The sequence below is a fragment of the Bufo bufo genome, chromosome 2 (assembly GCF_905171765.1).
Source record: "Bufo bufo chromosome 2, aBufBuf1.1, whole genome shotgun sequence".
Taxonomy (NCBI): Eukaryota; Metazoa; Chordata; class Amphibia; order Anura; family Bufonidae; genus Bufo; species Bufo bufo.
The window spans coordinates 521,099,455-521,243,633 of NC_053390.1; positions in this window are offsets into that span (position 1 = coordinate 521,099,455).

Genomic DNA, 144,179 nt, shown 5'->3' on the forward strand with positions numbered 1-144,179 from the left:
GCACTCTTGTCACCATCACTTTGCACTTTACCAGCACCATTGTTTTCAATGGTCAATATTCTTTCCCCATGGAGGTAAAAGTGCAGCTCCCTTAGATCTTCACTTAAAGGGATAGGTACAGGTTCTACAGGAGTTTTGTCACTATCTGCAGAAGTCTACCTTACCCCACAGCAACAAAACGATATCACCGCCCAATAACACATTAGGTATATGTGAAACTGCATCACGAAGTTCACAAGTCCCAGATTGCACTGGAGTCTCACACTCAGGGAGAGCCACCGGACAGTTCATGCTATCTCCATGAAAGTCTCGCACATAGTTCTCAGCCACCCGGCTGGCAAGTACCAGGATCACCTGGCTCTCTGCGTCCAACAACGCCTGGACTGGACTGCCCTTCTCCACAAGGTCACACATTTGTGTAGCAGTCTCTAGTAATGGTGCTTTTACACCTACTGGCTCGGCAGATAGCAACTGCTGCCGGCTCATACCACAGCACAGAGCTTCTGAAGCATTAGGGCACTGGTCAGCAACATGCCCAACCTCCAGAGCCCCGCTGCCTGTCACTTTAACTGCTGTATAAGAAACAACTGGAACGCTCTTACCCACAGGTAACGGGTTTGGCACTCCCAATGCTGTACGCACGTCTCCACAGCAGTCATTTTCCTTCTCCGGGATGTTGGGAACCTCCAGCCCTTGGTTCCTGGTCACCTGAACATTCTTCTCAGTGCAGTCGTTGCCATCGAAAACACCACAACTCCAGTCTCCTTCTGGATGGTCACTCCAGCCGCCCATTTTAGGACTCTGTACCCATTGCCAGGGAATACCGGAACTCCTGAGAGTCGCACAGCTCTCCATCTCACTCTCTTTCCGTCGGTTACCCTTGACAACGGCATAAATATTTTCCTCCAGCACTCCACTCTCAGGCAAGTTCAGAACAGCCTCTCCAAGTGCAGCACTCAGCTTCCTCAACAAGGAATTTGTTTCCTGCACCAGCTGCTTCCTTACTTTCTCTGTGGCCTCGGTTTTCCGCCACACCGGGCCACTTCCCCCAGAGGACATAATCTCCGCACGGACAATGCTTGGTGGTGCCCTTCGCAATCTGTTGTCATGCCCTGGTGCCCACTTGCCCGCATCCGACACCAGGGCATCATCCTCACAGGTACGTCTTCAGGACACCAGGTTTCAGGTCCAAACAGTTTATTGTGATGCACGAGCACAAGCAAAATGCTAAAAATAATAAACACTCGCCCGTCCAGGCTCTAACTAAACATAATATTCCTGACTCACCTAAGTCCCTGTTCACACCCTGTGAACACATGCGGCTTTCTCAACCAATGTCCAACAGCCTCCTGGCTGTACAGAGCACAGTACGCCCACTGTCTCCAGTTCAGTGTCTCTTGGGGAATAGTGGTCTCTCAGCCCTCCTGGCTTGGACCACACAGGGCCTCCAGGCCTCTGTCCACAGGCAACACACTCCTCCCTTGCTGACACCCTGGGAGGTGCTTTATGCCAGCCTGATTACTTCCAGCTGGTCTCACCTGTGGTGGAATAGGGCTGTGGACCGCACTATCCACCCCTTCCTTGCCTCAACCCTGTGTGAGACCTGTCACTGTCTCACATATTATACAGTATGTCAGACAGACAGGTAACAGGCTCCTCAAAGTGAATGGGCAGTGGCCAAAATGTTTCTGCCGCAGACAGAGTAGCAGCCGGAGAAAGGGGGGGGGGTGGCAGCAGGGGTTGCAGCGAGAGGCCTGAGCTCCCAGTGTCATCTAGCGGTCGTGTCTTGACCAGCAACACAGCAGTGCTTGAATTGTTGACTCGGTCTTCGACTTCGTTGTAAGTGACATCAGACACCCCCATCCAAGAGTTGGTGGGTTCCTCTGACATGACGCTTAGTTGGTATGGCCCAGGAGCAGGTCCTGTGCCCCCACCTGTCCTCAACCTGCCTCTGTCATTTTCTGTCCCCTTAGCGCGAGTAGTATTATATGCCTTAGGCTCGGCTCCATTGTTCAGTGAGGATGAGCTACTAGAGGACAGTCAGCAGCTACTGCCCAGCCAAGATCTGGAGGAGACATCCGCCGCTTCCTCCGGCAGGCAGGCAAGTAGTGAGAGTCGCATGGGAGCCGGTGTTGCAAGAGGTCACGTTTCTGGCCCTGAGGAGGACATCAGTGACATGCAGACAGTAGCGGATGATGATGATGTAGCCGATCGCACTTGGGAGCCTGGTAAAGAAGGGGCTTCCTCATTCATCATCATCAGGAGAAGAGGGTGGAAGCTTTCACGTGAGGCAGCGGTTGAACCAGCAAGGTGGTAGCGTGGCTTGGAGTCAGCAGGGTGGCAGCAGTGGGAGGTTGGGAGCTAAATGTGCCCAGGGTAGACCACCCTCTTCGCGGGAGCCTTCCTGCTCGGAAAGTAGCGGTGCAGGGGTTCGTTTAGGCAGTCAGTGTGGAGTGTTGGGGGAAAATGAAATACTCTGTGGTGTGGACATTTTTTGTTAAGCCGCCCGAGGAGGTGAACATGGCCATTTGCCGAATTTGTGGTCAGAAGGTGAAGTGTGGCCAGTGTGCCATTGTTGGTACCACAGCCCTGCGTCAACACATGCAGCATCACCATAAAGTGGCCTGGGAGAACCGTGGCTCCGATGTGGTGGTCCAGCCTGCTGCAGCAACCGCTGCATCACCCAGTGGCGCTGGTTGGCCGTTGGTGCTGCGACAATGTCCCCTTCTGCCTCCTCATCCTCCACTGTGTCCTTAGCCTCCACTGCATGGACAATTCACAGTGCTTCTCCAGCATACGACATGTGCAGGGCACGGCGGTGTCATGCTGTTCTGCACCTAGTTTGCCTGGGTGAACTGAGTCACACAGGAGAGGAACTGTTCCTTGTCCTTCATCAAAAAATCTAATCCTGGCTTTCTCCTCAACAACTCAAAATTGGAACCATGGTGACCAACAACGGGAAGAACATGGTATCAACGCTGCTTCAATTTGGTTTTCAAGCGGTTCCTGAAGTATTTACCCCATCTGCAAGACATCCTGAAAATGGCTAGGAAACTTTGCATGCACTTCAGCCACTCGTACACTGCAAAGCACACCCTCCTTTAACTGCAGCGGCAGAAAGGCGTCCCCCAACATGGGCTGACGTTTCCACACATTAGAATTCCACCTTCCATAAATTGAACAGATTATATGATTTCTTGATGATACAGGCAGACAGAGGTACTCTCCTGTGTAACTTCGATGTTAGCCAGGGGAAGCTCATGCGTGACACCTGCTGTTTGCTTGGGCCCTTTGAGGAGGTCACGTTATTTGTCAGTCGACAGAACTAAGGGATGGACAACATCGTTCCACTGATTTATGTCCTGGAACAGAAGCTGCTTAATCTGACTGGCCAGGGGACAGGAGAAGTGGCAACTACATCTCACGACCACATAAGCCCTGTGGGGGCTAAACTAGAGGAGGAGGAGGACATTCAAGCACAAGCAATGCATAGTAAAATAGCTGTTTTTTCTACACAGGTGACAGGAGAGGAGGGGCAGGAGGAGCAGCCGTAGGAGCTACAGGGCGATGAGGAAGACGAGGCAGATGACCCAAACACACCATGGCAGTATGCATTAGAGATGGAGGCAGGGATTCCCTCCAAGTCACTTGTGCAAATGGCCCGATGCATGCTCAGTTGCTTGCATAGCGACAGCCGAATTGTCACCTTTCAGCAGAGAGATGACTGCTGGCTCTCCACCATGTTAGACCCTCGTTACCGGTCCAAATGGGGTCCTTTTTTAGCTCCTGCTGATAGGGAGAACAAACTGAACTACTATCGAGACATCCTATGTAGTCAGTTGGCTGCTGCCTATGCGCACCATCGCCCATCCTCACGCAAGTCTGACCAGGGTGGCCCTCTGCGCTCACGTTCCACTGCCATGGCTGCTGGGGGTGGGGTGGGGATCAAGAGCAGTACCAGCTCCATTAGCAGCAACTTAAGTCTAGAGTCGCTGATGAGCAGTTTTCTTCATCCTCCTACTGAAGAAACTATTTACCAGCACCAGCAGCTAGACATAGAGCAGAACCTGAACCAGCAGGTTGTGGCATACTTGGAGTGCACCCTGCCACCCCACATTGAAGATCCCCTGGACTACTGGGCAAGTGGGCAGCTCAGAGCTCTCTCCCTCTTTCCATTGTATGCATGGTCACATGCTGAAGGTTACTGGGAGATTGCTGTGAGTCAGACCTTGCACTCCTGTAATTCGCCCACTGGCTCCTGGTATTGCCCATACGGCCCAGGTAGGTTTAGCGTTAGGTCCCGAGCTATTTGAGTAACCTTGGCGCGGTGCTCGGGCTCAGACATGTCCTCCAAGTAGGATATGTTGGCTAATCTCTCAATTTTACACCAGTATGAGGGTTAATAAGACCGCATAGTGCACCTGCTTTGTTTTTGTTATATTATTTTCAGAGCGGGTGTTTAGTGCAGCGGGGACCATAGTTACCCCAAGGAGAACTCGCATTAGTTCATCATTCATAATGCCACACCTAAACTTTGTCAAAAGCGACCTGTTTGTTCTGGCTACCCGCTTTAGCTTCTATTCTGATGCTGTCACCCACCTTGATGCCACACACCAGCAGCTAGACATAGAGCAGAACCTGAACCAGCAGGTTGTGGCATACTTGGAGTGCACCCTGCCACCCCACATTGAAGATCCCCTGGACTACTGGGCAAGTGGGCAGCTCAGAGCTCTCTCCCTCTTTCCATTGTATGCATGGTCACATGCTGAAGGTTACTGGGAGATTGCTGTGAGTCAGACCTTGCACTCCTGTAATTCGCCCACTGGCTCCTGGTATTGCCCATACGGCCCAGGTAGGTTTAGCGTTAGGTCCCGAGCTATTTGAGAAACCTTGGCGCGGTGCTCGGGCTCAGACATGTCCTCCAAGTAGGATATGTTGGCTAATCTCTCAATTTTACACCAGTATGAGGGTTAATAAGACCGCATAGTGCACCTGCTTTGTTTTTGTTATATTATTTTCAGAGCGGGTGTTTAGTGCAGCGGGGACCATAGTTACCCCAAGGAGAACTCGCATTAGTTCATCATTCATAATGCCACACCTAAACTTTGTCAAAAGCGACCTGTTTGTTCTGGCTACCCGCTTTAGCTTCTATTCTGATGCTGTCACCCACCTTGATGCCACACACCTGCTGCCAGGGGCTCCTACTGCCACCCACCATCTTCAGCTAGTACTAGTATTGCCCCCCACGTCACCACTATGTCACTGGGCCCCTCTGTGGTCTCCTCATGCTGCTGCCACCTCACCACTATGCCACTTGGCCAGTCTGTGGTCTCCTCATGCTGCTGCCACCTCCCCACTCTGTCACTGGGCTACTCTGTGGTATCCTCATGCTGCTGCCACCTCACCTCTATGTATCTGGCCACTCTGTGGTCTCCTCATGCTGCTGCCACTTCCCCACTCTGTCACTGGGCCACTCTGTAGTCTCCTCATGCTGCTTCCAGCTCACCACTATGTCACAGAGCCACTCTTTGGTCTCCTCTTGCTGCTGCCTCCTCCCCATTCTGTCACTGGGCCACTCTGTGGTCTCCTCATGCTGCTGCCACCTCACCTCTATGTATCTGGCCACTCTGTGGTCTCCTCTTGCTGCTGCCACTTCCCCACTCTGTCAATAGGCCACTCTGTGGTCTCCTCATTCTGCTTCCAGCTCACCACTCATTCACTGGGCCACTCTGTTGTCTCCTCTTTCTGTAGAAATCTATGTGGAATCAGCTGACGACAGTATAAAAGGAGTATGCTCTTTTACGCTATAGTAGGATCTTGGGCCTCTGGATGGTTCTTTATACCTGGGGATAACATTGACCTGTAAGGCTGAGCTTCTGTCAAGAATTATTAAAGGGATTTACTGGGATTTTGATACTGATAACCTATCCTCAGAATAGGTCATCGATATCTGATTGGTGGGGTCCAACACATGGAACTAGAGATTAAAGAAGTTTTGAAAAATTTGATTCGGCCAATTCACAGAAGTTCACCAAGAAATTTGATTTGTTCTAAATGAATTTGTCATTAATTGCTATGAGTCAGTTACACCCAAGCCACTTTGCCTAATCATATTCTTCCCACTTGGTGGCCAAATTTAAATATGAAGGCTTGAAAGTTAACCCTTTCCCAACAGTAATCTTACATCAGCGGATGGGCATTAAATAATTGAGTCTGCTGGCAAGTGCAGTGGGCGCCATGGCTGCCGGGTGTCTGCTGTTTTAAGGAACAGACACCCAGCACTAATGTCCATGACCATCAGTAGTACCGTTGGTGAACTTGTAAACCTTCAGATACCGTGGTCATCTGTGTCTGAAGCAGCCCCTGTCCTCCTGTGTGATGATACCAGAGATGAATCCAAGAGAAGATACAAGCGGCACTTCTGCTTTCAGCGGTGCGGTGCGCGCATGTTTTGACAAAGGCTCACAGTAGCCGAAACGCGTCACTTATCATTTGTATGTGACCATTAAATCTATTTGAAATTATTACTGAAGCGAGTGCTGGTCCTTACTATACCGATACCAGAGATGATTGACAGCATTTAGGCAGGAAAACCTTCCTTAACCCCTTAAGGACTCAGCCCTATTTCACCTTAAGGACATTTTTTGCAAATCTGACCAGTGTCCATTTAAGTGCTGGTAACTTTAAAACGCTTTTACTTACCCAGGCCGTTCTGAAATTGTTTTTTCGTCACATATTGTACTCCATGACATTGCAAAAATTGGGTCAAAAAAGATAATTTTTTTGCATAAAAAATACCAAATTTACGAAAAAGTTAGAAAAATTAGCAAATTTCCAAGTTTCAATTTCTGCAAGGCAGCCAATCAACAAGCGTCATACTACTTGCCCCAAGAGGCCATCACAGCCTTGCCTACTATTGGCATGGCTGTGATTGGCCAGTGCAGCATGTGACCCAGCCTCTATATAAGCTTGGGTCACGTCGGCCGCACGTCACTCTGATGATTCAAGCATAGGGAGAGGTTGCAGCTGCGACGTTAGGGCGAGATTAGGCAGATTAACTCCTCCAAAAGACTTCATTATGTGATCGATCTGCAGCTGTGGATCATTGAAGTGCTAATATTGACTTGCTCACTTTTTTGAGGCTGCCCAGAGCGTTTTTAGATCACTTTTTTTATGGGGTGATCGGCGGCCATTTTGTGACTTGTGGTGCGCCAGCACAAGCTATCACCAAGTGTATTTAACCATCAATAGTTCGGTTTTTTTGTGCTATATCCTACATCAGCTGCAGGCTGAGCCTGTGTCACCGAAGTGCATTTAACCATCAACAGTCTGGTTATTTTTTGGCCATATACTACATCAGCTGCAGGCTGAGCCTGTGTCACCGAAGTGCATTTAACCATCAACAGTCTGGTTATTTTTTGGCCATATACTACATCTGGTGCAGGCTATGCCTGTGTCACCCAAGTGCATTTAACCATCAACAGTGTGGTTATTTTTTGGCCATATACTACATCAGGGGCAAGTTGAGCCTGTCACCCAGCCCATAAAAAATAGACCTGACATTTCTATTCAACCAAATCTGTACTGTTTTAGCTGGTCAAGTTATTTGTAGTGACCGTAAAAGCACACTTTTTGTTCTGGGTTGAAAAACTATTCCCAAATTTGCCATTCTCAAAATAACTAGTTTCTGGTATATGAGGCCTACTTGAAATCTATCCCAAAAAGGATATCTTACATTGAAGGTGCTGATAGTGTCATTCAGAAAAACCTAAGACACACGCTACTGTGCAGATAGAAGTCTGATTCTGTGATTAAACCTATACCTGTCACACAGCGCAAAAAAAAAACAGGCCTGACATCTCTATTCAACCAAATCTGTACTGTTTTAGCTGGTCAAGTTATTTGTAGTGACCGTAAAAGCAGACTTTTTGTTCTGGGTTGAAAAACTATTCCCAAATTTGCCATTCTCAAAATAACTAGTTTCTGGTATATGAGGCCTACTTGAAATCTATCCCAAAAAGGATATCTTACATTGAAGGTGCTGATAGTGTCATTCAGAAAAACCTAAGACACACGCTACCGTGCAGATAGAAGTCTAATTCTGTGATTAAACCTATACCTGTCACATAGCGCAAAAAAAAAACAGGCCTGACATTTCTATTCAACCAAATCTGTAGTGTTTTAGCTGGTCAAGTTATTTGTAGTGACCGTAAAAGCAGACTTTTTGTTCTGGGTTGAAAAACTATTCCCAAATTTGCCATTCTCAAAATAACTAGTTTCTGGTATATGAGGCCTACTTGAAATCTATCCCAAAAAGGATATCTTACATTGAAGGTGCTGATAGTGTCATTCAGAAAAACCTAAGACACACGCTACCGTGCAGATAGAAGTCTAATTCTGTGATTAAACCTATACCTGTCACATAGCGCAAAAAAAAAAACAGGCCTGACATTTCTATTCAACCAAATCTGTAGTGTTTTAGCTGGTCAAGTTATTTGTAGTGACCGTAAAAGCAGACTTTTTGTTCTGGGTTGAAAAACTATTCCCAAATTTGCCATTCTCAAAATAACTAGTTTCTGGTATATGAGGCCTACTTGAAATCTATCCCAAAAAGGATATCTTACATTGAAGGTGCTGATAGTGTCATTCAGAAAAACCTAAGACACACGCTACCGTGCAGATAGAAGTCTAATTCTGTGATTAAACCTATACCTGTCACATAGCGCAAAAAAAAAACAGGCCTGACATTTCTATTCAACCAAATCTGTAGTGTTTTAGCTGGTCAAGTTATTTGTAGTGACCGTAAAAGCAGACATTTTTGTTCTGGGTTGAAAAACTATTCCCAAATTTGCCATTCTCAAAATAACTAGTTTCTGGTATATGAGGCCTACTTGAAATCTATCCCAAAAAGGATATCTTACATTGAAGGTGCTGATAGTGTCATTCAGAAAAACCTAAGACACACGCTACCGTGCAGATAGAAGTCTGATTCTGTGATTAAACCTATACCTGTCACATAGCGTAAAAAAAAACAGGCCTGACATTTCTATTCAACCAAATCTGTACTGTTTTAGCTGGTCAAGTTATTTGTAGTGACCGTAAAAGCAGACTTTTTGTTCTGGGTTGAAAAACTATTCCCAAATTTGCCATTCTCAAAATAACTAGTTTCTGGTATATGAGGCCTACTTGAAATCTATCCCAAAAAGGATATCTTACATTGAAGGTGCTGATAGTGTCATTCAGAAAAACCTAAGACACACGCTACCGTGCAGATAGAAGTCTGATTCTGTGATTAAACCTATACCTGTCACATAGCGCAAAAAAAAAAAACAGGCCTGACATTTCTATTCAACCAAATCTGTAGTGTTTTAGCTGGTCAAGTTATTTGTAGTGACCGTAAAAGCAGACTTTTTGTTCTGGGTTGAAAAAAAATCCCCAAATTTGCCATTCTCAAAATAACTAGTTTCTGGTATATGAGGCCTACTTGAAATCTATCCCAAAAAGGATATCTTACATTGAAGGTGCTGATAGTGTCATTCAGAAAAACCTAAGACACACGCTACCGTGCAGATAGAAGTCTACTTCTGTGATTAAACCTATACCTGTCAGATAGCGCAAAAAAAAAAAACAGGCCTGACATTTCTATTCAACCAAATCTGTAGTGTTTTAGCTGGTCAAGTTATTTGTAGTGACCGTAAAAGCAGACTGTTTTCCTAAACTTTTGACCAAATTCTGCTTTGAATTCTTCGCTTCACTTAACACTACCCGGGACCCACCGCCGATCAGCTGTTTGAGAAGGCAGCAGTGGTCATGTGAGCACCATGGCCTTCTCCGTGCTTACCAAGCACAGCACTGTACTTGGTATAGCGCTCAGCCCCATTGAAGTGAATGGGGCTGAGAGCGATAACAAGCACAACCGCTATGCAATGTATGGCGCTGCGCTTCGTAAGCTTCAAGAAGGTTGCAGCATTCACAAGAGCACCAGTGCCTCCTCAAATGGCTGATTGGAGTGGGTCTGGGGGTCGGACCCCCACCAATCAGATACTGATGACCTATTACATGATCTACCCTGTTAGCTGAACGCCGTAAAAAAAAGGGCCAAAATAGCCATTTTTATGGTCACATTACCAATGTAATGTAAAGATCAAATAGTACTATGTACCCCAAAATGGTACCAATGAAAATGGTAACTCATCCTGCAAAAAACAAGCCCCCATGTAAGACGATCAGCAGTAAAGTAAATAAAATATGGCTCTTATAAAATGACAAAACAAAAACAGGATTTTTTCAAATGCTTTTATTGCATTATATTAAAAAAAAAGACATACTGTATGGGGTATTGCCACATCTGTAAGAGCCTGCCCTATCAAAATATCACATAATCTACCCCATCAGGGGAACGCCATAAAAAATGAAAACATCATTTTCATAGCAAAGTGTTTTTAGATTCTATGAAACGCCTAGTACCGTATTTTTCACCCTATAAGACGCACCGGCCCATAAGACGCACCTAGGTTTTTGAGGAGAAAATGTTTTTACCAAAAGGTGTGCTTTTTGTGGGTTTGAACTAATGGCGGTCTGTGCATGACACTATAATGGGGATCTGTGGATGATGCACTGTTATGGGGTGGGGGATTTGTGGATGGCACTGTTATGTGGGGGATCTGTGGATGGCACTGTTATGGGGGGAGCTGTGGATGGCATTATGAAGGGGGGTCTGTGGATGGCATTATGATGGTGGGGGGGATCTGTGGATGGCATTATGATGGTGGGGGGGGGGATCTGTGGATGGCATTATGATGGTGGGGGGTATCTGTGGATGGCATTATGATGGTGGTGGGGATCTGTGGATGGCATTATGATGGGGGGGATCTGTGGATGACACTGCTATATGTGTCATCCACAGATCCCCCCATAACAGTCCCATCCACAGATCCCCCCATCATAATGCCATCCACAGACCCCCCCATCATTATCCCATCCACAGATTCCTAGGGAGGGGCTGTAGTAGGCGGGGAGAGCGACGGGGCAGTGCAGGCACTGTACTCTGGCCCCGCCGCTCAGTATCATTATCCCATCCACAGATTCCTAGGGAGGGGCTGTAGTAGGCGGGGAGAGCGACGGGGCAGTGCAGGCACTGTACTCTGGCCCCGCCGCTCAGTATGTACTGTATTATATGTAGTGTTAATCATCATATCTAAACTGAATAATGATCCGCTCCCCCTGCTCCCGATGTGTACCGTACTTACCAGTACACACGTTACGCTCCTGTAGTAAGCACTAGCAGCTAGCAGGCAGGCCGGGCGGCCGTAACTCACGGAGGTCACAAGCCTGCTCCACGTACTTTATGAATGAAGCAGGCGGAGCAGGCATGTGACATCAGTGATTTACGGCCGCCCGGCCTGCCTGCTAGCTGCTAGTGCTTACTACAGGAGCGTGACGTGTGTATCGGTAAGTACGGTACACATGTGGAGCAGGGGGAGCGCATCATTACTCAGTTTAGATATGATGATTAACACTACGTATAATACAGTACATACTGAGCGGTGGGGCCAGAGTACAGTGCCTGCCCTGCCCCGCCGCTCTCCCCGCCTACTACAGTCCCTCCTCCCTCCTCACTAATACATCGCAGTCTGCGATGTTGCAGCATTGCAGACTGCGATGTAAATTGCCAGCATTCGCCCCATAAGACGCAGGGGCACTTTTCCCCCAACTTTTGAGGGGGGGGATGCGTCTTATGGGGCGAAAAATACGGTAGGTCAAAGTACTCACTACAGCCATTGAAAAATTCATTGGGGGTGTAGTTTCCAAAATGGGGTCACTTCTTGAGGGTTTCTACTGTAGGCTTAACTCAGGGTCTTTTCAAATGCTGTGTTATAAAAGTAGAGCACCGCACACCATAGTTGCCAGTGCCAGCAAGGACTTGTCAGTCGTAGGAAATTAAATAGAAAATTGCGGCACACGGCTTTTAATTTGCAGTTCAAGGCATTTTATTCATGTCACATCACACAGAATTCATGATCCAGTCATTTCTCAGAAGTGCAATTGATTATAGGTATTAGATTACGTGAAACGACAGGCCTTCTTCAGCGGTCTATTATCTATGGCAAAATAACATAGATGCTATGAGGCACTGGATATAGTCACACAAAGAAATGAAATAAATAAAAGGGAAACAAGTGCATAATCAAATAGGTTGATGGAGTAAACATATAAACAAGTACGGAACAGGCAGGAGTACATGTGGCATCCTGCACTCACAAATCAAATAATTAAAGAATATATATAGAGAGAAGGAAACGTGGTAACTTGACATGGTATGGGTAAGTCTGGTGGGAGGCAAAATCATGCATAGACATTACTTGTATATAAAATATAGGATGATTGTAGAGTATAGGATGTATAAAAGGGCTATCCCAGTGAAGGAATGAGGTCCAGTTGGAAAAGTGTGGCTAAGTCTATAATGTGGATTGAGTGGGTGGTTAAAAAGGAATCCAGGGGTCTAATGCTGGTGGCTGTTTGTAATGTAAATAGTAGGTATGAATAGCAGGGGATCCTGGGGTCTCATGCTAGCAGACGTTTAGTGTGGCTTCAATGTAGCTCCGGCGCTGGATCACAGGATCTGTGTCCGAAGGCGCGCCTTATTTAAAATGTATGGGCACCCTGGAGTGGCGATCACGTGGTCCGGACGTCATGTGACGCAGGCGCCGCAAGCGTGCTTTCCACCTGTTGGTCTCACGGCTCCGGATACAGCGATCGGCATCTCCAGGCTCCCTCAAGCAAGAATGGATGCTATGTACCTAACAGCAGACTCTAGTGGGTGACTCTATATAGGAGTGAAGTGTTTTAAAATTATATATATACTGGCGGAAACAGAGGCCATAAGAGTAGTACGGTTATATCATTAAAGTATTGGGTATATACTGTATATAAGAGAAAGAAGTGGTAGGGCACACCAATATCAGGTACCACACGGATAATGGATGATGTAATATATTATTTTATTATATTATTAGTGATATACTTTTAACAACCATTCATAAAAATATCAGAAAAATATCATAAAAAATTTCATAAAATTTCATATAAAATATAAAAAAAGCTAGTACATATAAGAATTATTCAACTATATTATATAACTACAATAATACATATAACAACAGTAATGTATAACTCCTATACTTTGTGCTGATAATTCAACTATATGTATGCCAAAGTGCGTTTGAAGAGGTGATTGATATCCTTCCAAGTGGGTTAATAACCCTATCAATGCTGCTATATAAGAGAAAAGTTTATCTGTTTAGATAGAGTCTTTTGAATAGTCCCAGATTTGCAACTGTTGCGACTCAACAGTCGCGGTCTGTATTAAAATGTTACACTGTTGCTGGGTTTAGTAATGAAGTGCCGAAGCTATTTGTACTCACAATTTCTGATGTAGTGATGTCGGCTATTACTGCGTCACAGGTGGCGTCCCACGTGTGATAAGCAGTGATTACACAAATACCAGCGTGTACAGATGATGCGGCTTTCAGGATCTTCGGTGTATTGCCGTGCTGTATTGGAGATGAATCAATTATTCAGCAAAGGTGGACGATGTCACAAGGCTGGCTCTCCAAACAGGCAAATGTCCGGCTTATCTCCGCTTATTCACAAAGAAAAATCACCGATCCTTTACTTCTCATTCTTTTCCTTTGAACTCTTTAAATCCTCCGATGCTGTACTCTATTCCATGGGACAGTTACCAAACGCGTTTCGGAGTTGGCTACGACTCCTTCATCAGTGGCCACTGATGAAGGAGTCGTAGCCAACTCCGAAACGAGTTATACATTACTGTTGTTATATGTATTATTGTAGTTATATAATATAGTTGAATAATTCTTATATGTACTAGCTTTTTTATATATTTTATATGAAATTTTATGAAATTTTTTATGATATTTTTCTGATATTTTTATGAATGGTTGTTAAAAGTATATCACTAATAATATAATAAAATAATATATTACATCATCCATTATCCGTGTGGTACCTGATATTGGTGTGCCCTACCACTTCTTTCTCTGATTTACCTTTTTTAGAGGATTGGGTGAATCCTCTTGATAGGAGCACCCTGTTCCATTCTTGAATATACAGGTGAGCCCTCTCTACCTATTCACTCTTGATATACTGTATATACAAGACCCAAATCTGGGCAATTGTCAATTGTACATATAGTGTACCATATTAGAATGTATGACTCGTTAGGTACATATAGGATAATCAAACCCGGTACTAGGATTACCCTGGAAGGATTGGGAGGAAAGGGAAAAAGGGAAAAAAAAGGGGGACAAAAGGGAGGGAAAAGGGGAAAAGGAAGGGGGTTAAAAAAGGGGGTGAAGGGGGGGAGTTGGGAAGGTAAGGTATTTCTCATCCTCACTAGATGTGATAAGCGTATCAGCGGGCCTGGAAGAGAGATGAAGAACGAGTTAGTATCCAAATATCATAAATACATTTTATGCATTTATAAAGAAGTCACATTCACGATTAAGTCCATTCGGTGACAAAGTCTCAAGTTTATAGATCCAGTGAGCTTCCCTTTGCTTCAGAAGTAAAGTCCGATTACCGCCACATCTGGGTGGATCAGTATGTTCCAATATTTGGAATCGCAATTGCGAAATCTGGTGTTTCTTTTCAATAAAGTGGTGTGGAATGGGTAACATCACGTGTCAGAGTCTAATTGTGGATTTATGCTTACTTATGCGGTCACGGACATGTTGTGTGGTCTCACCCACATATGCGAGACCACATGGACATTTCAGCAGGTACACCACAAAACTGGAATCGCACGTAAAGAATCCTTTGATGGGGTATAGTCGTTCGATTCGCGGGTGAGTGACATATTCACCCCTAATCACACTTGAGCATTGTGCGCAATGGAGGCATGGAAATGTTCCCTGTCTTTGGCTTTTAAGGAACATTTGTTTTGGCAATCTGGTGAAACTCCCTATATCTGCTTTGACGAGTTTATCCCAAATGTTCTGGGGCCTCTTGTAGCATGTAAGTGTCACGGCTGTATGTGAGCAACAAGAGCATACACAGTTAATAGAGCTACTGACCGGACCCAAACTAGGGAGGATAAAGGGTGACCCCTGTCAGACCCTCAAAGCTCTCCCTATGCTGCTAAAGCACATGCCCGGATCCAAATGGTGGAACGGGGCATGCCCACGTACCTAAGACTGATGACCACTGTAACCCCTACAATAGTGGAAGGGGCACGGCCACCGGTGCCCTGCTCAGTATATGGAGGGAACCGTGGCCGCCTCAGATCCAGTCAGAAAATAAACAGGTACACAACAATGTCTGCACACTTAGCTGAAGGCGCTGCAGCCGCAGAGAAGATGGATCCAAAGACAGCTGGCAATATCCGGAGTGCTTGCTGCAGCAGAACACAGGTCCAGTGAAATGATAGCTAACAAGTGAAGATACTCAAACAAGAGCTACAACTCAAATGAGAACTATAATCCACAACCTAGAAAGGAGGAGGGGTGATTTAAAGGCAGGGAAATCAAATGCAGGAGGAACAGCTGGGAGGACTCCTCCAAGCTCTAGTAGTGACATCATCACAGGGGTGGAGAAACAGAGCTGTGAGAACGTCTCAAAACTCTGGTAGTGACAGTACCCCCCCCTCTACGGGTGGACTCCGGACACCCAGGACCCACCTTCTCAGGATGAGCCCTATGAAATGCCCTGATGAGACGAGTGGCTTTAATGTCAGACACCGGAACCCACATCCTCTCCTCAGGACCATAACCCTTCCAATGAACGAGGTACTGAAGAGAACCGCGGACAATGCGAGAGTCCACAATTCTGGAAACCTCAAACTCCAGATTGCCATCAACCAAAATCGGAGGAGGAGGCAAAGAGGAGGGTACCGTGGGCTGGACATATGGTTTTAAGAGAGATCTGTGAAATACATTATGTATCTTCCAAACCCGTGGAAGATCAAGACGACAAAATTGAATCTGGAGAAGAACAGAGACCATCTGGCCTGTCTCGGATTCATACGCCTGGCCGACTCCAAGTATGCCAGATTCTTATGGTCGGTAAAAACGGTGATAGGGTGCCTGGCCCCCTCCAACCAATGGCGCCATTCCTCGAAAGCCAACTTGATGGCCAACAACTCCCTATCTCCCACATCATAGTTTCTCTCGGCCGGGGAGAGTTTTTTAGAGAAAAAGGCACAGGGTCGCCATTTGGCAGGAGAAGGGCCCTGGGACAAAACCGCACCCACACCCACCTCGGAAGCATCCACCTCAACAATAAAAGGTAAGGAAACATCGGGATGCACCAAGACGGGAGCAGACGCAAAACTCTCTTTAATCTTAGAAAAAGCTGCAAGCGCCTCCTCCGACCAAGAGGAAAAATCCGCCCCCTTTTTTGTCATGTCAGTAAGGGGTTTGACAACAGAGGAATAATTCAAAATGAACTTTCTGTAATAGTTCGCAAAACCCAGAAAGCGCATCAATGCCTTCTGATTCTCAGGAAGCTCCCACTCAAGTACAGCACGGACCTTCTCCGGATCCATGCGAAAACCAGAAGCAGAGAGGAGAAAACCCAGAAATTGAATCTCCGATACCATAAAAAGACATTTCTCCAGCTTGGCGTACAATTTATTTTCCCGCAGAATCTGCAGAACCAAAGATGATCCTGATGGGTCTGAACATCAGGGGAAAAAATCTAAATATCATAAAGATACACCAATACAAATTTCCCCATTAAATGGTAGAAAATACTAATAACAAAATGCTGAAAGACGGCCGGAGCATTAATCAGGCCGAAAGGCATAACGAGATTCTCGAAATGCCCGTTAGGAGTATTAAAGGCCGTTTTCCATTCATCCCCCTCTCTGACCCTGACCAGGTTGTACGCGCCTCTCAAATCCAATTTGGAAAAAACCTTGGCCCCAACAATTTGGTTGAAGAGGTCCGGGATCAGAGGAAGGGGATAGGGATCGCGAATCGTGATACGGTTAAGCTCCCTAAAATCTAGGCAAGGTCTCAGAGAGCCATCATTTTTTTTAACAAAAAAAAACCCCGCGGCAACAGGTGATTTTGAGGGACGAATATGCCCCTTATCGAGACTCTCGGAGATATAGGTTCGCATTGCGATTCTTTCCGGTTGTGAGAGATTGTAGAGGCGTGCTAGAGGAGAAGGCAATCCGTTAAGGACAAAACAAGATATATCCTCCACATGAGTGTCACCTACAGCTAGCCGGATATTGTGAACAATGCCCTTCAGGGATCTCTGTGAGAGTGGAGCAGAGTCAATAGCAAAAACAGGTATATCCTTTTCTAATGTGCAAACCTGAAAACCATGCATGGCTACAAATTGAGTGTCAATAAGAAAACGGGAACTGCAGGTCAGAGGAAAAGCATCAATTCCTACATCAACTTTGCCCAAAGTAGCAGATGAAGCAGAATTTGATGATTTACCTTTTGAGGTATTTCTCTTATTATTGCTCTTAGTACAGTTCAAGAATGTCCTAGACGGACAAACATTTGCCAAATGAGCTATGCCCCCACAACAAAAACACACCATACTCTGAGGACTAAATCCTCTTTTATCAGGGGCAAGTCGACCTAGCTGCATGGGCTCCTCCTCAGAGGGGAGCGAGACAGGATGAGGCCCCTGCACACTGAATGAGTCCGCACCACTGCCCCTAGACTGACAATGGCTGGACAGAGAGGTCTAGTTTCTTTCTCTTAGACGCCTGTCAATGCGTACCGCCAATGACATGGCAGACTCTAAGGACGTTGGTCTCTCATGGAAAGCAAACGCATCTTTCAATCTCTCTGAGAGACCATGACAGAACTGACTCCGGAGTGCAGCATCATTCCAACCTGAATCAGCTGCCCATCTCCGAAATTCAGAACAATAAAGCTCCGCAGACAGTTTGTTCTGGCATAAAACACGTAAGTTAGATTCGGCCAGAGCAACACGATCCGGGTCATCATATATCTGCCCCAGGGCCACAAAAAATCTTTCCACGGATCGAAGGGAGGGATCCCCTGATGGCAGCGAAAAAGCCCAAGTCTGAGCATTACCCCTGAGCAGGGAGATGACAATCCTCACCCTCTGCTCCTCCTTACCAGAGGAGTGGGGACACAAGCAAAAATGGAGTTTGCATGCCTCTCTGAAGCGAACAAAATTCTCACTGCCCCCGGAGAACGTTTCCGGAAGTGAGACCTTTGGCTCGCAACAGACTCCATGAGCCGGAGCAGAGCCCAATGCTTGAAGCTGAGACATAGATTGACGGAGATCCGCTACTTCCAAAGAAAGACCCTGCATGCGGTCAACCAGGCCAGAAAGCGGATCCATGTCAAAAGGACGGTTTTGGTGGATTATAATGTCACGGCTGTATGTGAGCAACAAGAGCATACACAGTTAATAGAGCTACTGACCGGACCCAAACTAGGGAGGATAAAGGGTGACCCCTGTCAGACCCTCAAAGCTCTCCCTATGCTGCTAAAGCACATGCCCGGATCCAAATGGTGGAACGGGGCATGCCCACGTACCTAAGACTGATGACCACTGTAACCCCTACAATAGTGGAAGGGGCACGGCCACCGGTGCCCTGCTCAGTATATGGAGGGAACCGTGGCCGCCTCAGATCCAGTCAGAAAATAAACAGGTACACAACAATGTCTGCACACTTAGCTGAAGGCGCTGCAGCCGCAGAGAAGACGGATCCAAAGACAGCTGGCAATATCCGGAGTGCTTGCTGCAGCAGAACACAGGTCCAGTGAAATGATAGCTAACAAGTGAAGATACCCAAACAAGAGCTACAACTCAAATGAGAACTATAATCCACAACCTAGAAAGGAGGAGGGGTGATTTAAAGGCAGGGAAATCAAACGCAGGAGGAACAGCTGGGAGGACTCCTCCAAGCTCTAGTAGTGACATCATCACAGGGGTGGAGAAACATAGCTGTGAGAACGTCTCAAAACTCTGGTAGTGACAGTAAGTGGTGGCTGACAGAACTCTTCTATGTTGGGGTATGCTTTTGTGAGTATTGGCAAATTTTTTGTCAGTGCCTGATGGATCTTGGGTGTGAGGGGATGATAAGTGGTGACACATGCCACTCGTTTGGAATCAGTCGTCAGTGGTGGACTTGCTTCCCTCAGGTTATTTCTTGTTGAGTCAAGGAGAGATTGTGGGTACTCCTGGTCTGGAATTTTTGTGTCATCTCATCTAGTCTCGCTACATTTGTGTCGTTATCAGATATAATGCGGTCCACCCGCATGTACTGTGATTTGGGAAGGGAATTTTTGGTGGCTCTGGGGTGACAGCTATTGTATTGGAGAAGACTGTTGCAGTCAGTAGGTTTGCTATAGAGGTCCAGTGTAATGTTACCTATATGGTCTAGTTTGACCACTGTGTCCAGAAAACTGATTTAATTTTGGATTATATGCATGGTGAAGCCTAGTTCAGGATATACCTGGTTGAGGTCCTGGACAAACTCGTCTATGGTAGATATTGGTCCCCTTCATATGCAAAAGATGTCATCTATAAAGCGAAGCCAAATGACAGAAAACTGCTGGAATAAGGGATGTGTATATACATGATCCTCTTCAAATGCCATCATGTAGGCATTTGCATATGGAGGGGCAACCTTCGACCCCATTGCTAAGACCCTTCTTTGGCCATAGAATGTGTCCCCAAACATGAAGAAATTCTTAGTCAGTATGATTTTTAACAATTCTCTGCTAAATTCTTGTTGTTGGTCGTGTAATCCAGACTGTGTGTGTAACAGTCTGGTTGTTGCTTGTATCCCTTTGTCGTGTTCGATGGATGTATATAAGCTGTTGACATCCAATGTCATTAGTGTATAGTTTGGTATGCTATCAAGTTTCTGTAGTTTAGAAAGGAAATCAGATGTGTCAAGAAGAAAGGATCTAGATGTCTTAACAAGCGCAGTGAGAATTTTTTCCATGTAGACAGCAAGTAGAGAGAATAGAATCAGTGGAAGCCACTATAGGGCGTCCTGGAGGGTTATTGAGATCTTTGTGAATCTTAGCTAGTGTATAGAAGACTGGAATGATGGGGTCCTGTTTTGTGAGGAATGCAGCTGTTTTGGAGTCAATTATGCCAAGATTGGTGTATGTCTGAAGAGTGTTGGATATCAATCCCTGGATATGTCTAGTCGGGTCATGGCTCAGGATTTCATATGTCATATTGTCACTCAGATGTCGCTTAATCTCCTTGAGATATTCTATTTTATCCATTACCACCAGGGCACCACCTTTTTTCGGCTGGTTTGATGATGATATCCCTGTGTGTCTGTAGGAAATGTAGGGCCATTCTTTCTTCTGCTGCTAAATTATTGGTATGTTTGAACTGGCCTAAGGCATTCTCACTTAGGATTTCTTGTACCATGTTCTGTGTAAAGGAGATAAAGGTTTCCACTGGATGTTTGTTCCGGGGAGGCATGAATGAGCTTTTATTCCTAAGGCCTAGTGTCGTTATAGATAGAGTGTTTGAAGGTTCCGTAATGGATTTAGGTTTTGGGTCTGTTTCACTAAAGTGAACCTTCAACCTTAGGGTATGGTAAAATCTTTGGAGTTCTTGCCCCAATGTGAATGTGTTAAGTTTTGGTGTGGGGCAAAATGATAATCCCTTTTGTAATAAATTAGTCTACTCTTATTGCCTCTGTTTCCGCCAGTATACATATATAATTTTAATATACTTCACTCCTATATAGAGTCACTCACTAGACTCTGCTTTTAGGTACATAGCATCCATTCCCGCTTGAGGGAGCCTGGAGATGCCGATCGCTGGAACCGGAGCCGTGAGACGCACAGGTGGAACGCACGCTTGCGGCGCCTGTGTCACATAATGTCCGGACCGTGTGGTCGCCACTCTGGGGAGCCCATACATTTTAAATAAGGCGAGCATTCAGACACAGATCCTGTGATCCAGTGCCGGAGCCACATTGAAGCAGCACTAAGGTAATTACAGAACAAACGGCTGCTAGCATAAGACCCCGGGACCCCCTGCTATTCATACCTACTATTTACGTTACAAACGGCCACCAGCATTAGACCCCTGGATTCCTTTTTAACCGCCTCCGGACCGCCTAACGCAGGATTGCGTTCCGGAGGCGTTCGATTCATTCCTCCTGGACGCGCCGGCGCGTCATCTCGCGAGACGCGAGATAACGCTCACAGCCGGCCCGCGCATGCGCATCGCGGGCCGGCAAAAGTTAAAGGACAAGTTCGTCATCAGCCTGCCAGCCAATGATCGTCGCTGGTAGGCTGATGATTTTCAAAAAAATGAATCACAAGCCAGTTAACACATTATATTTATAAATATAATGTGTTAAGTGGCTTCTGTGCTCCTCTGCTGGTCCTTTTCGTCGGTTGGTCCCAGCAGAGGAGCACACATCACTGTGAGTACACACAAACAGTACACTTAGCCCCAGATCACCCCCCATCACCCCAATTAACCCCTTGATCACCCCTTGATCACCCCTGTCAATCACCTACAGGGAGTGCAGAATTATTAGGCAAGTTGTATTTTTGAGGATTAATTTTATTATTGAACAACAACCATGTTCTCAATGAACCCAAAAAACTCATTAATATCAAAGCTGAATATTTTTGGAAGTAGTTTTTAGTTTGTTTTTAGTTTTAGCTATTTTAGGGGGATATCTGTGTGTGCAGGTGACTATTACTGTGCATAATTATTAGGCAACTTAACAAAAAACAAATATATACCCATTTCAATTATTTATTTTTACCAGTGAAAGCAATATAACATCTCAACATTCACAAATATACATTTCTGACATTCAAAAACAAAACAAATCAGTGACCAATATAGCCACCTTTCTTTGCAAGGACACTCAAAAGCCTGCCATCCATGGATTCTGTCAGTGTTTTGATCTGTTCACCATCAACATTGCGTGCAGCAGCAACCACAGCCTCCCAGACACTGTTCAGAGAGGTGTACTGTTTTCCCTCCTTGTAAATCTCACATTTGATGATGGACCACAGGTTCTCAATGGGGTTCAGATCAGGTGAACAAGGAGGCCATGTCATTAGATTTTCTTCTTTTATACCCTTTCTTGCCAGCCACGCTGTGGAGTACTTGGACGCGTGTGATGGAGCATTGTCCTGCATGAAAATCATGTTTTTCTTGAAGGATGCAGACTTCTTCCTGTACCACTGCTTGAAGAAGGTGTCTTCCAGAAACTGGCAGTAGGACTGGGAGTTGAGCTTGACTCCATCCTCAACCCGAAAAGGCCCCACAAGCTCATCTTTGATGATACCAGCCCAAACCAGTACTCCACCTCCACCTTGCTGGCGTCTGAATCGGACTGGAGCTCTCTGCCCTTTACCAATCCAGCCACGGGCCCATCCATCTGGCCCATCAAGACTCACTCTCATTTCATCAGTCCATAAAACCTTAGAAAAATCAGTCTTGAGATATTTCTTGGCCCAGTCTTGACGTTTCAGCTTGTGTGTCTTGTTCAGTGGTGGTCGTCTTTCAGCCTTTTTTACCTTAGCCATGTCTCTGAGTATTGCACACCTTGTGCTTTTGGGCACTCCAGTGATGTTGCAGCTCTGAAATATGGCCAAACTGGTGGCAAGTGGCATCTTGGCAGCTGCACGCTTAACTTTTCTCAGTTCATGGGCAGTTATATTGCGCCTTGGTTTTCCCACACGCTTCTTGCGACCCTGTTGACTATTTTGAATGAAAGGCTTGATTGTTCGATGATCACGCTTCAGAAGCTTTGCAATTTTAAGAGTGCTGCATCCCTCTGCAAGATATCTCACTATTTTTGACTTTTCTGAGCCTGTCAAGTCCTTCTTTTGACCCATTTTGCCAAAGGAAAGGAAGTTGCCTAATAATTATGCACACCTAATATAGGGTGTTGATGTCATTAGACCACACCCCTTATCATTACAGAGATGCACATCACCTAATATGCTTAATTGGTAGTAGGCTTTCGAGCCTATACAGCTTGGATGTCACGACTGTGACTGATCCAGACAGGTCTGGGAGGAGAAGGTCGCAGCGACTTGCTACTCGCGATAGCTTGTGAGTTTGCTCCATGGTTCAGGGTATGTCATCCTGGTTTTGCCTTGTGAACCTTTTTGTCCTGACTGGGAGTTTGTAGGCATCCTTCTCAGGTGAGTCCTGTCTGCCACTCCCAGCTACTATATTAGTTTCAGTTTCACTTGCAGTCATTGCCAGATATAGTCCTTACTTCCAGTTCTATTCTAACCTTTGAAGGAGATCGTTTGATGGTGTTGCTGTGGAGCTCTTGTCCGGCGTGGACTGTCGTGATTGGGATCGCCTTCTCTGCTCGTGACTGGATAAGTCTATCTCTTCTATAGTTTGTTTGTTGCTGTCTTCCCCTGCTGTTCTCCTAGACATGAGTGATGGTGACTAGTGCTCCCATCGGCCTTTCCCCACTCTAGGCTAGTTAGGGTGACTGAGGATTTAGGCATCCTGCTCGCCGCACGGGTTCACACCCCGTCTAGGGTATCAGGGCAGACAGGTGCCAGCTTAGGGTTAGTCAGGGGTGGCCATACTATTCCCATCCGTAGATAGGTTTCCCCCTTCCCCTCCGTCTGGTGCGACACGACTGCTGCTGGGATAGCGGTCGTGACAGTATATCTGGCCTTTTAAAAAAAAAAAGTGACATTTCATTTTTTTTCTTTTTTTTTTGCTTGCTGTTTTGCTTTGTATTTTTCTGTTCCACTATGGATCCGGTTGCGGTTTTGGTGAAACAATTACAGGGATTATCCCTTGAAGTGGCAGGATTAAAAGCAACAGTGCTGCAGCAGCAGCAGCCATCCTTGGGTTCCACCGTTGCTACGGGAAACCAAGGTACTCCTGAGCCAAAAGTGGCTTTACCTGATAGGTTCTCAGGAGGGAGAGACCAATTTGTAACCTTCAGAGAAGCTTGCAAATTGTTCTTCAGGTTACGCCCTAGATCCTCCGGTGGTGAGGAACAACAGGTGGGCATTGTAATTTCTCTCCTGCAAGGAGATCCGCAGGCTTGGGCTTTCTCCCTACCATCAGACTCTCCGGCCTTACGATCAGTGGAGGAGTTTTTTGAAGCCCTGGGTCTCGTATATGATGACCCGGACAGGGTCTCACTGGCTGAGTCTAAGCTACGTAGACTTCGGCAAGAGAACCGGTCTGCTGAACTATATTGTTCCGAATTCAGTAGGTGGGCTACTGATACGTTATGGAACGACTCGGCCCTTAGGAGTCAGTTCCAGCCAGGGGTTGTCTGAAAAATTAAAGGACGCGCTGGCGGTATACGAGGTCCCTGGGTCTCTGGAGGCTGCTATGTCTCTGTCCATAAGAATCGACAAACGACTCAGGGAGAGACTATTAAATTTTTCGGAGGCCTCTATAGGGCAGGGATCGGTTTGTTATGATCCAGTCGAACCAATGCAAATAGGGGGCGCCACTAGACGGGTGAATCCTCCTAAGTTCCGCCGTAGGTCAGAGGTTTGTTTTCGTTGTGGGGGGAGGGGTCATTTTGTAAAGGTTTGTCCCTCAGAACCCAAGAGACCACAAACAAAGGAGCCGCCGGAAAACTAGAGTCCCCAGATTGTGCGGAGAATAACAGTCTGGGCGTATTCGTTTGCTCCATACGCATGTCTCAGTTTTTGTTGTCCGCTACCGTTGAGGCGGGCAATAAGACTGAGATCTGTTCCGTCTTTTTGGACAGTGGGGCGGGGGTCAACTTGGTGGATTCACGGTTTGCTCAGGCTCTGGGTTTTACTCCGGAACCGATACGCAGAACTATTCCTGTTTTTGCCATCGACTCCTCCCCTCTTACTCAGAAAGAGTTAACTCAGATCATCCATAATATCCATCTGCAGGTAGGGGACCTCCATAAAGAGCATATCTCTTGTTATGTCCTGGACGGTCTTCCGGCTCCTATGGTATTGGGGCTTCCCTGGCTGGTGACTCACAATCCAGTGGTGGATTGGCAGGCCGGGGAGATTGTGGAGTGGAGTGAACATTGTAGGGACAACTGCTTGAGTAGTAGGTGCTCTACACTCTCTGTAACATCTTTACCTGCCTTTCTGTCAGATTTTATGGATGTGTTCTCTGAGAAGGGTTGTCAGGGGTTACCACCTCATCGTCCATATGATTGCCCGATTAATCTATTACCTGGGGCAAAACTACCTAAAACCCGGTTATACAATCTTTCCGGCCCGGAGAGGAAGGCTATGAAAGATTATATTTCGGAGAGTTTGGCTAAGGGACACATCAGACCCTCTTCTTCACCTGTGGCTGCAGGGTTCTTTTTCGTTAAAAAGAAAGATGGGGGCCTACGTCCTTGCCTGGATTTCCGGGAATTAAACCGGATAACTATCCGAGATCCCTATCCTCTTCCTCTCATTCCCGACCTCTTTAATCAGGTTGCTGGTGCTAAATGGTTCTCCAAGATGGATCTCAGAGGAGCCTATAACCTGGTTCGCATCAAAGAGGGGGATGAGTGGAAGATGGCTTTTAATACTCCGGAAGGGCATTATGAAAATCTGGTCATGCCATTTGGTCTTACTAATGCGCCTGCGGTATTCCAACATTTTGTCAACGATATTTTTAGTCACCTTATCGGGAGATTTGTTGTGATATATCTTGATAACATCCTGGTCTATTCCCCGGATCTGGATACACATAAGATCCATGTGAGACAAGTACTGCAGATATTAAGGGCCAACAAATTGTTTGCTAAGTTAGAAAAATGTGTGTTCGCCGGAAAAGAACTGCCATTTCTGGGGTATGTGTTGTCAGATTCAGGTTTCCGCATGGATCCAGAGAAAGTCCGGGCGATTATAGACTGGGATCTGCCTGAGAACCTGAAGGCATTGCAACGCTTCCTGGGGTTTGCCAATTTTTATAGAAAATTTATAAAGAACTATTCCTTGGTGGTCAAACCACTGACGGACATGACCCGAAAGGGATCCGATTTTTCCAAATGGTCACATGCAGCCAAAACTGCCTTTGCATCTCTGAAGGAGAGATTCACCTCGGCCCCTATTCTCGTACAGCCAGATGTCTCGCTTCCTTTTATTGTAGAGGTTGACGCATCAGAGGTGGGGGTGGGAGCGGTACTATCTCAGGGCCCGTCCCCTGGTGAATGGCGTCCGTGTGCTTTCTTTTCGAAGAAATTGTCTACTGCAGAAAGGAACTTTGATATTGGCAACAGGGAACTTTTGGCTATTAAGTTGGCTTTTGAGGAGTGGCGTCATTTTTTGGAGGGGGCGGTTCATCCCGTCACGGTGATTACTGATCACAAAAACGTATTATATCTGGAGTCTGCTAAACGTCTCACCCCTAGACAGGCTCGGTGGTCGTTATTTTTTACTAGGTTTAATTTTGTAATAACCTATCGCCCGGGGGCAAAAAATACTAAGGCGGATGCATTGTCTCAAAGTTTTCCTGGAGGGGGTGATGTTGAGGTACCAGAGCCCATTTTGCAAAAGGGGGTGGTGGTCTCTGCATTACACTCAGGTTTAGAGGGGAGGGTGTTGGAAGCTCAGGGGGACGCCCCAGTCTTCTGCCCCTCGGGTAAACTGTTTGTGCCAGAAAATTTACGCCTGGAGATACTAAAAGAACACCATAACTCCACACTGGCAGGACACCCAGGTAGTAGGGCAACCTCTGAATTAGTGTCTCGTCGGTTCTGGTGGCCTAAGTGGAGGTGTTGAATTTTGTGTCTGCATGTGCTACCTGTGCTCGTTCTAAGGTAGATCATACTCGTCCGGCAGGGCGTCTTTTACCTCTAGCCATCCCCAACAGGCCTTGGACGCACCTATCTATGGATTTCATTACGGATCTACCAGTATCAGCGGGGAAAACTGTTATTCTTGTAGTTGTGGACAAATTCAGTAAAATGGTGCACTTTATTGCTCTTGCCGCATTGCCTAATGCTAACACACTGGCTCAGGTTTTTATTGACCACATCGTGAAGCTTCACGGGGTCCCTTCCGATATTGTTTCGGATCGTGGTACCCAATTCGTTTCTAAATTTTGGAAAGCTTTTTGTTCTCGTTTAGGGGTTCATCTGTCGTTTTCTTCATCTTTCCATCCACAGTCCAACGGTTAGACTGAACGTACCAATCAAAACCTAGAGACATATTTGAGATGCTTTGTTTCCGAAAATCAGGAGGAATGGTCATCTTATTTACCGTTAGCCGAGTTTGCCATTAATAATCGTAGTCAAGAATCCACCGATAAGTCACCATTTCTTGGTGCGTATGGTTTCCATCCTCAGTTTTGTACGTTTAGTGAGGGGGGGCCGTCTGGGATTCCCGAGGAGGAACGATTTGCGTCTTCACTTTCTTCAGTGTGGCAGAGTGTGCAAGAAAGTTTGAAGAGAATGGGTGGTAGATACAAACGTGTGGCTGATAGGAGGCGCTCTGAAGGTCCGGACCTTGGGGTGAATGACTTGGTGTGGTTATCTACCAGAAATATCAAGTTGAAGGTTCCCTCATGGAAATTAGGTCCGAGATTTATTGGTCCTTATAGGGTAATTAAGATCATTAACCCGGTGGCTTTTCGTCTGGAGCTACCTCAGACTCTAAGGATCCATAATGTCTTCCACAGATCTCTGCTTAAGAGATATGTAGAACCTCCTGAACCATTGCCACTACCGCCTCCACCGGTGGTTGTTGATGGCAGTCTTGAGTTTCAGGTAGAAAAGATTGTTGACTCACGATATGTTTGCTGCTCTCTTCAGTACCTGGTGCACTGGAGAGGTTATGGTTCCGAAGAGAGAATGTGGGTTCCAGCTTCAGAGATAAAAGCGGACAGACTCATTCAGGCTTTTCATAGCTCCCATCCGGAGAGGCCTGGTCTTGAGGGTCCAGGGGCCCCTCGTAGAAAGGGGGGTACTGTCACGACTGTGACTGATCCAGACAGGTCTGGGAGGAGAAGGTCGTAGCGACTTGCTACTCGCGATAGCTTGTGAGTTTGCTCCATGGTTCAGGGTATGTCATCCGGGTTTTGCCTTGTGAACCTTTTTGTCCTGACTGGGAGTTTGTAGGCATCCTTCTCAGGTGAGTCCTGTCTGCCACTCCCAGCTACTATATTAGTTTCAGTTTCACTTGCAGTCATTGCCAGATATAGTCCTTACTTCCAGTTCTATTCTGACCTTTGAAGGAGATCGTTTGATGGTGTTGCTGTGGAGCTCTTGTCAGTCGTGATTGGGATCGCCTTCTCTGCTCGTGACTGGATAAGTCTATCTCTGCTATAGTTTGTTTGTTGCTGCTGTTCTCCTAGACATGAGTGATGGTGACTAGTGCTCCCATCGGCCTTTCCCCACTCTAGGCTAGTTAGGGTGACTGAGGATTTAGGCATCCTGCTCGCCGCACGGGTTCACACCCCGTCTAGGGTATCAGGGCAGACAGGTGCCAGCTTAGGGTTAGTCAGGGGTGGCCATACTATTCCCATCCGTAGATAAGGGTCCCCCTTCCCCTCCATCTGGTGCGACACGACTGCTGCTGGGATACCGGTCGTGACATTGGAGTAAGACAACATGCATAAAGAGGATGATGTGGTCAAAATACTCATTTGCCTAATAATTCTGCACTCCCTGTAGTGAAAGGGAAAAAAGTGATCAGTGTAAACTGTCACTTTTTTTTTCCACTAGTATTGACAGTTAGGTTTAGGATAGTTTAGGCCCCTTTGTTAGGTAGTTAGCGACGGTTAGCTCCCAGCCCACCGCACCGCAGTCACTGATTCGCTGATTAGCGTATCGCTAATCAGCATTGGTACTTTTATAGTATCTGTATAGTATCAAAGTCAGATCTATAATAGTATTAGTGTCACCTTAGTTCGCCCTCCACCCAAAACGCAGTGTTTGCCCGATCAGGCCTGATCGGTCGCCCACACGTGCGTTCACCCACGCCCGCCCCGGCGCAGTGACAAAAAGTAATATTTTTTTTTTATCACTGCACAATCACTTTACAAGCGCTGCGGCAATAAAAAAAAAATCTGTTTTGATATTTTTTATCAATCGCAGCGGCTTCCGGTACTTCGCTAGCCTCCCATTTGTAAGACAGGCTTGCTTTTTTTCTTGGGTAGTCTCAGGGAATACCCCCTAAATTTAGTTGACCAAATGGCAAATAAGGGGTATTCTTCTGAAGAGGCCTACAGGATTCTGACCCAGTCGGATGAGGAATGGGAACCCTCATCTGACGAATCCAGCGGGTCAGAATACGAACCTGTAGAAAGCAGTGGCAGTCTGACCCAAAGTTCGGACGAGGAGGTTGGGGTCCCTGATACCACCAGGCGTACCCGGCCCCGTGCTTCTAGACCACAGGTTGCGCAGGATCCGCTTCAAGGGCAGCAGAGTGGGGCTGGCGCTGTCAGATTACGTGGTGAGGCATACACCAGCAGCGCAGCCCACCCTGGACCTAGTACCAGCACTGCCGTACAACATGGTAAAGTAACGAGCACCAGAAGGGCAGTTGAAGCTGGTACGGTGGCACGTGCATTAGTTCCCCCGTCGCAGCCACCGCACAGACAGGCCCGTAGAGCCCCTAGAGTCCCTGAGGTGCTGGCAAACCCTGATTGGCAGCCCCCAACTTCAGCCGCACCTGTAGTTCCCCCTTTCACCGCCCAGTCTGGAGTTCGGGTTGAGACAGCTCAGATCGGATCGGCACTGGGGTTTTTTGAGCTGTTCTTGACTGCGGAGCTCTTGGACTTAGTCGTGGCAGAAACAAATCGGTATGCCACTCAATTTATAGCCGCCAACCCGGGAAGCTTTTATGCCCAGTCTTTCCGGTGGAAACCCGTCCAAGTTTCCGAATTGAAAACTTTTCTGGGCCTTCTCCTCAACATGGGCCTGACAAAAAAACATGAATTGCGGTCATATTGGTCCACGAACCCAATTCATCACATGCCCATGTTCTCTGCTGCCATGTCCAGGACACGATTTGAGACCATCCTGCGTTTCCTGCATTTTAGCGACAACAGCACCTCTCGTCCCAGAGGCCACCCAGCTTTTGACCGGCTCCACAAAATTCAGCCCCTCATAGACCACCTTAACACCAAATTTGCAGATTTGTATACCCCTGAGCAAAACATCTGCATAGACGAGTCCCTTATACATTTTACCGGGCGCCTTGGCTTCAAACAATACATCCCAAGCAAGCGCGCCCGGTATGGAGTCAAATTGTATAAGCTCTGTGAAAGGGCCACAGGCTATACGCACAAATTTAGTGTCTATGAGGGTAAAGATCAGACCCTGGAGCCGGTCGGTTGCCCTGACTACCTGGGGAGCAGTGGGAAGACAGTCTGGGACTTGGTGTCACCCTTATTTGGCAAGGGGTACCATCTTTATGTGGACAATTTTTACACAAGTGTGCCCCTCTTCAGGCATTTGTTCCTAGAACAGATTGGCTGCTGTGGCACCGCGCGACCTAGTCGCTAGGGCTTCCCCCAACGGCTCGTTACCACCCGTCTTGCAAGGGGGGAGAGGGCTGCCTTGTGTAATGAAGAACTGCTCGCGGTGAAATGGAGAGACAAGCGTGACGTTTACATGCTCTCCTCCATTCACGCAGACACGACAATACAAATAGAACGGGCAACCAGTGTCATTGAAAAGCCCCTCTCAGTCCACGACTATAATTTGCTCATGGGAGGGGTGGACTTCAATGACCAGATGTTGGCTCCTTATTTAGTTTCCCGACGCACCAGACGCTGGTAAAAGAAGGTGTCTGTATATTTGATTCAATTGGCTGCATATAATAGTTTTGTTCTCTACAGTAAGGCCTCATGCACACGACCGTTGTGTGCATCCGTGGCCGTTGTGCCGTTTTCTGTTTTTTTTCGCGGACCCATTGACTTTCAATGGGTCCGTGGAAAAATCGGAAAATGCACCGTTTTGCAGCCGCATCAGTGATCCGTGTTTCCTGTCCGTCAAAAAAATAAGACCTGTCCTATTTTTTTGACGGACAACGGTTCACAGTCCCATTGAAGTCAATGGGTCCGTAAAAGAACACGATGGCACACAAGATTGGCATCCACGTCCGTGATCCGTGACCGTAGGTTACTTTCATACAGACGGATCCGAAGATCCGCCTGCATAAAAGCTTTTTCAAAGATGAGTTTTCACTTCGTGAAAACTCATATCCGACAGTATATTCTAACACAGAGGCGTTCCCATAGTGATGGGGACGCTTCTAGTTAGAATATACTACAAACTGTGTACATGACTGCCCCCTGCTGCCTGGCTGCACCGACCTATTGCCTGGCCACCAATGATATTACAATAGAGGGAGGGGGGGGCGCACGCTGGCCACCAATGATATTACAATAAAGGGAGAGGGGCCGACGGAGGCCGCACACTGGCCACCAATGATATTACAATAGAGGGAGGGGGGCCGCACTGGCCACCAATGATATTACAATAGAGGGGGGGCCGGGGGGGGGCGCACACTGGCCACCAATGATATTACAATAGAGGGGGGGACGGGGGGGGGGGCGCACACTGGCCACCAATGATATTCAAACTGGGGAGGGAGGGGGGTCTGCCCCCTGGGGCTATGATACGCACAATTAACCCCTTCAGGTGCGGCACCTGAAGGGTTAATTGTGCTGATCACAGCCCCCTGTAAAAGATCAGGTGCTGCCAGGCAGCAGGGGGCAGTCATGTACACAGTTAGTAGTATATTCTAACTAGAAGCGTCCCCATCACTATGGGAACGCCTCTGTGTTAGAATATACTGTCGGATCTGAGTTTCACGATGTAACTCAAATCCGATGGTATATTCTAACATAGAGGCGTTCCCATGGTGATAGGGACGCTTCAAGTTAAAATATACCATCGGATTGGAGAAAACTCCGATCCGATGGTATATTAACTCCTGACTTTACATTGAAAGTCAATAGGGGACGGATCCGTTTGAAATTGCACCATATTGTGTCAACGTCAAACGGATCCGTCCCCATTGACTTGCATTGTAATTCAGGACGGATCCATTTGGCTCCGCACGGCCAGGCGGACACCAAAACGACATTTTTTTCATGTCCGTGGATCCTCCAAAAATCAAGGAAGGCCCACGGACGAAATAACGGTCACGGATCATGGACCAACGGAACCCCGTTTTGCGGACCGTGAAAAAATACGGTCGTGTGCATGAGGCCTAAGGTTGGGAGAACAGGATCCTTCCTCAAATTTCAGGAAGAGATCATCGAGAACCTCCTGTATCCAGGAGGTTCCGTGGCCCCATCCACCAGTGTAGTGAGCCGTCTACACGAGCGACATTTCCCCAGTGTCGTTTCTGGTACCTCAACCCAAGCGCCACCCCGAAAAAGATGTTGTGTCTGTAGCAGGAGTGGAATAAGGCGTGACACCCGCTATTTCTGTTATGACTGCCCTGACCACCCTGCCCTATGCTTAGGGGAGTGTTTCCGGAAGTACCACACACAGGTACACTTAGCATAGGGATTGCGTTACACAGGACAGGCACACAGGGCTATTAGGACCCTTTAACTCACAGCTGCTGCAAACCTCTCCTTTCACCTGGGACAAAGTGCATAATGTACTTCGCCACATCTCTGGGCGATTTGCGCTTTGCACATTGTCCCATGGGGAACGAGAGGTTTGTCCTATAAAGGTAAAAAAATAAAAATAAATCACCGGTAAGCAAAAAAGTTAATGTTCTGTTCAAAAAGTTAAATAAAGTTTATAAAAGTTAATGTTCAAATGTTATATATAAAGTTAATGTTAATAAATTTATTGCGTTGCGGCCTGGTTTTTCTTTTTTTTTTTTTACCTTCTAGGTGGACAAACCGATGAACGAGCTGCAGCACTGATGTGCATTCTGATAGAAGCATTGCGCTGCTGTCAGATTACACAAAAATCGGTGTATGCGGCGCTGCAAGACGAGATTTCTCCTCTGCAGTAAAAAAGATACGTTTGCCGAGGCATATGAGCTGAGGGGCGGTGTTCATATGCTTTGGCAAACGCTTTGTATATAAAAAAAATAATAAAATAAATACCGGCAATGATTTATTCATCCACATCGATTGATGTGAATGGAGAAATCGGGTTTGCCAGGGCATACGAGCTAAGTGGGTTTGGATGTTGGGCGGAGCTCCTATGTCCTGGCAGACGCCTTACCCCTCATTTTTGGCAGAGATTTTTTCATCCACATTGATCGATGCGAATGAAGAAATCTGTGCCGTTCATTTTTTCTTTCAGCCCAGAGGCTGGACGGAAAAAAAATCTCATTACCCGTATGCTCAATATAAGGAGAATAGCAGAAACTCCTAATGCTGGCCATACATGTAATGATTGCGGAGACCCTCAAACACCCCACAAATCACCCCATTTTGGAAAGAAGACACCCCAAGGTATTCGCTGAGGGGCATATTGAGTCCATGAAAGATTGAAATTTTTGTCCCAAGTTAGCGGAAAGGGAGACTTTGTGAGAAAAAACTAAAAAATATCAATTTCCGCTAACTTGTGCCAAAAAAAAAAAATCTTCTATGAACTCGCCATGCCCCTCATGGAATACCTTGGGGTGTTTTCTTTCCAAAATGGGGTCACATGTGGGGTATTTATATTGCCCTGGCATTTTAGGGCCCTAAAGCGTGAGAAGAAGTCTGGAATCCAAATGTCTAAAAATGCCCTCCTAAAAGGAATTTGGGCCCCTTTGCCCACCTAGGCTGCAAAAAAGTGTCACACATGTGGTATCTCTGTACTCAGGAGAAGTAGGACAATGTGTTTTGGGGTGTCTTTTTACATATACCCATGCTGGGTAAGAGAAATACCTCTCTAAAATGACAACTTTGTATAAAAAAATTTAAAAAGTAGTCTTTTAGAGAGATATTTCTCTCACCCAGCATGGGTATATGTAAAAAGACACCCCAAAACACATTGCCCTACTTCTCCTGAGTACGGCAATACCACATGTGTGACACTTTTTTGCAGCCTACGTGGGCAAAGGGGCCCAAATTCTAAAGAGCACCTTTAGGATTTCACAGGGCATTTTTAACACATTTGGATTTCAAACTACTTCTCACGCATTAGGGTCCCTAAAATGCCAGGGCAGTATAACTACACCACAAGTAACCCCATTTTGGAAAGAAGACACCCCAAGGTATTTCGTAATGGGCATAGTGAGTTCATGGAAGTTTTTATTTTTTGTCACAAGTTAGTGGAATATGAGACTTTGTAAGAAAAAAAAAAAATCATCATTTTCCACTAACTTGTGACAAAAAATAAAAAGGTTCTATGATCTCACTATGCCCATCAGCGAATACCTTAGGGTGTCTACTTTCCGAAATGGGGTCATTTGTGGGGTTTTTCTACTGTCTGGGCATTGTAGAACCTCAGGAAACATGACAGGTGATCAGAAAGTCAGAGCTGCTTCAAAATGCGGAAATTCACATTTTTGTACCATAGTTTGTAAACGCTATAACTTTTACCCAAACCAATAAATATACACTTATTGCATTTTTTTCTAATCAAAGACATGTAGAACAATAAATTTAGAGAGAAATTTATATAGAAATGTAGTTTAAAAAATATATAATTACAACTGAAAGTGAAAAATTTCATTTTTTTGCAAAAATTTCGGTAAATTTCGAATAATAACAAAAAAAGTTAAAATGTCGGCAGCAATGAAATACCACCAAATGAAAGCTCTATTAGTGAGAAGAAAAGGAGGAAAAATTCATTTGGGTGGTAAGTTATATGACCGCGCAATAAACCGTGAAAGTAGTGTAGTGCAGAATTGTAAAAAGTGGTCTGGTCATTAAGGGTGTTTAAGCTAGGGGAGCTGAGGTGGTTAAACACCCACTCAATCCACATTATAGACTTAGTCACACTTTTCCAACTGGACCTCATTCCTTCACTGGGATGGCCCCTTTATACATCCTATACTCTACATCCTATATTTTATATACAAGTAATGTCTATGTATGATTTTGCCTCCCACCAGACTTACCCATACCATGTCAAGTTACCACGTTTCCTTCTCTTTATATATATTCTGTAATGTATTTGATTTGTGAGTGCAGGATGCCACATGTACTGCCTGTTCCGTACTTGTTTATTTGTTTACTCAATCGACCTACTTGATTATGCACTTGTTTCCCTTTTATTTATTTCATTTCTTTGCGTGAATATATCCAGTGCCTCATAGCATCTATGTTATTTTGCCATAGATAATAGACTTCTGAAGAAGGCCTTGACAGGCCGAAACGTCTGGTCACGTAATAGAATACCTATAATCAATTGCGCTTCTGAGAAATTACTGGATCATGAATTCTGTGTGATGTGATATGAATTAAATGCCTTGAACTGCAAATAAAAAGCCGCGTGCAGCAATTTTCTATTTAAAAGGTCTCTTCTAATGTGACATGGTACACGGAAACAATTCCAACAAAATCTGCCCTCAAAAGCATATGATGATCTTTCCCTTCTGAGTCCCGCAGTTTACAACCTTCTGAGTACAGCAGGTGTAGCTTCCAAAATGGGGTCACTTTTTTGGGGTTTCCATTCTATGGGTACCTCAGGATCTCTTTGAATGTGACATGGTGCCTGAAAACCATTGCAGCAAAATCTGCCCTCCAAAAAACATATGGCGCTTCTTCCCTTCGGAGATCTGCTATGTGCCCCCATAGTAGCTTACGACCACACATGGGGTGTCTCTGTAAACTGCAGAATCAGAGTAATAAATATTGATGTTTGTTTAACTGTTAAATATGCTGTTTTACAGAAAAAAAATTGATTAAATGGAAAATTCACCTCCATTACAATAAAGTTTGTAAAATCAGTTTTGAATGATTTGAGGAATATCGTTTCTAAAATGGAGTCATTTACGGGTGGTTTTTACTATATAAGCCCCACAAATTGACTTCATAACCAAATTTGTCCTTGAAAAGTGGGTTTTAGAAATTAAAAATTTGCTTCTAAAATTCCAAGCCTTCTAACATCCAAAAAAATAAAATGACATTTACAAAATGATTCCAACATAAAGTAGACATATGGTGAATGTTAATTAATAACTATTTTATGAAGTATCATTATCCGTCCTGAAGAGGACCTGTCACCAAAAATGCAGTGCAATCTGACAGCATCATGTTATAGAGCAGGAGGAGTGGAGCAGATTTATATATATATATATATATATATATATATATATAAAAAAAGAAAGTCCAACGGGAGCACCAACCTGGCAAGTGGGTGCAATGTCCAAAAGGGGGGCAACGGCAATCCCCAATAGTATAATCGAATAGAAAGCAGGACTGCACTCCAATATGTGATGAAAAAATCAAAGCAGTTTATTCACCCATGTTATGGCAAAGTTTGCGACGTTTCAGCTCTTGCGAGCCTTTCTCAAGCATAGAGACAGTGAAAGTGAGCACATTTAAAGCATTACAAAAAGTGTTACTCCCATCAGGGTGTGGTTACAATCATCTTAAATTACAGACATGTGTTACACTTATAAAGTGCATGTTTAACATAGTGACTAGTGTTATACGTTCTATCATACCAGGATACTATCCCTCTTATATAGAACAAGACATATATAGAACTTGTGCTCCAATTAGAATCATAAAACAGTGCAGACCTACTGAATGGGGATCCCAGGAGTGAAACTCGGAAAGCCATGGAGCCCACATATACCATCATGTTCCCTATGCGTCTCGATCTCCTCAATGCGCATGCCCAGAGCAACAACATCATGTGAATCACAATGAGAGAATACTCCAATGTGGCCCCAACGTACGCAAATATCTACATGCGGCACATGGAGGAGGACTTCATCTATGTATCCCACCACTTCCAATATGTCATTGGGTGGTGGCGGTACATAGATGACGTCTTCCTCCTGTGGTCAGGCACAGAACCCCAATTGGTTGAGTTCCATAAATATCTGAATAGCATTGACCCTGACCTCCAATACACTGTGTCTTACTCCAAGACAGAATTATCCTTTCTTGACACCAATGTCAGATTGGTTGATGGTCTGATCAATACAGGCCTATACATCAAGCCAACTGACAGGAATACTATTCTACGATACGAAAGTAGTCATCCTCGTAGTTTAATTAAACACCTACCGCACTCACAATTTTTACGTGCTAAACGTATTATATCAAAACAGACTGAGTTAGTATCCACATTGGATAAGATGACAGGTAAATTTAGGGAACGGGGTTACCCCCACCGATTGCTAGATGATCAAAAAAATGAGATTTTACTCAATAGCCCCAAAAAAACTTCATCTGCTTCACAGAGAATCCAGAGGATACCTTTCATGTCCACATACTCTGAGTGTAGTGTGGAGATGGGACGTATCCTCAAGGAGAATTGGAGCATCCTTGGCAGGTCTATCAAAGACGTACCCGAACTGAAGTCTCCTCCCCTCTTATCATATCGGAAAAGTAAAAACATCAAGGACCATTTGGTCAGAGCGGATGTAGGCCCTAAGAAAATCAGCGTACAGCGAACATTGTCGCAGTCGGGACATGGGTGTTACCCGTGTCTCAATTGCGTCAATTGTCGCTATATATGTAAAGCTAGATCCTTTATACATCCCTCTACACATAAAGAATATCCCATCAAGTTCCATTTAAATTGTTCATCATCTCATGTAATCTATGTGTTAGCATGCCCGTGTAACCTAATATATATTGGTGAAACGTCCACAGAATTAAAATTAAGATTGAACAATCACAGGAATTCAATAAGAAAAAAACGTGCTGATCTTCCGGTCTCCAGGCATTTTGGATCCCTTGGGCACTCTGAGCGGGATCTAAGATGCTGGATTCTGGACCATGTTGAACTCCCCAGGAGAGGCGGAGACCGTCTAGCTATTCTCAAAAAAAGAGAATTGCGTTGGATTTATGATTTAGATAGCTTGCACCCTAGAGGATTAAATGTGGAGTTCAGATAGGTGCCTGGTGATCTGTTGCTCGCCCCCTTTTTCCATGCATTTATGTGTTATATTTTCCACCGTACCTGTAATAGTGTCTGAGAATTGTGAAAGTACTATATGCAATTACAAACACAACAGAGTATAAAGTTGGAAACTAATATATATTTTTTTCTTGCCTCTTAGAATTTTTAACTCTCACGATGCTGGATGCGGATCCCTGGACTTTAACTTGTTGGAAGCGGTGCAGCCCAGTACCAACTACGGTGTCCTATTGTATATGCGCTACTCCAGACACATTATCAAGCTATAGTGCGCTGCTGTTTTCTGTAATGTTGAGGGATAATCCCTCTATGACCGCTTTTTCCAGCAAGTGGGTTAGGTAGGTCGGCGGGGTTCATGGAGATGTCCCCTTCCGACGTACACGGCCCCATAGTCCGGTGTCCCTCCCGAGAGGTGGGGATCCCGGTCCTGATGCTGGTATCTGTAGGAGATCCCTGCTGCGGTCTGTTGCACATTCTCTATGTGTTCCGTTCTATAGTCACGGCTTTGAGTACATACTCTGTATAGTTATCATTTACGTGATGAATATAGAAGGGACATTTAGGGCACTTTTCCCTGAACTAAAATGGCGCTGGTAGATGTTACCCTATAGAGCGCATGCGCACTATTCTCTCATTGTGATTCACATGATGTTGTTGCTCTGGGCATGCGCATTGAGGAGATCGAGACGCATAGGGAACATGATGGTATATGTGGGCTCCATGGCTTTCCGAGTTTCACTCCTGGGATCCCCATTCAGTAGGTCTGCACTGTTTTATGATTCTAATTGGAGCACAAGTTCTATATATGTCTTGTTCTATATAAGAGGGATAGTATCCTGGTATGATAGAACGTATAACACTAGTCACTATGTTAAACATGCACTTTATAAGTGTAACACATGTCTGTAATTTAAGATGATTGTAACCACACCCTGATGGGAGTAACACTTTTTGTAATGCTTTAAATGTGCTCACTTTCACTGTCTCTATGCTTGAGAAAGGCTCGCAAGAGCTGAAACGTCGCAAACTTTGCCATAACATGGGTGAATAAACTGCTTTGATTTTTTCATCACATATTGGAGTGCAGTCCTGCTTTCTATTCGATTATATATATATATATGTATACTTGTAGGAAAAGATTCAGTAAAACCTGTAATTTATACATTTATATCTCAGCTTTTTCTCCTTTCTGTGAAGAGCTATTGGTACATGGAGGAGGGGTTATCAGTAGTGATGAGCGAGCATGCTCGGCCAAATACCTGTTCGGCTCGAACATTGCTATGAAATGCAGATCCGAGTGCTCGGCCAAATAATTCGGGTGCTCGAATACAATGGAAGTCAATGGAAACAACCAGGCACAAGAGGGTGTCTGGTTAATAAATAAAGGGTAGAAATTGATGGAAACCCCATCAAAATGGTTTTGTCACCACCAGTTCTCTTGAGAAGGTCTGGCAGACGTCCTTCTCTACCTCTTGCATGATGTTCTTTGTTTTGGTTTCACTTTGTCATCTCCTTTCCTTCTCCCAGGTGTCACCTATTTAGACTAATTGTCTCCCTTTTATATTCTCTCCCATACTGTCTCACTTTGCGGTTTATACTACTTCCTGGATGAAGTGTTCGCTGCTGGAGGCTGCTGCTGTTTACTCAGATAAGTGTTTTCATGTATTGTGTTTCCTTCCTGGCTTGATTCTAGGTGACCCTGACTCCTTCCGTATTAAGTGCAGGGAGCCGGTGGTCGTGTCCCCTCACTATTATAGGGTTTTCAGGTGTCACACAGTCTAGGTACGTGGGCATGCAATCGTCTACCATTAAGACCCTTGCATGGGCATAGCAGTCAGGGAGAGCTCTTAGGGTTTTATATGGCTCACCTATATGCTCCTTAGTTTGGGATCAAGCCAGTCGGTCGTTTATTCATTAGTTCCAGCTATCTGCAACATCATCCGTGACATTATAAACCGGCATAACCGTCTTAAGCATAGATCCGGTTTCAGCCTTGATTGACCGCATGCAAGGTCTTTTGCTGGAGGTAGCAGATCTCGGTAAAACTGTGTCTCAGTTTCAGGTGACCAGTTCTGCTGGTGTTCATGGAGTTTGTTCCGAGCCTAAGATCTCGCTTCCGGATACGTTCTCCGGGGGTAGTGAGAATTTTGTTTGCTTTAGAGAGGCTTGCAAACTCCATTTTCGCCTACTTCCCCATTCCTCTGGTGATGAGGAGCAGAGGGTGGGGATCATCATCTCACTGCTCAGGGATAAAGCTCAGTCTTGGGCCTTTTCGCTGCCGGTGGGGGCACGGCCCCTTCGATCGGTGGATGAATTTTTTGTAGCCCTGGGGCAGATATATGATGACCCGGATCATATTGCTCTGCCTGAATCTAAACTGCGTCTTTTATGCCAGGGTAAACAGTCTGCAGAGATATATTGTTCTGAATTTCGGAGATGGGCAGCTGATACTGGTTGGAATGATGCTGCACTCCGAAGTCAATTTTGCCATGGTCTTTCGGAAAGATTGAAAGATGCATTTGCTTTTCATGAGAGACCAGCCTCGTTAGAATCTGCCATGTCTCTAGCTGTTCGTATTGACAGGCGTCTTAGAGAGAGAGAGGAGACTACTCTTTCCTGTCATATTCAGCCCAAGGACAGTGGGGCTGTCTCATTCAATGCGCAGGGGTCTCAGTCTGTCTCAATACCCTCTGAGGAGGAGGGCGTGCAGCTGGGTTTGCTTGCCTCTGATAGTAGAGGATTCAGCTCTCAGAGGAGGGTTTGTTTCTGTTGTGGGGGTATAAATCATTTGGCTAATGTTTGCCCCTCTAGGAGATTAATGGAGTTTTCTGAGGGTAACAAAAAAAAACAAAAAGAAAAAAACCCTCTAAAAACTTTCCATTTGCTACTATTGGCAAGGTTGATGCGGAAATTGAAGGTTTGCCGTTTGCTTGTAGTTCCCGTTTTCTCCTACCTGCCAGGGTGGCGCTAGACAGCAAGAACATTGTTTGTGAAATTTTTGTAGATAGTGGAGCAGCTGTCAATTTCATTGATAATCAATTTGCAATAACGCATGGTTTCCAGGTATGCACTTTGGAAAAGGATATACCTGTTTTTGCTATCGATTCCGCTCCACTATCTCAAAAATCGTTAAAGGGCATAGTTCACAATATCCGTTTGACTGTGGGTGATGCTCATGTTGAGGATATGTCATGTTTCGTCCTAAGCGGATTACCTACTACTCTAGTGTTGGGGCTACCCTGGCTCACTAAACATAACCCCACCATTGATTGGCAAGCAAGGCAAATAAATGGTTGGAGTGAGTTTTGCAGAGAGAATTGCCTCACGGCATCTCTTTCAGAGGTTTCTACCAAGACTGTACCATCTATTCTCTCTGAATTTTCGGATGTGTTTTCCGAGAGTGGTGTCCAGGAGTTGCCCCCTCACCGGGAGTACGACTGCCCTATTAATCTCATCCCAGGCGCCAAGCTGCCAAAATCAAGTTTATACAATCTCTCCCAACCTAAAAGAGTCACTATGCGTACTTATATCTCTGAGAGCCTAAGAAAGGGACACATCCGACCCTCGAAGTCACCTGTTGCCGCTGTTTTTTTCTTTTGTTAAGAAAAAAGATGGTTCTTTAAGACCTTGTCTGGATTTCAGGGAGCTGAACCGTATCACAATTCGTTACCCATATCCGCTTCCTCTGATCCCGGACCTGTTTAACCAGATTGTTGGGGCTAAAAAAATTTCTAAGTTGGATTTAAGAGGGGCATACAACCTAGTCAGGGTCAGGGAAGGGGACGAATGGAAGACGGCCTTCAATACCCCTGAGGGTCATTTCGAGAATTTGGGTATGCCCTTTGGTTTGATGAATGCTCCGGCCGTCTTCCAACATTTTGTGAACAGCATTTTTTATCATTTAATGGGGAAATTTGTTCTGGTGTATCTAGATGACATTTAGATTTTTTTCTCCTGATTTCAAGACTCATCGGGACCACCTACGTCAGGTCTTACTGATTCTGTGGGAGAATAAATTGTACGCTAAACTGGAAAAATGTGTGTTTGCGGTTCCGAAGATTCAATTTCTTGGTTTTCTTCTCTCCGCTTCTGGATTTCGCATGGACCCTGAGAAGGTCCGCGCTGTGCTTGATTGGGAGCTTCCTGAGAATCAGAAGGCACTGATGCGGTTTTTGGGTTTTGCCAATTATTACAGAAAGTTCATTTTGAATTATTCCTCTGTTGTTAAGCCACTCACTGATATGACTAAAAAGGGTGTGGATTTTTCCTCGTGGTCGGTAGATGCGCTTAAAGCCTTTTCTAGTATCAAGGAGAGTTTTGCTTCCACTAACATTTTGGTACAACCTGATGTCTCTCTACCTTTTATTGTTGAGGTAGACGCTTCTGAGGTGGGTGTGGGTGCGGTCTTATCTCAGGGTCCCTCTCCTGCCAAATGGCGACCGTGTGCCTGTTTCTCAAGGAAACTCTCCTCTGCAGAGAGAAATTACGATGTGGGAGATAGGGAGTTGTTGGCCATCAAATTAGCTTTTGAGGAATGGCGCCATTGGTTAGAGGGAGCCAGACACCCTATTACCGTGTTTACCAACCATAAGAATCTGGCCTACTTGGAAACGGCCAAGCGTCTGAACCTGAGACAGGCCAGATGGTCTTTGTTCTTTTCTAGGTTTAATTTTGTTGTCACGTTCCGCCCTAGGGTAAAAAATGTGAAGGCGGATGCCCTGTCACGTTGTTTTCCGGGAGGGGGGAACTTTGAAGACCCGGGTCCCATTTTGGCTGAAGGGGTGGTCGTCTCTGCTCTTTATCCTGGTTTGGAGGCAGAGGTTCAGGCAGCCCAGGCAGACTCCTGATCTTTGTCCTCCTGGGAAGTTGTTTGTGCCTCTCGCTTTACGACACAAGGTTTTTAAGAAGCACCACGATACTGTCCTTGCTGGGCACCCGGGGAGTAGAGCCACAGTGGATCTCATTGCTCGGATATTATGGTGGCCGGCTCTTCGTAAGACGGTTGAGGGTTTTGTGGCAGCCTGCGAGACCTGCGCTCATGCCAAGGTCCCTCATTCACGGCCATCGGGTTCTCTCCTCCCGTTACCCATTCCTTCTCATCATTGGATGCATCTGTAACGGATCTCCTGGCACCCCGACCGGGTACCTCCAGTGCCTCCCGAGGACTCCAAGCACTCCGCTCGACACCTATACCACCACAGGAACCAGGAACAGCTCTTACAAGAGCTAGGAGTAATAGCTAGGGGAGTATACACGTATAGCAATCTTCACACACATGAGACGAGGCTCTATGTTGAGTGTAAAACAGGAACACTTTATTGAGGGCTACCCGCCCGTATTTATGCAGGTCCCCATCTGGTGTACACGCCCCTAGGGGACCAGAAGAAAGACTGTGACACAGGACAGATACGTAGCACTCAGGATACACAGATACAACACATCCCCACAATGCATCATGGTTTCCTCCTCTCTGCCCTGGAGACACCCGAGGAGCAATTCAATTATCTCTCAGGACAAAGGGAAATCACCAATACACATGTGGGAACAACAGGACAGGAATCACCACCCAAACACACAATGTCACACCCTCACAGCAAACACAGACATTTAACATATTCCCAGATAGCTCAAGTCTGAGTGCATATCATTAGGTGAATAGCACTCAGAATACACAAATACAATAAAATTAGCTATCTGGGTACCATCACATAACATACAATACAATTACACAGACAGATTGGTTCTGTCACACACCTCAAAACCCCACATGTCCCCATATGGCTTGGATCTGAGCGCTCAGATGCCACAAACACAGTCAAATCGCCATGGGGTTTAAGTTTTGCATGGGCTGATGAGAGGGCCCATAATCCTGGGGCAAGAGGCTGGCAACCAGGCCCCTCCAAAACCCAGTGGTGAGGTTATTTTCGCCACAGCATCTGTCCATGGACTTCATTACAGACCTGCCTCGTTCCTCGGGGAAGACTGTGATTCTGGTGGTAGTGGACCGTTGTAGCAAAATGGCGCATTTTATTCCCTTTCCTGGGTTACCCAATGCTAAGACGTTGGCGCAAGCGTTTGTTGATCACATTGTTAAATTGCATGGCATTCCTTCAGACATCGTTTCTGATAGGGGCACGCAATTTGTTTCCAGATTCTGGAAGGCCTTCTGTTCTCGCTTGGGGATTCGGTTGTCATTCTCTTCTGCTTTTCACCCGCAGTCGAATGGTCAGACCGAATGCGTCAATCAGAATCTGGAGACATATTTGCGCTGTTTTGTGGCGGAGAATCAGGAGGATTGGTATTCTTTTTTTGTCCCTTGCTGAGTTTGCTTTTAATAACCGTTGCCAGGAGTCCTCTGATAAGTCACCATTTTTTGGTGCATATGGGTTTCATCCACAGTTTGGGACATTCTCTGGAGAGGGGTCTTCTGGTTTACCTGATGAGGAGAGATTTTCCTCGTCTTTGTCATTTATTTGGCAAAAGATTCAGGGTAATCTGAAGAGGATGAGTGAGAGATATAAGCATGTGGCGGATAAGAGACGTGTGCCTGGTCCGGACCTGAATGTGGGTGATCTGGTGTGGTTGTCTACAAAGAATATCAAACTGAAGGTTCCCTCCTGGAAGTTGGGTCCTAAGTTTATTGGGCCTTACAAGATCTTGTCCGTCATCAATCCCGTTGCCTTCCGTCTTGATCTTCCTCAGACTTGGAAGATCCATAATGTTTTTCACAGGTCCCTATTAAAACCTTATGTTTAATCCACTGTACGCTCCTCTTTGCCTCCTCCTCCGATTGTTGTTGATGGTAATCTTGAATTTCAGGTCTCTAGGATTGTGGATTCTCGCATTATCCGTGGTTCTCTCCAGTACCTCGTTGGGAGGGTTATGGTCCTGAGGAGAGGATGTGGGTCCCAGTGGCGGACATTAAGGCCACTTGTCTCATCAGGGCTTTCCATAGGTCTCATCCTGAAAAGGTGGGCTCTGAGTGTCCGGAGTCCACCCGTAGAGGGAGGGGTACTGTCACCACCAGTTCTGTGAGAAGTTCTGGCAGACATCCTTCTCTACCTCTTGCATGATGTTCTTTGTTTTGGTTTCACTTTGTCATCTCCTTTCCTTCTCCCAGGTGTCACCTATTTAGACTAATTGTCTCCCATTTATATTCCCTCCCATACTGCCTCACTTTGCGGTTTATACTACTTCCTGGATGAAGTGTTCGCTGCTGGAGGCTGCTGCTGCTGTTTACTCAGATAAGTGTTTTCATGTATTGTGTTTCCTTTCTGGCTTGATTCTAGGTGACCCTGACTCCTTCCGTATTAAGTGCAGGGAGCCGGTGGTCATGTCCCCTCACTATTATAGGGTTTTTAGGTGTCACACAGTCTAGGTATGTGGGCATGCAGTCTACCATTGAGACCCTTGCATGGGCATAGCAGTCAGGGAGAGCTCTTAGGGTTTTATAGGGCTCAGTCGGACGTTTATTCATTAGTTCCAGCTATCTGCAACATCATCCGTGACAGGTTTGGCAACAGCATTAAGAGGATAGCTGGATGCCTCTTAGACTCCTATTATGTACGACATACAATAGACAACCACACAAAGGTTATATGCCAAAAGCCTGGTATGTACAAGCCATCCATCTATCCATGTGACAGATAAAAGCCAGCATACCTTACAATGGCAGCCTTGTGCACTATGAGATATTCCAAACCAGCTCTCATCTGACTGATAACTAGTAAACCTCTAAATTATTTGGCATCTGTTGGATGGCATGGGTGGAACTGCACACCTAGATCAATATCATTAGGGCGACAAATAGTTTTCCGATTGTCCTAACATAGTATTCAATAACCTTTCTATACAGTTTTGTCATGTCTGTTAGATCGGTAGGTGACATATACCCATTTTTTTGTGTGACTTACATCTGTACTGCATCCGTGACAGAGACAATAATATAGTTAATCCGTCTGTTAGATCGGTGGGTGGCATTTACCAATTTTTGGTGTAAGGTAGACCTGCAGTGCATCCGTGACAGGGAAATTAATATAGTTAATCCGTCTGTTTGATTGGTGTGTGACAGATACCCATTTTTTGTATGAGGTACACCTGCAGTGCATCCGTGACAGGGAAATTAATATAGTTAATCCGTCTGATAGTTTGGTGGATGACATATACCCATTTTTTTTGTGAGGTACACCTGCACTGCATCTGTGACAGAGAAATTAATATAGTTAATCCGTCTGTTAGTTTAATGGGTGATATACACCCATTTTCTGTGTGAGGTACACCTGCACTGCATCAGTGACAGGGAAATTAATATAGTTAATCCGTCTGTTAAATCGGTGGGTGACATATTCCCATTTTTGGTGTGAGGTACACCTGCACTGCTGAATAAACTGAATAAGTATACCGGCTGCACCCAGCCATTGTTATAGTCCAGCGCACTTTTTATTGCGTTCTATTTTCCATTTCTCAATGTTTTGGGGCCTTCCCAATTTTACAAAAATAAATAAATAGTGATGGGCGAACATCGGCCGGGACGATTCGCAAAAATAATTGCGCGATCAAATGTTCGCGAACCGCAAGTTCGCGGTTGACTCCATTCACTTTAATGGCAGGCGAACCTGAAAAACCTTCAGCTCATATTTGCAGCCACCAAATACTTAGTAGAAGTGCACAAATAGTCCCACAACATGGACAGTGACATACTAAAGGGGGAACAATGACAACAATTCTTACAAAAAATATGTATCTTAATCAGGGGACATATTTATGCCTCTTAAAGGGAAATTCTCTGAAATGTGCCCTGTCGGAGCCTAGAAAAATGTTATTTTAGGCCACGGGAGTACTGGACTTAAAAATTAGGCATTCACCTGACATAAAAGAAATTCTGATTATGTGGCTCAATGGATACAAATTTTACTGTAGGCCTCTGGACGACATGCCCCAAACATTAGGCATTCACCGGACAGAAAATATCAAGTGACTATGTGGCCGGAGGTATATTACACGGTCAATAGATATCAATTTTACAGCAGGCAAGTGTAGTAGAGGCCCCAAAAATTATGCATTCAGCGTACAGAAAAGAACAAGTAAGTATGTGGCTGGAGGTAGATTACACGGTCATTCAATATCAATTTTACAGCAAGCCAGTTGACTACAGGCCCCAAAAATTATGCATTAAGCGTGCAGAAAAGAACAAGTAAGTATATGGCAGGAGGTAGATTACACGGTCTTTGGATATCAATTTTACAGCAGGCCAGTGGACCATAGGCCCCCAGAAATTATGCATTCAGCGTACAGAAAAGAACAAGTAAGTATGTGGCTAGAGGTAGATTACACGTTCATTGGATATAAATTTTACAGCAGGCCAGTGTATTACATGCCCCAAAAATTATGCATTCACCGTACAGAAAAGATCAAGTGATTATGTGGCTGGAGGTAGATTACACGGTCAATGGATATCAAGTTTACTGAAGGCCAGTACAAATACAGGTCAAATACATACCGTATGTTTAAAAGAACTAAAAATATAAAGTTGGATTAAAAACATGGCTAACAAAATCCCCCCTCTTGAAAAAAACCCTAATGATAATAGTTGAAACACATGGTCGTCACAGGTGTTGAATTCCTCCGAGGCCCAAAACATTAAGCATTCAGCAGACAGAAAAGGCCTTTTATGCTGCTGTATTTACCTAAGATAGGGACCATTATTTGTTCTGGGCGGTGGCGGATATTTATGGGCTTTCATAAGGAAATTAAATTAAACGTGGTCGTCACATGTGTTGAATTCCTCCGAGATCCATGCCTCATTCATATTTAGAAATGTGAGGTAGTCCACACTGTCGTGAGCTAGGCAAGTGTGCTTATCGGTCACGATCCCCCCTGCTGCGCTGAACGTCCTTTTGGACAGGACACTGGACGAGGGGCAAGCCAAGAGTTCCATGGCAAATTGTGCCAGCTCTGGCCGCAGGTCAAGCCTGCACACCCAGTAGTCCAGGGGTTCCTCGCTTCTCAGAGCATCCACATCGGCCGTTAAACCGATGTAATCGGACACCTGTCGGTCTAGGCGTTTCCTGAGGCTGGATCCGGGGGGCGGCTGTCAATGGGTTGGCTACAAAAATGATCTCATATCCGAAGTGACCAACACATCTTCAAACCGCCCTCTTCCTACATGCGCTGTTGGATTGGTACCCGCAACTGTTTCTCTGTGAGTGGAAATTCCTCTGCCAGCGCCCGCAAAAGCAGATTGCAGCATTTCTCAAAGCAAGGCCTGGAAGAGCTGCATTCTGACAGACATCTGTGATGCATGTCCTCCATTTTGTGTTTGTACCGGGGTCTAAGTACGTTGCCACCCAGTACTGGTCCTTGCCCTTTATGCTTTTTACACGGGAGTCCCTCTTCAAACACTGGAGCATGAAGACCCCCATTTGCACTAAACTGGAAGCGGTGGAGTGGCCTGGCTCCTGCTCATCATCCAGGATAATGTCGATCTCGGTCTCCTCTCCCAGCCACGGACAACACCAGGGATCCCAGAAAGGTTTAAAGCATGCTCTTCTTGCTCCTCCTCCGCCCTGGCACCATCCTCCTCTGACTCCTCTTCAGACTCCTGTTGACTTGTCTCAGATGGAGTAGTCCCCCCTGGAAATTCATCCAGCATTGTGACTTCCTCATCTTCTTGCTCCTGCTCCTCGACGGCTTGATCAATGACAACGCAAAGCACGCTCCGGAAATAAGGCGTAAGGTACGATGTCACTGATGGCACCCTGGCTGCAACTGACCAGTTTGGTGATCTCATCAAATGGCCGCAGAAGTCTGCATGCATTGCGCAGGACCAGCCACTGGCGCGGTGAAAAAAAAAAAAAGCTCCCCAGAACCTGTCCCGCCGCAGAGTCCGTACAGGTAGTCGTTAACTGCACGTTTCTGCTGGAGCAGCCTATCAAGCATATACAGTCAGGTCCATATATTTTGGGACATGGACACAATTCTAACATTTTGGGCTCTATACACCACCACAATGGATTTGAAAAGAAAGAGAAAAGATGTGCTTTACCTGCAGACTGTCAGCTTTAATTTGAGGGGATTTACATCAAAATCAGGTGAATGGTGCAGGAACTACAACAGTTTGCATATGTGCCTCCCACTTGTTAAGGGGCCAAAAGTAATGGTACAATTGGCTTCTCAGCTGTTCCATGGCCAGGTGTGTGTTATTCCCTCATTATCCCAATTACAATGAGCAGATAAAAGGTCCAGAGGTCATTTCACGTCTGCTAGTTGCATTTGGAATCTGTTGCTGTCAACTCTCAAGATGAGATCCAAAGAGCTGTCACTATCAGTGAAGCAAGCCATCATTAGGCTGAAAAAACACAACAAACCCATCAGAGAGATAGCAAAAACATTAGGCGCGGCCAAAACAACTGTTTGGAACATTCTTAAATAGAAGGAACGCACTGGTGAGCTCAGCAACACCAAAAGACCTGGAAGACCACGGAAAACAACTGTGTTGGATGACCAAAGAATTCTTTCCCTGGTGAAGAAAACACCCTTCACAACAGTTGTCCAGATCAAAACACTCTCCAGGAGGCAGGTGTATGTGTGTCAAAGTCAACAATCAAGAGAAGACTTCACCAGAGTGAATACAGAGGGTTCACCACAAGATGTAAACCATTGGTGAGCCTCAAAAACAGGAAGGCCGGATTAGAGATTGACAAACGACATCTAAAAAAGCCTTCACAGTTCTGGAACAACATCCTATGGACAGATGAGACCAAGATCAACTTGTACCAGAGTGATGGGAAGAGAAGAGTATGGAGAAGGAAAGGAACTGCTCATGATCCTAAGCATACCATCTCATCAGTGAAGCATGGTGGTGGTAGTGCCATGGCGTGGGCAAGTATGGCTGCCAATGGAACTGCTTCTCTTGTATTTATTGATGATGTGACTGCTGACAAAAGCAGCAGGATGAATTCTGAAGTGTTTCGGGCAATATTATCTGCTCATATTCAGTCAAATGCTTCAGAATTCTTTGGCGGCGCTTCACACTGCAGATGGACAACGACCCAAAGCATACTGCAAAAGCAACCAAAGTGTTTTTTAAGGGAAAGAAGTGGAATGTTCTGCAATGGCCAAGTCAATCACCGGACCTGAATCCGATTAAGCATGCATTTCACTTGCTGAAGACAAAACTGAAGGGAAAATGCCCCAAGAACAAGCAGGAACTGAAGACAGTTGCAGTAGAAGCCTGGCAGAGCATCACCAGGGATGAAACTCAGCGTCTGGTGATGTCTATGCGTTCCAGACTTCAGGCTGTAATTGACTGCAAAGGATTTGCAACCAAGTATTAAAAAGTGAAAATTTGATTTATGATTATTATTCTGTCCCATTACTTTTGGTTCCTTAACAAGTGGGAGGCACATATGCAAACTGTTGTAATTCCTGCACCGTTCACCTGATTTGGATGTAAATACCCCCAAATTAAAGCTGACAGTCTGCAGTTAAAGCCCATCTTCTTTGTTTTATTTCAAATCCATTGTGGTGGTGTATAGAGCAAAAATGTTAGAATTGTGTCCATGTCCCAATATTTATGGACCTGACTGTACAAGGTGGAGTTCCAGTGCGTCGGGCAGTCACAAATCAGACGTCTGATGGGCAGGTGGAGTCGCCGCTGAACATCAGCAAGGAGAGCCATGGCCGTGTAAGATCTAAAATGACCAGAGATTTTCCTGGCCTGCCATAAGATGTTCTGGACCCCGGGGTATTTGGCAACAAATCACTACACGACTAAGTTCAAGACGTGTGCCGTGTTTACCCTGTTTCAGCGCGCTCAGCAGATTGGCAGGGTTGTCGCACACCACTTTACTAACTGTCAAATTGCCACTGATCAGCCTATGACCGCAAAGCTGAAAGGAGTGCAGGACCAGTGTGGCTCTTGGTTTCTAGGCACAACAGCCACAGCACAGGGGAGCTTGGGGGGCGCAGCGGAAGAGGCGGTAGCAGTGGAAAAGGAGGAGTCAGCCGAGGAGGAGACAGAGGATGGAGGAGGAGAAGAAGAGGCAGGCCTGCATGCAATCCGTGGCGGTAACACCAAATCCACACGTGTGCAAATGGTTTCATACTTGACGGCTGTAAGAAGGTTCTTCCAGTGGGCAGTAAAAGTTATGTACCTTCCCTGCCTGTGTTCGCTAGACCACGTGTTTGTGGTCAGATGTATCTTGGCACCGACACTGTGTGCCAGAGATACATTCACTGGCCATATAGATCCGGGATGCCCTTCTGGGAGAAATATTTCCTTCCGGGGACCTTCCATTGCGGTGTGCCAATGGCCACAAATGTTCTAAAGGCCTCTGAGCCCACCAGTTTATATGGCAGTAGTTGGCGGGCTAGCAGTTCCGACAAGCCAGCCATCAGCAGTTGGGCAAGAGGGTTATCCGGCGTCATCATCTTTTTTCGCTCAAACATTTGGGGCAAGGAAGCCTTCCTTTTGCCAGATGAATGCGACGATGGCACGGTGGAAGGTGGAGTGGAGGACAACTGGGAGGAGAGAGGAGAAGGAGAAGAGGCAGGACAGGGAGTGCCAGGAGTGTGGCTTTGTGGGTTCTGACGGTGTTGCTCCCACTGGGCTCGGTGATGGGAGGCCAGGTGCCTTCTTAAGGCGGTCGTCCCTAGGTAAGTGTTGGGCTTACCGTGACTTATGCGTTGACTAGCACAGGCTGCAGATGGCAACACTATTGTCAGCAGCAGACACGTTAAAAAAAAGGAGGTTGGGAGTGCTGGACAAGAAACAGCTGAGGAGAAGAAGCTACGGATCCCTGAGTGAGCCAAAAAGGGTTGCAAGGCAAACCCAGAAAGCTACCATTAAAAAACAGCACTATCTTTATACATAGAGCGCGCAGCCACCCGCTGCGACTTCCTGACCCCGGGTATAGCGGAGTCAGACATGGCACTTGACACCCTCGTGACACCATACTAGACTTAATATTAACCAATAGACCTGACAGAACAACAGATTTGCAGGTTGGGGGACACCTGGGAAATAGTGACCATAAAGTAATGACCTTCAAATTATCATTTAAAATACAGTTTCTTCAGGTAGGAACAACAATTCCAAACTTCAAAAAAGACAAATTTAGCCAACTAAGACAGGCCATAGGCCTAACTAACTGGGACAAAGTTCTCAAAAATAAAAATACAGCCACAAAATTGGATATTTTTAAAAGCATCCTAAAATCTTATTGTCTGTGTAGAAAGAATGATGATTTGAACCTTTTTTGATCGGCGCTGTAGGCAAGAAACTGATACCAGTTGATTCTTAGTAAAGGGAAAGCTTTTATTATTATGTCAACGCGTTTGAAGGGCGCACAGCCCTCTTCATCAGGACAGTATAATGCAACAAGAGCAGTGACAACAGAATGGCAGTAGGGTTGCGGGCGGAGTATTATTTGAGTGACAGTGTGGGTGGATATAGATTTTCAGCCTCTATCGGTTAGTCTAGCAGTGGGGATGTGCTGTTGTCACGCCCGCCTATCCTGCGGGATACGCACGAGTGGGGGAGAAGGCTGGGAGAGGGCAGCTGGAGGTATCCGCCTCTTTCTATTTGTGTGACAGCAGAGGACTGCCCAAGTACCGCCCACCTGTCAAATGACACTACGTACTACCAGAAAATTACCAAAAATCTATTCCCTGATTTAAATAAAAGGCTGACAAATTTAATAAACAAGGCATATGATAAGCAATATATCAACAAAAAAGAAAAAAAACTTCCTGCTACCTAAGTCGCCCTGCATCCCCTACTTCTACCATCTCCCTAAAATCCATAAAAACACTGAGAAACCACCAGGGAGACCCATTATATAAAACACAAAATCGGCAATCGGACCTTTTCTTACAACCATATGTCCGTAACTTACCCAGCTACCTTCATGATTCGAGCCAACTAATCCGTGAACTCAAAAACATCACATGGAAAGATACATATGCTCTACTCACCTTGGATGTTACAGCTCTTTACTGAAATATACAACATCATTTAGGCATACAATGTATCGGCACTACTTTGTTCCATAACGCTACAATAAAAACCCCACAAGCAGAATTCCTCTTGGAAAGCCTTCGCTTTGAGAATAACTTTTTCATCTATAACAACATCACATACCATCAATGTAGGGGGACCGCGATAGGTACGAAAGTAGTACCGTCTATCGCGAACCTCTTTATGGGGGAATTCGAAAAGGAACATATTATCAACCTAGTAACTCCTAACAAGCAGATCATCTATTATAAAAGATACATAGATGATATTTTCATTATCTGGTACCGAGATGAAAACCAAGCCCTAGAACTTTGCCAAAAATTGAACAATACGGATTGGGGGATCTCCTTCACCCCAAATTTCAATAAAACTGAGATAAAGTTCCTAGATATCATCATCACCAACAAAGACAATCACCTAATAACAAAAACATACTTTAAATCAGTGGATATAAACAGCTACATACGCTACACAAGTTTACACCATAATTTTTTTTTTTTAAATATCCCCTACAGCCAATATAAGCGCATCAGACAGAATTGTACATATAATGAGGATTTCTGCCAACAATAGATAAGAGTAGTGATGAGCGAGCACCAAAGTGTTCGGGTGTTCGGGTACTCGAGCACCCAAGTATAATGGAAGTCAATGGGAGACAACCAGGCACCCCCTGCTCGGATGAGGGAAGGGTGCCTGGTTCATAGGAAAAGGTCTGAAAGTGATGGAAACATTCTTTCCTGTATATTCAATTGTATATACAGTGTAAGTGCTGCCAAAAATTACAAGGAACCAACACTCCAATACACCCTTTCTTACACATAAAGGAGGACCTCATTCACATGGTGCTACAATTGTTCAGGTACACTGCTACACTCCTAAAGCCTATGCACTAAGTGAAAGGGCTGCCAAATATTACAAGGGACCAACACTCCAATACACCCTTTCTTACACATAAAAGAGGGCATCATACACACCATTGAAAAATTATCCTTGATTGCCTGCTGGTGACCCTCTAAAACATTCGGAGTGAGGGCATGCTGATGACCCTATAAAAAATTAGGGCGAGTGCCTGCTGCTGACCTTCTAAAACATTATATGTGAGGGCCTGCTGTTCAGCTGATGCTCTAAAACATTATATGTGATGAGGGCCTACAGGTGAGCAGACCGTATAAATCATTAGAGGCAAGGGCCTACAGGTGAGCAGACCATATAAAACATTGGAGGTGAGGGCCTGGTGAGCGGACCCTATAAAAAATTGTAGTGAGGGCCCGCAGGTGAGCAGACCGTATAAAACTTTGGAGGCGAGGGCCTGAAGGTGAGCGGACCCTATAAAACATTGTAGTGAGGGCCTTCAGGTGAGCAGATCGAATAAAATATTAGAGGTGAGGGCCTACCGGTGAGCAGACCGTATAAAACATTGGAGGTGAGGGCCTAAAGGTACGCGGACCCTATAAAGCATTGTAGTGAGGGCCTACAGGTGAGCAGACTGTATAAAACATTGGAGGTGAGGGCCTGAAGGTGAGTGGACCCTATAAAACATTGTAGTGAGGGCAAATATACTGTATGGAAGAGGAAGAGGAGAAAACAAAATTCAAACATATACCCTTTTTTTGCGGTGAAAAGGGTGCATCTGAATCTTGGAATTATAAAGCATACATTTAAATTGCGTTTTTGTTCCTTATTCGCTCAGCTTTCCTCTGGTAGAGTGGAGAAGTCAGGAGCAATCCAGGCCTTGTTCATTTTTATCTGAGTCAACCTGTCAGCAGATACGCTTATCTGTTATAATGCCACCAGCAGCACTAAATACACGCTCAGACAATACGCTGGCGGTAGGGCAGGCCAGCCCCTCCAAGACATAGAACGCAAGTTCGTTCCACGTGTCCAGCTTGGACACCCAGCAGTTGTAAGGCACCGAGGGATCATTGAGGACGCTGACACGGTCTGCGATGTATTCCTTCACCATCTTCCAAAACTTTTCCCTCCTTTGGAAGGTAGGCCGCGCTTCAGGGTGCGATTGCTGGCAGGGTGTCATGAAAGTGTCCCATGCCTTGGAGAGTGTTGCCCTGCCCTTGTTTGAACTGGAGTGTGTTCCCATTGTCTGCCTTCCTCATTTGCCTATGGAAGTACGGACTCTGCCGCCAGCTTTGTCAGATGGAAATGTTTGGAGCAATTTCTCAACAAGGACCTTCCGGAATTGCACCATTTTACTTGCCCTCTCCACCACAGGAATGAGACATGAGAAGTTCTCTTTGTAGTGGGGGTCGAGAAGGGTGAACACCCAGTAATCCATGTCATCTAAAATGCGTTTAACGTGAGGGTCGCGGGAAAGGCAGCCAAACATGAAGTCAGCCATGTGTGCCAGAGTACCAACAGGCAAGACGTCTATGTTGACGTCAGGATGACTCTCCATCTCCTCACCCCCTTGCGCCTATTCACGTCGAACCGATGGATTTAAAGTTCCGTCGGTAGTACCCTCTGTAGCAGAGGCAACTGTCTCCTCCTCCTCCTCCTCGTCATGGTCCAATTTGCGCTGAGAAGACGAAATGTGGGTGGCCTGGCTATCACCCACACTAAAGTCTCCCCCCCATTTCCACGTCTGCCACATTCAGAGCGTCATCCTTAATTGTGAGCAGCGATCGTTTGAGTAGACACAGAAGTGGGATGCTTACGCTGATTATAGCGTTATCGCCACTAACCATCTGTGTGGATTCATCAAAATTTCTTAAAATCTCACAGAGGTCTGACATCAATGCCCACTCCTCGCTTGTGAATAGTGGAAGTTGACTCGAAAGGCGACGACTATGTTGCAGCTGGTATTCCACAACTGCCCTCTGCTGCTCACAAAGCCTGGACAACATGTAGAACGTAGAGTTCCAGCGCGTGCTCACGTCCAACAACAGTCGGTGAGCTGGAAGCCGCAAGCGCCCCAATTCTCTGGTGGAATACTATTTATACAGTTGCGGCCTAAACGCACACATAGATGTGCCTAAAACTAGTTAAATTTGTCCCAAATAAAATTTATTCTCTGCTGAAATACTGTATATAATGTTTGTGGATTGAATGCACACACAGATGTGCCCAAAAGTAGTTAAATGTGTCCCAAATAAAAAAAATTATCTGCTGGAATACTGTATATAACGTTTGGGGATTGAACGCACACACAGATGTTAACACAGAAATATAGTGGCAAATATGGGGGAGCTGCTCAACCCCTAACACTGTAGCGTGTTTTTCATTGGGGGAGCAGTCCCACCGCATGTGGACCGCAGCAAACGACTATCCCCAGCAAAAAATGCATACAATGGAGGATGTCGGCGCGGTCCACATGCACCACAAAGGCATCCTACACAAACCGGAGCATTGTGTGGATGAAAAAATAATTATATAAATCACAGAAAAAAATGCACCAAACGGATATGCCACTGACTATACTGGCTAGTCATAAATGCAGATATTAAAAGCTGAGACTTTTGCCAATATATTCCTGTCAGGAAAATATCGGAGCCCATCATGCACAACGTCACGGTCACTCAGCATGGCAAGGGGTCCTACCACTACGCTAACTATGGTGTGAACACGGTCTGAAGGTGATGAAATCCAGCTCACAGCCAAGCTTCCACACAACCACCTAGCAGGACAACTAGTGCAATGTGAACAAAGCCAGACTGCAAGCCACACCTATATCAGACCATGTGATGGAGGTCACCAAGTGCAAAAGAGTGTTTGAATGCCAGGTAAAGGCACATACACTACATATAAAACAAGACACAAACACAGAAATATAGTGGCAATTCTGGGGGAGCTGCTCAACCCCTAACACTGTAGCGTGTTTTTCATTGGGGGAGCAGCCCCACCGCATGTGGACCGCAGCAAACGACTATACCCAGCAAAAAAATGCATACAATGGAGGATGTCGGCGCGGTCCACATGCACCACAAAGGCGTCCTACACAAAACGGAGCATTGTGCGGATGAAAATATAATCATATAAATCACAGAAAAAATGCACCAAACGGATATGACACTGACTATACTGGCTAGTTGGCTGTGAGCTGGATTTCATCACCTTCAGACCTTGTTCGCACCATAGTTAGCGTAGTGGTAGGACCCCTTGCCATGCTGAGTGACCGTGACGTGGTGCATGATGGCTCCGATATTTTCTGCTGGAATACTGTATATACGGTTGCGGCCTAAATGCACACACAGATGTGCCCAAAACTAGTTAAATTTGCCCAAAATATAAATAATTCTCTGCTGGAGTACTGAATATAACGGTTGCGGATTGAATGCACACACAGATGTGGCACAAATTAGGTAGATTTCCCCCGAAAAAAAATTCTCTGATGGTGCGGTGTAGATCTTACAAGCAGGCACATTCTAGTGAATAAGCCCCTTTTTATAATGTCTGCTAAATACACTGCTTTCTGATGGCGTACTGTAGATCTCACTAGCAGGCACACTCTAGTGAATAAGCCCCTTTTTATAATGTCTGCTAAACACACTGCTTTCTGATGGCGTACTGTAGATCTCACTAGCAGACACACTCTAGTAAATAAGCCCCTTTTTATAATGTCTGCTAAACACACTGCTTTCTGATGGCGTACTGTAGATCTCACTAGCAGACACACTCTAGTGAATAAGCCCCTTTTTATAATGTCTGCTAAACACACTGCTTTCTGATGGCGTACTGTAGATCTCACTTGCAGACACACTCTAGTGAATAAGCCCCTTTTTATAATGTTTGCTAAACACACTAATTTCTGATGGCGTACTATAGATCTCACTTGCAGACACACTCTAGTGAATAAGCCCCTTTTTATAATGTCTGCTAAACACACTGCTTTCTGATGGCGTACTGTAGATCCCACTTGCAGACACACTCTAGTGAATAAGCCCCTTTTTATAATGTCTGCTAAACACACTGCTTTCTGATGGCGTACTGTAGATCTCACTAGCAGGCATACTCTAGTGAATAAGCCTCTTTATATAATGTCTGCTAAACACACTGCTTTCTGATGGCGTACTGTAGATCTCACTTGCAGGCACACTCTAGTGAATAAGCCCCTTTTTATAATGTCTGCTAAACACACTGCTATCTGATGGTGTACTGTAGACCTCACTAGCAGGCACACTCTAGTGAATAAGCCTCTTTTTATAATGTCTGCTAAACACACTGCTTTCTGATGGCGTACTGTAGATCTCACTTGCAGACACACTCTAGTGAATAAGCCACTTTTTATAATGTCTGCTAAACACACTGCTTTCTGATGGAATACTGTAGATGTCACTTGCAGGCACACTCTAGTGAATAAGCCCCTTTATATAATGTCTGCTAAACACACTGCTTTCTGATGGCGTACTGTAGATCTCACTTGCAGACACACTCTAGTGAATAAGCCCCATTTTATTATGTCTGATAAAGACATTGCTTTCTGATGGCGTACTGTAGATCTCACTAGCCGACACTCTAGTGAATAAGCTCCTTTTTATAATGTCTGCTAAACACACTGCTTTCTGATGGCGTACTGTAGATTTCACTAGCAGGCACTCACTAGTGAATAAGCCCCTTTTTATAATGTCTGCTAAACACACTGCTTTCTGATGGCGTACTGTAGATCTCACTTGCAGGCACACTCTAGTGAATAAACCCCTTTTTATAATGTCTGCTAAACACACTGCTTTCTGATGGCGTACTGAAGATCTCACTAGCAGGCAAACTCTAGTGAATAAGCCCCTTTTTATAATGTCTGCTAAACACACTGCTTTCTGATGGCGTACTGTAGATGTCACTTGCAGGCACACTCTAGTGAATAAGCCCTTTTTTATAATGTCTGCTAAACACACTGCTTTCTGATGGCGTACTGAAGATCTCACTAGCAGACACACCCTAGTCAATAAGCCCCTTTTTATAATGTCTGCTAAACACACTGCTTTCTGATGGCGTACTGTAGATGTCACTTGCAGGCACACTCTTGTGAATAAGCCTCTTTTTATAATGTCTGCTAAACACACTGCTTTCTGATGGCGTACTGAAGATCTCACTAGCAGACACACCCTAGTCAATAAGCCCCTTTTTATAATGTCTGCTAAACACACTGCTTTCTGATGGCGTACTGTAGATGTCACTTGCAGGCACACTCTTGTGAATAAGCCTCTTTTTATAATGTCTGCTAAACACACTGCTTTCTGATGGCGTACTGAAGATCTCACTAGCAGGCACACCCTAGTGAATAAGCCCCTTTTTATAATGTCTGCTAGAGACACTGCTTTCTGATGGTGTACTGTACACTGCGTGCAGAATTATTAGGCAAATGAGTATTTTGACCACATCATCCTCTTTATGCATGTTGTCTTACTCCAAGCTGTATAGGCTCGAAAGCACACTACCAATTAAGCATATTAGGTGATGTGCATCTCTGTAATGAGAAGGGGTGTGGTCTAATGACATCAACACCCTATATTAGGTTTGCATAATTATTAGGCAACTTCCTTTCCTTTGGCAAAATGGGTCAAAAGAAGGACTTGACAGGCTCAGAAAAGTCAAAAATAGTGAGATATCTTGCAGAGGGATGCAGCACTCTTAAAATTGCAAAGCTTCTGAAGCGTGATCATCGAACAATCAAGCGTTTCATTCAAAATAGTCAACAGGGTCGCAAGAAGCGTGTGGAAAAACCAAGGCGCAAAATAACTGCCCATGAACTGAGAAAAGTCAAGCGTGCAGCTGCCAAGATGCCACTTGCCACCAGTTTGGCCATATTTCAGAGCTGCAACATCACTGGAGTGCCCAAAAGCACAAGGTGTGCAATACTCAGAGACATGGCCAAGGTAAGAAAGGCTGAAAGACGACCACCACTGAACAAGACACACAAGCTGAAACGTCAAGACTGGGCCAAGAAATATCTCAAGACTGATTTTTCTAAGGTTTTATGGACTGATGAAATGAGAGTGAGTCTTGATGGGCCAGATGGATGGGCCCGTGGCTGGATTGGTAAAGGGCAGACAGCTCCAGTCCGACTCAGACGCCAGCAAGGTGGAGGTGGAGTACTGGTTTGGGCTGGTATCATCAAAGATGAGCTTGTGGGGCCTTTTCGGGTTGAGGATGGAGTCACGCTCAACTCCCAGTCCTACTGCCAGTTTCTGGAAGACACCTTCTTCAAGCAGTGTGTACAGGAAGAAGTCTGCATCCTTCAAGAAAAACATGATTTTCATGCAGGACAATGCTCCATCACACGCGTCCAAGTACTCCACAGCGTGGCTGGCAAGAAAGGGTATAAAAGAAGAAAATCTAATGACATGGCCTCCTTGTTCACCTGATCTGAACCCCATTGAGAACCTGTGGTCCATCATCAAATGTAAGATTTACAAGGAGGGAAAACAGTACACCTCTCTGAACAGTGTCTGGGAGGCTGTGGTTGCTGCTGCACGCAATGTTGATGTTGAACAGATCAAAACACTGACAGAATCCATGGATGGCAGGCTTTTGAGTGTCCTTGCAAAGAAAGGTGGCTATATTGGTCCTTGATTTGTTTTTGTTTTGTTTTTGAATGTCAGAAATGTATATTTGTGAATGTTGAGATGTTATATTGGTTTCCCTGGTAAAAATAAATAATTGAAATGGGTATATATTTGTTTTTTGTTAAGTTGCCTAATAATTATGCACAGTAATAGTCACCTGCACACACAGATATCCCCCTAAAATAGCTAAAACTAAAAACAAACTAAAAACTACTTCCAAAAATATTCAGCTTTGATATTAATGAGTTTTTTGGGTTCATTGAGAACATGGTTGTTGTTCAATAATAAAATTAATCCTCAAAAATACAACTTGCCTAATAATTCTGCACTCCCTGTAGATGTCACTTGCAGGCACACTCTAGTGAATAAGCCCCTTTTTATAATGTCTGCTAAACACACTGCTTTCTGATGGCGTACTGAAGATCTCACTAGCAGACACACTCTAGTGAATAAGCCCCTTTTTATAATGTCTGCTAAACACACTGCTTTCTGATGGCGTACTGAAGATCTCACTAGCAGTCACACCCTAGTGAATAAGCCCCTTTTTATAATGTCTGCTAGAGACACTGCTTTCTGATGGCGTACTGTAGATCTCACTTGCAGGCACACTCTAGTGAATAAGCCTCTTTTTATAATGTCTGCTAAACACACTACTTTCTGATGGAATACTGTAGATGTCACTTGCAGGCACACTTTAGTGAATAAGCCCCTTTTTATAATGTCTGCTAAACACACTGCTTTCTGATGGCGTACTGAAGATCTCACTAGCAGGCACACTCTAGTGAATAAGCCTCTTTTTTATAATGTCTGCTAAAGACACTGCTTTCTGATGGCGTACTGTAGACCTCACTTGCAGACACACTCTAGTGAATAAACCCCTTTTTATAATGTCTGCTAAACACACTGCTTTCTGATGGCGTACTGTAGATCTCACTTGCAGACACACTCTAGTGAATAAGCCCCTTTTTATAATGTCTGCTAAACACACTGCTTTCTGATGGAATACTGTAGATGTCACTTGCAGACACACTCTAGTGAATAAGCCCCTTTTTATAATGTCTGCTAAACACACTGCTTTCTGATGGAATACTGTAGATGTCACTTGCAGGCACACTCTAGTGAATAAGCCCCTTTTTATAATGTCTGCTAAACACACTGCTTTCTGATGGCGTGCTGTAGATCTCACTTGCAGGCACACTCTAGTGAATAAGCCCCTTTTTATAATGTCTGCTAAACACACTGCTTTCTGATGGCGTACTGTAGATCTCACTAGCAGGCACACTGTAGTGAATAAGCCCCTTTTTATAATGTCTGCTAAACACACTGCTTTCTGATGGCGTGCTGTAGATCTCACTTGCAGGCACACTCTAGTGAATAAGCCCCTTTTTATAATGTCTGCTAAACACACTGCTTTCTGATGGCGTACTATAGATCTCACTTGCAGACACATTCTAGTGAATAAGCCCCTTTTTATAATGTCTGCTAAACACACTGCTTTCTGATGGCGTACTGTAGATCTCACTAATATCAAATCTTTCTGTCTTTTAAAAGCTTTAGGGTACTTAAAAAAGCGATTTTCCAGCCCTGCACTATCTGTCCCTTCCTGAACACGCTTGTCCCTGATACTGCTGAATTTAACCCCTGGTAAAAAAAAAAAAAATGGTGTTGCACTGCTGTCAAAAACACACTGTAGTCCTTAACCGCCTCACGTCCGCCCATAGGATATAAACGTCCTATGGGTGGACGTCTATTTCTGACAGCACGTTTTAAAACGTCCTGTCAGAAATAGCAGCTGCACGCTAATCGTGCAGCTGCTGATCGGGTTGCCCGCTGTCAGTGACAGCAGGGCAACCCTAAGACAAGGCAGGGACAGTGCCCAGGTGTCCCTGCCTTCACGATCGCTGCAGACACAGCGCTCACCGAGCGCTGTGTCTGCAGAGCAGGAAGCGCTGTGCGCTTCCTGTTCCGGCCCGGCGGTCATGTGACCGCCGTGACCGGAGAGTGCAGGAGCTGTGTGAGGTCTCTCAGAGACCTCGATCAGCCCTGCTGTGAGGCTGTACAGCGCTGGATTGCTGCTGTACAGCCTCTCTAGGGGTGCATTTGTCCTGTAACTGGGGCTACTATGTCAGCCCCAGTTACAGGAGAAATCAACTGTGAAAAAAAAAAGAAAAAGTGAAGTAAATGCCCCCAGAGGTCTTGTATGACCTTATGGGGGACGAAAAGTGTAAAAAAAAAGAAAAAAAATAAAGGGTTGAAAAAATAAAATAAAATAAAGTTTCACATGTAAAAAAAAAAAAAGTTCCCAAGTTAGGAATAAAAAAAAAAAAATTTAAATAGAAAAAATAAAGTAAAATAGACATATTTAGTATTGCCGCGTCCGTAAAAACCAGCTCTATAAAAATATCACATGACCTAACCCCTCGGATGAACACCGTAAAAAATAAATAAAAAAAACTGTGTCAAAACAAGCAATTTTTGTCACCTTGCATCACAAAAGGTGCAACACCAAGTGATCAAAAACGCGTATGTCCCACAAAATGGTACCAATAAAACCGTCACCTCATCCCGCAAAAAATGAGCCCCTACATAAGAAAATCTCTCAAAAAATAAAAAAACTATAGCTCTTAGAACATGGAGACACTAAAACATAATTTTTTTGGTTTCAAAAATGCTATTATTGTGTTAAAGTGAAACAAATAAAAAAAAGTATACATATTAGGTATTGCCGCGTCCGTAAAAACCAGCTCTATAAAAATATCACATGACCTAACCCCTCGGGTGAACACCGTAAAAAAAAAAAAAAAAAAAACTGTGTCAAAACAAGCAATTTTTGTCACCTTGCATCACAAAAGGTGCAACACCAAGTGATCAAAAACGCGTATGTCCCACAAAATGGTACCAATAAAACCGTCACCTCATCCCGCAAAAAATGAGCCCCTACATAAGAAAATCTCTCAAAAAATAAAAAAACTATAGCTCTCAGAACATGGACACATTAAAACATAATTTTTTGGTTTCAAAAATGCTATTATTGTGTAAAACTTTAATAAATGAGAAAAAGTATACATATTAGGTATCGCCACGTCCGTAACAATCTGCTCTATAAAAATGTCACTTGACTGAACCCCTAAGGTGAACGCTGTAAAAATAAATAAATAGAAACTGTGCTAAAACAACCAATTTTTTGGTCACCTTGCCCCATAAAGTGTTATATTGAATGATCAATAAATCATATGTACCCAAAAATAGTACTAATAAAACTGGCACCTTATCCCCTAGTTTCCAAAATGGGGTCACTTCTTGGGAGTTTCTACTGTAAGGGTGCATCAGGGGGCTTCAAATGGGACATGGCATCTAAAAACCATGTGGAGTTCCTTTCCTTCTGCGCCCTGCCGTGTGCCCATACAGCAGTTTACGACCACATGTGGGGTGTTTCTGTAAACCGCAGAATCTGGGTAATAAATATTGAGTTTTGTTTGGCTGTTAACCATCGATGTGTTAGAGAAAAAAATTGATTAAAATGGAAAATCTGCCAAAAAAGTGAAATTTAAAAATTTGATCTCCATTTTCCTTTAATTCTTGTGGAACGCCTAAAGTGTTAACAAAGTTTGTAAAATCGGTTTTGAATACCTTGAGGGGTGTAGTTTCTACAATGGGGTCATTTATGGGGGTATCCACTATGTAGGCCCCACAAAGTGACTTCAGACCTGAACTGGTCCTTATAAAGTGGGTTTTGGCAATTTTCTTAAAAATTTGAAGAATTGCTTCTAAACTTCTAAGCCTTCTAACGTCCTAAAAAAATAAAATGACATTTCCAAAATGATGCCAACATAAAGTAGACATATGGGGAATGTTAAATAATAAATATTTTATGAGGTATCACTTTCTGTTTTAAAAGCAGAGAAATTGAAATTTAGAAAATTGCGATTTTTTTACATTTTTGGGTAAATTTGGGATTTTTTCATAAATAAAGGTGAAATATTTTGACTCAAATTTATGACTATCATGAAGTACAATGTGTCACGAGAAAACAATCTCTGAATGACTTGGATAAATAAAGGCGTTCCAAAGTTATTACCACATAAAGTGAGATATGTCCGTTTTGCAAAATTTGGCCTGGTCAGGAAGGGGGCAAAGGGCCCAGATGGGAAGTGGTTAAGAGGACTGTTTGGTCTTTCAATAGTTTTTTTTTAGTTAAATCTGTGAATTTCCAGCAAAACGCTATCTATCCCTGCCTACTGTCTGTTTTCCCTGATGCTGAATGATTCGAGTGCGGGACATCGGCTCCTATATTAACGAATATCACGTGTTCCGGCCAGCCAATCAGTGTAAGGCTAATAGCTAACATGGCTATGGCATTATACTGAAGAGAATTACCTGAACGTTGATTGGCTGCTTAAAAGGCGCCAAATGTGTGGGAAGGAGACTCGAGCAATGCGACGAGCACACGTGGTATTCGGCCGAGTACCGCCACGTGCCGAGCCGAACCGGTACTCGGCCGAGCATGCTCGCTCATCATTAGATAAGAGATATCCCAAGAGACTTATCAAAAATGCCTACAACAGAAGCATTGCTAAACACTGGCACATTTTGCAACAAGACCCTTACCTAGAAAGATTCCTGTCCCCTAAACCAAGGATAATCTATAGAAGGGCTCCCACTATTAGGAACATCCTAGCTCCCAGTAAGCCAAGACAAAACGCAACAACCCAGAGAGAAAAGACACATGAACTAAAGAGCAGCTATAAATGTGGAACCAAACGCTGCTTATGCTGCAAAGTCATCACCCATAACCGCACACATTTTACTTTTAAAAAAATTGCTCCACGTTTGAAATAAAATATCGGATGACATGCCAAACCTGTTACGTAATATACCTCATAGAATGCAAGTGCGGCCTTCAGTACGTGTGACGCACAACACAGGCTTTGCACTGTCGCTTGAACCAACATAGACATAATATTCAAAAACAGTATCTCAAACACAGTATCTCCAGACACTGTGCGTCCACAATAGAAAAAGAAAAACACCCACTTACAATAACTCTGATAGACTTCATACCAGAAAATCCATTTAACAGATTCAGTATCAGTAACCTTCAAAGGAGAGAGGTATACTGGATATACCAACTAGATACACTCACTCCTTACGGATTAAATGAAATTAGTGAAACTATACTCTAGTATACCCTGAATAGGCCCCGAACGCCCAAATAAAGTGATGTAGGCTTGATACGCCATAGACACCACAACATGCTAAGATTTTAGCTAGCCACATGCACCCATAAGCAAGAGGTCTCTAATCCATGTGATCTTTCGTTGGACTCTTTGAAGTTTTTTCTGTTTTTATTATAATTGTTTTATGTAATTCCCTATTCTTATGTTTTATTCAGTTTTATTCCCTTACTATCCTTTATCGTTTATTCAACGCTAAATCCAATACCACCTGAGTACCTATTTGTATAGGTTCGAAAACAGACAGTCAGAAGAAGAACTACATCCATCAATAGCGACTTCACAACTGATTATCCCCCATTGTAATCTATAACCCCTACTACAAGTCTTGATTTATGATATATGATCCAATGCCAACATATACTTGCCTGAAAATAGCCCTTATTTAGAGCACAGACAGACTAGAATGTCCTCTGCATACAGACACCACATTCGAGGATACATCATTGCAGCATCCTCTGCGACGTACAGGGCATATCTGACAGAATATATACCAACTCTGATTCTATCACTTTTTGAGACAGGAAAATACTGGCCATTCAAATCTTAAACTGCATGCATGGCTCTCTCTCCCTGCTGCCCTGTGACTGCTATATCACACTGGAGCTGATACCGTAATGCTATAGCCACCCCCCACTCCTACTAACATGCCATTGGCCATCTATACATTTTATAATACATTCTTGTCTCCGGGCCCACTGCCACATTGGAGCTCGCAATACCGGCGGCACGATACTTATCTATTTCAGCTCCCACCCTCGGCACCTCACCGGGGATAGCACAAGCCGCTGCGCTCGAGTGTCAACATCCTCGGCAAGCGCTACTGTCTTGGTCAGTGCAGCTGAGTTCTAACAATCAGCAGATACCGACAGCCCGTCTGTCATGCCCGTCTCTTCGGACATCGCCTGGCAAGTGGGGGCGATACAGGGGCAGTCAATATAAGTACCCTCTACCAGCCCCATAGTTCTAGTCAGCTATAACAACCATCTGATGCCGACCGCCCGGGTGTCACTCATGTTCGGTTGGACACCGCTTGACAAGTGGGCGAAACTTGGGCAGTCCTCCGCTGTCACACAAATAGAAAGAGGCGGATACCTCCAGCTGCCCTCTCCCAGCCTTCTCCCCCGCTCGTGCGTATCCCACTCTTGTTGCATTTTACTGCCCTGATAAAGAGGGCTGTGCGCCCTTGAAACACGTTGACATAATAATAAAAGCTTTCCCTTTACCAATAAACAACTGGTATCAAGTTTTCTGCCTACAGCGCCAATCAAAAAAGGTTCAAATCATCATTCTTTCTACACGGATCTTCCTATCCCAACGGCCACATCTGAGGCACGGGCAAAGAACCTTGGCAGCAATACAGGCACCCCGCACGCTGTACGGGAAAATACCATCAAGGCTAACTATAGTCGTTGTGGTGCAACACATAACGGTAAGCACAACTTTATATATAGCATCAAATCCTGTCATACAGCGACACACACGAGGCGCGGCCTCCTATTCTCTTCTTTTTTCTAAAATCTTATTGTGAGAGGTATATACGTTATGGGAATAAAAGGTTAAGGAACAAGAAAAAAACTATGTGGATAAATAGAACTGTAAAGAAAGCAATAAATGACAAAAAGAAAGCATTTAAATCACTAAAACAGGAGGTTAGTAAGGAAGCACTGAAAAAATATGTAAAAAAATAATAAAAAGCGGCCAAACTAGAGCCCGAGAGATTAATTGCCAAAGAGAGCAAAACTAACCCAAAAATGTTCTTCTATTATATAAATGGTATAAAGTATAAATCTGAATGTGTCGGCCCTTTACAGAGTCATAAGGGGGGAGTTGCATAGGGTGATGAGGAGAAAGCAAAGCTATTAAATATTTTTTTTTTCTCCACTGTATTCAGAAAATAAACTGTCAGATGAAATGCAAATTCCCAATTAAAAGTGCCCTGTCTGACCCAGGAAGAAGTACAGCGGCGTCTTAAAAAGATTAAAATAGACAAATTGCCAGGGCCAGATGGCATACACCCCCATATCCTAAGAGAATTAAGTAATGTCATAGCCAGGCCCTTATTTCTGATATTTAAGGACTCTATACTGACAGGGAGTGTTCCACAGGATTGGCGCATAGCAAATGTGGTGCCAATAGTCAAAAAGGGTCCAAAATCAGAGCCTGAAAACTATAGGCCGGTAAGTTTAACATCCGCCCTGGGTAAACTGTTTGAAGGTTTTCTAAGAGATGCTATCTTGGAGCACCTCAATGAAAATAAGCAAATAGCGCAATATCAGTATGGCTTCATGAGGGATCGGTCATGTCAAACTAATTTAATCAGTTTCATTGAGGAGATAAGTTCTAGAGTTGACAGCGGGGAATCAATGGATGTCGTATATCTGGACTTCTCCAAAGCATTTGACACTGTACCGCATAAAAGGTTAATATATAAAATGAGAATGTTTGGACTGGGAGAAAATGTCTGTATGTGTGTCAGACAGCTGCTGCCAAGGCCAATAAGATAATGGGTTGGATCAAAAGGGGCATAGATGCCCGTGATGAGAACATAGTCCTACCACCTTATCAATCACTGGTCAGACCACACATGGAGTACTGTGTACAGTTCTGGTCTCCTTTGAACAAGGCAGACATAGCAGTGCTGGAGAGGGTTCAGAGGAGGGCAACTAAAGTAATAACTAGAATGAGGGAACTACAGTACCCTGAAAGATTATCAAAATTAGGGTTATTCGCTTTACAAAAAAGACGACTGAGGGGAGATTTAATTACTATGTATAAATATATCAGGTGTCAGTACAGAGATCTCTCCCATCATCTATTTATCACCAGGACTGTGACTGTGACAAGGGGACATCTTCTGCGCCTGGAGGAAAGAAGGTTTGTACACAAACATAGAAGAGGATTCGTTATGGTAAGAGCAGTGAGACTATGGAACTCTCTGCCTGAGGAGGTGGTGATGGTGAGTTCACTAAAAGAGTTCAAGTGGGGCCTGGAGTGTAATAATATTACAAGCTATAGCTATTAGAGATTAGTCTTTGATCCAGGGAGTTATCTGATTGCCTGAATGGAGTCGGGAAGGAATGTTTTTCCTTTTAAGTGGGGAAAATTGGCTTCTACCTTACAGTTTTTTTTTTTGCCTTCCTCTGGATCAACTTGCAGAATAACAGGCCGAACTGGATTGACAAATGTCTTTTTTCGGCCTTATATACTATGTTAGCTACTATGTCTCCTGTATAACGTTTCTGCAACCTAAAGATCAGTGACATTAATTCAGTCTAATTTTTTTTTAGGCGGTGGTGACAGCGAAATTACTTGCACTATACCTCCTGTCTAATGTATGTGCATCCTAAATATTAGTGACATTCTGTGTACTTTTTTTGCGCATACACTTACAAAACCTGCACTACTGTACGTGTGACATACTTACAAGCATATATACCATTTAATATGTGCAAGGCAAGCAGTAAGGGATGAGGAAGTAGCTGTGCTGCTGATGGTGCACACAGAGGCTGTGGCCCTGGGTGCGGTGAAACTGTGCCTGCTGCCAGAGTACAAGAAAGACAATCATCCACGATACCTAGCTTCATGTACCACTCTTGAAGTCAGACCAGTGCAACCAGGTGGTCGGTTGGATTGCAGCAGATAATAGTTCCAGTCGGTTAAGCATCAACCTGTCTCCACAAAGTCCAGTCTCAGTAGCCAAAAGTCTGGTCAGCAGAATCTTCACCCTGAGACTCCTTCCTCCCACCATGGAGAGCCTTGGCAAACAAGTGATCCCACACTTGAATATTCTGAGGAGCTGTTTATCGCCATTCCTTAATTTGGGCCTCTCGCCAAGCCCGCTTGATGAGGGACATGAGGATATCTTGTGCCATGATTCCCAAACTCTGAAGCATCCACAGTCAGAAGAAGATAACAATGGGGAATGGCAATTAGTGTTTCACGAGGTGGATGATGATGATGAGACACAGTTACCAATAAGTCAACCGCAATTAGTGTCTCAAGAGGTTGATGAAGAGAATGAGACACAGTTGTCAATAAGTGAGGTTGTTGCTAGGTCAACAAGTCAGGAGGATGACCAGTGTAAAGAAGTGGAAGAGGAGGTGCCGGAGGATGAAGTCACTGACCCAACCTTGGAAGGTGGCAAGCCGAGCGAGGACAGAAGTACAGAGGGGGAGTGATCCGCAGCACGGCAAAAGGCTGGAAGAGGCAGTGGGGTGGCAAAAGGGAGAAGGCGGGCCACAATAAACAGGCCCACCACTGTTCCACAGAGCACCCCCTTGCGGCATATGCGGCAATCTCCATTGCCAAGGGGTAGGTGTTCTGCAGTCTGGCGCTTTTTTGAGAAAAATGCAGACGATAAAAGAATTGTCATTTGCAACCTGTGCCGTACCAAAATGAGCAGGGGCGTGAATACTAGCAACCTCACCACCACCACCAGCATGGTCCACCACATGGCATCAAAGGTGGGCCAAACGCCTGGGTCCACAACCAGTGTCTGCGGGTCACACCACTGCCTCCTCTTCCCCTGTGTTACGTGCTGGCCAATACCCTGTTTAAGACGCATGCCTGGATGCCATGCACCTGGACCTTCTCAAGCACCATCAGCTAGCACATCCACTTCTGTGTCCCAGTGCAGCGTATAGATGTCTATGCCCCAGGCCTTTGAACGAAAGCGCAAATAACCAGCCACCCACCCACAGACCATAGCACTAAATGCGCACCTTTCCAAATTGCTGGCTCTGGAAATATTGCCATTTAGGCTTGTGGACACTGAGGCTTTCCTCAGCCTGATGGCGGCAGCTGTCCCGTGGTACTCCCCAGCTGCCAATATTTTTCACAGTGTACAGTCCCAGCCTTACACCAGCATGTGTCCCGTAACATCACCTGTGCCCTGACCAACGCAGTTATTGGGAAGGTCCACTTAACGACTGACACATGGACAAGTGCTTTTGGCCAGGGATGCTAGATTTTCCTGACGGCACACTGGATGAACGTTGTGGAGGCCGGCTGCAACCCCCCCTTCTCCTCCTCTGCCTTCTCCTCCATTTCCACCTCTGAATTATCATCTTGCAGCACCAGTCAGACATCAGTCAGTAGCTGGAAGCAGTGGGGAAGCGGCAACAGGCTGTGCATAAACTGATCTGCTTAGGTGACAAACAGCACACCGCTGCAGAGCTGTGGCAGCAGAACCAGACTGAGCTGTGGCTCTCGCCACTCAACCTACAACCAGGCATAGTTGTGTCTTATAATAGCCATAACTTGGTGGCGGCTTTGGAGCTTGACAAGCTCACACACATAGCATGCCTAGCGCTGTTGTTCAACCTAGTGGTTCAGCAGTTTCTCAAAACCTACCCCAATTTTCCTGAGCTACTGGTGAAGGTGCGCCACGTGTGTGCCCATTTCCGAAAGTCATCTACAGCTGCCGCCAGTCTGGCAATGCTGCAGCAGCGCTTGCAATTGGCAGCTCACCGACTGTTGTGAGCGCACGCTGGAACTCCATGTTCCACATGTTGGCCAGGCTTTGTGAGCAGCAGAGGGCAGTAGTGGAATACCAGCTGCAACATGGTCGTTGCCTTTCCAGTCAGCTTCCGCTCTTCACAAGCAACAAGTGGGCATGGATGTCTGACCACTGTGAGGTTTTACGCAACTTTGAGGAATCAACACAGATGGTGAGCGGCAATAACGCTATTATCAGCGTAACCATCCCACTTCTGTGTCTACTCAAACGCTTGCTGCTCACAATTAAAGCGGATGCTTTGCATATGGAAGAGGTGGAAATGGGGGAAGACAGTACACAGGGTGATAGCCAGACCACTCTCAATTCATCTTCTCAGCGCAAATTGGATAATGAGGAGGAGCAGGAGACGGTTGCCTTCGCTACAGAGGGTAGTACCCATGGAAGTTTTATTCTATCTGTTCAGTGTGGATGGGAAGAAGAGGAGGAAGAGGATGAGGAGATTGAGAGTCATCCTCCTGATGAGGACAGCGAAGTCTTATCTGTTGGGACTCTGGCACACATGGCTGATTTTATGTTAGGCTGCCTTTCGTTGTACGCATTTTGGCCAACACCGATTACCGGTTGTTCACCTTTCTCGACCCGTGCTACAAAGAGTACTTCTCATCTCTCATTCCTATGGTGGAGAAGACAAGCAAAATGGTGATATTCTAGAAGGTCCTTGTGGAAAAATTGCTCCAAAAATTTTCAGCTGACAATGCTGGCTGCAGAGTACGTAGTTCCTTTGCCAACCGAGGAGGGGAGATGAGAGGAACACACAACAGTTCCAACAGAGACAGGGCAACACTCTGCAAGGCCTGGGACAGTTCTATGACACCTCGCCAGCACCCTCACCCTGATGCGTGGCCTAGTGTCTCAAGGAGGGAAAAATTTTGGAAGATGGTGAAGGAGTACGTAGCAGACCGGGTCAGTGTCCTCAGTGTTCCCTCTGTGCCTTACAACTATTGGGTGTCCAAGATGGACACGTGGCACAAACTGGCGCTCTACGCCACCAGCGTTTTGTCAAAGCGGGTATTTAGTGCTGCTGGGGGCATAATAACTGAAAAGCGCATCCGCCTGTAAACTGAAAATGCTGACCAGTTGACTCTTATAAAAATGAACAAGGCCTGGATTGCCTCTGACTAGAGTTGAGCGAACACCTGGATGTTCGGGTTCGAGAAGTTCGGCCGAACTTCCCGGAAATGTTCGGGTTCGGGATCCGAACCCGACCCGAACCTCGTCCCGAACCTGAACCCCATTGAAGTCAATGGGGACCCGAACTTTTTGGCACTAAAAAGGCTGTAAAGCAGCCCAGGAAAGAGCTAGAGGGCTGCAAAAGGCAGCAACATGTAGGTAAATCCCCTGCAAACAAATGTGGATAGGGAAATGAATTAAAATAAAAATTAACCAATATCAATTGGACAGAGGTCCCATAGCAGAGAATCTGGCTTCACGTCAGCAGAGAATCAGTCTCCTCATGCCATAGCAGAGAATCTGGCTTCATGTCAGCAGAGAATCAGTCTTCATGTCATAGCAGAGAATCAGGCTTCACGTCACCCACCACTGGAACAGGCCACTGTCACATATTTAGGCCCAGGCACCCAGGCAGAGGAGAGAGGTCCCGTAACAGAGAGTCTGGCTTCATGTCAGCACAAAATCAGTCTTCATGTTATAGCAGAGAATCAGGCTTCACGTCACCCACCACTGGAACAGGCCACTGTCACATATTTAGGCCCCGGCACCCAGACAGAGGAGAGAGGCCCCGTAACAGAAAAGCTGCCTTCATGTCAGCAGAGAATCAGTCTTCATGTCATAGCAGAGAATCAGGCTTCACGTCACCCACCACTGGAACAGGCCACTGTCACATATTTAGGCCCCGGCACCCAGACAGAGGAGAGAGGCCCCGTAACAGAAAAGCTGCCTTCATGTCAGCAGAGAATCAGTCTTCATGTCATAGCAGAGAATCAGGCTTCACGTCACCCACCACTGGAACAGGCCACTGTCACATATTTAGGCCCAGGCACCCAGACAGAGGAGAGAGGCCCCGTAACAGAGAATCTGGCTTCATGTCAGCACAGAATCAGTCTTCATGTTATAGCAGAGAATCAGGCTTCACGTCACCCACCACTGGAACAGGCCACTGTCTCATATTTAGTCCCCGGCACCCAGACAGAGGAGAGGTTCATTCAACTTTGGGTTGCCCCGCAATATAATGGTAAAATGAAAATAAAAATAGGATTGAATGAGGAAGTGCCCTGGAGTACAATAATATATTGTTAAGGGGAGGTAGTTAATGTCTAATCTGCACAAGGGATGAACAGGTCCTGTGGGATCCATGCCTGGTTCATTTTTATGAACGTCAGCTTGTCCACATTGGCTGTAGACAGGCAGCTGCGTTTGTCTGTAATGACGCCCCCTGCCGTGCTGAATACACGTTCAGAAAAAACGCTGGCCGCCGGGCAGGCCAGCACCTCCAAGGCATAAAAGGCTAGCTCTGGCCACGTGGACAATTTGGAGACCCAGAAGTTGAATGGGGCCGAACCATCAGTCAGTACGTGGAGGGGTGTTCCACCATCTTATTGAAATGTTGCCTCCTGCTAACACGTTCCGTATCAGGTGGTGGTGCAGTTAGCTGTGGCGTGGTGACAAAACTTTTCCACATCTCTGCCATGCTAACCCTGCCCTCAGAGGAGCTGGCCGTGACACAGCTGCGTTGGCGACCTCTTGCTCCTCCTCTGCCTTCGCCTTGGGCTTCCACTTGTTCCCCTGTGACATTTGGGAATGCTCTCAGTAGCGCGTCTACCAACGTGCGCTTGTACTCGCGCATCTTACTATCACGCTCCAGTGCATGAAGTAAGGTGGGCACATTGTCTTTGTACCGTGGATCCAGCAGGGTGGCAACCCAGTAGTCCGCACACGTTAAAATGTGGGCAACTCTGCTGTCGTTGCGCAGGCACTGCAGCATGTAGTCGCTCATGTGTGCCAGGCTGCCCAGAGGTAAGGACAAGCTGTCCTCTGTGGGAGGCGTATCGTCATCGTCCTGCGTTTCCCCCCAGCCACGCACCAGTGATGGGCCCGAGCTGCGTTGGGTGCCAGCCCGCTGTGAACCTGCTTCATCCTCATCCTCCTCTACCTCCTCCTCATCCTCGTCCTCCTCGTCCTCCAGTAGTGGTCCCTGTCTGGCCACATTTGTACCTGGCCTCTGCTGTTGCAAAAAACCTCCCTCTGAGTCACTTCGAAGAGACTGGCCTGAAAGTGCTAAAAATGACCCCTCTTCCTCCTCCTCCTCCTGGGCCACCTCCTCTTCTATCATCGCCCTAAGTGTTTTCTCAAGGAGACATAGAAGTGGTATTGTAACGCTGATAACGGCGTCAACGCCACTGGCCATGTTGGTGGCGTACTCGAAACAGCGCAACAGGGCACACAGGTCTCGCATGGAGGCCCAGTCATTGGTGGTGAAGTGGGGCTGATCCGCAGTGCGACTGACCCGTGCATGCTGCAGCTGAAACTCCACTATGGCCTGCTGCTGCTCGCACAGTCTGTCCAGCATGTGCAAGGTGGAGTTCCACCTGGTGGGCACGTTGCATATGAGGCGGTGAGCGGGAAGGCCGAAGTTACGCTGTAGCGCAGACAGTCGAGCAGCGGCAGGGTGTGAACGCCGGAAGCGCGAACAGACGGCCCGCACTTTGTACAGCAGCTCTGACATGTCGGGGTAGTTGTGAATGAACTTCTGCACCACCAAATTCAGCACATGCGCCAGGCAAGGGATGTGCGTCAAACCGGCTAGTCCCAGAGCTGCAACGAGATTTCGCCCATTATCGCACACCACCAGGCCGGGCTTGAGGCTCACCGGCAGCAACCACTCGTCGGTCTGTTGTTCTATACCCCGCCACAACTCCTGTGCAGTGTGGGGCCTGTCCCCCAAACATATGAGTTTCAGAACGGCCTGCTGACGTTTACCCTGGGCTGTGCTGAAGTTGGTGGTGAAGGTGTGTGGCTGGTGAGCAGGTGGAAGAAGAGGAGGAGGAAGCTCAGTAGGAGGAGACAGGAGGCAAAGAATGTTGCCCTGCGATCCTTGGCGGCGGAAGGACGTGCGCCAAACAGCTCTCCGCCTGGGGCCCAGCCGCCACTACATTTACCCAGTGTGCAGTTAGGGAGATATAGCGTCCCTGGCCGTGCTTACTGGTCCACGTATCTGTGGTTAGGTGGACCTTGCCACAGATGGCGTTGCGCAGTGCACACTTGATTTTATCGGATACTTGGTTGTGCAGGGAAGGCACGGCTCTCTTGGAGAAGTAGTGCTGGCTGGGAACAACATACTGTGGGACAGCAAGCGACATGAGCTGTTTGAAGCTGTCTGTCTCCACCAGCCTAAATGACAGCATTTCATAGGCCAGTAGTTTAGAAATGCTGGCATTGAGGGCCAGGGATCGAGGGTGGCTAGGTGGGAATTTACGCTTTCTCTCAAATGTTTGTGAGATGGAGAGCTGAACGCTGCCGTGTGACATGGTTGAGATGCTTGGTGACGCAGGTGGTGGTGTTGGTGGTACATCCCATGTTTGCTGGGCGGCAAGTGCCAACGTCCCTCCAGAGGCGGAGGAAGAGGCCGAGGCTGCGGCAGCAGCAGAAGAGGCCGAGGCGGCAGCATCAGAAGAGGTAGCAGGGGGAGCCTGAGTGACTTCCTTGTTTTTAAGGTGTTTACTCCACTGCAGTTCATGCTTTGCATGCAGGTGCCTGGTCATGCAGGTTGTGCTAAGGTTCAGAACGTTAATGCCTCGCTTCAGGCTCTGATGGCACAGCGTGCAAACCACTCAGGTCTTGTCGTCAGCACATTGTTTGAAGAAGTGCCATGCCAGGGAACTCCTTGAAGCTGCCTTTGGGGTGCTCGGTCCCAGATGGCGGCGGTCAGTAGCAGGCGGAGTCTCTTGGCGGCGGGTGTTCTCATTTTGCCCACTGCTCCCTCTTTGTGTTTTGCTACGCTGTTGGCTCGGTCTCACCACTGCGTCTTCCTCCGAACTGTGAAAGTCAGTGGCACGACCTTCATTCCATGTGGGGTCTAGGACCTCATCGTCCCCTGCATCGTCTTCCACCCAGTCTTGATCCCTGACCTCCTGTTCAGTCTGCACACTGCAGAAAGACGCAGCAGTTGGCATCTGTGTTTCGTCATCATCAGAGACGTGCTGGGGTGGTATTCCCATGTCCTCATCATCAGGAAACATAAGTGGTTGTGCGTTAGTGCATTCTATCTCTTCCACCCCTGGGGAAGGGCTAGGTGGATGCCCTTGGGAAACCCTGGCAGCAGAGTCTTCAAACAGCATAAGAGACTGCTGCATAACTTGAGGCTCAGACAGTTTCCCTGATATGCATGGGGGTGATGTGACAGACTGATGGGCTTGGTTTTCATGCGCCATCTGTGCGCTTTCTGTAGAAGACTGGGTGGGAGATAATGTGAACGTGCTGGATGCACTGTCGGCCACCCAATTGACTAATGCCTGTACTTGCTCAGGCCTTACCATCCTTAGAACGGCATTGGGCCCCACCAAATATCCCTGTAAATTCTGGCGGCTACTGGGACCTGAGGTAGTTGGTACACTAGGACTTGTGGCTGTGGCAGAACGGCCACGTCCTCTCCCAGCACCAGAGGGTCCACTAACACCACCACGACCATGTCCACGTCCGCGTCCCTTACTAGATGTTTTCCTGATTGTTACCGTTCACCACAATAAGAAAAAAATTATTCGGGCCAATGTATTGAATTAAAATTCAGGCCTTTTTTTTACAGACACCTAACACTGTCTGGCTATCTATTTAGGTACCGTATTACACTAATACAGGCACACCAGTATTTTTTAGGCGCTGTGTGACAGGTATACGTTTAATCACAGAATTAGACTTGTATCTGCACTGTAGCGTGTGTGTTAAGTTTTTCAGAATGACCCTATCAGCACCTTGAATCTAATATACCCTTTTAGGGATAGATTTAAAGTAGGCCTGATACAGCAGAAACCACTAATTTTGAGAATTGCAAATTTGGGAATTGTTTTTCAACCCAGAACAAAAACTGTGCTTTTACGGTCACTAAAAATAACTTGACCAGCTAAAACAGTACTGATTTGGAGGAATATAAATGTGAGGCCTATTTTTTAGGCGCTGTGTGACAGGTATACATTTAATCACAGAATTAGACTTGTATCTGCACTGTAGCGTGTGTGTTAAGTTTTTCAGAATGACCCTATCAGCACCTTGAATCTAATATACCCTTTTAGGGATAGATTTAAAGTAGGTCTGATACAGCAGAAACCACTAATTTTGAGAATTGCAAATTTGGGAATTGTTTTTCAAACCAGAACAAAAACTGTGCTTTTACGGTCACTAAAAATAACTTGACCAGCGAAAACAGTACTGATTTGGAGGAATATAAATGTCAGGCCTATTTTTTTGGCGCTGGGTGACAGGCTTAACTTGCCCCTGATGTAGTATATGGCCAAAAAATAACCACACTATTGATGGTTAAATGCACTTGGGTGACACAGGCTCAGCCTGCACCTGATGTAGCATATGGCCAAAAAATAACCACACTATTGATGGTTAAATGCACTTGATGAAAGCTTGACCCTGATGTAGGATATAGCAAAAAATAACCACACTATTGATGGTTAAATGCACTTGGGTGACACAGGCTCAGCCTGCACCTGATGTAGTATATGGCCAAAAAATAACCACACTATTGATGGTTAAATGCACTTGATGAAAGCTTGACCCTGATGTAGGATATAGCAAAAAATAACCACACTATTGATGGTTAAATGCACTTCGTGACAGGCTCAGCTTGCACCTGATGTAGTATATGGCCAAAAAATAACCACACTATTGATGGTTAAATGCACTTGATGAAAGCTTGACCCTGATGTAGGATATAGCAAAAAATAACCACACTATTGATGGTTAAATGCACTTGGGTGACACAAGCTCAGCCTGCCCCTGATGTAGTATATGGCCAAAAAATAACCACACTATTGATGGTTAAATGCACTTGATAAAAGCTTGACCCTGATGTAGGATATAGCAAAAAATAACCACACTATTGATGGTTAAATGCACTTGGTGGTAGCTTGTGCTGGCGCACCACAAGCCACAAAATGGCCGCCGATCACCCCAGAAAAAAGTGACTGAAAAACGCTCTGGGCAGCCTAAAAACACTGAGCAATTGAATAGAAGCAGTTCAATGATCCACAGCTGTAGATCGATCACTGAATGAAGTCTTTTGGAGGAGTTAATCACTGCCTAATCTCGCCCTAACGTCGCAGCTGCAACCTCTCCCTACACTTGTATCAGCAGAGTGACGTGCAGCGCTACGTGACCCAAGCTTATATAGAGGCTGAGTCACATGCTGCACTGGCCAATCACAGCCATGCCAATAGTAGGCATGGCTGTGATGGCCTATTGGGGCAAGTAGTATGACGCTTGTTGATTGGCTGCTTTGCAGCCTTTCAAAAAGAGCCAAGAAAGCGCCGAACACCGAACCCGAACCCAGACTTTTACGAAAATGTTCGGGTTCGGGTCCGTGTCATGGACACCCCAAAATTCGGTACGAACCCGAACTATACAGTTCGGGTTCGCTCATCCCTACCTCTGACTTCTCTACTCCACCAGAGGAAAGTGTCTGAACATAAAGGCACTCTAAATGTGGCTTTTATGGTGTATTGAATACACTGTGTTTCCATGCACCCCTTCTGCACCACTAAAAAAGGTATATGGTTCAATCTCCCTTTTTCTCGTTCTCCTCCTACTCCATCATATCAAAATGCTTATTAGGCTGCCCTCTCTCCTAATGTTTTAGAGGGTCAGCTCAGCAGCGGGCCCTCACCCATAATGTTTTAGAGGGTCACCAGCAGGCCCTCACCCATAATGTTTTTGAGGGTCACCAGCAGGCCCTCAACCATAATATTTTAGAGGTTCAGCTTAGCAGCAGACTCTCACCCCTAAATTTTTAGATGGTCAGCTCGGCAGCAGGCCCTCGCCCACAAAATTTTTTAAATGGTCAGCTCGGCATCAGGCCCTCACCCACAAAATATTTTTGTATGCGCTTTCAGTTATTTTTAGGATGTGCTTTTCAGTTATTATGCCCCCAGCAGCACTAAATACCCCCTCTGACAAAACACTGGTGGCGTAGAGCGCCAGTTTGTGCCACATCAGCTCGGCAGCAGTCCCTCGCCCACAACATTTTTTAGATGGTCAGCTCGGCAGCAGGCCCTCACCCACAACATTTTTTTAGATGGTCAGCTCGGCAGCAGGCCCTCACCCCTAATGTTTTATATGGTCATCCCAGCAGCAGGCCCTCACCCCTAATGTTCTAAATCAGGCATCCTCAAACTGCGGCCCTCCAGCTGTTGCAAAACTACAACTCCCAGCATGCCCGAACAGCCTACAGGTATCAGCCTACAGCAAGGCATTGTGGGAGTTGTAGTTTTACAACAGCTGGAGGGCCACAGTTTGAGGATGCCTGTTCTAGATGGTCAGATCAGCAGCATGCCCTCGCTGCTAATGATTTAGAGGATCACCAGCAGGTCCTTGCTCCTAATGTTTTTGAGGGTCACCAGCAGGCCAGCAATCATAATTTTTTTTTTTTTTTTTTTTTAATCTGGCCTTATGTCAGCGCAGAATCTGTCTTCATGTCATAGCAGAGAATCAGGCTTCACGTCACCCACCACTGGAACAGGCCACTGACACACATTTAGGCCCCAGCACCCAGACAGAGGAGAGAGGTCCTGTAACAGAGAATCTGGCCTTATGTCAGCACAGAATCTGTCTTCATGTCATAGCAGAGAATCAGGCATCACGTCACCCACCACTGGAACAGGCCACTGTCACACATTTAGGCCCAGGCACCCAGGCAGAGGATAGAGGTCCCGTAACAGAGAATCTGGCCTTATGTCAGCGCAAGCAATCATAATTTTTTAAGGGTGTTTATGATGTTCTCCTTTATGTGTGAAAAAGGGTGTATTGGAGTGCCGATTCCTTGTAATTTTTGGCAGCCCTTTCCCTTAGTGCATAGGCTTTATGAGTGTAGGAGTACCACTACCTGAACAATTGTACCCTATTTTATGTGATATACAGGTTGTATCGGAGTGCCTCTTCCTTGTAATTTTTGGCAGCACTTGTACAGTCGTGGCCAAAAGTTTTGAGAATGACAAAAATATTAGTTTTCACAAAGTTTGCTGCTAAACTGCTTTTAGATCTTTGTTTCAGTTGTTTCTGTGATGTAGTGAAATATAATTACACGCACGTCATACGTTTCAAAGGCTTTTATCGACAATTACATGACATTTATGCAAAGAGTCAGTATTTGCAGTGTTGGCCCTTCTTTTTCAGGACCTCTGCATTTCGACTGGGCATGCTCTCAATCAACTTCTGGGCCAATTCCTGACTGATAGCAACCCATTCTTTCATAATCACTTCTTGGAGTTTGTCAGAATTAGTGGGTTTTTGTTTGTCCACCCGCCTCTTGAGGATTGACCACAAGTTCTCAATGTGTTTAAGATCTGGGGAGTTTCCAGGCCATGGACCCAAAATGTCAACGTTTTGGTCCCCGAGCCACTTAGTTATCACTTTTGCCTTATGGCACGGTGCTCCATCGTGCTGGAAAATGCATTGTTCTTTACCAAACTGTTGTTGGATTGTTGGAAGAAGTTGCTGTTGGAGGGTGTTTTGGTACCATTCTTTATTCATGGCTGTGTTTTTGGGCAAAATTGTGAGTGAGCCCACTCCCTTGGATGAGAAGCAACCCCACACATGAATGGTCTCAGGATGCTTTACTGTTGGCATGACACAGGACTGATGGTAGCGCTCACCTTTTCTTCTCCGGACAAGCCTTTTTCCAGATGCCCCAAACAATCGGAAAGAGGCTTCTTTGGAGAATATGACTTTGCCCCAGTCCTCAGCAGTCCATTCACCATACTTTCTGCAGAATATCAATCTGTCCCTGATGTTTTTTTTGGAGAGAAGTGGTTTCTTTGCTGCCCTTCTTGACACCAGGCCATCTTCCAAAAGTCTTTGCCTCACTGTGCGTGCAGATGCGCTCACACCTGCCTGCTGCCATTCCTGAGCAAGCTCTGCACTGGTGGCACTCCGATCCTGCAGCTGAATCCTCTTTAGGAGACGATCCTGGCGCTTGCTGGACTCTCTTGGACGCCCTGAAGCCTTCTTAACAAGAATTGAACCTCTTTCCTTGAAGTTCTTGATGATCCTATAAATTGTTGATTGAGGTGCAATCTTAGTAGCCACAATATCCTTGCCTGTGAAGCCATTGTTATGCAACGCAACGATGGCTGCACGCGTTTCTTTGCAGGTCACCATGGTTAACAATGGAAGAACAATGATTTCAAGCATCACCTTCCTTTTAACATGTCAAGTCTGCCATTTTAACCCAATCAGCCTGACATAATGATCTCCAGCCTTGTGCTCGTCAACATTCTCACCTGAGTTAACAAGACGATTACTGAAATGATCTCAGCAGGTCCTTTAATGACAGCAATGAAATGCATTGGAAAGGTTTTTTTGGGATTAAGTTAATTTTCATGGCAAAGAAGGACTATGCAATTCATCTGATCACTCTTCATAACATTCTGGAGTATATGCAAATAGCTATTATAAAAACTTAAGCAGCAACTTTTCCAATTTCCAATATTTTTGTCATTCTCAAAACTTTTGGCCACGACTGTACTTTATATACAAGTAAATATACAGGAAAGAATGTTTCCCAACAATTTTTCCTCTAAAATCGATTTTATCTTCGGTTTGGTGTGTATTATTGTCAGTCTGTAAAAGTGGCGTACTACTCGGACAAAATTGTTCCCATCAGCGACCTGGGAGTCTAAGATGCATCCAGACATCCTCCCCATGCTGTTCCCGAACCATTTCAGTGGTGTTTCCATCAATTTCTGATCTTTTACTATGAACCAGACACCCTCCCCTCTTCAGAGCAGGGTTTGCCTGGTTTAATGCTCGGGTTCTCCCATTGACTTCAATTGTGCTTGGGTGCTCTGTAGTTCACCCGAGCATCCCAAGGTGTTCTACTCGAGCACCCGAGCACTTTTGTGCTCGACCAACACTAATAGTCAACAATCAAATTTCCATCTTCTTGCTTTCTGTTGGAAGCTGAGCGCTGACACTCTAGCCCTGCTGAGAATCAAAGTTACATTTTGTCCAAAAAACTGCGTTGTATGTAATTACACAATTATCTTTAAGTAAAAAATTACTTTATAACCAAAGAAATATCCAAATGCACCAAGGGAATATTAGTATAAACAACAGCTCTGGGGCTGATAAATTGCTACCACAATTAGTTATTTTTGCTTGAGGCATAATAGTCTTTCCACTAACTTAAAGACCGAACAGACTCCTTACAAATAAAAAAGACACTTGTCTCAGTACTCCAAGGTGGTTAATAATTCATTGGCACATTTTGCACAATTTATTTCCTGCCAATAAAAGACAGATTCATTCCTTTGGGTAATTCTATTAGATTTCTTACTTTGCCTGAAATTGTAGAAAATGTTTTAATAAAAACAGATTATTATAGTCATTATAGTAAAATTACGGAATGAAATGTAAAACTTTGGGAATATTCACATCAAATGCCACATAACATATATTTTCAAAGACTTGAGGGCAAAAATGTAATGTGTGTTTAATAAAATTTAAACAGATAGCAAAATGTCTGTAAAGATGAATAATTATATTTTAGATAAAATTTTTCATATTTATTTATAGAAAAAGAATTCATATTGTTTTCTAATATACAGTACATATGTAGAAAATTCGGTATTTCTTAGGCTGGTTGCACACTATCGTTAGAGATCCGGCAGACTTTTCTGGCAGATAACATCCTGCTGGATCTCTGAGCATTCTGTCCGGCCTAATTGACTATAGTGGGGATCGGCGGAGATCTGGCTGCAAGCCGGCAAATATGCAGAGAATCATCCGGAAAAAAACTGACGAAACAGCCTACTGGATTTTTAATGCTAGAGTGCAACTAACCTTATACAGCATCAGTTCACTTTGTCCGTGTCTGCACAATGACATGGCCATGGAGCAGTTGCAACCAGGCCCACAACCAGATGCCACTTTTTTTTTGGCCACATTACCACCTTAAATCAGCTCCAAGAAGCGCCTAAAAACAGCCTCCCTTTCACTAGCTTTTTTCCACGTGGTGCAGAGTCTGCAGTTAAGTTTTCACTGTAAATGGATGGAAAGTGCCAAAAAACTGCTCCGTATGTGTCCATGTGGTTTTTTGGCACATTTTCTGCATATTTTGGCATCGGTCCGGACCAAAAACATAGTGCATGTAATATGTGGTGCATATACAGTCAGGTCCATAAATATTGGGACATCAACATAATTGTAACATTTTTGGCTCTGTACACCACCACCATGAGGGTATTTACATCCAAATCAGGTGAACAGTGTAGGAATTACAACAGTTTGCATATGTGCCTCCCACTTCTTAAGGAACCAAAAGTAATGGGACAATTGGCTTCTCACCTGTTCTATGGCCAGGTGTGTGTTATTCCTTCATTATCCCAATTACAATGAATACAGAGGGTTCACCACAAGATGTAAGCCATTGGTGAGCCTCAAAAACAGGAAGGCCAGATTACAGTTTGCCAAACGTCATCTAAAAAAGCCTTCACAGTTCTGGAACATCATCCTATGGACAGATGATACCAATATCAACTTGTACCAGAGTGATGGGAAGAGAAGAATATGGAGAAGGTAAGGAACTGCTTATGATCCTAAGCATACCACCTCATCAGTGAAGCATGGTGGTGGTAGTGTCATGGCGTGGGCATGTATGGCTGCCAATGGAACTGGTTCTCTTGTATTTATTGATGATGTGACTGCTGACAAGAGCAGCAGGATGAATTCTGAAGTGTTCCGGGCAATATTATCTGCTCATATTCAGCCAAATGCTTCAGAACTCATTGGACGGCGCTTCACAGTGCAGATAGACAATGACCCAAAGCATACTGCAAAAGCAACCAAAGAGTTTTTTAAGGGAAAGAAGTGGAATGTTATGCAATGGCCAAGTCAATCACCTGATCTGAATCTGATTGAGCATGCATTTCACTTGCTGAAGACAAAACTGAAAGGAAAATGCCCCAGGAACAAGCAGGAACTGAAGACAGTTGCAGTAGAGGCCTGGCAGAGCATCACCAGGGATGAAACCCAGCGTCTGGTAATGTCTATGTGTTTCAGACTTCAGGCTGTAATGGACTGCAAAGGATTTGCAACCAAGTATTAAAAAGTGAAAGTTTGATTTATGATTATTATTCTGTCCCATTACTTTTGGTTCCTTAACAAGTGGCAGGCACATATGCAAATTGTTGTAATTCATACACCGTTCACCTGATTTGGATGTAAATACCCTCAAATTAAAGCTGACAGCCTGCAGTTAAAGCACATCTTGTTCGTTTCATTTCCATTGTGGTGGTGTATAGAGCCAAAAATTTTAGAATTGTGTCAATGTCCCAATATTTATGGACCTGACTGTATATGGATGAGAGGACCCGTGGATGTTCGGGTTCATCGGGTTCGACCAAACTTCGGGTCAAAGTTCGGGTTCCGGACCTGAACTTGACGCAAACTCGTACCTGAACTCGAACCCGAATGAAGTTAATGGGGACCTGAACTTTAGTGCAATAAAATGGCTGTCAAATAGTCGTAGTAAGGGCTAGAGGGCTACAAAAGGAAGCAAAATGGGGGTAAGAGCAGGATAATTGTCCTGCAAACAAATGTGGATAGGGAAATGACTTAAAATAACAACATAGAATAGAAATAAAAAAAAAAAATAATAATCTTGAACTAGGAGGCGGAGGTCAAAGTGGAGTAGGAGGTTGAGGAGGCGGTGCATGTGGTAGTGTAGGTGGAAGCGGATGTGGAAGAGGTAGCCAACACTGTTTTTGCATTTAGTTTTTTTTTTTTCTTTATTTTTTATAAATTTGGGAAGGCCCCAAAACATTGGGAAATGGAAAAGAGAACGTGCGCTGGAGTACAACAATAGCTGGGTGCGGCCGGTATACTTGTCTACTCAGCACAAGGTGCGGACAAGTCCTGTGGGATCAATGCCTGGTTCATTTTAATGAACGTGAGCTTGTCCACATTGGCTGTGAACAGGTGGCTGCGCTTGTCATGTATCACCGCCACCCACCGATCTAACAGACGGATTAAATACACTGCTCAAAAAAATAAAGGGAACACAACAATAACACATCCTAGATCTGAATTAATTAAATATTCTTCTGAAATACTTTGTTCTTTACATAGTTGAATGTGCTGACAACAAAATCACACAAAAATTAAAAAATGGAAATCAAATTTTTCAACCCATGGAGGTCTGGATTTGGAGTCACACTCAAAATTAAAGTGGAAAAACACACTACAGGCTGATCCAACTTTGATGTAATATCCTTAAAACAAGGCAAAATGAGGCTCAGTAGTGTGTGTGGCCTCCATGTGCCTGTATGACCTCCCTACAACGCCTGTGCATGCTCCTGATGAGGTGGCGGACGGTCTCCTGAGGGATCTTCTCCCAGACCTGGACTAAAGCATCTGCTAACTCCTGGACAGTCTGTGGTGCAACGTGACGTTGGTGGATAGAGTGAGACATGATGTCCCAGATGTGCTCAATTGGATTCAGGTCTGGGGAACGGGCGGGCCAGTCCATAGCATCAATGCCTTTGTCTTGCAGGAACTGCTGACACACTCCAGCCTGGCGAGCACATGGAGGGCTGTGTGGCCCTCCAAAGAAATGCCACCCCACACCATTACTGACCCAATGCCAAACCGGTCATGCTGGAGGATGTTGCAGGCAGCAGAACGTTCTCCACGGCGTCTCAAGACTCTGTCACGTCTGTCACATGTGCTCAGTGTGAACCTGCTTTCATCTGTGAAGAGCACAGGGCGCCAGTGGCGAATTTGCCAATCTTGGTGTTCTCTGGCAAATGCCAAACGTCCTGCACGGTGTTGGGCTGTAAGCAGAACCCCCACCTGTGGACGTCGGGCCCTCATATCACCCTCATGGAGTCTGTTTCTGACCGTTTGAGCAGACACATGCACATTTGTGGCCTGCTGGAGGTCATTTTGAAGGGCTCTGGCAGTGCTCCTCCTGTTCCTCCTTGCACAAAGGTGGAGGTAGCGGTCCTGCTGCTGGGTTGTTGCCCTCCTACGGCCTCCTCCACGTCTCCTGATGTACTGGCCTGTCTTCTGGTAGCGCCTCCATGCTCTGGACATTACGATGACAGACACAGCAAACCTTCTTGCCACAGCTCGCATTGATGTGCCATCCTGGATAAGCTGCACTACCTGAGCCACTTGTGTGGGTTGTAGACTCCGTCTCATGCTACCACTAGAGTGAAAGCACCGCCAGCATTCAAAAGTGACCAAAACATCAGCCAGGAAGCATAGGAACTGAGAAGTGATCTGTGGTCACCACCTGCAGAACCACTCCTTTATTGGGGGTGTCTTGCTAATTGCCTATAATTTCCACCTGTTGTCTATCCCATTTGCACAACAGCATGTGAAATTGATTGTCACTCAGTGTTGCTTCCTAAGTGGACAGTTTGATTTCACAGAAGTGTGATTGACTTGGAGTTACATTGTGTTGTTTAAGTGTTCCCTTTATTTTTTTGAGCAGTGTATATTAATTTCCCTGTCACATATGCAGTGCAGATATGCCTCACACCAAAAATGAGTATATGTCACCCACCAAACTAACAGACGGATTAAGTATATTAATTTCCCTGTCATGGATGCAGTGCAGGTGTACCTCACACCAAAAATGGGTATATGTCACCCGCTGAAAAAACTGACGGATTAATTATATTAATTTCCCTGTCAAGGATGCAGTGCAGGAGTACCTCACACAAAAAAATTGTATATGTCACCCACCGAACTAACAGACATATTAACTATATTAATTTCCCTGTCATGTATAAAGTGCACGTGTATCTCACACCAATAATGGGTATATGTCACCCACAAAACTAACAGACAGATTAACTATTATATATTTGTGTCAGGGGTATAAAGATGGTGCATTGCACACACAAAAATTGCTATAGGTCACCCACAGTATTAACAGCCAGATGAATTATTATATTTCTGTGTCAGGGTGCAAAGCTGGTATATTGCCCCCACATTTTACTATAGTTCACCTACAGAATAAATAGCCAGATGAAATTCCTAACACTCTCCCTCACTTCAGCTGCCTGCTTCCTATGCCTGCACTATTCAGAGCTGATGGGCGGTGCTAAACGTGATCCAACTGGTATAGAGGCATGGCTGTGATGGCTTCTAAGCGCCCACAGCTTAAAAGCTTGTTGATTGGCTGCCCTGCAGCCTTTCAACAAGCTTTATTAAATGCCCGAACACCGAACTCAAACCCAAACTTTTGTGGGTTCGCTCAACATAGTGTATCTACATTTTTTATTTTTTTATTTAGTTTTTGCTTAGCTAATCACTGGGCGTAAAATATATGGAATAAATATTGTTTAAGCTCTTATTGAATGAATAGACCTCGACAAAATGTATATAAAGTTTAAATTTCCAAAATTTTCAAAAGACAGACTCTGTGTGCATATGGTGGAACTGCAAGCATATGGAGCCAATGTTGGCTTTAATCAGCTAACACTACTGCATGGCCTTCCTAATTGAAAAGCTTCTAGTTATCTGGCACTCATTTTTCAGTATTCTATCTGGCTTGAAAAAAACATTGATACAGGAATTCTAGTCTAGGCCATCTAATGTCCATATCAGCATAAAATATAAAATACTATTAGCTTGTGATCTATGTTGTAAATATACCTAATATTTCAACCACAAGCTTCTATATCCCCGTATCCGTTTCCATATCTCACTATGCTTTAAGATTCAATGAGAAAAAAGCGAAAGCATTCTCCATCATTGAAGAGATTTTATTTCTTACATAAATAACGTATGGTGCTACACGTAGTGCCTATAGGCCTGTAATAGGGACCCCCCGAGACTCTCACAGGGTCCATAAAATTGGCCACCTTTAGGGTACAGTCATGCAGTCATGTTTCTACATGCAGTTTTGGAAGCCAAAAACAGGATTAGATCATAAAAGGAGAGAAAGTATAAAGGAGGACATATACGGCTTTTTCTCTTTTCTTAAATGTATACCTGGTTTTAGTTTCCAAGACTGCATGCATAAACCTGACTGTGTGGTCATACCCTTTCTGAAGAAAAGGTCTGATTTAGGTTGTATATCCAGTATATCACCATCAACAAAAGAAAGAGTCATTTACAATGACATTTGGGGTCCATTATGGCTATGAATTTCTGTACAGGATTGGTTTCTTTGAATATGATGACAACACTATTCTCAATTTAGAAAACCCTCTAATAATTACTATATATTTAACCGTTTAACCTTGTGTAACATATTGCGGCTGAACATAGCACCATGGCACTTTAAACCCAGTCCATCTGCCACCATTGCTATGAACAGTGCTGCCCATAATTATTCATACCCCAGGCAAATTTTTACTTAAAGTTACTTTTATTCAACTAGCAAGTAATTGTTTGACCTTTGCAAAAGCTCATCTGGACAAAGAAGAAGACTTCTGGTCTTCTGTGTTATGGTCAGATGAAACACAAATTGAATTATTTGGTCACAATGATGTTTCCTTCATTTGGCATAAAAAAGGAGAACCCTTCAACCCAAAGAACACCATCCCCACTGTCAAACATGGTGGTGGGAACCTAATGCTTTGGGGGTGTTTTTCAGCCAATGGACCAGAGAACCTAATCACAGTAAACGGCACCATGAAAAAAGAGTAATACATGAGGATTCTCAACGACAACATCAGGCAGTCTGCAGAGAAACTTGGCCTTGGGCACCAGTAGACATTTTAGCATGAGAATGACCCAAAACAAACAGCAAAAGTGGTGGAGAAATGGTTATCAGACAACAACATTAATGTTTTGGAGTGGCCCAGCCAGAGTCCACACTTGAATCCAATTGATAATCTGTGGAGGGAGCTAAAGATCAGGGTGATGGCAAGAAGACCCTCCAACCTGAAAGACTTGGAGCTCATTTCTAAAGATGAATGGGCAAAAATACCTGTGGAGACAGGTTTGTAATTATAGGAAGCGTTTGATTGCTGTAATAGCCAATAAAGGATTTTCTATTGATTATTGAGAAAGGTATGAATAATTTTGGACTGGACACTTTTTGCTCAAATGTAAATAAAAGCTGAGAAATGTTTTTTTTCCACAATAATGCCTCTTGTACATCGTCTTATTATCTTTTGGGAGACACCTATGTCATTTCCCGTCAAAAAATTACTTGCTGGTTGAATAAAAGTAACTTTAAGTCAAAATTTGCCAGGGGTATGAATAATTATGGGCAGCACTGTACATTACTATTGCTAATTTTTCATTTCTGACATATGTCAAGTTTTGAATTAAACTTATGTGAGTTTCTAGCAGATGGGTTCATTTTAAAAGTGACTTTCTTTGGAGAACAACAAGCAACTTCCTGAAATGAGAACTAGAAAATCCTATTAGGCAAAGTATGAAGGAGAGCATAACTTAATGTTTTAATTACTGTATGAGTAATGGCCATAATTTTGTCTATTTTATGAGCGCTATTTTAAGATGCAGAATATTATGCAATGATTTTGTCAGGTTTCACTGATGATATTAACAGCTTAATGCTAAACAGGTTTGGAGGAAATGAAGAAAAAAATGGACTTACTATATTTACCCTGAAACAAGATTCAATCTGCTACTGTATTTAATGCTATATTTTTCATTATCTCACAAGCATATGTTAGAACGGCTACAGATGATGGAGTTAGCTGCTGGGCAGAACTATCATCAATGCTTTCCATCTTTATTTTAATAAGAGGAACAGGCAAATTGTTTGTGACCTTTGTCAAGGGCTTCATGAAGACATGAAACCAAGCTACAACAAAATCACTAGCCTGGAGCACTACTAAATATTCAAAACCCTCGCCCTGAATTAAATATGCTTTAACAAAGATGTTGTGCCTGATGGATCTCTGTCTACTTTGGAATGAAGGACACATTGTATATTGTTTCCTATATGCCTTGCAGATAAAAAATCATAAATGTTATTGATCACACGTATTAAATGCTTTAAAATGCATTATAAGTGTCCTGTTAGGATTCTGAACGTGTCATAATTTAAAGAAACCAAATATTCAAAAAGATTGGTACAGAGCTAAATGCCATATATAAGATGATTTTATATATCACATGATGAACAAGGTTTTGGTGATTCTTGTAGCCATCACAGTCTCCAGAGTTCAATGGAAAAGTGGCTTCACTTGCACTGAATTCTATGGAGATTGTGGTAGCCACCTAACATTGAGCCTATAAGTAAGAATTTGAATTGAGCGAACACCTGGATGTTTGAGTTCGAGAAGTTCGGCCGAACTTCCCGAAAATGTTCAGGTTCGGGATCCGAACTTCGCCCCGAACTTCGCCCCGAACCCGAACCCCATTGAAGTCAATGGGGACCCGAACTTTTTGGCACTAAAAAGGCTGTAAAATAGCCCAGGAAAGGGCTAGAGGGCTGCAAAAGGCAGCAAAATGTAGGTAAATCCCCGGCAAACAAATGTGGATAGGGAAATGAATTAAAATAAAAAAAATAGAAAAAAATTAACCAATATTAATTGGAGAGAGTTCCCATAGCAGAGAATCAGGCTTCATGTCACCCACCACTGGAACAGGCCACTTTCAGATATTTAGGCCCCGGCACCCAGACAGAGGAGAGAGGTCCCATAGCAGAGAATCAGGCTTCATGTCATAGCAGAGAGTCAGGCTTCATGTCACCCACCACTGGAACAGGCCACTGTCAGATATTTAGGCCCCGGCACCCAGACAGAGGAGAGAGGTCCCATAGCAGAGAATCCGGCTTCATGTCACTCACCACTGGAACAGGCCACTGTCAGATATTTAGGCCCCGGCACCCAGACAGAGGAGAGAGGTCATATAGCAGAGAATCAGGCTTCATGTCACCCACCACTGGAACAGGCCACTGTCAGATATTTAGGCCCCGGCACCCAGACAGAAGAGAGAGGTCCCATAGCAGAGAATCAGGCTTCATGTCACCCACCACTGGAACAGGCCACTGTCAGATATTTAGGCCCCGGCACCCAGACAGAGGAGAGAGGTCCCATAGCAGAGAATCAGGCTTCATGTCATAGCAGAGAATAGGGTTTCATGTCACCCACCACTGGAACAGGCCACTGTGCAGTACGCAGGCCTGCTGGGTATAGCGATGTGAGGTCACAGTTACGTAGGCAAACGAGGGTTGCTATGGGTTACTCACAGTTTGTTGGATGACCCTGGGCAGCGTACAGCAGTGATGGAGAGGCTGGCACAGAAGTCCTCTGGGGCACTCTCTGTATATAGGGACCAGGCCTGATGGTGGATGAGGTGCCCTGGATGTTGCAGATGTTTAATGTGCCTAGGGCAAGGTCCCTTTAAGATACGTGACGCCAGTGCCTGTAACGGTGGCACACCGATTTATAGTTGTAATAAGTGAGGAACACAGTGTGGTGGTGAACCAAACTTTTCTTTACTTGAAACAGTTAACTTTGTACAGACTTTTGCAAGTTCAGTCCCATATAGCAGGATCACATCACAAGCAGGCTTTCACATCAATGGCAGGCAACAATGTTCTTTGCAAGATACTCAGAGGGTTAAACACAATCACAGACCAGGCTGTACCTTCTCCTCCGAAATACTGTACACTGTTCCTCAGAACTCCTGTCTGTCTGTATCCCAAGGCCCGTATGCCCTAATGCTGGCTTTTATCCTTGGTAGAAATCTTCCTCTGGTATATATCCTTGCCTCAAGTATAAATCCTTCTGCCCTTCAGCTTACTTGTCTAGCTGGAATCCTGGCTCTGCTTGGCTTGTGGGAACTTGGCTTTCTCAGGAGGCAACTCTTCCCCTGGTATCAAATCTTCTGAGCTAACTCTGGCTCAATGTCCTCAGGCAGGCTAATCCACACTCTCTAGCCTCCTGGTGGCAACTAGAAGCCTGGGCTGTCTAGCTGCATGTCAGGAGGAGGCCCTCAGCTTGTCTCTGGCTGGTGTCCTCTCACTTCTGTCTCTCCACAGACTCCTGACTACAGACTAACCCCTCCCTGTCTGGGTCTAAGTATATATACTAGGGGCTCCCTAGCTCCCTCTAGTGTCTAGGATGTTAAACTACACCATAATAGGCCTGCTGTACATATCACAGGAAAAATACACATTAAATACACATTAAAATGCATTAAAATGTACTGTGAAATACACTGCCACTGTCCCACAAGAGGTGGAGTACAACGTGGCCCAAATGACCCTTGTGTAGTGCCCACATTTACCTAGTAGGACACTGCAACTGTCAGATATTTAGGCCCCGGCACCCAGACAGAGGAGAGAGGTCCCATAGCAGAGAATCAGGCTTCATGTCACCCACCATTGGAACAGGCCAGTTTATGATATTTAGGCCCCTGGCACCCAGACGGAGGAGAGGTTCATTCAACTTTGGGTTATAATGGTAAAATGAAAATAAAAAAAGGATTGAATGAAGAAGTGCCCTGGAGTACAAGAATATATTGTTAAGGGGAGGTAGTTATAAATGTCTAATCTGCACAAGGGATGGACAGGTCCTGTGGGATCCATGCCTGGTTCATTTTTAAGAACGTCAGCTTGTCCACATTGGCTGTGGACAGGCGGCTGCCTTTTTGTCTGTAATGACGCCCCCTGCCATGCTGAATAGACGTTCAGACAAAACGCTGGCCGCCAGGCAGGCCAGCACCTCCAAGGCATAAAAGGCTAGCTCTGGCCACGTGGACAATTTGGAGACCCAGAAGTTGAATGGGGCCAAACCATCAGTCAGTACGTGGAGGGGTGTGCACACGTACTGTTCCACCATGTTAGTGAAATGCTGCCTCCTGCTAACACGTTCCGTATCAGGTGGTGGTGCAGTTAGCTGTGGCGTGGTGACAAAACTTTTCCACATCTCTGCCATGCTAACCCTGCCCTCAGAGGAGCTGGCCGTGACACAGCTGCGTTGGCGACCTCTTGCTCCTCCTCTGCCTTCGCCTTGGGCTTCCACTTGTTCCCCTGTGACATTTGGGAATGCTCTCAGTAGCGCGTCTACCAACATGCGCTTGTACTCGCGCATCTTTCTATCACGCTCCAGTGCAGGAAGTAAGGTGGGCACATTGTCGTTGTACCGGGGATCCAGCAGGGTGGCAACCCAGTAGTCCGCACACGTTAAAATGTGGGCAACTCTGCTGTCGTTGCGCAGGCACTGCAGCATGTAGTCGCTCATGTGTGCCAGGCTGCCCAGAGGTAAGGAAAAGCTGTCCTCTGTGGGAGGCGTATCATCATCATCCTCCGTTTCTCCCCAGCCACGCACCAGTGATGGGCCCAAGCTGCGTTGGGTGCCACCCCGCTGTGAACATGCTTCATCCTCCTCCACCTCCTCCTCATCCTCGTCCTCCTTGTCTTCCAGTAGTGGGCCCTGTCTGGCCACATTTATACCTGGCCTCTGCTGTTGCAAAAAACCTCCCTCTGAGTCACTTCTAAAAGACTGGCCTGAAAGTGCTTCAAATGACCCCTCTTCCTCCTCCTCCTCCTCCTGGGCCACCTCCTCTTCCATCATCGCCCCAAGGGTTTTCTCAAGGTGACATAGAAGTGGTATTGTAACGATGATAACGGCGGAGGAGTTGGTGGAGTACTCGAAACAGCGCAACAGGGCACACAGGTCTCGCATGGAGGCCCAGTCATTGGTGGTGAAGTGGTGCTGTTCCGCAGTGCGACTGACCCGTGCGTGCTGCAGCTGAAACTCCACTATGGCCTGCTACTGCTCACACAGTCTGTCCAGCTCGTGCAAGGTGGAGTTCCACCTGGTGGGCACGTTGCATATGAGTCAGTGGGACTGACTGGGTGGGAGATAATGTGAACGTGCTGGATCCACTGTCGGCCACCCAATTGACTAATACCTGTACCTGCTCAGGCCTTACCATCCTTAGAACGGCATTGGGCCCCACCAAATATCGCTGTAAATTCTGGCGGCTACTGGGACCTGAGGTAGTTGGTTCACTAGGACGTGTGGCTGTGGCAGAACGGCCTTGTCCTCTCCCAGCACCAGAGGGTCCACTAACACCACCATGACCATGTCCGCGTCCCTTACTAGATGTTTTCCTCATTGTTACCGTTCACCACAATAATAAAAAAATTATTTGGCCCAATGTATTGAGTTCAAATTCAGGCCTTTTTTTACAGGCACCTAACACTATCTGGCTATCTATTTAAGTACCGTATTACACTAATACAGGCACAGCAGTAACCACATATTTCGGGGAATATAAATTGTAGGCCTAGTATTTAGGCCCTAGATGAAAGGTATCCTTTTACGGACAGAATTACACTTGGAGATGCACGGTAGCGTGTGAAGTTATTGAGGATGACCCTATCAGCACTTGAATTTGCACCTTGAATGTAATATACCCTTTTACGGACAGAAGTACACTATGTGAGATGCACAATAGTGCGTGCAAATTTAAAGGCTTATGCTTTCAGCAATTGTAATTTAACAGTTTGTGTAATATACCCTTTTACGGACAGATTTAAACTTGGCCTGCAACAGCAGAAACCACTGATTTAGGGAATTGCTATTTTGGGAATTGAATTTCAACCCAGAACAAAAACTATGCTTTGACGGACACTAAAAAACTTGTCCAGCCACAGCTGGAACCATAGATTTAGCTGAATATAAATTGTAGGCCTAGTATTTAGGCCCTGGATGAAAGGTATCCTTTTACGGACAGAATTACACTTGGAGATGCACGGTAACGTGTGAAGTTATTGATTATAACCCTATCAGAACTTGAATTTGCACCTTGAATGTAATATACCCTTTTATGGACAGAAATACACTATGTGAGATGCACAATAGTGCGTGAAAATTTACAGGCTTATGCTTTCAGCAATTGTAATTTAACAGTTTGTGTAATATACCCTTTTACGGACAGATATAAACTTGGCCTGCAACAGCAGAAACCACTGATTTAGGGTATTGCTATTTTGGGAATTGAATTTCAACCCAGAACAAAAACTATGCTTTGACGGACACTAAAAAACTTGTCCAGCCACAGCTGGAACACCAGATTTAGGGTATTGCTATTTTGGCAATTGAATTTCACCCCAGAAAAAAATATATCCTTTGCCAGACAGCAGACAGTATTACACTTGGCTAGCCAAAGCTGGAACACCAGATTTAGGGGATTGCTATTTTTGCAAGTGAATTTCAACCCCTCAATAAAATATAGAAAATTCTATCCTGAGTTTCTAGGAGTGACAATAAGCACAGCCAAGCTCCTGATGTAGGATATAGCAAAAAAAAAAAAAAACTACTATTGATGATTAAATGGACTTGGTGGCAGCTTGCACCACAAGACACAAAATGGCCGCCAATCACCCCAGAAAAAAGTGACAGAAAAACGTGCTGGGCAGCCTAAAAACAGTGAGCAATTAACTAGCAGAAGTTGAATGATTCACAGCTGTAGATCGATCACTTCAATAGGTGTTTTTGCTGAGTTAATCCCTGCCTAATCTCGCCCTAACAGCAGCTGCATCCTCTCCCTACACTGATCAGAGCAGAGTGACGTGCGGCGCTACGTGACTCCAGCTTAAATAGAGGCTGGGTCACATGCAGCACTGGCCAATCACAGCCATGCCAATAGTAAGCATGGCTGTGATGGCCTCTTAGGGCAAGTAGTATGACTCTTGTTGATTGGCTGCTTTGCAGCCTTTCAAAAAGCGCCAAGAAAGCGCCAAACATCAAACCCGAACCCGAACTTTTACGTACAGTTCGGGTTCGCTCATCCCTAGTAAGAATCTTAGTGGTGGGACATGAACCTATCAGACATTTAATTTAGACCCCAGACCAGACCCTTCTATTTGCATACCATTCTTCACACCTGGCTTCTTTCCAGTTCTGGACACCACTGCACACAAATCCATAGCTGGACAGAAAAATATTGCATACTGTGTTTTTCTGTATGATGAAAGAAGAAATCCATTGTTAAAAGTGATGTTCCAGATGCCAGAAAAGCGAAAAGCATAGAAAATAATGGGATTAGGTTTTGCATTAGTTTTCCTCTTGGGTTTTACTACTACCCCGGACTGATAAGCCCTAACATCTGGCAGATCCCTTTTTTAACCAAAAAATAAATAAAATAGAAACACCAACAATTCCACTTAAAAATGTGCCAAACGCTTTATGTTAATCCAGCCTAAAATAATGACTGATGCTTCTCTCCATTGTATCCTCTGTTTGAAAATATGTGTTGTTCCTTTTTAAGGGTGAGATTTATCATCCCCCTATGCTTTGCTTCTGGCGTTAGTTTTGCAACTCTCTAAATGCCATTGTGGCTAGATTTAATTGAAAGTTACATTTTTACTCTGACCTGTGGGCCTAGCCCTGGCCCATTTGTCATCATTTTCACTAGAAACTGGAGTAAATAGTGAGTGCTATGAGCTGGCGTAGATTTAGTCTGGTGCATGGACTGCTGGAGAAGGCATTTGATTTATGTCGACGCCTGCACCTGCTCCAGTAGCTCAGGGACCATCAAGACTAGGGTTTTTAGTAGAGTTGAGCGGACACCTAGAAGTACGGGTTGGCCAGGTTCAGACGAACTTCGCAAAAAAGTTCGAGTTCGGGACCCGAACTTGACCCCGAACCCCTTTGAAGTCAATGGGGACCCGAGCTTTGGAGTATTAAAATGGCTCTAAAAAAGTCATGGAAAGGGCTATAGGGCTGCAAAAGGCAGCAAAATGTGGTTAAGATCATGGCAAGTATTCTGCAAACAAATGTGGATAGGGAAATTGCTTAAACTAACATAAAATACGTAAAAATAAAAAATTATAATCTTGATCTAGGAGGATGAGGTCCATATTGAGTAGGAGGTTGAGGAGGCGGTGGATGTGGCGGTGTAGGTGGAAGCGGCGGTGGAGGAGGAGGAGGTAGCCAACACAGGTTTTTGGTTTTGTTTTTTATTTTCTTATTTTTTTTGTTTAAATTTGGGTAGGCCCCAAAACATTGGGAAATATAAAAAATAAAACTAAGAGAAAGTGCGCTGGAGTACAACAATGGTTGGGTGAAATGCTGCCTCCTGCTAAGACGTTCCATATCAGCTGGTGGTGCTGGTTGTTGTGGCGTGCTGACAAAACTTTTCCACATTTCGTACATGCTAACCGTGCCTTCTGAGGTGCTGGCGGTGCCCCAGCTGCGTTGGCGACCTCTTCCTCCTCAGCCTTCGCCTTGTGCTTCCACTGAGCCCCCGCTGTCAGATGGGAATGTCATCAGCAGCGCGTCAGTAACAGACGTTTTTACTAAATTTAGTTCCCTGTCAGCAATGCAGAGCAGGGTTTTTTCACTGGCCAAAATGGGTTAATGTCTACCATCAATGTAACTGACGATTTTCAGAAATTTTTGTCCCTGTCACCTATGCAGAGCAGGGGTTTATTCACAGCAAAAATGGTAAAATGTCACCCAAGAATGTAACAGACACTTTTGCACCCTGCTCCCTCTATTGCTGTGCTGGTGCAGCTGTGCGACCAAAGCCTCTTCCTCCAAACTGCACACGTCACTCGCATGACCTTGATTTCATGTGGGGTCTAGTACCTCATCATCCTCCACATCATCTTCCACCCACTCTTTACCCCTGTCCTCCTTGTTGGTCTGCAGACTGCAGAAAGCCCCTGCAGTTGGCACCTGTGTTTCGTCATCATCAGAGACGTGGTGCGGTGGTCTTCCCATGTCCTCATCCTGAAACACAAGTGGTAGAGCATCAGTGCACTCAATCTCTTCCACTTCTGGGGAAGGGCTATGTGGATGGCCCACGGAAACCCTGCCAGCAGAGTCATCAAAAAGCATAAGAGACTGCTGCATGACTTGGGGCTCAGACTGCTTGCCTGATTTGCAAGGGGGTGAGTTGAAAGACTGATGGCCATGAGCTGTAGGTGCCAACTCTGAGCTTTTAGCAGGGGACTGGGTGGGAGAAAATGTGAAGGAACTGGAGGCACTGTTAGCCACCCAATCTGATATCGTCTGTACTTGTTCTGGCCTCACCATTCATAGAGCCGCATTCGGGCCTACCAAATAATGCTGAAGGTTCTGTTGACTATTTGCACCTGGGCGTGTAGCTTGTACAGATCGACCACGTCCTCTCCCTGCAACAGGAGCTCCACCACTACCAGCAGCACCACGACCAGGGCCACATCCCTTGTTTGACGTTCTCCAAATTTTTTTGCGGTCGCCCACCGAAGTAACAGAAGTTTTTACTAAATTAAGTTCCTTGTGAACAATGCAGAGCAGGGTTTTTTTGACAGCCAAAATAGGTTAATGTCACCCAACAATGGAACAGACAAATTTTAGAAATTTAGGTCCCTGTCACCTAAGCAGAGCAGGGGTTTTTGGACGGGAAAAATGGGTTAATGTCACCGAACAATGGAACAGACGAGTTTTTAAAACTTATTGCCAGGTCTGCTATGCAGTGCAGGCAGCAAAGGTACTTTATTGCCAAAAAAAAGTTTTTTTCTCACACACAATGAAACAGATGGATTTAACTGTATTTCTTTAACTACCAGAAATGCAGCACAGGGCAAAAAGGTACTTTATTGCTCCCAAATATTTATTTATTTTTTAACCCTAAATGAAACAGATGGATTGAACTGAGATTATATTTCACTCTCAGAAATGAAGCACAGGTTTTGTTTTTTACATAAGAAATGGTGGATATGTCACCCCTACAATGGAACAGATGGATTTGCTGAATTTATGTGCCTGCCTGTCACATGTGCAGGCCTCAGAGGTACTTTACACCCAAAAATGGAAATATGAAGCCAAAAAATGTAACTGCGGTATTTACCGTAATGGTTGTATTTGACTGACAGGAACGCAGCATAGGCCACAAATGTACTTTATAGCAACAAAAATTAGAATTTTTCAGCAAAAAATTTAACTGCAGTATTTGGCGGTTTTATTGGACTGTCAGAAATACAGCACAGGACAAAAAGGTACTTTATTGCCCAAATAAAAAGGTTTTTTTTAACCATAAATGAAACAGATGGATTTAACTGAGATTATATTACACTCTCACAAATTAAGTACAGGGGTTTTTTACTTAAAAAATAGTGGCTATGTCACCCCTACAATGAACAGATGGATTTGCTGAATTTATGTGCCTGCCTGTCACATATGCAGTGCAGGCCTCAGGGGTACTTTACAACAGAAAATGTAAATATGTCACCCCACAATGGAACAGATGGATTTAACTGATTATATTTCACTCTCAGAAATGCCTCACAGGGGTACTTTACAAAAAAAAAAAATGGGGATATGTCACCCCCTAGGTCAGTGAACTCACAGACGGTATTATTTTTTTCTCCCTTGGCACATATGCAGTGCAGGTGCACTTTAAAAATGGGTATATGTTGCCCACTGAACTACAAGAACAGGATTAAATGATTGTCCCTGGCACATATGCAGTGCTGGTGCACTGCTGTTGCACAAAATGGCAGCCGACACCCACCTAACTAACAGATGGATTGAAAATAATTTTTCAGTCTCACTGGGCTCAGGGCAGGGTACAAAAATGTTGCATTGCACCACCAAAACCGCTGTAGAATGCTGACTTCACACCAAGTGCAGATATCAGAGTCTTTCCTAATCTCTCCCTCACAGCAGCAGCATCCTATCCCTACAACTAGTAATAGCAGAGTGACGTGTGGCGCTACGTGACTCCAGCTTATATAGAGGCTGGGTCACATGCTGCACTTGGCCAATCACAGCCATGCCATTAGTAGGCATGGCTGTGATGGCTCCTAAGGGCACACTAGTTAAACGCTTGTTGATTGGCTGCCCTGCAGCCTTTCAACAAGCGCCATTAAATCGCCGAAGACTGAACTCGAACCCAAACTTTTACGAAAATGTTCGGGGACGGGTACAAAAAAAAATAAAGTTCGGTACGAACCCGAACTTTACAGTTCAGGTTCACTCAACCCTAGTTTTTAGCTGGATTCCAGATGAATCGGAATGGTAGCATGTTCCATTGGAATTGGTATTTTCCATATTATTTCACTCTATGAAGGCAAGATATGAAGGCAACTATGAAGGCAACTCACGAAAAGTTAGGGATATTTGGTCTGAGGTTAAATTTCCGGATAAACCTAAAATGCACTCTAACCTTTACAGGTGAACTTAATGTGACCTTCTCTAAACTTTTGAATGCACATGTCCAACTGTTCAATGTTTCAGTACTTTTTGCACAACTTGCTGTTCTCTAAAAAGGAGCTTAACGGCAAAATTCACAAAAGGTGTTTGATCCATGAATTGCCCAAAAATTTTCAATTAGAATTGGTATTTAAACAGTCCTCCTCATCATGATGTTCACATTTTGACATCATGAGACCAAGATGACACCTAAGAACTGATCAACAGTACCTCTCCATTGCAAGGCTTCAAGCAGGATGTTCTCAGACGGATGTGGCCACTGAGTTTAGACTGTCACAGAATGTCATAAGCAGGTTGCAACAGATATTCAGAGAGAGTGCAAGAGTCACAGAAAAGCTTAGAAGTGGACTCCTTTGGCCACATCCCACACTGATGACCGCTTCATTGTGAACAATGCCCTGTGGAACCAGATGATGAATGGCGCACAACTCCAGGCACATTTACATCAGCATGGTCTGGGTGCTAGACAACCTGCAAGGGTACCTGACCACAGACGTCATCGTCTTGCATGGGCCAGGAGGAATCTATGCTGGAAGAGGGACCAATGGGCCTCAGTGCTGTTCACTGATGAAAGTTGATTTATGCTGAGCAGAAATGATGGCGTCAACGATGTTGGAGATGTCAAGGAGAGCGCTATGCATCAGCCACGAGTGAGCCTTTGGTGGTGTTACAGTGTGGGCAGATGTGTCTAGTCGATACAGAACTGACCTACAGTGAATGGTACAGTGACAAGCCCATACTACTTGAATAACATCATTAATCCAGTCATTGTGCCTCTGCATAAATAACACAGGCCTAATTTCATCTTCATAGATGACAATGTGCCAGATCATCAAGGTGGCATCATTAGGGAATAGCTGCTGGAGACTGGGGTACCTTAAATGGAGTGGGCTGCACTTTGTCCAGACCTGAATCCCATTGAAAACCTATGGGATCAGCTAAGACGCCATGTAGAGGCTCATAACTCTGTACCCCAGAACCTCAATGACCTGAGAGCCGCCCTTCAAGAAGAGTGGGATGCCATGCCTCAGCAGACAATAAGTCGACTTGTGAATAGCATGAAACATCATTGTTAAGCTGTAATTTATGCTCAAGGCCACATGACAAGTTTTTGAGACATTGAAATTTTTTGTGGGGGGTATATCCACCACTGTTGTTGGTTTTTGTTTCACAAAATTGTTTGAGATGAGGAAATCACCATTACATGCTTCTACTTAAAGGGAACCTGTCACCAGGATTTTGTGTATAGAGCTGAGGACATGGGTTGCTAGATGGCCGCTAGCACATCTGCAGTACCCAGTCCCCATAGCTCTGTGTGTTTTTATTGTGAAAAAAAACGATTTGATACATATGCAAATAAACCTGAGATGAGTCCTGTCCCTGACTCATCTCACATACAGGACTCATCTAAGGTTAATTTGAATATGTATCAAATAGTTTTTTTTACACAATAAAAGCACACAGAGCTATGTGGACTGGGTATTGCGGATGTGCTAGTGGCCATCTAGCAACCCATGTCCTCAGCTCTATGCAGGGCCGGTGCAAGGATTTTTGCCGCCCTAGGCAAGATAAAAATTGACGCCCCCCCCCCCTTATCAGATGATCTGCCCATATCATGTTCCACCCCTTTCTCAGCTGTTAAATTAAAAGAACTGCTATGCTTCCCTTAGGGTTAATCCAGCTTCTTGCAGCCGTCTCTTTTTGCGGAACGGAATTGCGGACCTATACATTTTGTGCGGCCCCGATCCGGAACTGCGGACCCGGATCCGCAATTCCGATCCTGAAAAAAATAGAACATGTCCTATTCTTGTCCGCAATAGTGCCGGCAATGTGCGGTCCGCAAAGTGCGGAACGCACATTGCCGCTGTCTGTGTTTTGTGGATCCGCAAAACACACACTGATGTGTGAATGGACCCTAAATGTGAGGTAAATTAGTTTCCAATGTAGTATTAATAACTAAACAATTACATAATAAACATATTGCATTGTCTACTTACCACCAGGACAATAAAATGATCTGGTCTCTGGCTGCAGTCTGGCTCTGGGGACTCCCTTGTCACTCTCTTTCCCCCCCTCCCTCCTTTGTCACTCTCCCCCCCTCCCTTGTCACTCTCATTATCCCCCCCTCCCTTGTCACTCTCATTATTTCCCCCCCTCTCCCTTGTCACTCTCATTATTCCCCCCTCCCTTGTCACTCTCATTATTCCCCCCCCTCCCTTGTCACTCTCATTATTTCCCACCCCTCCCTTGTCACTCTCATTATTTCCACCCCCCTCTCTCTTGTCACTCTCATTATTTCCCCCCTCCCCCCTCTCCCTTGTAACTCTCATTATTTCCCCCCTCCCCCTCTCCCTTGTCACTCTCATTATTTCCCCCCTCCCCCTTGTCACTCTCATTATCCCCCCTCCCTTGTCACTCTCATTATTCCCCCCCTCTCCCTTGTCACTCTCATTACCCCCCCTCTCCCTTGTCACTCTCATTATCCCCCCTCTCCCTTGTCACTCTCATTATTTCCCCCCTCTCCCTTGTCACTCTCATTATTTCCCCCCCCCTCTCCCTTGTCACTCTCATTATTCCCCCCCCTCCCTTGTCACTCTCATTATTTCCACCCCCCCTCCCTTGTCACTCTCATTATTTCCACCCCCCCTCCCTTGTCACTCTCATTATTTCCACCCCCCCTCCCTTGTCACTCTCATTATTTCCACCCCCCCTCCCTTGTCACTCTCATTATTTCCACCCCCCTCCCCCCTTGTCACTCTCATTATTTCCAACCCCCTCCCTTCTCACTCTCATTATTTCCACCCCCCCTCCCCCCTTGTCACTCATTATTTCCACCCCCTCCCCCCTTGTCACTCATTATTTCCACCCCCCTCCCCCCTTGTCACTCATTATTTCCACCCCCCCTCCCACCTTGTCACTTATTATTTCCACCCCCCCTCCCCCTTGTCACTCATTATTTCCACCCCCCCCACCCCCCTTGTCACTCATTATTTCCACCCCCCCTCCCCCCTTGTCACTCATTATTTCCACCCCCCCTCCCCCCTTGTCACTCATTATTTCCACCCCCCCTCCCCCTTGTCACTCACTATTTCCAAGTCACTCATTATTTCCACCCCCCCTCCCCCCTTGTCACTCATTATTTCCACCCCCCCTCCCCCTTGTCACTCATTATTTCCACCCCCCCCTCCCCCCTTGTCACTCATTATTTCATCCCCCCCACTCCCTTGTCACTCTCATTCCCCCCCACTCCCTTGTCACTCTCATTCCCCCCCCACTCCCTTGTCACTCTCATCATTTCCTCCCCCCCTCCCTTGTCACTCTCATTCCATCCCCCCCCCACCTCTAGTGTAGCGTGTCCGAGCTCTGTTCGATCCGCGGTACAGGAGCATTTGTTTCCTGTACCCGGCCGGACTGACAGGAAGTGCTCACTTAGTGTGCACTTCCTGTCAGTCCGGCCGGGTACAGGAAACAAAAGCTCCTGGACCGCGGACCGAACAGAGCTCGGCCACGCTACATTAACAACAGCACAGAGCAGACACAGCAGGCGCAGGCAGGATTCTTTAGAGCGGCAATTGCTCAGCCTCAGCCGCCGCCCGAACTTATATAAGCAACTTTTTTTAATTTTTTTTTTTTTTGCAACGGGCGCCGGGCGCCCCCTGCTACTTAGCGCCCTAGGAGCCTTACTGGTGGCGCCGGCCCTGGCTCTATGCACAAAATCCCTATGACAGGTTCCCTTTAAATGCCTTACTTTCATAATATAATATCACTGTAGCGTGAACTTTTTACGTTTTCCATATATTTCACCTGAAAGCCAAATATCCCTAACGTTTTGTGATTAGTGTATATGACGTGACTATGGTTCAGTAGTACCCCACATGCTCTATATTTTGAGCTATGTAGCAATAGGTTTGTTTAAGCTACGTGTCAGTGAGTATATTCTTTTCAAGTTGCAACAAGATATCTCTTTATAAAAAGAAAACAAATATATCTTATTTTCATGGCTATATAAATGTATAACATCAAGGTTGTGTAGGTTTTTTGTTTGGCTGAAATTATTGTCTAAAAAACAAAGTGATCCCAGTATAATGAGACAATAATGTCCTTTTTAAATGCATGGATAGCTGATGAAATCAAATAGGAAGATTGTCTATTCTCTTGAAATATCAATCGAGCAAAGTATGAAAATGGCAAAACTATAAAGCAGAAGGAAAGGATAAATGTTGTAATTTGTGTATCTGTGATTCCGAGTCTTTATTGAAGTGTCTGTAACTCTGTATCTTGTTTGCTGTTTTACAGTCTATTTCTGACCACTCATGCTAACAGTGTGTGTAATATGTATATTTATTCATTGGATTATGAACATTAGTTTTTTGTCCTTATTTCACTAGATACACAGCATTTGGCATTTAATGGGTTTTCTTTATGTTTAATATTGATGACCTATCCTCAGAATAGGTCATCAATATGAGACCACCAGGGGTCCAATTCCTAGCACCCCATCCAGTCAGCTGTTTGAGGAGGCCACTTCATAGCTTACCAACCACAGTGCCATCATTTGGATAGTGGCTTTGCTTGGTATTGCAACTTCATGTTTTACACTATACCTTTTAATCCCTTCCCAACATCCACATCCAACATGTACTTGGGACTTTCAAGATGGTGCCTGTTTAGGAGCTGAATAGAAAAAGACAAAAAAAGACTGCATAAGGAAGGAGTTTGAAAAAAAATTCATTGAACCAAATTGACAGGTACTGTACATTCATTGGAGATTGTTACCCCCAAATAAACGGAGAAGCTCACAAAAAAAATGAAGTAAAAATAGTTGATAATGTTTATAGTTAGAGTTGAGCGAATCGAAGCTGACGAAGTGGAATTCGATCAAAATTTCAGGAAAAATGTAATTTGCAACGAATACAATTTTCCTCGCGATTCGTGGTAATGAATCACCATTTTTTATAAAACGGCGGCTAAAATGGCTGCTACACATGTGAGTACATGGGGCAAGGAACTCTGGTAAGGCGGGATAACCCATAATGCCATGCATGCAGCCAATCAGTCCCCAGCCAGCCCTGTGATATCACAGTCCTATAAATACGGCAGACATCTTGGATTCAGACATTTTCCAGCGTTCAGAGTGCAGGGACAGACGTGAGAAGGCACTAGGGACAGCAATAGGAAAAACTTCATTGTGACAAAAAAACTGAAAAAACGATTTAGAAGTGCATGGAAAGGATAGGGAGGAATCATTCACAGCATCTTAGTGCAGGGGGAGACGTCGGAAGGTGCTAGGGACAGTGCTAGAAAAATGATTTACAAGTGCAGGGAAAGATTATTTGGGGATCCATTATACAGCTCTGTCATTCCAGCAATTTGTTCTTGGGTTGCAAGTGCTATGTTGAAAAGCCTTTAGTGGCTTATATCTGTGGAAAAAGAAAAATATATACGCAGTTCACTTCTGCAGTTATATATGGTGAAAGCGTTTAGTGCTATATTTCAGTACAAAAAGAAATATACAAAATAGTTGTGGAGTTCTGTAGCTGGTCTTCCTAAGATCAGCCATTTTTTTGAGTACAAAAATAAAAATATATACGCAGTTCACTTCTGCAGCTATTTGTGGTGAAAGTGTTTAGTGGCGTATTTTTAAGTACAAAATGTAAAGTATATTCTCAGTTCACTTCTGCAGCTATATATGGTGAAAGCATTTAGTGGCGTATTTCAGTAGAAAAAGAAAAATATATATGCAGTTCACTTCTGCAGCTATATGTGGTGAAAGGGTTCAGTGACATTTTTCAGTACAAAAAGAAAAATATATACGCGGTTCACTGTTGCAGTTATTTGCGGTAAAAGCATTTAGTAACATATTTCAGTACTAAAAGAAAAATATATGCACAGTTCACTGTTGTAGTTATTTGTGGTGAAAGTGTTTAGTGGGCTATTTCAGTACAGAAAGAAAAATATATACGCACTTCACTATTGCAGTTATTTGTGGTGAAAGCGTTTAGTGGTCTATTTTAGTACAAAAAGAAAAATATTTTTGTTGTTTTTAGGAGAGTTTTAATTTGCTTTTAATTTATTTAGTTCAGCTAAAAGTATGTCAGACAGAGAAGTGCCAGGCCATGCACAGAGGAGTGGCAGAGGCCTAAATGTTTCTGGCACAGGCAGAGGTCGCAGCAGAGTAAGGGGGCATGGCAGAAGCGGTCGCAGCGAGAGGCCTGAGCTCTCGGTGTCATCTAGCGGTCGTGTCTTGACCAGCAACCCAGCGGTTCTTAATTGGTTAATTCGGTCATCCACTTCATCCCAAGTGACATCAGACACCCCCAGCCAACAGTTGCTGGGTTCGTCAGACACAAACCTTAGTTGGCATGGCCCGGGAGCAGGCCCTGTGCCCTCACCTGTCCTCAACCTGCCTCTGTACTTTCCTCCACTAGGCGGGAAAGTAGTGATGAGGAGAGTGGAGTGGGAGCTGGTGTTGCGAGCAGTCAGGCTCCTGACCTAATGACGTGCAGACAGTACTCGATGATGATGATGATGTAGCTGATCGCACTTGGGAGCCGGGTGACGAAGGGGCTTCATTTTTTATTTTATTTTTATTTATATAATAATGTAATATTATAAAATCTGGTATCTCCATTGTACATCTGCAGTGTGGCTTCTACACACTTTCAAAATAATCCTTCAGCGGGGCGAATAGATGCCGGATGACCCGGACGCTCCATGACCTTCCCTGGAGCTTCTGTCAGGAGCAGCGGTTCATTTCTTAGATGTCCGTATAGTGCAGGGGGAATCCGAAGACCCTCTCCATCTCCGTGCACCACAGAATGTCCTCCTTCGCATCCATGATGACTGGGAACTCATGATGTTTACCCTGACGAAGATACCAGGGGCTTGTAGTTATGGTTTGAATCTTGATGAACTTCGCTACTCTTCCGGGCTCCAAGCAATCTTAAAGCTTTGTCTTCTCATTGTCTGTAGCTACTAGAGGCCTGTTCATGCCAGGCAGGTTCCCCCAGAAGCATCTGGCTCGATGAGCAACCGATACCGCACTTGCATCAATCTTGACAGAATTTGTCTCCAGGTGGAGAGAAATAGTTTTTTGGAATGCTTTCTCCATCGCAACCACATTCTCAAATAACCAGAAGACTGTCCGATTCTCTCCTGTCTTAGGCAACACTTTATTGAGTAATCATGGAAAGTAAAAAAACAGTTGTCCACTGCACCCATAAAGGCTTTTTCGGCTCAGGTTAACCACAGATAATTCATTACAACGACTGCCGCAAATTATCAGATCGACTTGTCCCCATTCTTCAATCTGTTTCCTGGTTATATTCTGTATGTCGCCTACATATACAATCTGCCCAGGATGGCGTACCCGTCCTATCGTGATGGCATCCTCATACACCTCTGATGCCATATATTTTTCAATGTTGATTCTAAGCTTTTTCCATGATGACTAGGAACTCGCAATGTTTTACCTGACGAAGAGACCAGGGGCTGGTAGTTATGGTTTGAATCTTGATGAACTTCGCTACTCCTCAGGGCTCCAAGCAATCTTGAAGCTTTGTCTTCTTTTTGTCTGTAGCTACTAGAGGCCTGTTCATGCCAGGCAGTTTTTCCCAGAAGTAATGGCTTGATGAGCAGCCGATACCGCACTTGCATCAATCTTGACAGGATTCGTCTCCAGGTGGAGAGAAATTGTTTTTTGGAATACTTTCTCCATCGCAATCACGTTCTCGAATAACCAGACTGGCCGACTCTCCTGTCTTAGGCAACACTTTTTTTATTCAGGTTATTAAATATTTTATATTAAATGGAACCAAAACTTGATTAAAATTATAAGAAACTAAACTTAACTTCGCCAAAATATTATCCCAATCTTCGATGGAAATTCCCGGACAATGAATTTGCCAAGCCTTTAGTGCCAGAGAATGTGTATTATTAAATCGTGCTGAGCCGAAGTGGCCTACTCATGCTGCTGCCACCTCCACACTTTGTCGTCGTGCCACTCTGCGGCCTCCTCATGCTGCTGCCACCTCCACAATCTTTTGTCATCGTGCTACTCTGTGGCCTCCTCATGCTGCTGACACCTCCACAATCTCTCGTTGTCGTGCCACTCTGTGGTCAATGAGAAGGAGGACAGAGTATTGTTTCTTGGTTTTGGCTGTTAGTAGGTCATTGGTGACTTTTGTAAGGGCAGTCTTAGTCGAGTGGTGGGGTCGGAAGCCAGATTATAGGCGGTCAAAGAGGGAGTATACGAAAGAAGGGATATGGGGCGATAACTGTACAAAGAAGATGGGTCAAGTGAAGGCTTTTTGAGGATGGGTGTAATGGTAGCATGTTTAAAAGCAGAGGGGAAGACACCAGAGGTTAGTAATGGGTTGAAGAGATGAGTTAGGGCTGGGATAAACACTGTGGTGAGGTTAGGGATGAGGTCGGATGGAATTGGGTCAAGTGCACAGGTGGTCAGATGAGATCTGGAGAGTAGAGTGGAGAGTTTTTCTTCTGTAATGGTGGAGAAGCGGGTTTTGGGAGAAGAGGGCCGAGCAGTTGTGTAGAGGGTCTGTGGGGACTGTGTAGTGAAGCTTTCTCTGATGTTGACTATCTTTTGTTTGAAGTATTTGGCAAAGTCCTCAGATGAGAAAAGAGGAGAGGGTGGGGGCGCTGGGGGACAGAGAAGGGAGTTAAAAGTGTTAAAAAGTTGTTGATTTGTAATTTGTACATACAGTAAAGTCTGAGAGGGAGATTTATCAAAACTGGTGTAAAGAAAATCTGGCTTAGTTGGCCACAGCGACCAGTCATATTCGAATTCAAAAGAAGTTCTGAAAAATGTAAGTTGAAATCTGATTGGTTGCTATGGGCAACTAAGCCAGTTTTCATTTACACCCGTTTTGATAAATCTCCCTTTGAATGTTTATTTCTAAGTCTTCTTTCACACTGCCAGGAGGCCTTTACGACAGAGAATAGCCTGCTGCAGCTCTCTGGTTCAGGGATGCCAGATGTTACTGGAATGGCCGCTGGCTTCAATGACTACAATGGGGTCCGTTGGAGATCCAGGCGCTACTCTGCAAACATGCCAGGATTCGGCAGAAAAAAAAACATTGTATACATCTTTGGATTGATACATTTCATGGATACAACATGGTGGGATATAACTTAGGCTGCACCACATTTATATAATCTACTGTAGTGTTGAAAACAACATGCACTGAGCTATATATGTCACTTTTATTCATATACAATTTAGTTTAATCAAAATGAGATGTCTTTCATTACAACCAAATGAAGGATCTTGAATTTGGCAATCCTAGCAAAATATGGACCTACAGTGGATATAAAAAGTTTACACACCCCTGTTAAAATGTCAGGTTTCTGTGATGTAAAAAAAAATGAGAAAAAGATAAATCATTTCAGAATTTTTTCCACCTTTAATGTGACCTATATACTGTACCACTCAATTAAAAAAGAAACTGAACTCTTTTACGTGGACAGAAGAAAACAAAAAAAAAAACTAAAATAATGTGGTTGCATAAGTGTGCACACCCTCTTATAACTGGGGATGTAGCTGTGTTCAGAATTAAGCAATCACATTCAAAATCATGTTAAATAGGAGTCAGCATACACCAGCCATCATTTAAAGTGCCTCTGATTAACCCCAAATAAAGTTCAGCTGCTCTAGTTGGTCTTTCCTGAAATGTTCTTAGTCGCATCCCACAGCAAAAGCCATGGTCCACAGCATCAGAGAGATCTCATTGTTAAAAGGTATCAGTCAGGAGAAGGGTACAAAAGAATTTCCAAGGCATTAGATATACCATGGAACACAGTGAAGACAGTCATCAAGTGGAGAAAATATGGCACAACAGTGACATTACCAAGAACTGGACGTCCCTCCAAAATTGATGAAAAGACCAGAAGAAAACTGGTCTGGGAGGCTACCAAGAGGCCTGCAACAACATTAAAGGAGCTGCAGGAATATCTAGCAAGTACTGGCTGTGTGGTACATGTGACAACAATCTCCTGTATTCTTCATATGTCTGGGCTATGGGGTAGAGTGGCAAGACGAAAGCCTTTTCTTACAAAGAAAAACATCCAAGCCAGGCTACATTTTGCAAAAACACATCTGAAGTCTCCCAAAAGCATGTGGGCAAAGGTGTTATGGTCTGATGAAACCAAAGTTGAACTTTTTGGCCATAATTCCAAAAGATATGTTTGGCCCAAAAACAACACTGCACATCACCAAAAGAACACCATACCCACAGTGAAGCATGGTGGTGGCAGCATCATGCTTTGGGGCTGTTTTTCTTCAGCTGGAACTGGGGCCTTAGTTAAGCTAGAGGGAATTATGAACAGTTCCAAATACCAGTTAATATTGGCACAAAACCTTTAGGCTTCTGCTAGAAAGCTGAACATGAAGAGGAACTTCATCTTTCAGCATGACAACGACCCAAAGTATACATCCAAATCAACACCAGAAGAAGATTAAAGTTTTGGAATGGCCCAGCCAGAGCCCAGACCAGAATCCGATTGAAAATCTGTGGGGTGATCTGAAGAGGGCTGTGCACAGGAGATACCCTTGCAATCTGACAGATTTGAAGTGTTTTTGCAAAGAAGAGTGGGCAAATCTTGTCAAGTCAAAATGTGCCATGCTGATAGACTCATACCCAAAAAGACTGAGTGCTGTAATAAAATCAAAAGGTGCTTCAACAAAGTATTAGTTTAAAATTTTTGTGTGCCTCTTTGATTTTACATGAAGATGGCAAATTGTTGCATTCTCTCCTGTATTCTGCATTATAAAGTTAGCCTTTTAGTCAAAATTACAATGCCTTATGGCACCACACAATACATTCTGCTTTACATATTTCTTTAATAATTATCTGAGACTAAACACTTCAACAGCATAAGGCTGACTACACACATTTGGATTCAGGACTTGTGTCCCAGACAAGATGTGGGTTTAAAGATGCAACGAGTTTGGATCATTAATCCTGTGGTCAGGCTAAGACACGTGTTCAGAATACTGACGTCTGAATTTATTAATTTGAATCCGACCTAAGATAGCTATATGAAAGCAACGGTTGGCTTCTTGAATATAAGTTCCATATAAGAACAGTGGAGGAATTGGCTGGCACTGTGGAGAATCAGTTGCCTCACTAGATCTTGACACCAAGCTGAGAACACAATATAATAATTACTGTGGAAGTTATGAACAAGATGAACCAAAGTTTTGAAGGTGTAACCAAGATCTAAGAAATATAAACTATGTTTATCTCTTTGATGCTCTTGAATAACTACTGGTAACTGCCAACAGTAGATTTTTTGACCACTCAAGATCTAGTAGCTTTTTACTATAAGTATTTAAAGTATTCTTTAAATAAAATTTGTGATCTCTGAAGAGCATTTTCAGCCTTTATTTACTGGTTTTGTCTTTATTTTGGAGTAAATTCTGACTTTTCTGTTATAAGACAAATTTATCGATAATCTGCAACAGGACAAAGTAAATTTTAGAAATTCAGGTGTTTTTTGTGCCCATTCCTATTGTATACATAGAACGTAGATGACAGATCAAACGTTTAATCCGAGTAAATGTATCATTTTAAAGGAAAAATACGTTGATTCCAATTTTCACGGTGTCAACAAATCCCCAAAAAGTTGGGACAAGTAGCAATAAGAGGCTGGAAAAAGTAAATTTGAGCATAACGAAGAGCTGGAAGACCAATTAACACTAATTAGGTCAATTGGCAACATGATTGGGTATAAAAAGAGCTTCTCAGAGTGGCAGTGTCTCTCAGAAGCCAAGATGGGTAGAGGATCACCAATTCCCACAATGTTGCGCAGAAAGATAGTGGAGCAATATCAGAAAGGTGTTACCCAGCGAAAAATTGCAGAGACTTTGCATCTATTATCATCAACTGTGCATAACATCATCCGAAGATTCAGAGAATCTGAAACAATCTCTGTGCGTAAGGGTCAAGGCCGTAAAACCATACTGGATGCCCGTGATCTCCGGGCCCTTAAACGACACTGCACCACAAACAGGAATGCTACTGTAAAGGAAATCACAGAATGGGCTCAGGAATACTTCCAGAAACCATTGTCAGTGAACACAATCCACCGTGCCATCCGCCGTTGCCAGCTGAAACTCTACAGTGCAAAGAAGAAGCCATTTCTAAGCAAGATCCACAAGCTCAGGCGTTTTTACTGGGCCAGGGATCATTTAAAATCGAGTGTGGCAAAATGGAAGACTGTTCTGTGGTCAGACGAGTCACGATTCGAAGTTCTTTTTGGAAATCTAGGACGCCATGTCATCCAGACCAAAGAGGACAAGTACAACCCAAGTTGTTATCAACGCTCAGTTCAGAAGCCTGCATCTCTGATGGTATGGGGTTGCATGAGTGCGTGTGGCATGGGCAGCTTGCATGTCTGGAAAGGCACCATCAATGCAGAAAAATATATTCAGGTTCTAGAACAACATATGCTCCCATCCAGACGTCATCTCTTTCAGGGAAGACCCTGCATTTTTCAACAAGATAATGCCAGACCACATTCTGCATCAATCACAACATCATGGCTGCGTAGGAGAAGGATCCGGGTACTGAAATGGCCAGTCTGCAGTCCAGATCTTTCACCTATAGAGAACATTTGGCGCATCATAAAGAGGAAGGTGCAACAAAGAAGGCCCAAGACGATTGAACAGTTAGAGGCCTGTATTAGACAAGAATGGGAGAGCATTCCTATTTCTAAACTTGAGAAACTGGTCTCCTCGGTCACCAGATGTCTATTGAGTGTTGTAAGAAGAAGGGGAGATGCCACACAGTGGTGAAAATGGCCTTGTCCCAACTTTTTGGGGATTTGTTGACACCATGAAATTCTGATTCAACATATTTTTCCCTTAAAATTGTACATTTTCTCAGTTTAAACTTTTGTTCCGTGATTTATGTTCTATTCTGAATAAAATATTAGAAGTTGGCACCTCCACATCATTGCATTCAGTTTTTATTCACGATTTGTATAGTGTCCCAACTTTTTTGGAATCCGGTTTGTAGAATATCTGTGAGTAGTTCTCCAAGATGTTTGGAACAACCTCCCAGCCGAGTTCGTTCAAAAACTGAGTGCACGTGCATCTAAAATTTATGTTGTTTTGAAGGCAATGTAATGTCAAATATTCATTTGATTGTTTCTATGTCAAAGTTATGGCTTTCTGGCCACAGTTCTTCCATGAAGACCACTTTTGGCCCAACTTCTTCAACCAGTAAATTGATGTACCTGCGTGCAACCAGTTTCTGACAATTCTGAGCTGCCAGCACTGCTGGACATCTGGATAACTCAAAATCAGACAGCATATATTTGACTTAAAAAAAGTATGGACATTTACAGGAAAAGGTAAATGGAAACAACAGCACTTTCATATCCAAAACTTCTCCTCCCAAACTCTACTGAACAATTAAGAAGTATAAACAGGCAGCCATAGACTACAACAACTGCAGCGAAAAGAAAGATATCAGTGGCATTCCCTGATGGGTAAAAGTAGGGATGAGTTAATAAATTCTAATAAATCTATTTGTCTCATCAGCAAGAGTTCTTCATCTCTGATGGTCAGTCCCGCAGGTGAAGAAGCACCCACCTGACACTTGGTAGACAGGGCCGGAGATCTGGCCCATTCCTGACAATCTCACCCCAGCGCTGCTGTTCCAAATAGCAGCGCAAGCATTGAGGCTCTGCTTCCTATTCCAGAGCAGCTACTGTTCATGCACAGCTACCTGGAGGTGTAGTGGCGCATGTGCAGTCGCTGCTAAAGTAGTAGAAGCAGAGACTGTGTGCTTGCGCTACTACTCGGAGCAGCAACGCAGGGGCGATATTGTCAGGGCCAGGTGAGATCACCCCACGCAGGTAAAGAACTCTTGCTAATGAGATGAATAGAATCATTAGAATACATTCGGTTATCCTTACTTTTAAAAAAATCCTGCTTAAAGCATACAGCGTGGAAAATACATAGAACAACAAAAGTATTCACAAATTATTTTAAAGGGATTTATATATATACTCACCAATCCCCTGCCGCTGCCAGTCCCCCCTGCTTTCCACTTCCTGCTCCAAGCTTGGACACAGATGAAATGGCTTGGAATATTGCTCGGCCACTAAGTGGCTGAGTGGGCACTTGTAAGTGGTGAGGTGCGTAATGCTTATTTTTTTAATCCTTTCTGGCCCCATTAAAAATAAGTATCTGCCCATAAAACCCCTCAGGCATTGGTTATATTTTCTTTTCTTTGCATTTACAGGAACCTTCTTTTGCTTTCTCATTGTGTGATAAATTAGATTTGTGCATTGCAATTTCACTTTTTATAAACGTTTTTAATTAACACACCCTTTTCACATTATTGCCCTCTTATTTTCAGTCATAGATATATATATATATATATATATATATATATAGTCCAGGGGTAGAAAAAGATGGCTGCTTCCTTCTAAAACCATTACCACACCTGCCATTGGTTGCCTGAATTGGTTGTTCATCCCCCCTTCACTTTAATAGAGCTGAGATATAATACCAGACACAAGCCATGGACAGGTGAAGCACTGTTTCCATAAGAAATCAGCCAAGTTTTTCTAATCTTAAACAACCCCTTTAATATGAGAAATTGAATATTGGGACAGACCATATAACTAAGTAATATATTGAACACAATCTTCTGGTCATTCCACTGAATAACTGAGCTGTTCAAAACTATTTGTCTTTTGAGGTAACAGATATTACAGGTTTTTTTTATGTGAATCTTTGTCTTTCGTTCTGCTGAGCACCTTTCCCAAGGCTCAGTGTCATTGCAGGATCAGCTTGCACATGATTATGTTTGGGATCAGCATGATCGGCTGTCACTGATTTCACTGACATCTGTCCCCACAGTGAGACAAGCTGCAACATGAATTATTAAAGACATACACATGCAGATCTGTGTCATGATTACGGCAAACAATACAGTTTTCCACACTCTCGAGAGCTGAAGGGAGCCGTGGAGGACAGCTGCTTTAACCCTTTTTGACAATCTGTTAGCATTTTGCAGACACAGAAACCTGTCATGGTTTTGTGGATTTCGTAGGCCATTTGCCTTGGATGCTACTCAGTGAATAGTTTTGCATACATTTTCTCACATTTATTAATTTAACTTACCACTGATCTCTCCTAAGGCATATGTTGTCATTAATATATGACAAATATTGTATTGTGTTGTTTCTGTCATTATTAATGGTAGTAGGTGGAGCAATAAAATATGGCTATTAATGTATTATGCCATATTGCAGATCATTGAGAGAGATCTGAAGTATAGAAAGGTTATTTTCTATATATTATACTAAGTACACAAGAGATCAAAGATTGTCATGTCTTTTATTTTTTTTTATAAAGACTTACTATTAAAGATGAGCAAATCGATTCTAGACGAGGTGGATTCAAAATAAATTTTGTTAATATTTGAGGTGGATCTGAATCAGAATTTTTTTGCAATTTAAATTGGGCTAGTTTTTTAGACAGAGAAAATGGTGATAAAAAGTCCTAGGAGGCCTCAGAGTGTCATACACAAAGTTTCAGACCAATTGGAGCACTTTTGATTCTGTTAGAAGTGATTCAGACCCAATTTGAATAGTTCAGCCAAATCGAAAACCCAAATTAAGACAAATTTTGAGAAATTCTCTCATCTCTACTTAATAATCAACCAATTTATCATTCAGTGGCTTTATCAAAAACAAACTGTGCAAGGTGTTCTCGACCAGAAAACTGATAATTGTCAGCAGATTTGCCAAAATTAAAAGGATTCACAAACAATGTCTGATGTTGAGGATAAGTTTTGAAATACAGATTTTGAACATGCTTGGTTGTTTTGCTTCTCCCATGGTTAAGTAGAGCAGTACAATCAATTATACTTTGTGGTCATATAAACAAATGTATTATTTATTCAAATGAAATATTTTGTGTTTTTGTGAGTAAACTAGGTTTATCTGGAAATTTCCAGATATTTGTAAGTGGCATGTGAATGAATCTGGTTAAACTAATTTAATCCTAAATTCATTCTATTTTTTAAGTACAAGTATACATAATGCAGGATTTATACCAGAGATTCTAAATACTGTATGCTCCATGTAATTACTTAGCTCATACAAGCAAATCTGGATTACAATTGTCATTACAGTTTAAAGAGCACATAATATTATAGTATTAAGAATGTAAAATAAGACCAGTTTGTAAGCACAATCAGTTTTAAAATATGGAAATAAGACATCTTTACTTTTGTTTAAAAAATAAACTTTTTGTTTGCAAGTGGTCAATAAGTAGTGAAATATTGTGAGGTTTGATAATGCTGCCTACGACATATTCTGATTCATTTTTGCAGACATTCCATCAAGAGTGAAGCTGTTAAACAAAACATTTTCAACACACATATGATAACAATGGTATTAGATATTATATGTACTAAAAGATACACTACATAAAAGGCTAAACAAAAAGAATAAGTAAACCTACGAGACACATGGAGCTAGCAATATGGATAAAAAGAGATAAAAGATACAGTGAAGGAATGTGTCAGTCAGGAATACAGGAAATGCTATGAAATGCATTGATTTTCTAATGACAAAGTATACTATGGCAAACTCCAGTATAGTGTAAAATAGTAAAATTCCATTTAGTACCTCTAATATAATTAGAGGTACATTGGTTTTGTTTGGAAAGGGGCAATTGCAAATATTATAATGGTAAATGTGGCACACACAGGGATCAGATGTTAGAGGAAGATCTGATCAGTGGGGGTTCAACTTCTGGTGCCCTCACTGATCAGGTACTGTATTTGAAGAAGTAGCAGTGCTTACGCGAGAACGGGCTTTCTCTTCAAAATGATCTGCGTGTCATCTTCTTTACAGTAGCAGCACATTGTAATTACAACGGCTCACACCATTCACTTGGAGACAACTTGCAGGCAATTTTGAAGACAAAGCAGTGCTTGCACAAGCACCACTACCTCTTCAAACAGCTGATCATCCTGAGGATAGGTAATCAATATTGTAGCACTTCACAAGCCCTTTAAGGGCCAAGAGAGAGTGGGGCAGAATTACAGTACTGTTGAAAATGCACCAGTTTTTTTCCAACAGTCGGCGCCAAAAAACTAACATGCATGCTTTGCATCACATTTACTAACCATTTTACATGTTTCAAAACTTTTTCTGCCTTGTCCGACAAGAAGGTGTGGCTTCACTATAAAGGGGCTTGACTACATGCAGCCCTGTGTGTCAAAAATACACCACAATTTTGGTGCATTTTCAGAGTACGTAATACACCTAGACAGTCATTATAATACAATGCATATAAACTGAATTGAATAAAATTGGGAATAACAGAGAAATAGAAAGACTTGGGTTACTTTTCACCAGTAAGCTCAGTAACAACATTCAGTATCAAGCAGCAGCTGAAAAAGGAAATCAAATTTTATGATAAAGTTGTAAATACTGTAAAAGTTGTAAATACTGTAAAGTTGTGAATACTGTAAAGTTGTAAATACGGTATAATTTAGCAGCCCCATTAGTACCTTATTAAAGCTTTTTGTTTGATTTATGGGGCACAGTTTTGTACTCCTCTTTGGGCAATTGATATACTGTGGGAAAGCTAGAAAGAAGTCAACAGCTTCAACAGGACTCTTTTAAAATGAATGAAATAATTTAGATTTGAAAAAAGATGTCTTACTTATATTTAAAGATTAGCACCTAAACTATTAAACCAAAAGCTATGCAAATTGCCAATACCTTGACACCATTTAAAATAGAGCAAGGCATTTATTTCATGATTATAATTGAGAATTGTACTAAAGGAAGGAAATGACTGCTATAGGAAAACTAGCTGCTATAGGAAAGGGAGAGATCATAATAAAGTAATTGATATATACAGATAGAATAGGAGTTATAGGGAGAAACATGGATGATTAAATGCATAGACTGTCTGGTAAAATAAATATAAGACACGACCTTATAGGGCAAAGAAAATAATACATACAAAAAATATCAGTATTGAGCCAAACAGAATAAAGGGGTATAACTAAAGTAAAATTTATTACACTACTCAGTTTGTGGACTAAGGTTTATGTACAGGGTGAGTCAAAAGTCACAGGACACCCTTTTATTTTAGAAACAAAATAAAAAATGAAATATCTGAATACCCCAGCAAGTAATGGGTAAGGGGATATATATTTTAGGCTCTGTCCGAAACATAGCCGCTATCTTGAAAGTCAAAAAGTTCAAAGTTCAAAGTTCTGTATTTAGCACCAGGGACAACAAATTGAACAGATCAAATAGTTGTACATCACAGGGAACATTCTCAGTTGTTTTTGCAACTTTCTGTATTGATAACTTTTGAACCACAAGAGATATTGCAAATCTGATTGCAGCAATCGATTAATTTGCATACTTCAGCTCAAGTGCTGCAAATAATTTCCTATGCATTGTGATTAACTGTCAAGTCCTTCACTGGCACCAACATATATAGAGTGCAGTACCCCACTTTGCTCTACCTTGATCTCCACCTGTTAATTGACTAAAGCTACCTCAGTGCCTTGCACCAGTGTCTCTGACCCCTGTCCCATGACTATTCCAAGAGGTAGCGACCCGGTGGCTCCCTTGCAGCCCCTGCATAGGGGTTAAAGAGTGCAAAATAGAGGACTAGCCCAAAGTCAAACCAGTTACTTGTCACAAAGGGTCCACATCCTCGAGCCCACTACATTAAATTCAGGCCATAGGTCTCACTGACCCATCCTGAATGGGTCTACTAGAAATTTCAGGCAATTACTGTCATATATGAATAACATATTCACCTGCCTTAATGCCCTGACAACTACAACAGTTGTTCCACAACCTCCAGAAGCAGCCGCATCTCCTGTAACTCCTCCGCAAGATTATGGGAGGGAACCAGAGAAGTGATCTAGTGATTCGAAATCGGCAATAATTTCTAGCTGCTAATTCCTCCTTCTCTTTATGGAAACTTTGCCAGGGAAAGCTCACTGTCTGGCAATATGTCATTCAGTTCCACACTTTGGTCTCTGAGTTGACATTAATGGCAGCATTTTGGGAGGGATTGTCAGGGAGTATTAAGGATGAATTGGTGGGTCGTGATGTGCTATCTACACTAGAGGTCCCTTACAACCCATATTTATCTGCAGTTACAGAAACAAGCCAAAGAAGCTGGTCTAGAGAGAAAACTTCCTCAGTTGGCACCAGCTTTTCACAGACCGCTGATTTTTCTTGCTCCTCTGTCCTCAACTCCTGCATCAGAACCCAAGCAAGTAGAGAGGGTCAGGTTATCTGATAAGGTACATCTGCACAGGAATTCCAATAATCTGTGCCTTCACTGTAGAGCCAAGGGACACCATGTAAAGTATGTCACTGAGTCTTGGAGCTTCAAGTGGAGAAATTATTTTGTATGTCCTGCCTATCTCTACCAATTATCTACTTCTGGGGCTTCCTTGGCTCTGCCTGCATCGTCTTGGACTAGAACTGTGGACAGATACTTTGTTGAGATTTTGCATGCCATTCCCAAAGTCTGCAGTTGAGTGCAGCTTTTTTGTACCTGATGAAGGGGAGTGATTCCCCGAAACGCGTTGTATCGCTGCAATAAAAGATTCCTATCCTGATCTTGGGGACTGGCTGACGGTTTTTCGCGCCGTGGGACATATTTGTTTTCTTTGTACCAATTATCTTCTTGGGGATTCCAGGCATCTCCAACAAGAAGATCCTCTTTGATCCCGTGGCTGCAGACCGCCATATCCAGGCGTCCAAACTTTCCTGACAAACTTTTATTAGTGTTGTGCCTACATTTGCACAACCACGTAAGATGAGCCTTGCAATTTATCCTTGCATATACCTTTGTACTCACAGAATTACCCTATGGTGCGCACATCTGTTTTTTTACAGTTCAACTAAGCCTGTTATATCGCATTCCCAAAGTCTAAACACTGTTTTGCCTGTCCTGACTCCACTAGTTCCACAAAACTTGCCATCATTCCCATCATCCCCATGATTGTACAGCACAATCCTCATGGTCACGTCTACCACTATCTCTTCCAGAAACATAAGCTATGATCCAACACAGCAAAGATAATTTGGAAATGGACTTTATTTTCAAATCTTTATCTCTGTCCAGAGCCGGATTCTTCTTTGACAAGAAGAAAGATGAAAATCTTTGACCTTGTATTGATTACCACGGATTGAATAAGATAACTGTGAAAAATAAATACCCGCTAAATAGATCTGCGCGTGGCCTACAATTTGATCCGGATTCATGAAGGAGATGAATGGAAGATGGCATTTAATACCTGTGATGGCCATGATAGTGATGTGATAGTCAGATCAAGGCATAGAAATGGACCCAGGGAAGTTGTCTGCTGTGTTAAACTGGTCTCAGCCAACCAGCCTGTGAGCTATTTCATGCTTTATGGGCTTTGCAAATGACTACTGGCAGTTTATCCTACATTTCTCAAACCCTAAACAGTGCTGATTTCCATCCTTACCCGCATGGAGGCAAATTCCAAGGAATAGACTCCTGAAGCAGAGACATCCTTTTGGGCCCTCAAGCAAGCCTTTTTATCTTCACTGCGTGATGTCTCCAGTGTCACTTGTTTGCCACCCAGTCATTATTTACACTGATGATAAAAACTTGACCTGTTTACAGTCTGCACAATGACTAAATCCTCAATAGGCCCGCTGATCTTTATTTTTTGCCCGTTTTAATTTTATCTTATACTTTCTGTCTGCAGAAAAGAATAGTAAGGTGGGTTCTCTGTCCCATTCTTTCAACCCCACTGATAATCTAGAGGAGCCTCAGCATGTCAGAGATCCTGCTTGTATTGTTCCAGATGATACCATTCAGCTGAGGAACATTCCACCAGGCAAAACATTGAGCTCTTCAGCCAAGAGAAGACACATTCTGATTTGTGGACATAATTCAAAGCTTACCAGCAATTAAGACTTTTATAAAACCGCTGACTTGTTTACCCGACATTATTGATGGGCTTGCACGACCAAGGACATACAAAATTTTGTCTTTGCATGTACTACTTGTGCTCAAAATAAGACTTCAAAACATAAACCTACAGGACTCCTCCATCCTTTGCTCCTGCCTGTGGTTCTGTGGCAGCACATCACCATGAACTTTATTACCGATTAACCATTGTCCTATGGTTACATGGTCATCTGCATGGTGTCAGATCATTTTTCTAAAATAGCCCACTTTGTACCTCTGCCTGAGCTACTCTCATCAAGCCTGCTAGCTGAATCATTCATTGAACTCATCTTCCGACTTCATGGGTTTCCTCTCTACATATTGTCTGCACAGGGAGTTCAGTTTATGTCCAAATTCTGGAGAACAGTCTGCAACCTTCTAGATTTAAAATTTTACTTTTCATCTGCCTATTATCCTCAAACCAATGGACAAGTGGAGTTTATCATCCAGATCTTAACTAACTATTAGGGCCACTTCATTAACAAACACCAAGATGACTGGGCTGCTTTGCTGCCATGGGTGGAGTTTTAGTATAATAACCACACTAATGAATCATTGTGTATTGACACCAACTGATGGTCCCTCTTCCTGTGTCTATTCCTTCTGGAGTACCAGCTGCTGGCACAAGCTGCGTCTTCCTATCCGTGTCCTCCTAAAGTGATTTCTGTAAAAATCCATTCCATAGAGAGGGCATAATGTAAAGGGGGTACTATTATGGTGGTGCTCCATGCCCATTGTTGCATGGAACAATCATGGCCCCCACATCTTTCACTCTTCTCCTGCTGCTTCTGAAAAAGTCTCCTGGCTCCATCCCCGCTGGGCCCATGTGTCTTCTCTTAGGAGGCTGTGGCCTGCTCCTCCAGCAAGGTTCCTCCTTAGGACAAATTTTTGATGACTCTTAAAGGGACAGCACACACACCCTGACTTGTTACAGCCTATGACTGGGCATCTGTGGGTATTTTAGGCACCTTCCCCTGTATAAAGGTGCCTGAGCTTTAGGTTTCTAGTTTACTAATGAAGATGTGTTATCTAGTGTTGATCAAGCATGCTCGGCCGGACACCATTTTGACTCGAGCATCGCGATGCTCGAGTCAGTGTATTTAAATCAAATTTAGCCTCTATTTCTGAAAAGTTTCTGCAGGGATTTGAAATCACAACCTTCTACATTAGAGCCAAGAACCTTAACCACTACACTATAGAGATGCATGTTAACCTGCAGTTAAATTTAAAATAATACTTCTGCTGTGTAAACAGACACAGTTTATAATTCAGCTTTATAGCTGAGTGGTTAAGGTTCTTGCCTCTAGTGTAGAAGGTTGTGAGTTCAAATCATGGCGGAAACTTTTCAGAAATAGAGGCTAAATTAGATTTAAATACACTGGGTGTCCCCAAGCACTGACTCCATATGTGGACATAGCTATATACGGAGTCAAAGCGCGGACTCACACTCTGGGGATTCCTGCACTGTACAGCAATCTTCTGCATAGACCTCAGTGGGATTCAGCACCCTCCCATCTTGAGAACAGGGGGTGCCTGTTTTAATGTTCGGGTTCTCCCATTTACTTCCATTGTGCTCGGGTGCTCTGTAGAGCACCCGAGCATCCCAAAGTATTCTACTCAAGCACCAGAGCACCCAAGCACTTTGATGCTCGATCAACACTAGTGTTATCCTAATTGTCTGCCAGTGTACCATAGCTCTGTCTGTCTACCAATTTTGACCCCCTGCTGCCTGACCATTACCTGTTTTTCATACTAACCCTCAGCTACCTGCCCTTATAGTGTTTTACTTTCACAAATTTGCAGGAATTCTGCCTTCTCTGACCTTGGCCTGTTACCTGACCATGAGTATTGCCTGTTTACTTGCATTTCCTCTAGTGCGGATGCACTTATTATCCTGAGTGCCTTATTCCTATCCTTCTGTCCACATCATACAGTGCACCAGTTTCATAAAGGCTGGATTGGCGAAACATCAGAATTGATGCAGCCGCTTATGAAATAAATACTGATTTGTTGGACATTAATCACTTTGTGCTGGAGTTTTCCTAATTTTACAATAAGGTGTGGGAACCCTACCCAAGCATTGAATAGCAGAGTGCCACAAGGTCTTTTTGTAAGTATATAATTGGGTGTCATCAGCATAAGAGATGGTACTGAAAGCAAAATCTGAGATACTTTATAGCAATGCAGATTGAAAAGAGGAGAAGACCTACAACAGATCCCTGAAGAACCTCAACAACAGCAAATGGAAGATGAGAAATAGTGAAACTGGCAGATCAGATTCCATATAGTATGTGGCAGTTTCTTTCTAACAAACTTAGATAGCAGCTCTATTAGGGGTATCTTATGTGCTTTTTAATTTTTAAATACTGTATTAATAAAGGCTAAGTTTTAAAGGATGGCCATCTGTGATTATAACAAACTTAGAACCAACTCTGTATCTCCTCATTCATTGCTCCAATTGCTCTGCTAGATTTATTTCAAGCTGACAGCTCACGGGGCGTGCACTTTCTCAGGAGATGTTTCCTTTCTAGTGCAGCTGGTGGCAGAGTGTTTTCCAGGGTCTGATGTTTGAAGAAGATCTGAAGACCTGCACCCTACCTGCCCTCCCTAATCTGATAATTTGCTTAATTTGGTTGATATTGGATGTGTTGTATTAACTGATGATGAATATTAATATTAAATGGTTTTTAATTTACTATGGCTATTATTTATTATGCTAATATATTACATATTTATTCATGTTGCCCTTAATAAAACATTGCGGCCAATTATTTTCAAAAAGCTTTTGGTGTCTGTGGTTTTATTTATTAGTTATGTTTTAAGTTGTCTGGTTACTTGGCATCTGTGGCTTGAGCCACCATAACTGGCATAATATGGTTACATCGCAGTAGCCATTAGACACAGAGAGATGATCCTGCCTGCTGCATTCAGGGTGTATTGGAGAGGGGAGAGTTTAGTGAGGTGTATACCAATATAGTTTATTAGATAATCAAAATATTAGAAATTGTGAGCATGATAAGAAAAATTGTGAGATAGCATGGGCTGGCATAGGTTGTGAAGAGTAGGTCAGCTGATAACCATTAGTCTGACTCCTGTCACCCCAAAACCGCTCATTTGCCGGGGGAATCATTGTATTACATAGATAGCTAGAGCCCACTAGAGCAGCTCTCCATTCTGTCTCATAGAGTTGGGTCCTGAGGGGAACAATCCCTTTAAATCTAGCCATATTCATTTAAAGGGATTGGCTCACTAAGAAGCTTTAAAAAACAGGAAATAAGTGTGTAATACAAATATAAAATATTTGGCAATTAAATTTTTTTTTGGGGGGGAAGGGGGTGTGAATATTAACTACCATCTCATGATAATGTAAAAAATGAAAATTCGATTTCATACAGTATTTGGCAGTTTCTTTCTAACAAACTTAGAACCAACTCTGTATTTCCGCATTCATTGCTCCAATTGCTCTGCTAGATTTATTTCAAGCTGGCAGTTCAGGGGGCATGCATTTTCTCAGGAGATGCTTCCTTTCTAGTGCAGCTGGTGGCAGTTGAAGAATGGAACTGAGCATGTACTTTCATCTCAGTGAGCAGGATCGAGAAATTAGAAAAAGAGTTTACAGCAGGTGGCGCTACACAGATTTCATTGAATAACTCAATGGCTATACTAAATTAATTACATGCAATTACAAAAGTATTCAGATCCATGTGCTGGTTTGAAAAATGTAGTATATTTTTCGGGGGACAACCCCTTTAAGGCCAATATATTAAAACGTGTTGAGTAAGAGTTGGTGATTTATAGGAATGAACGAATGAACTTCGGATGGAACATCCGAAGTCGATTTGCATAAAATTTTGTTTTAATACTGTACGGAGCAGGAGCTCCGTACAGTATTAGAATGTATTGGCTCCGATGACTTATTGATTCGCGAAGTCTCGTGAGACTTTGTGTAATAACTTCATAAATTAATTTGTCCTGTAAAATACAATTTCCCGAACACTGGTTCGGTTCTAAGTGGTACCTTGGAACCGAACCCGAGTTCAGGAAATGTTTTTTTTACAGTACAAATAAATTTATGAAGTTATTATGAAGCAATAACTTCGGCTCATCGGAGCCAATACATTCTAATACTGTACAGAGTTCCTGCTCCGTACAGTATTAGTACAAAGTTTTATGCAAATCGACTTTGGATGTTTCCTCCAAAGTCGATTCGCTCATCCCTAGTGGTTTAGTTTGAACTCCATAGAGAAATTCAGAAGAATCATTAGCCAGCAGTCATCATTTGAGGATATGCATGTACATTGAACCATAGAGTACTTTTCTTGTTGCTGCTTTTACTTGTTGCTACTAACCTCAGTTGTATAAAGTAGCCATCAGGTATGCTTTATATGGGACTTTTCTGATTTTAAGAAATTCTAAATTATCATCAACATACAACACAACAAGTCAATCTGTGCTCATTTAACCACTTGACATCTGGGCCATTTGCCCCCTTCCGGACCAGGCCTAATTTTGCTAATCTGACATCTCACTTTATGTGGTAATAACTTTGGAACCCTTTAACTTATCCAAACCAATCAGAGATTGTTTTCTTGTGACACATTGAACTTCATGCTAGTCATAAATTTGAGTCAATATATTTCACCTTTATTTATGAAAAAATCCCAAATTTACCAAAAATTGTGAAAAATTCGCAATTTTCTCAATTTTAATTTCTCTGCTTCTAAAACAGAAAGTGATACCTCATAAAATATTTATTACTTAATATTCCCCATATGTCTACTTTATGTTGGCATCATTTCGGAAATTTAATTTTATTTTTTTAGGACGTTAGGAGGCTTAGAAGTTTAGACCAGTTCAGGTCTGAAGTCACTTTGTGGGGCCTACATAATGGATACCCCCATAAATGACCCGATTGTAGAAACTACACCCCTCAAGTTACTTAAAACCGATTTTACAAACTTTGTTAACCCTTTAGGCGTTCCACAAGAATTAAAGGAAAATGGAGATCAAATATAAAAATCTCACTTTTTTGGAAGATTTTCCATTTTAATCCAATTTTTTTCTTTAACACATCGATCGTTAACAGCCAAACAAAACTGAATATTTATTACCCAGATTCTGCAGTTTACAGAAACAACCCACATGTGGTCATAAACTGCTATATGGGCACACGGCAGGGCGCAGAAGAAAAGGAGCGCCACATGGTTTTTAGATGCCATGTCCCATTTGAAGCCCCCTGATGCACCCTTACAGTAGAAACTCCCAAGATGTGACCCCATTTTGGAAACTAGGGGATAAGGGTATTGGTACTATTTTTGGGTACATATGATTTTTTTATCATTCATTATAACACTTTATGAGGCAAGGTGACCAAAAATTTGGTTGTTTTAGCACAGTTTTTATTTATTTATTTTTACAGCGTTCACCTGAGGGGTTCGGTCATGTGACATTTTTATAGAGCAGATCGTTACGGACATGGCGATACCTAATATGTATACTTTTTCTTATTTATTTAAGTTTTACACAATAATAGCATTTTTGAAACAAAAAAATTATGTTTTAATGTGTCCATGTTCTGAGAGCTATATTTATATATATTTTTTAAATATTATCTTATGTAGGGGCTAATTTTTTGCGGGATGAGGTGATGGTTTTATTGGTACCATTTTATGGAACATACGCCTTTTTGATCACTTGGTGCTGCACTTTTTGTGATATAATGTGACAAAAATGGCTTTTTTTGACACAGTTCTTTGTTATTTTTATGATATTTATCGGACTGGGTCAATCATGTGATATATTTATTGAGCCGGCCGTCACGGATGCGGCAATACCAAATATGTCTATTTTATTGAATTTTTTCTATTTTTACATTTTTTTTACTTGGGGAATTTTTTTTTTTTTACATGTGAAACCTTTTTTTTTATTTTTTAACACTTTATTTTTTTATTTTTTATTTTACCCTTTTCGTCCCCCATAAGGTCATACAAGACCTCTGGGGGACATTTAACTTCACTTTTTTTTTTCCCACTGTTGATTTCTCCTGTAACTGTGGCTGGCATAGTATCCCCAGTTACAGGAGAAATGCACCCCCCAGAGAGGCTGTACAGCGCAATACAGCGCTGTACAGCCTCAGTGCAGGAGCTGTGAGGTCTCTGAAAGACCTCACAGCTCCTGCACTCACCCGGCTCCGGCGGTCACATGCCCTGGAGACCATGCTGATTGGTTTCCAGGTGAAAACAGCTGCTGGGGGATCGCAGGGTGGAGTGTGTATGTACCGATCTCCCTCTCCTGCCAGCGCTAATGAGAGGGAGGCGGTACAAGCATTTCTGAGCGCTGTAACTGGAAATTACAGCGCTCACATGCCCCGGAGATCATGATCTCCAGGGCTTACAGTTTACATTGCGATCGCGATGCCTAGTTTAAATACCGATCTCCCTCTCTGACTGGCAGTAATGAGAGGGAGATGGTACATGCATTTGTGATAGCTCTGGCTGCTTGTCAGAGCGTTCAAAAGCTCGGAGACCAGGAAAAAAGGTCTCAGGGTAAAGCTTCATATTCTTGGCTGTCAGGAGGGAGCTCAGTCACGGAGCTTCTATGTACAGGGGCTGAGCACAGAGGGGAAAGCTGCAGGAGGTTTTAGAACATGCTTTCAGAAATAGAGATCCACCTCCCGGATGTTTATAGTCAATGGGCAGACGGGAGGTTGTCCATTTTTTACAATTGATGACCTATCCTCAGGATAGCAAACAACATTACACATACAAACAATAAAACTGGGGAGTAGGGATTATTCTGAATTAACCCCTTAGGGACACATGACGTACCGGTATGGCATGTTTCCCGAGTCCTTAAGGACCCATGATATACTGGTACGTCATGTGTTGTTCCGATCACCGCCGCCCGGCAGGACACGCAAAACCTGCCTTCCAAAAACCGTATGGCATTCCTTTCCTTCTGCGCCCTGCCGTGTGCCCGTACAGCGGTTTACAATCACATATGGGGGGTTTCTGTAAACTACAGAATCAGGGTCATAAATATTGAGTTTGGTTTGGCTGTTAACCCTTGCTTTGTAACTGGAAAAAAATTATTAAAATGGAAAATCTGCCAAAAAAGTGAAATTTAGAAATGTTATCTCTATTTTCCATTAATTCTTGTGGAACACCTAAAGGGTTAACAACATTTGTAAAATCAGTTTTGAATACCTTGAGGGGTGTAGTTTCTTAGATGGGTCACTTTTATGGAGTTTCTACTCTAGGGGTGCATCAGGGGGCTTCAAATGGGACATGGGTGTCAAAAAAAACAGTCCAGCAAAACCTGCCTTCCAAAAACCGTATGGCATTCCTTTCCTTCTGCGCCCTACCGTGTGCCCGTACAGCAGTTTACGACCACATATGGGGTGTTTATGTAAACTACAGAATCAGGGCCATAAATATTGAGTATGGTTAACCCTTGCTTTGTAAATATGAAAAATATTATTAAAATGGAAAATCTGCCAAAAAAGTGAAATTTTGAAATTGTAGCTCTATTTTCCATTAATTCTTGTGGAACACCTAAAAGGTAAACAAAGTTTGTAAAATCAGTTTTGAATACCTTGAGGGGTGTAGTTTATAGAATGGGGTCATTTTTGGGTGGTTTCTATTATGTAAGCCTCACAAAGTGATGGTCCCTAAAAATTGGGTTTTTGAAAATTTCTGAAAAATTTCACCTACTTTACTTTGCTCTTTGCGCACAGTTTTAATCAAATGTGTTTCATCAAGTTGGCTTCTGCAGATGTTTTTTTTGTTTGCTTTCTGCATGCTAGCATTATGGATGTGCACCTGCGACTATGAATGTCTTAGTCCAAATTTTCTTGTACTATCCTCAGGATAGGTCATCAATATCAGATTGGTGGGGGTCCAACTCCCAGCACTCCCGCTGGTCAGTTGTTTGAAGAGAAGGCAGCGTTCGTATGAGCGCTGCCTTCTCTTCTCTGTTTATCTGCTTGCCACAGCAACTCCAGTGGTGAGCAGGTGTAATTACAGGTATGGCATCCCTATTTACTTCTATGGGACACTCTGCAGTATTTACTTGAATAGTTTATATTTTATGTCCATAAGTTTTCTTTGTCTGACCGTAAGTATTTGCTGGTTCATTTAGCATTACCCAGGGTGCACCACGGGGAGGCGAACCAGCAGTACACCCCATACCGTACCATCACTTCACTAGACAGGTACATCTCTGCTTAGCTGGCCAATATCTGATTGCTCAGACCCCACACACATACAATCGCAATACAATTTGATTTTATAACAGTAACATTAAATCTACTATTTACCCTTCAAAGACGTAACTACTTTTTGCTGTTTTGTTGAGGACATTTATTTGAAAACTTGTATTTAAAAAAAATTTGATCATACTGTATGTTTGCATCTTTATCCTGCAGCGAATGTTGGTGCGGGGGTATGACAGGACACAGAAAAGAGAGTAGAAGCAGGCCATCATCAGGGCTCTCCGTTTTGAATTATATAAAAAAATTGGACTGAGGCACAGAAGGAACGCCGTCCAGAAAAAGTGGTGTGATCTGAAGCGCTTTCAGTCTGATCAGATCACAGAGATGAGTCAAAGATTATTCCTAGGTACAATGCTTACATGACTTTTGTATCTCTCTCTACAACACTCTATAATGTATATATTCTGTTATGCTGCTAATCTGTACAGATGTAGTAGGGTTAACACACAACCTCTTAACTCAAATTTCTTAACTCATCGCTTTATCTTGAAACAAAAGCCATTTTTTAAAAGTAGCTTAACGCATTTAGTTGCATTTAGTTTACATAACACATCTCATAAAGCATGTGTGTTAACTCTAGTGATGAGTGGCAGGGGTCAAATTCAAATTCGTGATATTTTGCTAAAATTTTGTAGAATATTCATCAAATATTTGCGAATTTGAATATTTGTTATATTCTACTTTTTTTTTTACTCGAAAATCAGCAAGGTAATGATCGCGTAATATGCGAATATTACGCGATCAATACAGGCGTGTGTTAAAAAACTAATATATAGCACTATATTCTATATAGTGCTATATATTCGTATTTTATAATAGTCGTCATTTTTTTCCATCTGAAGTGAACACTGAACACTGTTCTCTTCAGATGGAAAAAAACTACGACTTTTCTAAAATACGAATAGATAGCACTATATTGAATATAGTGCTATATATAAATTTTTTTGAATATTCGTCATTACGAATATTCTAAAAAAATAATATATAGCACTATATCCAATATAGTGCTATATATTGTTTTTTTTATTTTCTTCATTTTTTTTCCATCTGAAGGGAACAGTGTATTTTTCTAAAATACGAATATACTGTATAGCACTATATTGAATATAGTGCTACTGTATATATTAGTTTTTTTAGAATATCTGTCATTTTTTTTCATCTGAAGTCATGATTCCTCCCTGCTTTAGTTGCTTGTGGGGCAATGACTCATTGGCCCTCAAGCAAGAAGCAAGGAGGAATCATGTGTTCAGATATAACAAATATATAGCACTATATTCGAAATATTTGCGAATTCTCGAAGTGGCGATATTCAAGATAAAAATTTGCTTTTCGAATATTCGTGCTCAACACTAGTTAACTCTACTACATCCGTATTTCATCCCTTTAAAAATGATTACTTAAAGGGAACCTGTCACCTCTACTATGCTACCCTCACTGAGCGCTTCTAAATGTTCATTGTGTTACCCTAAACATATAAATTACACTTTTAATTTCATTTGCAGACGAATTCAATAAGTATTATGCATTTTTGTACTTCCCGCCTTTTATGCAAATTAACATAAAAGAGTCATACTTGTGTGACCAGAGAAGAGTCATATTTTCAAGCTCTGACTCATCTCAGGTTAATTTGCATATGTATCAAATAGTTTTTTTTACACAATAAAAGCACACAGAGCTATGGGGACTGGATATTGTGGATGTGCTAGCGGCCATCTAGCAACCCATGTCCTCAGCTCTATACCCAAAATCCAGGTGACAGGTTCCCTTTAATACCTGGTGTGACACATACAAAATCATCCGGTTAGATCATACATCTCTACCTCACTGTGAGTGTATATATATAGTTATACACACAGCGCGGTACAAATGTTTGATCTCACCGGATGATTTCATACGTTTCACACACACATAAATATATAGGTCTTTTTGTTTATATATACATAAACTGCAAACATCATTCAGTATTCCGGTGAAAGGCCCCGTCCATTACATACACCCCCCACTTAATTTGCATGGGATTATAGATTATATACAGTGGGATGCGAAAGTTTGGGCAACCTTGTTAATCGTCATGATTTTCCTGTATAAATCGTTGGTTGTTATGATAAAAAATGTCAGTTAAATATATCATATAGGAGACACACACAGACACACAGTGATATTTGAGAAGTGAAATGAAGTTTATTGGATTTACAGAAAGTGTGCTATAATTGTTTAAACAAAATTAGGCAGGTGCATTAATTTGGGCACCACAAAAAAGAAATGAAATCAAAATTTAGTAGATCCTCCTTTTGCAGAAATTACAGCCTCTAAACGCTTCCTGTAGGTTCCAATGTGAGTCTGGATTCTGGTTGAAGGTATTTTGGACCATTCCTCTTTACAAAACATCTTTAGTTCATTCAGGTTTGATGACTTCCGAGCATGGACAGCTCTCTTTAAGTCACACCACAGATTTTCAATTATATTCAGGTCTGGGGACTGAGATGGCCATTCCAGAACGTTGTACTTGTTCCTCTGCATAAATGCCTTAGTGGATTTTGAGCAGTGTTTAGGGTCGTTGTCTTGTTGAAAGATCCAGCCCCGGCGCAGCTTCAGCTTTGTCACTGATTCCTGGACATTGGTCTCCAGAATCTGCTGATACTGGCTGGAATCCATGCGTCCCTCAACTTTGACAAGATTACCAGTCCCTGCACTGGCCACACAGCCCCACAGCATGATGGAACCACCACCATATTTTACTGTAGGTAGCAGGTGTTTTTCTTGGAATGCTGTGTTCCTTTTCCTCCATGCATAACGCCCCTTGTTATGGCCAAATAACTCAATTTTAGTTTCATCAGTCCACAGCACCTTATTCCAAAATGAAGCTGGCTTGTCCAAATGTGCTTTAGCCCACCTTAAGCGGCACTTTTTGTGCTGTAGGCGGAGAAAAGGCTTCCTCTGCATCACTCTCGCATACAGCATCTCCTTGTGTAAAGTGCGCCGAATGGTTGAACGATGCACAGTGACTCCATCTGCAGCAAGATAATGTTGTAGGTCTTTGGTGCTGGTCTGTGGGTTGACTCTGACTGTTCTCACCATTCGTCGCTTCTGTCTATCCAAGATTTTTCTTGGTCGGCCACTTCGAGCCTTAACTTGAACTGAGCCTGTGGTCTTCCATTTCCTCAATATGTTCCTAACTATGGAAACAGACAGCTGAAATCTCTGAGACAGCTTTCTGTATCCTTCCCCTAAACCATGATGGTGAACAATCTTTGTCTTCAGGACATTTGAGAGTTGTTTTGAGACCCCCATGTTGCTACTCTTCAGAGAAAATTAAAAGAGGAGGGAAACTTACAATTGACCCCCTTAAATACTCTTTCTCATAATTTGATTCACCTGTGTATGTAGGTCAGGGGTCACTGAGCTTACCAAGCCAATTTGAGTTCCAATAATTAGTTCTAAAGGTTTTGGAATCAATAAAATGACAACAGTGCCCAAATTTATGCACCTGCCTAATTTTGTTTAAACAATTATAGCAGACTTTCTGTAAATCCAATAAACTTCATTTCACTTCTCAAATATCACTGTGTGTGTCTCCTATATGATATATTTAACTGACATTTTTTATCGTAACAACCAACGATTTATACAGGAAAATCATGATGATTAACAAGGTTGCCCAAACTTTCGCATCCCACTGTATATATATACACACCCCATTAACTTAACCTCATAAACCAATAATTAAATAAGCCACATGGATACCTAATATAAATGGATAAATTAGGCCTCTGCCAACTTTATTAAAGAATAGCTTAACAAATTAATAAATACATTAAAACTTATTAAATGGAGCCTTTCATGTAAAATCATCATTTTACACCACTGACATCATGATCTCCCTTACCTTCCCCCTATTAAAATCTTACCTTTCATATTGCTGTCCATCGCCTGTATTCTGTGAAAAACGCTTTTATTTCATCTGCTAATTAGCTTCTATAGGTGTTGAAGCGTCCAGTGCCCATGCCCTTCGGCGCTTTTCAGAGCAAACCACTCCCCTTTCACCCCTCTGGCCCACCCTAGGTTCTTCTGTTTCCATCCTCTATTCACCGCTAAATTCCCCACCTGCGCTGTTCAACATAATCCTCGCACCCAGCCACAATACCCTATAGGGCACCTTCCTAACAAATCCCCTGTTACCTCATCCTACCTTGTAACTTAGGCTAGTTTTACCCATCTGTAACACTGGTTTTGGCATGTTATTTAACACCAAAATGGGGCAAATACACCATGGGGATAATCATAATCCCATAATCAGATCTCTCCATATAGGAATTTCTTGATCTTTACCTTTGTTATGATTTGTTTGTCTAAATTCTTAACATTGTGTGATTACAGGGGTTCCCGCTCCATCAATCAGCCACCGAAGAACAAATAAGGATTTACACGTGGTGGAGGTCTCCACAGATGAGGAGGCTTCGGAGGAGGGAGAGCAACCCGGGCCCTCCAATAATGTTGTGGCCCCTCCCCCACCTGATGTGGGAAAAATGGTGCAGGTAGAGGCAGAGCAGCCCGGACCCTCACAGCCATGGGATTACCTTCCCCCACCTCCAGAAGAGGAGGAGGATGTCTACACCCCCCCACCAGGAGGGTAAATATGTGCACACATCAATATAATTAGATATACATAACATATTCACAAACATCCCACGTCCCCCCCCCCCCCCACCACCACCCTGCATCTCCGGAGCTGCAATATGAACAACAGCAGCACTTAGTTAACATGTCTGCCTGTTTAGCTGAGCAGCCTTAGCACTCCGGTTCCCAAGCGATTATGCCGGAGGGCCGGGTGTGTGTTGGTCCATAATAGTACGTCCCTGTGCGTCAAGTCACGTCCTGCTGCGGTGTACTATTATGGTCCGGTCGTGAATTGTTTAAAAGTGCCAACAATTAGTGGACAACAGAAACTACAGTACTATAAAACAACAAAACTGCACCGTAACTCTGTAAACTAGCTAAAAACTATTAACTAACCAAATAAATAACATACTCTATCCGAACTATCACTAAGCAAACACTATAATTAACATAAAAATCTATAACTACTGAATCTAGATGTAAATCGGCAGTGTTTAATCACATACTCCACACAATGCACTAATTGTCTTGTAACCTGAATTGCAATTATTTTTTTTATTTAAAAAGCAGTACTCAAGAAATGTATCAAACGCATAGCCCAGATGCAGCTTCAAGGGATGCACCTTCAAGGGATGCAGGAAATGGGGGCGCTACGTGGCAAACTGAAAAAGTTGCCGTAGAGGCTTTTTAAAAATGTTTTTGTTAATAAATAGTTTTTGATGTTTTATAACACGTGCGTTATTTTTTTTTTATAATGTTATGTTATGGGGTAATTTTAACTGATAACTTAGTTGTAGGGCCCCTTTAGTCCAGGGTCAAACTAATCTGGGTCAGGACAGACAGAAGTAGGTACTTGGTAACACTGTCGTATAAGGCCCACACATAACTCAGCAGTGTCAGGACTAGAGATGGCCTTGCGGTTCTCCCGGCGGTCGTTTTGCGGCAAACTTTGCGTGTTCGCGATTCGCCGAACATGCGAACATATGGAGAAATTCGCACCCGACAAATTCTTTTACATTGTGAAGAACTTTGACCCATGACACATCCATCAGGTGGTACAGGACAGCCAATTGAGACGTTTCAACACATGGACATACCCCCTACCTTATAAATAAACCTGATCTGGCCGCCATTTTACATTCAGTGTTTTGCCAGTGTAGGGAGAGGTTGCTGTGTGGAGCAGGGACAGACTGTTAAGGACACCAAACGCTAGCTAATAGGGCCACAAAAGTCATTTTAAGTACTAGTATAGGTGCGCTATCGATAGGTGTGATACACAGAGGGGTGCAATATACTTATAATATACTTTTATAATGAGTCAAAAACACATAGATCTATATAGTGATCACCTGGAAGTAAGGGGCCTAGTGGCTAGGGGCTTACTAGGGCCATTTTTATATAGGGTAAGGTTCCTGACTAGGTCACTCTTATCAGGGCGGGTGGTCTGTGGTTAGGCTATCAGGGCCAGAATAGCACCCCCTGTAGGGCAATATCAGGGACAGTTCTTTGCCCACCCTGTCCTTCAATACCACATCATCATCTAGCCCAGAGATGGATGTTTTTTTTGCTTTCCCTCCTGGATTTATCGATGTGTACTGGAACCCCCCGGATTGTGGTAGGACATATGGTTTCTGATTTAGTGCCGCCGAGCACTTGTTATTGCCTAACACATCTATGCTTTTTGCTTAACTTTAATAATTTAATTTATTTTCATTTTGAGGGATATCTTTTCCATCCACACGTCCACAAAATGGGTCCGCATCCGTTCCGCAATTTTGCGGAACGGGTGCAGACCCATTCATTATCAATGGGGCCGGAATGTGCTGTCCGCATCCACATTTGCAGATCCACATCCGCATTTGCGGATCCGCACTTCCGCATCTGTGCTTCCGTTTCCGCCAAAAAATAGAACATGTCCTATTCTTGTCCGCAATTGCAGACAAGATTAGGCATTTTCTATTATAGTGCTGGCGATGTGCGGTCCACAAATTGCGGAATGCACTTTGCCAGTGTCCGTGTTTTGCGGATCCGCAAAACACTTACAGACGTGTGAATGGACCCTCATAGTAACATTATTAAAGGTTGCGTTTTATCTTTGTGTATATTCTAATGGATTGCCTTCCTTGTACAATGTTATAATATACTTTCTATGTTAGAAAGTATATTATAGTGCATTTGTATTGTGCGGCAGTTGTGTGCGGTTCTGCTGCAATACTGCAGGTATATAGAGGGACAAGCGTTATTGTAACAAATAATTTCTACTGGTGTGATATACCAGTCGTCCCCCAAAAAAACTGATTGAAGCGGGGTGTTATATACCAATATACTTTCTTTATAGTGCATTTGGGTACTGTATAGTGCATTTGCAAAATTATATTCCCGATATTTCGCATTGGAAAAAAAAATTAATGGAGATTGCAAATTCGAATAATACATCTGGTATGTGACTGTCATGTTGTAGGACTATTTGTGCACTTCTAGTAATTATTTCTTGGTTGCAAATATGAGCTGAAGGTTTTTCAGGTTTGCCCGCTGAATGGGACCTGCTGCGAACTTGCGGTTCGCGAACATTTGATCGCATTCGCACGATCGCTTCGCGAACCGTCCCGGCAGATGTTCGTCCATCACTAGTCAGGACATACAGCAGCAGGTATTTGTAACGGTGAAGTATAAAGCCCACACATAAGTCATCAGGGTCAGGACAGACAGCAGCAGCATCAGTAGCTGGTAGATGGTAACGGTCGAGTATAAGGCCTACACATAGCTCGGCATAACTCAGCAGGACAGGCAGCAGCAGGTTCTAAGTGTGCACTGTGCAGCAGGAATGTGTTCTCAGGAATGGGCCCCCACCAGACCAGGGAAAAACCATAAATAAACTAAGACACCTCTGACAGCAGCATGTTGTAAGTGTGCAGCAGGAACGCGTTAACATGCAAAAAAAAGCACAATTTTACATTGTATTTTTTTTTTTTACATTATTTTTACTTTTTGAAACCACACTAAAAATAAGTACTAAATTAGTTAGACACGCCGCCTGCATCCGCCTGCTATCAGTTTCCATATCGGGCACATTGAGTCTGTGGAAGAACTCTACGGTAGGGCAGACAGCCTCACCATGTGCTGATTCCTACAAGCCAGAGGGCAGTAGGAGTGGCGGTCTTTAGCAGCGGCTCTCTCATCCACCTTTTGTCTGTGGGGAGGAATGGGTACCGCCGCTCTCCCCACCCATACACTATCAGCACCACACATAGCTGTGCTCCGGCCAATGGCAGGACGCATCTATCCTGTGCCCGTCTGAGCACAGAAGGCAGTGATGAGCCAGCTTGCCTCGGCCATGGTGTGTCCCCTGCTCAGCCGCCGGGATTAGTTCACCATACCATCTTTAAAGACTCAGCCGCGGTCCCCGGCTGCTGGTGCGGTCCTTGACAGCTGCCTCCAGTGCGCAGCCCGGATCATTGATCGCAGGTCACGTTGCAGAATAAGCTTTTAGATGCGAGGCTTGTCTACACCCGGGGGAAGGGGGGGGGGGGCTAGTGTCACACAGCCCGGGTCAGACGTCACCAGGAAGTGGCTGACAGGCAAAGTGGACCAACTAGACTGTCATTCTGCAGAGCGGAGTTTGGAGTCTGTTCTGAAGGCACCATGTGTTCAGGAGTTACATAGAACTGCCGGTAAAATGTCCCCACATAATGAATGCAGCTATGCTTCATTTTGGTTGACTTGAAATAGAAATTCATATATTTATTTTTTTACACAGTGCACATCATTGTGATGTGTACTGTGTAAACAAAAAATATATAAAAATAAAGGAATATTCGTAATTACGAATATATAGCACTATATTCAATGAATAGTGATATATATTGGTAATACTAATGACGAAAATTCTTCTTATTTTTTTTTAAACAGTACACAGGCAGACACTGATCCCTTCCTTCTTTTAGCTTGTGGGCAAATATGTAGAATATACTATATTGAATATAGTATATTCTACATATTCTCCCCCAAGCTAAAAGAAGGGAGGGATTAGTATCTGGTGCTATATTACTATATATTAGTTTTTTAGAATATTTGTAATATTCTAAAAAAATAATATATACCAATAAAGCGAATATTCAAAAAAAACTAATATATAGCAATATAGCGAATATAGTGCTATATTCATTTTTTAGAATAGTCATAATTTTTTTTCCATCTGAACATGAACACATGATTCCTCCCTGCTTCTTGCTGGTTGGCCAATGAGTCATTGGCCCACAAGCAAGAAGCAGGGACGAATCATGTTCAGATGGAAAAAAAAAAGACGAACATTCGTTATTACGAATATACAGCACTATATTCTAAATATTCTAAATATTCTTAAATTCTCGAAGTGCCGATATTCGAGATTATAATTCGTAATTCGAATATTCACGCTCAACACTATTTCTTAAAGGGATGTTGTTGCAATCCTGGTCGGATTTGATGGATGGATTACCCATGGCGCCCTTCAGATCATCCATAACCATGCTATAAAAGCACTTAAGATGTGGGCCCCTACTTTCTAAGGGGTAAAAGGAGGATTTCCTCTTCAAACTACAAGGTATGGGGGGGAAGGGGGAGGGGGTTCTTGAGAGTTAGTGTGCATAGCAGGGGGTGTTCTGGTATCTGGCTGCTTTAGGGATTTGCCAGCAAAATGTTTAGGATAAGTTTCCTTATAAATTGTTCCTAAAGCCTTATGTTAAAGGATTATGTTTTTTTAAGATTATTTGTATGTATTGACCTTTGTATTACTCCTGAAGAAGGGGGCATCCAGAACCCCGAAACGCATTGAGCCATACATTATTTGTCAAAATAAAGTGATTGATCAGAAACCTCCAGACGTGGGCTGCCATCAATTTCCAACATTTCTACGTGTGATCCTGGCCAGGGGGGTTCAAAGTCTCAGGTGTCTTGAGTTTATCCGGTTGACTACCCCCCAGTGAAGTGAGTGCATACAGATTTTATTTTATTTTATTTCAACTTATTTTTTAAATTATTTATACTGATGCATATTCTGTATTTATCCTACTATACACACCATCCGATATTGGTGCTTTAACTATTTATTTACACTAGGGAGTGGCGCCTTATTGGGTGTGTTTTTTCTTTGACGGTTCACAGGAGGAATTTGCCTGGCTCCACCTGTGTCCGTCTCTTCTTATTACTACTACCATTTGGGTGTGGGTTTTGTCCCACTCCCATTAACACCTGTGCTGCCTTCCCACTACATTAATCTGCTCACCTGCATTAATTTGCTCACCTATCTCAATCTCTTTTTACTCCACCCTCCTGGCGCCCAATATCCTTAGGTACTTTGCTCTATTCTGGGCTGACCACCCTTGATTTGTATATTGTACCATAATCCTCTCTTTTTTATTTTCTCTTTATCACTGATATTGATGACCTATCGTGAGGATCAATAATAAAAAGAAGACAACCCCTTTAAAGGGCCTTTCATATAGCCCAATGAAAAATGAATAGAGAATGAACAATCACTTTTATGACTGTTCATCCACCATTCAGTTTGCATATTTTTGTTTTCACAGGGTGATGTGCTGCTGAAAAATGACAATTTTAGTTTCCACATAAAATGCTGGCATCTATGAACTGACAAATGATGAGGATAATAGGAGAAGAAGCAAAGACAGCAAAAGATCTGATTGATTTCATTGATCACCCAACAGATGAGTGCCACCTTTACTTTGGCCAATTATTGGCTCCCGATAATTGGCCCAATCCTTGGTTTGTGTAAAAAGGCACTAACTTCTATAACATAAAACGTTTCACATATCAAGTCCCCTGCCATTGGACAAAATGGAGGATTAGTGCCACTCATGATTAAACATCTCTAACAACATTCAAGCATTCAGCTCTCTTAGCTAGTCATACTAAATACTTTGCAGGTTGTCATTGACTGTACAGTTATTATCCTGAGTTATAATGCCTATAATGATTTTGAACCAAAATGGTTATAAGTATACAGGAAATACTGGTAAACAAAAAAGCTATCCTATTTTAAGAAATTGTTTTTGGACTGGTGCCTTGGAGCAGACAAATTCTCGTGATTTTCTATATGATGTATATTCGCCTGCATGCTAACAAATGATTATTATTCCGTTAAGCAGTCGGAAATCGGGCAAGATTTTGAATACAAACTTTAAATTAGTATTAACCACTTCCCGATGTGACGGTAACATACACTACACACAGGTGGGAGGATAGTGACCACTGCGCTCCACCCTCACCCCTGGCCCTGCCTACTTGCCTCGCAAGTCCTAATGACAGGGGACAACTAGACGGCAGTCTCTAACTTAGGATACGTGCTGGGAAGACAGACAAGACAAATAACGGAACGTGAAATGGACCGGGTCAATACCTAGAGAGCTACGCAGTACTAAGGAATGAGCAGAGAATAGTCAGGAAAAGCCGAGGTCAAATACCAGGAGAGAAACGAAGTACAACAGGAGTCCGCAAAGAATCGTCAGGTGGAAGCTGGGGTCAGGATACCAGGAGAGATGCGCAGTACAGGAGGAGCAGGCAGAGAATCGTCAGGGAACACAGGATCAGGTAAGTATGCAGGAACAAAACAATCACCAGATACCTAAAATTAACAGGCAACCTGTGGCCAGCAGGTTGTCTGTATTTATAGTGGGGAGTGAGGGTCATGTGACGTGGCCAGCATCACATGACCGACAGACCGACCAGTCGAGCACCGAGTGATCAGCTCGGCGCTCAAGGCAGACCTAGGAACAGGGAGCCTCCCAGCTAGCAAAGCTGCCCTGGGAACGAGGTCAAACACAGATCCTCGCTCCCGAAGCTAAGCAGCAGGTCTGCGGCTGATGGGAGACCGAGTGCGCCTTCGGCACCCCGTTACACCCGACCAGTGCCGTAGTACTAAAGTGCGCTTATCTGGCGGGTGCAGGAACTGCACCCGCTCAATCACCTGCAAGGGACCAGCTGTTCCCGTTAGCCGTAACCCTGCTGTATGCACCGACATCAGTAAAAACACTGATGCCGGCACATTAACCCTGACTATGCCGCGGTCAGCCCTGACCGCAGCATGTGCTAGGTGTGTATATGGAGGGAGCTTCCTCTCTGCCCCCATCAGGTCCCCACACTGCTGTGACGGGGACCCGATGGCTGGGACGACAGTCCGATGGCTTCCTTAGGCATCGTGCTGCCTTCCCTGTTAGCCTGGATCTCACAGTCAGGAAGGCTGCAAGTGTATTACTATATTAGTGGTAATACACTTACAGCCAATGCATTACAATACAGATGTAATGTAATGCATTGGAGAGGGGATCAGAACCCCAAAAGTGTAAAAAAAAAACTGTGCCAAAACAGCAATTTTTTGGTCACCTTCCCTCACAAAAAGTGTGATACCAAGCGATCAAAAAGGCGTATGTACCCCAAAATGGTACCAACCATCACATCCCACAAAAAAAGATAAGATCCTACCTAAAACAATCGCCAAAAAAATAAATAAATAAATATGGCTCTCAGAAAATGGCAACACAAAAACAAGATTTTATTCTGTTCAAAAATGCTTTTACTATGTAAAACTTAACAAAAATAAAAATAATAGACACATTGGGTATTGCCACATCCGTAACAACCTGCTCTATAAAACTATCAACTGAGATGCTGTAAAAAATTTAAAATAAACTATGCCAAGACAGCCATTTTTTGTCACCTTGCCTCACAAAAAGTGTAACACCAAGCGATCAAAAAGTCTTATGTACCCCAACATGGTACCAATGAAACCGCCATCTCATCCTGCAAAAAATATGGCTCTCAGAAAATGGCAACACAAAAACAAGATTTTATTCAGTTCAAAAATGTATATACTGTGCAAAACTTAACAAAAATAAAAATAATAGACACATTGGGTATTGCCGCGTCCATAACAACATATAAAAATATCACATGATATGCCCCTCTCAGGTGAATACTGTAAAAAAATATATAAAACTATGCCAAAACAGCAATTTTTTTCACCTTGTCACCAAAAACTGACATACCAAGCAATCAAAAAGTCTTATGTACCCTAAAATGATACTAATGATGCCCTCACCTCATCCTGCAAAAAATTAGCCCCCACAATCACAAAAAATAATAAACCAATGGTGCCTTTGCGCTGCAAAAACCATATGGCGTTCCTTCCATTCTGAATCCTGCTATGTGCCCCCATAGCAGTTTGCCACCACATATGGGGTGTTGCTGTATTCAGGATAAAATGGGTAACAGATTATGGGGTGCGTTTTGTCTCCTGTTACCCCTTGTCAAAATGAAAAATTTGGGGCTAAAGCAACCTTTTATGGGAAGAAATTAAACTCATTTTTACAGTCAAGAGTTTCCAATTTCTGTAAAACGCTTAGCGGGTCAAAGGGTTCAGTACCCCCTTATTATATTCTTTAAAGGGTGTAGTTTCCAAAATGGGATCACTTTTTGAGGGTTTCCACTGTAGGGGTACGTCAGGGTCTCTTCAAATACAAAATTACAAAATGGTGCCTAAAAACCATTCTAGCAAAATCTGTCTCCAAAATCCATATAGCGCTTAATTCCTTCTGACCACTGCCACGTGCCCATAGAGCAGTATACTGCCACATATGGGTATTTCTATAAACTGCAGAATCAGAGTAATATATATTAAGGTTTATTTTGCTGTTCACCCTTGCTGTGTTGCAAGAAAAAATTGATTAACATGAAAAATCTGCATAAAAAATGAAATATTTTAATTTTACCTCCATTTTCCTTTAATTCTTGTGGAACACCTAAAGGGTTAACAAAGTTTGTAACCTCAGTTTTGAATAATTTGAGGGGTGTAGTTTTTAAAATGTAGTCATTTATGGTTGTTTTCCATTATGTAAGCCCCTTAAAATCCCTTTATATCTGAATTGGTGCTTAAAAAAAATGTTTTTTTAAAAAAAAATTAAATTACATTTACAAAATGATGCCAACATAAAGTAGACATATAAGAAATAATGACTAATAACAATTTTATGAGGCCTTACTATCTGTCTTAAAAGTAGAGACATTCTAATTTAGAAAATTGTGAATTCTTCCAAATGTTTGGTAAATTTTTTTTTTTTTATAAATAAAGGAAAAATATATTGAGTAGAGTTGAGCGGACACCTGGATGTTCGGGTTCGGCAGGTTCGGCCGTACTTGAAAAAAAAGTTCGGGTTCGGGACCCGAACTTGACCCAAACTTGACCCCGAACCTGAATCCCATTGAAGTCAATGGGGACCCGAACCTTTGGCCACTAAAATGGCTCTTGGCTGCAAAAGGCAGCAAAATGTACAAATGCTCTGCAAACAAATGTGGATAGGGAAATGAATAAAAAAAACATAAAAGACCTTGAAAAAAATAATAATTAGGAATGATGTAGGAGGAAGAGGTTGAGGAGGCAGTGAATGGGTGGATGTGGCCGTGTAGGCTCACGTGGCGCTCTAGGTGGAAGCGGCGGCAAAGGAGGAATAGGTAGCCAAAACAGATGTGTGTTATTTTGCATTTCTACATAGGAGTATCCCCCAAAATATTGGGACATATAAAAAAAAAAAAAAGGAATAAGTGCACTTGGGTACAAGGATGGATGGTTGAGGCTGTTAGAACTGTCTATTCTGCACAAGGTACAGACAAGTCTTGTGGGATCCAGGCCTGGTTCATTTTAAT